The sequence below is a fragment of the Mobula hypostoma genome, unplaced genomic scaffold, assembly GCF_963921235.1.
Source record: "Mobula hypostoma unplaced genomic scaffold, sMobHyp1.1 scaffold_53, whole genome shotgun sequence".
Taxonomy (NCBI): Eukaryota; Metazoa; Chordata; class Chondrichthyes; order Myliobatiformes; family Myliobatidae; genus Mobula; species Mobula hypostoma.
Window position 1 is genome coordinate 70,146 of NW_026948211.1, and position 139,939 is coordinate 210,084.

At 45.8% G+C, this 139,939-nt stretch overlaps 3 protein-coding genes, 1 long non-coding RNA gene and 2 pseudogenes across 16 annotated transcripts; 3 read left to right on the forward strand and 3 right to left on the reverse strand.

The window, feature by feature from the left end:
• Nucleotides 1-18,957: 18,957 nt before the first annotated feature.
• Nucleotides 18,958-25,638, reverse strand: LOC134341865 (zinc finger protein 229-like). The gene is made up of 2 exons (XM_063039805.1): nt 25,539-25,638; nt 18,958-21,327 (listed from the first exon to the last, which is right to left on the reverse strand). The coding sequence occupies exon 2, from the start codon at nt 20,917-20,919 to the stop codon at nt 19,729-19,731; it is 1,191 nt and encodes a 396-aa protein (XP_062895875.1). The 5' UTR covers nt 20,920-21,327; nt 25,539-25,638; the 3' UTR covers nt 18,958-19,728.
• Nucleotides 25,639-34,166: 8,528 nt separating this feature from the next.
• Nucleotides 34,167-71,801, reverse strand: LOC134341857 (zinc finger protein 235-like). 5 transcript variants are annotated; one of them, XM_063039792.1, is made up of 3 exons: nt 40,743-41,293; nt 40,539-40,618; nt 34,167-37,191 (listed from the first exon to the last, which is right to left on the reverse strand). In XM_063039792.1, exon 3 carries the CDS (start codon nt 36,782-36,784, stop codon nt 35,564-35,566), a length of 1,221 nt encoding a protein of 406 aa, XP_062895862.1. In that variant the 5' UTR covers nt 36,785-37,191; nt 40,539-40,618; nt 40,743-41,293; the 3' UTR covers nt 34,167-35,563. The 5 variants fall into 5 exon arrangements, with proteins under 5 accessions (XP_062895862.1, XP_062895861.1, XP_062895865.1 ...); XM_063039791.1 differs by having other exon boundaries at nt 40,539-40,975; nt 41,120-41,131; XM_063039795.1 differs by lacking the exons at nt 40,539-40,618; nt 40,743-41,293 and adding an exon at nt 71,757-71,801.
• LOC134341867 (zinc finger protein 850-like) lies at nt 63,451-89,511 on the reverse strand (annotated as a pseudogene).
• Nucleotides 89,512-89,614: 103 nt separating this feature from the next.
• LOC134341859 (zinc finger protein 235-like) lies at nt 89,615-105,070 on the forward strand. 3 transcript variants are annotated; one of them, XM_063039797.1, is made up of 3 exons: nt 89,615-89,704; nt 95,124-95,357; nt 98,657-105,070. In XM_063039797.1, the coding sequence occupies exon 3, from the start codon at nt 99,064-99,066 to the stop codon at nt 100,198-100,200; it is 1,137 nt and encodes a 378-aa protein (XP_062895867.1). In that variant the 5' UTR covers nt 89,615-89,704; nt 95,124-95,357; nt 98,657-99,063; the 3' UTR covers nt 100,201-105,070. The 3 variants fall into 3 exon arrangements, with proteins under 3 accessions (XP_062895867.1, XP_062895868.1, XP_062895866.1); XM_063039798.1 differs by lacking the exon at nt 95,124-95,357; XM_063039796.1 differs by lacking the exon at nt 89,615-89,704 and having other exon boundaries at nt 94,973-95,357.
• Nucleotides 105,071-111,404: 6,334 nt separating this feature from the next.
• On the forward strand, nt 111,405-133,055 carry LOC134341863 (uncharacterized). Of its 7 annotated transcripts, none has more exons than XR_010016887.1 (6): nt 112,890-113,024; nt 117,082-117,260; nt 117,710-117,837; nt 118,743-118,940; nt 122,074-122,170; nt 132,029-133,055. It is a non-coding gene; the product is annotated as an uncharacterized LOC134341863 (long non-coding RNA). The 7 variants fall into 7 exon arrangements; XR_010016886.1 differs by having other exon boundaries at nt 118,773-118,940; XR_010016889.1 differs by lacking the exons at nt 112,890-113,024; nt 117,082-117,260 and adding an exon at nt 111,405-111,538 and having other exon boundaries at nt 118,773-118,940.
• On the forward strand, nt 126,759-129,775 carry LOC134341856 (zinc finger protein 229-like; annotated as a pseudogene).
• Nucleotides 133,056-139,939: the final 6,884 nt, after the last annotated feature.

The following is a 139,939-nucleotide window of genomic DNA, read 5'->3' on the forward strand; positions in this document are numbered from 1 at the left end:
GTAACGTGCTGTAGGTTTCTGTGATTCTGTGAAATTCACGGGAAATCTCTTCTCCCACGGTGTAGTGACCAGCTGCAACCTGTCATCACAGGGAGAGTGAGAGGGGAGCGGACTCGAACTCCCAATGGGATCGCACCCCTTCTCATTCACTACCATCATCCGCACCCCCGTGGACCCCATCCCTTCCCACCCACTCCCACCATTTGCACTCTCAATGAGATCTCTTTCCGTTCATTTCCAACGGGACTGCGACGCTGGAAACTGGAGGGGTTGCTGAAATCCCCGTTTGCAAGAACCCAGGACACCATCAGCGACACGAAACAGCTTACCAGCAAAGTCACCGTGACCACACTCACGGTGAGAGAGAGAGGGGAGCGGGGAAAGGTTGGAGAAGGAGATGTCGGGAGGAACTCGGCCGGTAGAGTAGAGAGAGGGATAGACCGAGAGGCAGAGAGGGGGGATAGCGAGAGATCGAGAGATACAGTAGATGGGTGGCGAGATGGAAGGTGAGAGAGAAGGGAGAGAGAGGGTGAGAAGGGTGGGAGAGAATGCTGAGATAGCGGTAGAGGAAGTGGGATGGGGAGACAGAGGGAGAATGGGGTTAGAAGACAGAGGAAGAGATAGAGGTGAGAGTGGAGTGTCCTATCCACTGTGTGGGCGTTATTAGTCTGTCATGTGACATCACGGGATCTGTCGATGTCGCCAGTTTCTCCATCAATCGATTTGCGTTTGACCTACAAATTCTGTGCGTGTGAACATGTTTTTTTTTCTGCGTGATTACGAATCGACCAGACCCGTTCGGCTGCACTGGACACGATTAACGTTCTTAGTAAAACAGTGGTGACGGGGATGGGATCTGAGACACTCGCTCTTTTGGAATCGATGTTCACACTTGAACAATGACCATCATTGGACAAGCTCAGGAATATAATGATTCACAGACCACGGGAAGGTTTACATTGAAATGTTCGGCTAGTTATTCGCGGCAAACAACATCACTGAGCCCAATCAAAAGGATACTATCTTGCGTGGTTTTTGTGGTCCGGAAACACACAATATCGTCCGAAGTTTGATGAATCCCGATTTGCTCTCTTCGAAATCTTATGAGGATCTTCTGAGATTTGATCGCATTACAATCCTAAACCATTGGATATTGTGCAGCGCGTTAGATTCAGCTCTCGTTTTCAGTTAGAAAACGAATCAATAGCAACGCTTTTTGCTGAATTAAGAAAACTGACTGAACTTTGTGTTTACGTTGCTGTTCGAGAAGTTATGATACGAGATCGCTCAGTCGTCGGCGTGATGTTCGCATTCAGCGTCGCTTATCGGCAGAATCAGAGCTCTCACTTCAGTCAGCTTTTGATATCGCAAATGGCATGCAAGCGGCAGATAAAAATGCAGTTTTGTCGCAAGAGTGCCAAGTACAAAGAGCGCTGACATCTCCATCACCTACAACTGCCGCAGATTGTACTGACCCTAACAAGGTGCTCCCAGCTAAGAATCAGAAGAATTATACTCCGGGTTTTCCGATGTTACCTTTGCGCTGAATTTCACCGGAAGCCTCCTGACTGTTGACACCGAGACTCATTCCGTTTTACTTGCCAAAGGAGAGGACACTTGACCAGAGTTTGCCGATCTCGGCCTCCATCCAAACCAAAACATCCCACAGCATCTGATCTCTTCTTATTGATCATGATGTGTCTGACCAAGCTACGTTCTGGTCAATGGGAACCAACGTCCACTTTCCTCGGGTGTTGATAGTAGGACACTCATCAAATCCAACGCAAAAAAGAGGTGTTGAAATTCGCTGTTGATGTATGTCACCATTCCATAAATGCGGTGCGATCTGAAAGCTCGAAAGCGCTGGACGCTGCTGCCTTGAAAGCCGGATCCAGCCGTCGGGGTCCGGGTCGGAGACCCGAGAACGAGCCAATTGCCGGCGCGGACTTAGAGGCGATTCGATGTTGCGGAACAGAGGCGAGCGGAGGCGAGGCAGAGACCGGCCCCGTGCCCGACAGCGAGGACCGATCCGAGATTAGATCGATTTTAAAGTGGGGCCGAATTGGAAAGATCGGAACGAGCAGAATCGAGGCGGTGAGACTAGGCTGGAGAGAGTATCGAAGCAGCAGGGCCCGGCTCCGAAAGCGAGGAACGACGCGATGTTCGGACGTTTTCAACGACGGACCAGATGGCCAGATTGGACGATGGACGGGACGCTTCGGCTCGGTGCTCCGCGACGTTTTCTCGGCGCTACGTTCAACAGAGGCAGGGACATGTTCTTGAATCGGTTGTTGCAATACCTGGCTTCCTATCCGTGGGGGGACTCAATTTTCTCAACTTCAGTTCTGAATGTTATTTGGTGAAGTTTATCGTTTGAAACTTTGGTCTTTTTGGTTTATTTTCTCTCCGCACATCTGGCATTTGACGATTTTCTTTCTTAACCGGTTCTATTGGTTTTCTTTGTTTTGTGGTTATTTGTAAGGAGACGAATCTAATTGTTGAAAGAGTATAATAAATGCACTTTGTATTTTGAACTGTAAACAGGTACGTCTTCCTCGACGGGTCAGCAGAGGAAAGGCCGAGGAGCCTCCATTTCCCGTGGGTCCGCAGCTCTGTAGGTGATGAGTTGGAGATGAGGAATTGATGCAATTACGGAAAAGTCTGAGAAGATTAGTAATGTACCCCGGACAGTGTGCGGGCTGTTGCATTCCGTCAGGTGTGGAGGCGCTAATGCAGAAGATCGGAAAAGCCACAACGTGTTGTAAAGTCAGTCAGCTCCAGCAAAGGCATCAGGCTCCCCACCATATTCAGAAAGCAATGTCTGAAGAGACGGCATCCATCATTGAGGACCCTGAAGATCCGGAACACTTTGCATTGCTGACATCAGTAAGCAGGTACCTGGTCACAAGACTCACCCTGAACGTTTCACTAACACATGATCGCACAATGCATACAGCAATGTGGCATCGTAGACACTCGGTTGTGCCCACGTTTTACTCCATTCCAAGATCAATCTGACCCTTTCCGACTACATCGCCCTCATCTTTCCCATTCATCTACCCGCCTATCTGAGAGTCTGTGGAATGTCCATAACGGAAATGACGCCACGCCGCTGATTACAGAGCGTCACACGTACACACCCCTCAGTGTGTCAAAGAAATCCCTCCGCCATCACCACAATACCTTCCGCCCAACTCCATAAAGTTATGTCTCCATGTATTCGCCATTTGCGCCTGGGAAACATACAGTATCTCTTGCTGTACAATCGACCGCTGCCTCTTATCATTGTGTACACCTTCCCGACATCACAGCTCATTTTCTGTCCTCCTAAAGCAAAACCTTAGCTCGGTCAACCGCTCTTCATAATCCTGGCGTCATCGCAGTAAATCTCCTCTGCTCGATCTCTAACGATTCGACATCCTTCCTACAATGTGACGACCGGAACGGAACAGAAAACAGAAAGTACGGATTCAGCAGGGTTTTCTAGGGCTACAAAATTATTTCACGACTCTTACCCTCATTCCTCCCTCTAATGAAGATCACCGCAGCCTCTGCCTTCTGCGGCCAAACCAATTCTGAATTCACACGGGTAATTTCCCCTGGAATTCGTGCCTCCTACCGTCCTGAGTGAGCTTATCGTTGGGCGAACATATCATACTATAATCCATATTCACGACCTCCAGTCCTTGGTTTTAATCAGTCTGTCTTGCCAATTCCTCACGGTATTCAATCATCTTCATGAGACATGTTCTCCTCTTCTGAAAGTCCTGCCGACTATCCCTAATCAGACTGTGCTTCGGCAAATCAATAGAATACAATGGAACTGTATTGTCATGGCTGAAGACAACAAAATGGCGGCGCTGCTCCAGACCGCGCTAAACAGATATTTGCAGTGCGTGCGGTCCGGATTCATTCAAACAAGAAAAAAAAACTATTTACATAAACAAATAATTTCAGTGACACTCAAAGGCCATTGGCAAGGCAGGGTGTTGCATTATTCAGCACAACAACGGCCCTCGGGATGAAGTTATTTCCGTCTAATGCCATGGCGAAGATGTTTCCCTCTCTCCTACCAGACGGCAGGAAATTAAACAGACAGTGTCAGGGATCGGATGGGTCTTTACTGTTGCCGTGGGCATCCAGAGTCCAATTGTCTCCTGGTCCGGTAGTTCGGAGCCGTCCTAATCAACCCTTTGAATGGTTTGCAATCTGTCTCGCTGCATCTGGAGCACAGCACTGCCATTCCGTGTGTCAGTCAGCTCTCTATCGCACATAAAATGTTGACCAGCTATTTCTGAGACAGATTAGCTCTCCCTACTTACCTCATATAGTATAGTCACTGTTGTGCTTTCGCTGCTAACGAGGTTTTGCTGATGGGCCGAGAGAGCTCCTCGGTGATATTCATCCCCAAAGACCTGAACCTCTGAACACTCCCCATTACTTCACCATTCAGGGATAGGGGGCTTTCGACACTTCTTGCATTTTTGAAGTCGATTACCATTTCTATTGTCTTCTTAGTGCTGGTCGAAGTTTGAGGTTCATCCTCTCTATATGCAGATTCATCAGTGTTTGTGATGAGGCCAGTCACTGTTGTGACCTCTGCGACTATGCTGACTGAGTTTGTAGCAGGAGCGGGAGGGCAGTCATGGGCGAAGAGAGAGAGTAGAGACATGGCTCTGTACACACCACTGCGGGGCACCTGCGCTGAAGTTTTGGGGATTTGATGCGCACTTGCTTAGTTTCCTCGTTTGGGTACGATGAGTGAGTTCCAATTACAGGTTGATGTGCCGAGACTTGTGGAGCTACTAAACGTCATCTCCAGAAATTCTCCCCAATTATCCCCGTCTCTGAAGTAAGTAATTGGTCTATCATTCCAAGGGTTAGTCCTGGTACGTTTCTTGAACAAAATAATGATATTTGTCAGAACCTCCCACCGTCTAATCCTTCGCACCTATTCCTGTCCAGTGAGGACGCACATGTCATCACCAAAGCCGAGGCAATCTCTTCCTACGCATCCATTAGTAACATGTGCGATATTTCTTTCGGTCTCGGGTTCTTATCTATCCTCATGCTCTTCAAATTCTCCAATGTATCTTCCTTCGAAACCTTGACCTATTCCAGCATATCAGGCAGTTCACGCTGCCCCCACATTCATCAAGTTCCCTCTGGGATTCCTACTCTGTGGTCTATGGAGTCCTGGGTTAATAGTGCTGGTCCCCGGCATCAGATCTGTCCGGAAGCTCTGCACTGGTGAATACTGAAGCAAAGCATTCATTACCGACCCGCACTGCCGCCCCCGACACCAGGCACATGTTTCTTTCCTCTTGTATCCTCCATCGTTTCTACGCTCTCGTCCTCCTGTTCCCCTCCTCGCCAATGCACACGCCTAACACTAATTTCCGCTGTTTGGCTCCTTCTTGGCGACCTTGTAACTCTCCAGAATCCTCTCTGATGATCTCTGCTTCTTAACCCTTAAGCATGCTTCTTTCTTCCTCCGGAATGGATGTTCCACATCTCGTCACAGCCGTGATCCCTTCCAGTTAGCATACTTTCCCTACCTCAGCGGGACAAACCTGCCCAGAACGCCAAGCAAGGGCACCCGGAACAACCTTCACATTTCTGTTGGGCATTTCCCTGAACACATCCGTTCCCAGTTCACATCCCCAGGTTCCTGCCTCAGAGTGTCATGATGGGTACTCCCGCAAATTAAACACTTCCCAATATATTCTGCTCATATCCTTGTCCATGGCTCTGTAAAAGTTCAGGGGGTTGTCGTCAGTATCACCAAAATACTCGCTAAGCCTCGCATATCTTAGTTGAGCTTATTCTCTTCAAGCATCGGCTTTCTAAATTATTTCTAAACTTTTCTAAATTAAACAATACTACGTCACTGTTTGCATTCTTTTTGCGCTGCCTCTCTTGTTTATTTATTTATTGTTTATTTCGGTGCTTTTGGACGTATTGCACTGTACACACATTTCACGGCATTTACTGGAGACAGTAAACGTGATGCTGGTTCCGATTCTGATGATGGAAATGAGGAGCCGGTGATGATCCATAATATGCACCGTCATTTACTGAGACTTTATTCGGAGCCGGAAAACCCGATGCACATTCGGTATCGGGAATATTTGTCACAGAGGTTATTATAGAGATTTTTAAACTTCAATGTCAAAAAGCGGGAGTTACTTCAACACATTTCGTGCTGCCCTTGTCAATCTTGCCCGCACACTGGGCTGCTGAGTTCATTGTGACTGAGGAAGTATGGACAAATTTGGAATAAGGTGATGGAATCCGTGTGGTCTACAATGACACTGGGCAAATAACGCAGACTGTGCAGGCCCGCTGTAATGTTCATATAATGTGGGATTGGTTTCAGGATAAATCGTGAGATAACTCAGAGGTAACATTTGCTTTGAGAGATATGGAGCGAGATATCATACAATTAATATAAAATAAAATGAATGTGAAGGCAACAATAGAAGTAGATACGAGAAAATCTGCAGATGCTGGAAATTCAAGCAACATACATAAAATGCCGGTGGAACGCAGCATGTTGTGTGTGTTAATATAAGTAGGTGATAGGTCATGACTGGCATTTCAATCCGGAGTGCGTGGAACAGCTTTAAAAACTTTCTGATTGTCTACGTTACTAGACGGTGTTATGGACTGAGCTTTAAGTATTCCCCGCGGTGCCGAGAGGACACAGAAGTAGAAACGGCGCCTTGTTTGTTAACTGACTGTAACTAACTCGAGTTATTGTGCAACCTCTGTGTTTTTTTTCACCGGGGTATAGATTAATGTATAAAAGGGCAGCGAGGTCAGAACGCAGGCGAGTGGCTCTCAGTGCTAGCAGTGCGGTACATTTTGTACAACACCCGAACATGGCTCTACCAACAATCCGGCATGTGAGCATTGTACTTTACCCTATTCTCGCAGCTTTCGGTGTTCCGGGTAAGTCGACACATCCTCTGTCTGAAATGTTAGGGACGGACTTCTATTAACAGTCATTTCACTGGGTGTTGTTTCCCGGCGAAACCGACCCAGCGCGGAGACACGGCAGACTACCGCTGCTGAACGGTTCGTCTCCGCTCCACACGCTGATGCAGGGTCAAGTTCACTGTCACCCCGACCCCCCATCCCGCCCCCAAAGTTCATCATAGACGATGCTGCTGAAATTCAGGGAGATGCATCCTCTCCGCTGTTCACCACTGTCAGCGTAAATCTGATACCGGGATTGTTGCAGATTGAAATGTATTTTGTGATCTAACTTTTGGTGAAGGTGCAGTAGAACAGGACGATTTGTGGGAACGTTGCGGATTGTACCAACTGCCGCCGTAGCTGAATTTTCTCTCTCACTGTCTGTCTGTCTGTCTGTCTGTCTCTCTCTCTCTCTCTTTCTTGCTCACTCACTCTCTCCCTCTCCTTCCCTTCCCCCTTTGTGGATTTCCGATCAAACCTTTCATTATATGTCTTACCCGCACCAGTTGGGAATTATAGTAAATATGGCTAGCACAAGAATGGGGTGTCCAGCAAGGGGTTTGAATTAATTTCTCCCTGTCGCACCTTTAAGATGATAATGAGTGTGATCAAAAATGGCGGATATATCCAAGTGAGAGCTTATTTAAGTGAGAGCAGTTTCATTCTGACGTTTCTGAAACTGTTCGAGTTTAAGCGAGATTGCGTACAAGCGACACCAGACGAGTCAGTGAAGTCCGATTCTGTTCACCAGGCCCTGCGCTCATTCATTGACTAAACGGAGGGAACGAGGGCATCGGTTTCACCCTGGGGCTGATGACCGACAGCGGGTACGGCCCCACTTACTCCGGGCCAGTACCGGCTCAATAATAGAGTTCCGTTGAGTGGAATCTGTCGAATGCATATCAGCCGAGCCTCCTACAGCTACTGTGTTCAGCTCTGTCACGGCTCTCATTCACTGCGGCTGGTGTCTGAATGGGGCTTCGAGGGTAAGAGCCATTGAAATGTCGATCCCACGGGTAGGGAATGTAGGGCGCAAGGGAGGTATGGGAGAAGATGGTGATCTCCCCTATTTTTCTGGGTTGTGATGGCAAATGAGCAGCAGTGCTGCCCCCTCTCGGTTACTTCGCCAAGGTGACATCGAGAGCACGTCACCAGCAGCTTAACCAGGAACAGTGCTGCCCCCTCTCGGTTACATCGCCAAGGTGACATCGAGAGCACGTCACCAGCAACTTAACCAGGAGCAGTGCTGCCCCCTCTCGGTTACATCGCCAAGGTGACATCGAGAGCACGTCACCAGCAACTTAACCAGGAGCAAATGCGCAGTTCGGCTGCAAACCGTTTTAGTTCACTGAATGAGGAGTTTTGATTCTCTCTTGGAACATATTTCCCCGGTAATTTTGCCGATCGCTGTCGGAAATAGTATTTTCACATTGGATTCCAAGAACGCTTCTCCTCGCCCTGTTTGTAACTCACAATTTGTGACTCTTTCCCTAGCGAACCTATTGACAATGGTGGTCCTCTTCCGAGGGAATTGCGGCCTTTCCAAATGTATATCGCTCTACATGGCTTTCATGGCAATGGCAGATCTCCTGGTGATGATCGTCTGTGTAATCGCGTATCATATCGTCATGTACCAGTTTCCAAAATCCTTCCTGTCCTATACATCCGTCTGTAAGGTCGTCCTGTACTTCAATTCGACCTGCCTGGAAACCTCGGTCTGGTACACTGTCCTGTTCACAGCCGATCGGTTTGTAGCGATCTGTTGTCAGAAGCTTAAAACGAAATATTGCACGGCGAGGACAGCTGTTGCCGGCATTATAACCGTTCCGCTCCTGGTGCATTTACAGAACGTCCCGTATCTATTTGAGTATAAACCTGTGCGTGTCGTTAACGGTATTCAATGGGGCTGCCAGCCGAGCTCGTGGTTCATTACGTCTCTTGTGGGCGTCGCATTCTCCTTTCTGCAGAGTATTTTAACGGTTATATTACCTTTTGTTCTGATAACCCTGTTTAACTGTCTGACGGTAAGGCGCATTTTATTAGCCAGTAAAGTACGCCGCGGACTGCGCGGTCACAACAGTCAAACACAGAAGGATCCAGAGATGGAAGGCCGCCGGAAATCCATCATTTTACTCTTTAGTGTGTCCGGCAGTTTCATTCTGTTGTGGCTGTGATCTTTTAGATCACCCGACTCGCAGGAACCGCGCATTACGAAGGTGATTACACCGACTCTGCCTATGTCGCCACTGAAGCCGGCTACATGATCATGTATCTGAGTTCCTGCACGAACGCCTGTATTTATACAGCGACCCAGGCTAAGTTTAGAGAGGAAATGCGGCTAGTGTTAAAATCTCCTTGGACTTTGTTTTTCATACTGGTTAAAAAACACAGGTAAAGCAAAGCACATGTTCCTAAAGTTCGAAAGTTCATTACCCACTAATTCTGCGCATCGGGAATCTGTCACTGGGTCGCGATGTACATCTGCGTTTTATGTGTTTAACTATAATGTGTCTCGCTATTAAATTGACTTGGAGTCAAATATAACTTCATTTCCGTGCAGAAGCGTCCTTGATAGCCGTGACGTCATCAACAATCCTGGTATCCGATCGCTCAGGTGATTTCAGTCACTCGTTGCGTTTGACAGCTGCGTTGACAGTCGGGGTCATTTGGCCGCTGGTTAACTCGGGTAAAGGTGGAGCCATCGGAATGACTTTTACACTGGCAGTGTAGATTTGCTGCGGTCAGCGCTGTGACAGAGCTACCTTCTTGTAGATTGCAGTGCGGAATCAATATTGCATAGATTCTGACCCAGCTCGACTATGGCGACCTCTGCCAATCCCCAGAGCCATAATCCAGCCCGTATCCCTCTCTACCTTTGTTAACCAAGGGTTATCTAGACACGTTTCCATTGTTTTATTATCACCTGCATCCAGCACGTCTGCTGCAGACATAACCACGCCGCACTGGGCGAGAAAAAGAGAATGTCTTCAGATCTGTGTCTGGATGTGCCACTGCTGACATAGAAGACAAAGTTGTTGGCTATCTGTACAATATACACCTCCCCATAATTGTATAAACTTTTACACGGACCCTTCACTTTATTTTCTATTTCAGACAATCAAACTTCTCCTTATAGTTTATCCGCTTCCCCACAGCCCAGGAAACAATCTGGTGAATATTGATCTTCCAACAGTTCTTACAACATCCTTCCCATGGCGTGACAACCAGAATTGCACCCATTGCTCTCAGTCTGTTATCACCAGTGCTCCGGATAGCTGTCAGACCGAGTCGGAATTCTTCCACTCGAATCCTCGGTGAACAATGCAAGAATAACAAAATCCACTTTCGCTGTACTGTCCTCCTCCATTCAGAAAGGTGTGGCCTAGCATTGCAAGGTTACAACTAAAAGCGACCCCCCCCCCAAAGGTCTATATGTCCTCCCAGAATTTTATTTCACAATGTGGATAAGTCACATTTTGTTTCACATACTCTTTTACAAACAATAAAGGACCCAACAGCAAATCTACAGCTCGCCGCTTATTGCCGGGTCCGGGGGGAGAGACACGCTCGCACACTACCATTCGCATCCATTTACCAAGCTAATTTGGTTACTAGTTTGCCAATTCATCTCCGCGTCCCTGTATCTGCCATGGATGCCTTGCTAGAAACATTACTGAAGGCCATCCAAACTCTATCTACCTTCCTGCTTCGTTAAATCGTCGAGATTGTTCCTTTAAAAGCACAATCATATTTGTGACACATGACGCCGCCGGCACAAGACCACACGGCTACGGCGTAGGGATCCGCATAGCTCTGCGTATGGGTCGCGGCGACGCCGTACCTACCGCGTCGATTTGACGCAGAAGTATAAATAAGCCTTGTCTCCTTATTCGCTTCGTTGAACTGCCTTCCGAGCTGTATATACATATATTCTGTTAACCGGAATTTTCTGCCATGCCATTCCCATACCGATATAAAGAGAGCTGATCTCAATATTCAGGAAATGAAATGATAAGGGGAGCGATGTGGAAACGGTGAAGAAGTGAGAAAAAAGATATTTAAGGAGGCACAGACGGTAAACGACGTTTGGGGGATAAATTGAAGACGGGTGTTTGCATAACTAATGACACAACTAAATCGAGATGGCTGGGTTTATAATTCTATGCACTTGTATCCAAATCACTCGGAGGTCCCGTCCAAATCAGTCCCATGATCCCAGAGTTCAGCGCTCTTTCAGTCACGCCCGCACGGCCCTCCCTCCACCGCGGACGTCCATCCTTCAGCTACCCGAGGTGAAATTTCCGCAGTCCCATCCGTCGGCTCAGTAGCCTGTCTATTCCTTCCACTTTGGAGCATTCTCTCAGTGGAAAACTGGGCGAGAATCGCATCCCGTCAACAACTCATCCACAAGAATGCTCCAAGCCGTATGGTAATGACACGTAACTGAAAGTGTTCCAGGAGAACGAAACGGGGCAAATAGAGCAAAGCCTCCTGGGTAATAACTGGGGAATAGCGATCACACTGTGAAAATTCGCGAAAATCCGAGTGGGCATATGAAATACAACAAGAAGCTATTCCTTAATGAGACATTATCACGACTAATATATTCCCACGAAGAAGTATTTCCTTTTTCCGCATTTAAACTCATTGATTTATATAAAAAATGAATATTTTGAAGTATTTCAAAGAGTGAGCCGTCGCGGAACTCCGGGTGTAAAGTTGCAAGCGTTCACTCCATTTCCTGAAGGGTATTCTCCCCGTCACATTTCCAAATTATCCCTTTTCTTAACTCCCCACCTGGGAAAAATTCCCCCGGTGTCCTTTCTTTTGTATCCTGTCGTCAGTGTGGAAGTTTGATTCAGTTCATTTCTGTCTCTTGTATTCACTCCGTGGATCTCCTCAGCTCCGGCCTCCTGCATCCATTCCACACCCTCCCACTCCTCATTTGGAGCTTCATTCCATTCTCACAGTTCCCATGTCTCCGCTGTACTTTTCCAATGTTGGAAGATTCTCCACACAGGTTTCTCTGATGTTCCGTCCCTCTGCCAATGGAGAGAAATTCCTTTCTGCATCTCAGTTATTTCCTCTGCTTGTTCTCCCCACACCTCTCCCGAATTCAGCACGGTGAGATCCGCCTGGTCTTCATCCTCTTCAATTTCTATTCGTCAGCAAGATTCTACCAACCTTCACAACTCTTTTTATTTTTCTCTGCCACTCCACGCCTTTCAGCATTGTGAAGCGAACATTTTTTAACGTGATTTTCTGAAGTATTCGGCCCTCGCCACCATTATGTCCTGGTCCTGGATGAGACACATCCACTGTGATCCAGGGACACAGAGCTGAGCAAAACAGCGGGCTGAGCGCTGGCGAAATTCTTGGCCGTCTCTGGAGTAGGTCTCTCTGCTGTGGGCCGAAGGGCCGGTAATGTCCTGTCAATATCTATGCTCTTTTTCAATCTTTTTATTAAGTTTCAAAATTAAACATAACAATAATAGTAATGATACATAGAGATCGGGATTACAATAATAACAGTTAGCATGTACAAGCACAAATTCCAAGTAGCAAATATAGTTTAGCCTCCCAACCTCATAGTAATTCACCATGAAAAAGATATTTTATAAAGAGAGAAAAAGAAAACCCCCTAAACTAAAAAGAAACTAAACGAAAAAAAAAACACACAAACAAAGCTTGGGCTGTCATATTACATAGGCTAAAATTATTTGTCGATAACTCCGCTCCTCGAAACATGAACAAAAAATAATTACTACAAAGGATTCAGAAAGGTTCAACTTACATCGTATGAAAATATTGAATAAATGGCTTCCAAGTTTCTTCAAATTTAACCGGAGGATCCAGAGTACCACTCCTAACTTTTTCCAAGTTTAGGCATGCTATCGTTTGGGAAAACCATTGAAATGTAGTGGGGGAATTAGAATCTTTCCATTTACATAAAATGGACCTTCTGGCTATTAATGTAACAAATGCAATTAGACTGACATGGATAAACGACTAGAGTCTATCACTGGTAGTCGAAAAATTGCAGTAATAGGATGAGGATGAAAATCAATTCGCAGAACTACTGAAATAATATCAAAAATATCTTTACAATATTTTTCTAAAAGAGGACAAGACCAGACCATATGTGCCAAGGAAGCTACCTCAGAATGACATCTATCACAAACAGGATTTATATGGCAATAAAAACGAGCTGACTTATCCTTGGTCATATGAGCCCAGAGAACCACCTTGAACTGTATCAAGGCGTGTCTGGCTCACATTGAGGAAGTATTGACTAATGTTCTATGTTCACACAGTTTTCTCACTCCATCCAGAGACAACAGTAATGGAGAGGTACATCTGTTAATTTTGTGTACTTCATTGAATGTTTAAAGACACGTCGCCTGTGTTTTGGACAAACGACAGGCGGATGAGTAACCGCTCCTGCTAATCGCCGACCTTTCTGTTCCTGCCACTTTAATTCCCTATTCCTTGTAAGTTCTGATCTTTATGTGTCTGGCCACATGCACTGATATACAGGTGAAACACCCTGGTTTCCTTGGCTGCGTGAGTCTAAGGAAAATACTCTCAATTCCCGCCAAACTGGTGAGACTGAGACGGCTCGATCCCACCCCAAACCCCGGGTTGTGTGGGTGCTGTGTAATTTATTACCCTGTTACAAATAACAGACTGTACACTGCATACGATTAAAGGAATTATACTTATGAATCTTAACTTAACTGAAAGGTTAGTGAAGAATAACAAAAATAAACTGCCCAATTCCAATCAAACAGTCATACGTGCACACGTTGGAGCTCATCTGGAACTTCTCTGTCGCTCAGGCGCTGGGTCCTCGGTCAACGTGAAAGCTCACACCACCTTCCGAACGTCGCTCGCAACCCATCTCAAACAAACGGGTCTCCCGCCGGATCCTGTGCTTCGACCGGTTCTCCACAGCGTCTTCTCTCCCCATCTCCCGCCGAACAAAACCCAAGCGCAACCTGAGTGTCCCTCACCAGAGAAACAGCCCCTTCATTCAACCATCCTAATTGGATAGCACAGATTTCTCCTCATCTATTAAGTTCGATCATAAGCCGAACAAGCTGAAAACAAGCTGCTTTTTCGGAACTGCCAATATGAAATACATACAGCACAACCGTAAAAGTAATAACCAGGGCATTACCCTCTCCTCACACCGAAATAGTCATGTCCTCATGACTTGGAAATAATTTGTCATCTCATATTAATAACACCGCTTTCAATGGAATTTCGAGATGTCAGCAACTCCAATCCATTTGTAAAAGGTAGTGACATATCTCACTAGGGGGATAGTCGGAGCGCTCTGTTTCCCTGGCCCTACATAGGCAAGCTGATCCTTCGAGACCTCCTTACCCCATCAACTACTTCAGTTTCAGACACTCCTTGGGATACCTCTGGTGTAGATGACGAGGGTTCCCCCGGTCTATCACTCGTGCCTTCCTGCAACCCGGATCCCTCTGCTCGGCTTCATCCCCAGTTACTCTGGAGCCGAGACCCGCTTCCTAGTCCAGCTGCAAGCCTGCCTGAGCACTGCTAATCCCCCACACAACCCCCACCCCTCGCCCAGGTCACCTGCCCCAGCGAGAGAAAGGATGGGAATTGCTTCATCAATTTTTGGGAAGTTGGTGAAATGCAGCGTATACCACAACCCCTTTACCTCATCCTCCGAGTCCTTCAGTCTCTTCACGTTGCGGCAGAGTCCTCTTACTAGGTGTAGGGTCCAGACCAGGCTCTGGGTTAACACGCACCTCTTGCCCCAGAGGTAGAAAGTGGTTCCGATGCAGAATCCTGACAGGTCCATTCCCATCCTCTGGTATCACTCAGAAAACTAGTACGTTTGGCATTTGACTCTCCATTACATAGGTCGTAGCCTCCCAGCAGTCAGCCAACTTATACTTCCCTGGTAGACCCAAATTCATTATGAGGACTCGGTTTCCAGTCATGCACTGGGAGAACCTAACTTTTTGATCATCTTCTCCATGTGCCTTGCGTGTTACACGCTTGGGCGATCATGGCTTTCCACATCGGAGCATCAATGATATCTCGCACATTTAGATCTGTTCTTTCACAGTGCCCACATATCTTCTTCTTTGCCTTCCTCTTCCGCGTTTCCCTAGCATACGGTCGTGTAATGTAAGACATTCTATTTCTCCCTTTCTGTAGACATTGCCCAGGAATTTAAGTTTCCTCTCATTTAATGTTCTCATTAAAGATCTTTCCGTATGGTCACGTTGGAGTACTGTCTCATTAGTTACCATATCCCTACATGATATTTTCAGCATTCTTCTAAGAAACCATATTTCTGTTGCTTCTAAGTTTCTTTAGAGTTCTGGTGTTATAGTCCGTGTTTCGGAAGCATACAGCAAGATTGACCACATGCAACATTTTAGTAGCCTAAGCCTTGTTGTCAGAGAAGTGTATCTGTTAGTAAAAATGTATTTCATTTTTTGGAAGCTGGTTTTGGCAATGGCAATTCTTCTTTTTATTATTTCCACTTTAGTTCCAGCATCTTGTGATATAAAGCTACCAAGGTAATTAAAGCCGGTCTTTTGTTCAATCTCTTGGTTACCGATGTATAATTGGCAGTCGGGGGTATCCTGTTGTTTTGATTTTACCATACATTTGTTTTTTTACAGTTGATGGTTAGACCAAGATCTGCACTTGTTTGTATTAATTTGTCTAGGAGGATTTGTAGGTCTTCTGCAGCACTTGCTGTTAGGGTAGTATCGTCTACATCTCTTATATTGCTGATGTTAACACCTCCAATTTTTATCCCATCTATGTCTTCTATTTTTCTGAGAATCACTTCATTATAGATATTAAATATTTCCGGTGAGGCAACGCATCCCTGTCTAACTGCCCTTTTAATCTTAGTCCAACTGCTTATATTATCATCAATTTTTACTCCGCTGTTTGATTCCAATATAAATTTTGAAACAGTTGTTGGTCCCTTCAGTCAGTGTTTAGTTTAGCGAGAATTTGAAATATTTTATTATCTTTCATTTTGTCGAATGCTTTAGTGAAAACGATAAAACATAAAAAGACATCATTTTCATATTCAACTGCCCTTTCAGAAAGCATTCATAGTATGAAAATTGTGTTCCTATTTCCTCTATCCTCAATAAACCCATATTGCAGTTTAGAATTTTCTGTCTTAATTTGTTTTTAATTCGACTCAGAACAATTCTCAACAAAATCTTTATTATGTGACTTATAAGACTGATTGTTCTGTAATTTTCGCTGTCAATGATTCTAGGAATTTGTGGCAGTTATAAATACTGATTTCAAGAGATCGTCACTTTTCAACATAATTGTATAAGGGCTAAGAGAATTGTAAAAGAGCGCCTGAAGGCTTTGTGTGTCAATGCAAGGAGCATTCGTAACAAGGTGGATGAATTGAAAGTGCAGATTGTTATTAATGATTATGATATAGTTGGGAACACAGAGACATGGCTCCAGGGTGACCAAGGATGGGAGCTCAACATTCAGGGTTATTCAATATTCAGGAGGGATAGACATGAAAGAAAAGGAGGTGGGGTGGTGTTGCTGGTTAAAGAGGAGATTAACGCAATAGAAAGGAAGTGCATAAGCCGGGAAGATGTGGAATCGATATGGGTAGAGCTGCGTAACACTAAGGGGCAGAAAACGCTGGTGGGAGTTGTGTACAGGCCACCTAACAGTAGTAGTGAGGTCGGGGATGGTATTAAACAGGAAATTAGAAATGTGTGCAATAAAGGAACAGCAGTTATAATGGGTGACTTCAATCTACATGTAGATTGGGGGAACCAAATTGGTAAAGGTGCTGAGGAAGAGGATTTCTTGGAATGTATGCGGGATGGTTTTCTGAACCAACATGACGAGGAACCAACTAGAGAGCAGGCTATTCTAGACTGGGTTTTGAGCAATGAGGAAGGGTTAATTATTAACCTTGTCGTGAGAGGCCCCTTGGGTAAGAGTGACCATAATATGGTGGAATTCTTCATTAAGATGCTTATATTTCACTAAGCAGTAAGTGCAGAAAATGCCAAGAGAAACCAGACACAATCCTGTAGCAGTTTAACTCAAACTGATTACTTACAAAGGTACAATCAAGTGGCATATATCATTCACCAAAATCTTGCTTTAAAATACAAACCATGAATGCCCTCTATCACATTCAAGGCACCATAAATTCAAGCCTGATCCAGTTTTACAGTCAAAATATTATCAATTATGTGATCATCAATACAAGATGGAACAACTCCCTCGATAGATAAAACCATTCCCAACCAACAGATGTTCCTCAATCAGTGGAGCACATCACCATGGGTATTGTTTGTGTCATCAGTCAGAAAACCGAAAGACTTTCTCTGCCAGTCAGCTTCCAAATGTTGCTACTCTGTCATTCATTGCCAAGTCCCGCTGCTGATTCCCTTCTCCTCATCATACATTCTTTCCCCGACCATCATCCAGAGCCCCAAACTCTGCCCTGTGCAGACCCACCTCTGGTTTCTGACCCTGCTCCATCTGCAGAGAATTCAAGGGAAGCCTCTTCAATTAGAGCAGGAGAGAGTAATACAGTGACAGCAGGCCTGAATAGGGATCTTGACAGGATGAAAGCCTGGGCAGACGACTGGAATATCACCTTTGAGCCTACTGAGTGCAAGGGTTGGTGATGTCTAGGAAGAGAAATCCATCTAACCCCGACCTGTATTTTGGGAACTGCAAAATCCTTGGTGTCAATATTGACAGCACGTTGGTATGGGATAAACACGTTTCCACTATGTCATACATGGCTGGACAAAGGCTTGGAGCTCTGTGGAAAGTAGCATCCAAATTAGACAAAGAGGGCAGAGCCACGGTTTACAAAGCCCAGGTACAAAGTATCATGGATGAATGCCTCACAGAGTTCCCTCAGCCAGCTTGATTCCATTCAGAGAAAGGCTCCCAGGATTATAGGTGTAGATGAAAATGCACAATGCAGAATATACAAAATGCACGCCAGCCACAGCCCTGCAGACCCTCACGCCATGCTGCCTTCATCTTATGAGAGACGGCGTACCAGACAATCAAGTTTGTCTATGCCTGCTCAGGCTGTTTCTATGCCTGATGCGAGAAGCCACACACTGGATAGAAGCTTCCTTCACTGTGCTATCAGAATTTGGAACAGCCTTCCAGATGCTGTGGTTGGAAACATCTGCAATGATGGGTTCCAAGCCTTCAAGAGTCAAGTGCACAAACACCTATCATCTCTGGGGTGGAAGTCATATGCTTCTTCATAAGCTATCATGAAGGGGACCAGGATGGCAATGCTTGGTTGTTGGCAAGTAGGGTTAATACTTGACTTTCAAGAGCACTTGTGAGTTATCTTCCGGCTGGACTTAGTCCTTAAACTGCTGGGGAACAGTGCGGAAAGAACAGGTGCTGTTTCCTCCCAGTGGGGATTAGTTTTTAGTTCCAAGTGCTCCTGTTACATTCTGTCACCCTGCAACCTTATCCTTCAATCTCTTTGAATTATGGAGGGCAGCATGTGTATAAATGTCTCTCTCCAGCAGATTTCATCATGATCATCATGACTCCAGTATTTCTACTATTTTTAATTTCTCTTACCTGTACATATGATTTTTTTTTGTATTCTATCGCTGAGCAGCAGTGAACCTTCTGACTGGCCTATCAGAGTTCTCTTTGGGAACTAGTTGACTTGATCAGCATTTCTGATCTGGCTATTGTTCACAATTGCACTTAATAAAAAAAAAATCCCTCAGAGTGATGACTGTTTGGAACCCATCATCACAGAGAGAGTGAGAGGTGAATGACAGGGGAGGATTTAAAAGGACTGTCATGGAACTGAATCACTGGCAGTGTCCAGCCAGCCTGATTTGACTCTCTACAGTACACTAATTGTGTTATAAATTCACTAAGTACCCAAGACAAAGTTTAAAACAGAACTGATTTATTTGTCTAAGATCCAGAATATTAAATTCCAGTCCCATTAAAGGTGAATGTGCAGCAGAAGAAACTCCTCCCATGCCCAGTGACCAGGGTGCAGAACTGGGTGTGGTGAGCAGCAGCAATAATTGCAGAGTTCACCACCGACAGTCACTCTCGAAATTGCATTCAACAATGGCGACAGACAAATATCTAGCATGCAGCTTATTGAAACTTTCTCCCCAGTGTGAACCCGGCAGTATGTCACAAGTATAACATGCTGTAAGGTTTCACTGCTCACGTAATGGCCTCTCTGTAATGTATCACTGCTGAGGTAACGGTTTCTCTGTAGCAGCAATGATTAGGTTACGAATCGACATAACAGGGTTTTGGAGTGCGGGGCTATCCAATGGCAGAAATGTTGTTCTTTCTTGTGAGTCTGGAAGAGAGATTTTCGCTGTATTTTGCTGGGGAGAGATGAGAAGACGCAAATGGAGAGAGTGGGCCCTTTTTCTTCTTTTTTTTTTGTTTTCTTTCCTAACCCTATAGTCAAAGTAAGAATTATAAAGCTCAATTATTTAATTGCATATTGTGTACTGTTTGTTATTTCGGGGTACTGATTTGTAACAGGAGACACATCAAGAAGCATCCACCCAAACGAGATTTCTTAAGTTTGGCCGGGCTGGGGGGCTACCACCCCCTATATTAAGCTGCTAGCCGAAGCGAAAGTTTCATAAGGTTAGATGACTGAGTGAATCGCTTCCCACGTTCACAGCAGGTGAACGGCCTCTCCCCAGTGTGAACTCAATGATGCACATTTGGTTGATTTAGCTGACAGAATCTCTTTCCAAAGTCTGAGCAGGTGAATGGCCTCTCCCTAGTGTGAACTGACCGGTGTGTCAGTGGGCAAGATGACCGAGTGAATCCCTTCCCACAATCTGAGAAGGTGATCGGCCTCCACCTGCTGTGAACTCGCTGGTGTCTCTGCAGATGAGATGACTGAGTGAATCCCTTCCCACACACTGAGCAGGTGAATGGCCTCTCCCCAGTGTGAACTGACTGGTGTCTCTGTAGTTGAGATGACCGAGTGAATTCCTTCCCACAGACTGAGCAGGTAAACGGCCTCTCCCCAGTGTGAACTGACTGGTGTCTCAGTAGGTGAGATGACAAAGTGAATCCCTTCCCACAGTCTGAGCAGGTGAATGGCCTCTCCCCAGTGTGAACTCGCTGATGTACCTTCAGTTGGGATGAGCAAGTGAATCCCTTCCCACAGTCTGAGCAGGTGAATGGTCTCACCCCAGTGTGAACTCGCTGGTGTATCTCTAGAAGAGATGACCAAGTGAATCCCTTCCCACAGACTGAGCAAGTGAATGGTTTCTCCCCAGTATGAACTCGCTGGTGTATCTGTAGATCAGATGAACGAGTGAATCGCTTCCCACACACTGTGCAGGTGAACGGCCGCTTCCCAGTGTGAACTGACCGGTGTTCTTGTAGGTTAGCTAACTGTGTGAATCCCTTCCCACACTCTGAACAGGCGAATGGCCTCTCCCCAGTGTGAACTCGCTGATGTACCTTCAGTTGGGATGAGCGAGTGAATCCCTTCCCGCAGTCTGAGCAGGTGAATGGCCTCTCCCCAGTGTGAACTCGCTGGTGTACCAGTAGGTCGGTTGACCGAGTAAATCCCTTCCTGCAGTCTGAGCAGGTGAATGGCCTCTCCCCAGTGTGAACTCGCTGATGTACCTTCAGTTGGGATGAGCAAGTGAATCCCTTCCCACAGTCTGAGCAGGTGAACGGCCGCTCTCCAGTGTGAAGTCGCTGATGTACTTTCAGTTGGGATGACTGAGTGAATCCCTTCCTGCAGTCTGAGCAGGTGAATGGTCTCTCTCCAGTGTGAACTCTCTGATGTACCTTCAGCTTAGATGAGCAAGTGAATCCCTTCCCACAGTCCGAGCAGATGAATGGCTTCTCCCCTGTGTGAACTCGCTGATCTGTCATTACGTTAGATGACCGTGTGAATCCTTCCCCACAAATTCAGCAGATGACCAGCATCTGCCCAGTGTGAACTAATTGGTGTGCCCATAGGTGGGAAGACCGACAGAATCCCTTCTCACATACAGAACAGGTGAATAGCCTTGTCACAGTGTGAACTTCCTGATGTACCTTCAGTTGAGATGACCGAGTGAATCCATTCCCACTGTCTGAGCAGATCAATGGGTTCCCACCTGTGTAAAATGACGGGAATGCCAGTCAGTCTGATGATCAAGTGAATCCCTCCCCACAGTCTGAGCAGGAAGGATGATCGAGTGAATCCCTTGCTCCACTTCTTAAATACATGGACAGAGACAGCAAAACTGGTGTGTTGTGTTCAAGATTCCCATCGACAAATTCCTTGTCATTTTTAACCTGTAAAAAGATATACAAAATCTATCAATGGGTGTAGGACAACACTTCAGATGAGATCTCTTGAGTTGTCAAGGTGTGATCTGGTATCACACTGTTACAGTGAAGTTCAGCCCAAGTTGGAGAGAGAAATCATCTTCTAACTGGGCACAGTGCTGGTATCAGGAATGACCATTAAATTCTCTGATGCTCTTCCTGTCTCTATAAGAATGGGGCATTTCTGCCGTCTCCAATCTGTGACCTGGCTCAGTTTGACTCTCTCCATTGGTATTATTCCCTGTTCCCACTGAGCTGCATGGGTTCCTGGCCCCACAGTAACTGAAACACTCTCACACAAATAGCCAGCAGTGCATTCCACGCACCCACCACTCTCTGTGTAAAAAACTTACCCCTGACATCCCCTCGGTATCTATTTCCAAGCCCCTTAAAACTATGTCCTCTTGTGTTAGCCATTTCAGCCCTGGAAAAGAATCCTCTGGCTACCCACATGATCAATGCCCCTCATCATTTTATACATCTAAAAAAGGGTCTAAACATAAACAAAGAAATTATACATTGCTTTGAGGATTTGTTAGAAGTATACAAAATTATGAGGGTATGCATAGGGTAAATGCAAGCAGCTTTTTCCACTGAGGTTGGGTGGGATGACAATCAGAGGTCATGGGTAAGTGGAGAAGGTGAAAATTTAACAGGAACATTTGGAAAAGCTCTTTACTGAAATGGTCGTGAGAGTGTGTAATGAGATGCCAGCAGAAGTGGTGAACATGACCTCAGTTTCACCATGTAAAAGAAGTTTGGATGGGAGCCTGGATGGTAGGGGTATGGAGGGCGATGGTCCCGGTGCAGGTAGTTGCATTAGACAGCTTAAATGTTTTTTCGACATTGACCAGATGGGCCAAATACCCTGTCTCCATACTGAACGTCTCCATGTTTCTATGACAGAGAAGCTGGCCAAACTTGTTTGGAAGGGAAAAGGTAGGAGTGACAACGGAGCAGCAATGGCTGGAGTTTCTGGGAATAATTCAGGAGCTGGGTGATCGATACATCCCAAAGAAGTGGAAGCATTGGAAACGCAGGAGGACACGACCATGGCTGAAATGAGAAGCCAAAGCCAACATAAAAGACAAAGAGAGGGCAAACAAAAGAGCAAAAACTATTGGGAAGCTTTTAGAAACCAACAGAAGATGACTGAAAACAAAGTCAGATGAGCTGAGGGTGTGGAATTATGATATTGTAGTCATTAAAGAGTCTTGGTAGCACCCAACAGTCTGAGGCATTTAGAAGAACAAATTATCCGGGGCGTCAATATCTGTTGAAGACCAAGGTTCCCTGCACCAGTTACCTTTCAACTTTTATTTTGGCAAGCACATACAAACTCTACACATTCAAAATTCCACTTCTGAAGGCCTCCCACTTACCAAGTGCTCCTTTGCCAGAAAACAGCCTGTCCAGATCCTTTCTGACACCATCAAAATTGACCTTTCTCCAATTTAGAATCTCAACCCATGGTCCAGACCTCTCTTTTTCTATACTTACTTTGAATTTCATGGTATTATGATCACTAATTTCTGTCACCAGCCCTGGATCATTTCGTAACAGCTCATTGCACACTTCTACATCAGGAATTTTACGTACTGATTAAGGGCACATTTGACAAACTCTACCCCATCTAGTTCTTTTACAGTATGGGAGTCCCAGTCAATATATGGAAAGTTAAAATCACTTACTGAATCAACCTTTGTTTCTTGGAATAGTCTGTGATCTCTCTACAAATTTGTTCCTCTAAATCCCTCAGACTGTTGGATGCAACCAAATCCCAGTAATGGCTACAATATCATAATTCCCTGTCCTGAGCTCATCTGGCTTTCCTACGATGCTTCTTGCATTGTGATATACACAGCTCAGCACATTCATCTCACCATGCTCAACCATTTGATTGCTGACTCTATCTGAAGTCTGAACAACATCTGACGGGTGTCAAGAAAACAAACTCTCCCTCATTGTCACAAAAACAAAGGAGCTGATTGTGGACGACAGGAGGAATGGAGACAGGCTAACCCCTGTTGACATCAATGGATCTGGGGTTGAGAGGGTGAATAACTTTAAGTTCCTCAGCATAAACATCACCGAGGATCTCACATGGTCTGTACATACCGGCTGTGTTGTGAGAAAAGCACAACAGCACCTTTTTCACCTCAGATGGTTGAAGAAGTTTGGGATGGGCCACAAATCCTAAGAACTTTCTACAGGGACACAATTGTGAGCATCCTGACTGGCTGCATCACTGCCTGGTACAGGAACTGTACTTCCCTTAATCACAGGAACCTGCAGAGAGTGGTGCGGACAGCCCAGCCCATCTGTAGATGTGAACTTCCCACTATTCAGGACATTTACGGAGACAGGTGTGTAAAAAGGGCCCAAAGGATATTGGGGACCAAATTCACCACAACCACAAACTGTTCCTGCTGCTCCCATCCAGGAAACGGTACCACAGCAAAAGGACCAACAGGCTCCGGGACATCATCTTCCACCAGGCCATCAGACTGATTAATTCATGCTGATACAAGTGAATTTCTATGTTCTATTGACTGTCCTATGTACAAACTATTTATTATAAATTACTATAAATTAAACATTGCACATTGTTGTGCGATAGCAACAAGAGCACTCTGTGATGGCTATTTAACCTCATTCTCCTTCCTGACTCTCACCCAGTTTCCTGTGTCCCGCACCTTGGGTGCATCTCACCTCTCTTCATGTCATATCTATCACCTCCTCCAACTCCTGGATGATCTGGAATTCATCCATTTCAAGTACCAACTCCATAAAGTGCAGGGTTACAAGCTGCAGCTGGATGTACATCTTGTGGGTGAAGGCATCTGGGACACTGGAGGTCTCCCCACCTTCCCACCAATCTCTCCTCAAATTTGTAATGACCAGTGTGCACATAAATCTTGTACTGTCCATTTTTTTACACAGTGACAACATGTGCACAGTGAATTTTATATAGAGAGATATTCATTTTAACGGCTAGCAAATCACTGTCGATAAGAGCTTTGATGTCCTCTGGGTTTGATCGAATTCATCTGCACTCTCACACAACCTATGCAGCAGGCCTGTTACGGGTAATGAAGGATTTTCTCACCAGAGCTTTTGCACATCATCCATATGTCACTTGCTTGCTAAATTATGCTTTAAAAAGTCAAGATTTCCAAATATCACTCCACTTCTTCCCACTTGCAAATTCTCCAGCTAGCAAATCACTGTCAATAAGAACTTTGATCTCCTCTGGGTTTGATCAAGTTCTTCTGCACTCTCGCACAGAATATATAGCAGGCCTGTAAAGGTTAATGGAGGATTTTCTTACCAGAGCTTTTGCACATTGTTTATATGTGGTTTACTTGCTACATTACACTTTAAAAAGTCAGATTTCCAACTATCACTCCACTTCTTCTCACTTTCAAATTCTCCAGCAACTTTTACATCACCACAATACACACAGGTAACACCAGTTTCTGTATTGTACATAAATATTTCCCCTGAACCCTCCCCCGGGTGACTGATGCTGGTGAACTCAGTGATGGCAATGCCAATGAATATGAAGGGAAGGGCAGTAGTCTGTCTCATTGGAGTCTGGCACATTTGTGATGTGAAAGCTACTTGTTGCCCAGGGCAAAGCTGTTTGATATCATTATGTACCCAGAGAGAATGGGACAAAACATATTCTCACGGGTAGAAAAGTCCAGAACAAGAGGGGGTAGAACAAGCAACAGACACAAAATGCTGGAGGAACTCAGCAGGCCAGGCAGCATCTATGGAAAAGAGTACTAATGCTGAGTTCCTCCAGCAATTTGTGTGTGTTGCTTGGATTTCCAGCATCTGCAGATTTTCTCTTGTTTGTGACTGGAGGCAGAACAAAGGTGATTTTCTCAACAGCTGATGTAAAAGATTTTGTTCCCTTTCTCCGAGTTCCCGATCCTTGCATTTAGACAGCTGGAGCTCAGCTCTGTCTGAGAGATCCATCGGTTCCCATTCCCTCATCAGCCGGAAGCTCCCCGGGGCCCGTGTACGGATGGTGGGGCTGAGAGAGAGGGAAGAGAGCAGGACTGTCCCGGGATTGCGGGTCACGGAGTCCGGAGCTCACAGCAACTACCCGAAGTCGGTGTTGAAAACGCCCGCCCGGTGAGACCCCCAACCCGGAGATCCCTTCTTACCTCAACCGATCATCCGGGGCCTTTTGTGCACCGCGCGCTGGTGAGCTCGAGCTTGGTCGGTTTAACGGCTGGGCTACTAATCACGTGACCAGCTCCTCCCCCACCGCTGTCAACAGAGGTTTCACGCGCTGCGCTATTCCCATTGGTGCGAAGCGATGTCAATCACTGCTTCCAACCAATAGCGAAGGCGGACCAGCCGAGAGGGCGTTACCCCCGCTGACACCGTCTCCCGAACTTTCCGTCACGGCGGGACAACCGTCAAAGTAAATGTCCGCTTTCTGATTTATTTCCATTTCCCTCGGAGGGAAGTTGGGGCGTTTGTGAAGCGTCTCCTGCGGCCGGAGTCTGATGTGTCGCTGAGAGGTAGGAGGAGACCGCTCGGCCCGTCGGTTTGATGCCGGTTCCCCGGGGAGGGAGAGGGGGATTTTATTGAAAGGATGAAGACGGTGAGAGAGGGGGCGGACAGGATGTTTGTCCCGGTGGGGACAGGAGGGGCTCATCTGTGGAAATGTCTGAGCCCACGGTGGTGGCGAGCAGAGGGATTCACCACATTGGGGGGCAAACACCGGCAGACTGTTGCCCTGCAAGCGGGGCCAATGGTCCGGGCAAAGTGACAATTATTTGTGTTTTGTTGAGACTGTACCGGGAATATGGTGTAAAATCCCGCTCCCCACACTAACACGGGTCATACAGACCAAAGAACAAACTGCCGGAGGAACTCAGTGGGTCGGGCAGCATCTGTGGAGGGAAATGGACCGTCAACATTTCGGGCCGAGACCCTCCCTCTGGACTGAGAGTGGACGGGAAATAGTCAGAGAAAAGAGGTGAGGGGTGGGGATGGGGCAAGAGCTGGGGAGTGAGAGGTGGATCCAGGTGAGGGGGAGGTGGGAAGGTGGAAATAGTGACGGGGGTGGGAGGTGAGTGGTTGGGGCAACACGGGGCTGCAGAAGATGGAAATTAATTCCATAGAGGATTAACAAAGAGGTTGGAGAGTATTTGTTATAGAGAGTGCAATGAACATTCACCAGACTGATCCCTGGAGTGGTGGGGTCATCATATGAAGAAAGATCAAATGTGATAACCCTTTCATTTGGAGAATCGAGGACTGAGAGGTGAACACATTGAAATGCACAATATCATTACCGGCTGAACCAGGAATCCCAGTCTCTGAAAAAGGGGGTGGATTGTCCGGGACTGAAATGAGAGGAAATGTCTCCACTCCGAGGGTGGTGAATGTCTGTAAATCCCCACCACAGAGGGCGGTGAAGGCTCAGTGATCGTCCTGACATAAAACAGAGGTCAGCAGATGTGTGGAGACTGAAGGGGTCGAGGAAATGAGGATCGGGCAGAAACATGTGGCTGAGATGGGAGAGCAGCCATCATCTTGTTGATGGTTAGAGGGGCTGAATGGCCACCTCCTGCTGTTTCTCACTTGATGTTTCAGTGTTCCTGTCCAGTGAGGCTGGAGAAATGTGAATAGAAATTAGTGTTTATACACATGAACGGATTTAAATGTTTTGGGTCTGAATTGTGTGTTGGACCGGGATGGGAATCGAGCCTGTGACTTGGTGACCTGGGGGTGGAAGGAAAGGGACAGGGAAAATATGGAGGGAAAAGGTAAAAATAGGTGTAAATATGGAATGATGTGGGAAACGCGGCGGATGGGTTGGACAACGTGTGAGGGGCGAGGAGCAGAGTCACCGGATCAGATGGGAGACTCTCCACCCATCAGGTGATCCTGTTTCCTGTTCACATTTTTCCACAGATCTGCAGCATCTGCCGGTCACTGTTCTACGTGTCCATGTAGCTTCATCTTTCACCCGTTCAGACAAGGCACTGAGATCCGGATCCATCACATCCTCTCGTTGTGGGTGGACAATGTTTTATTCTGCAATATTTTCAGCATATAACCATATAACAATTGCAGCGTGGAAACAGGCCATCTCAGCCCTTCTAGTCCGTGCTGAACGCTTACTCTCACCTCGTCCCAGGCCTTTGCCCATAACCACTGGGACTAGGCCTCATTCCACTGTTTTTATCTGCTGAAGAGCAGCCAATGTTTCTGGCTGTAGGACTCATTTATGTGAGAATTTAGCCTTTTGTATTTATCTGAGCTTTTCATAAGTTTAGTTATAGTTTAGTACAGTTTAGTTCAGCTTCACTCCAGAATTTCCAAAGCCACAACCCATTCAGTCAAATAGTTCCACACAATTAAAATAGCTTACAGTATTACATTTTTAAAATTCTTATTTTGTACTACTTACATAATTTAACTATTTGATATGTATATTCTTATTTTAAATCACAATGGTTAAAATCTGTTGTTACAAATTAGGTTCTACTGCTGACATAGAGACAACAAATTACATGACATCTGCCGGTGCTATTAAACCTGATTCTGAAATTGGTCTGGGAGACCCACCACCGGTCACCTGATCCTAGTTACCACAGATCGTAATGTGAGTTTGAAGCCTTTTCTATTTATTTGCATTCCTCAGAAATGACAACAGTTAAGTTTCCTTCTGTGGTTCCAGAGCAGAAGCTCAGTCTGTCTAATATTTCCACACAATTAAAATGGGGAATTTGTTTATTCTTATCAGGTACTGAGCTACAGTGAAAATCTTGCTCGACCTACCATCCACACAGATCAATACATTACAACAGTACATTGAGCTCATATACGATAAAACAATAACTGTAACAAAGCATTATGGCTGCAGAGAAAGTGCAGTGCAGATAGACATATGGGGCAGGGTCACGTCGAGTTACATTGTGAGGTTGAGTCCATTTTATTGGACCGGAGACCATTAATTTGGCTTACAATCGCAAACAGGAAGCCGTCCATGAGCCTAGTGGTATGCGTTTTAAGGCTTTTGTATCTCTTCCCCGATGGGGGATTGGGTTTGCAGCAATAATGTCCAAAGTTGTGGGCATCTTTGTGTACATGACCTGCTTTCCCGAGGCAGGGGAAGTGTAGGAAGAGTCCACAGAGGGGAGGCTTGTTTCTATGATGTTTCCAGATGAGACCAAAGTTCTCTGCAGTTCCTTGCAGTCATGGGCAGAGCTTTAGCCATACGAAAGCGTGAAGTATCGACAAGAAGCTCAGAGATGTCAGCCTTCACCCTGCCTTGTGCAGCTGGATCCTGGACTTCCTGTCAGATGGCTGGCAGGTGGTAAGAATGGGCTCCCTCACCTCTGTCTCTCTGACCCTCAGCACACATGCCCCACAGGGTTGTCTACTTGGCCCCCTCCTTTACTCTCTGTGCACCCATGACTTGTGTCGCCACCCACAGCACCAATCTGTTAATTAAATTTGCTGACAACACTACATTGATTGGCCTAATCCCAAATAACAACTTTCAATCGATCAAATGCTTCCTGACAAGGCTCAGTCCAAACAAACTTTTCACCCTTCTTCAGGAGATTAGTCAGAGGAAGAGTGATATCAGCAAAGTTCTTCCAGAACTTACGATAATATCCAACCATTCCCAGAAACCTTCCAAGAGCCTTCTTACCAGTCTGTCACAAAAACTGTGCGTCAACTGTCTAAGAAAAATAACAAGATGGCTTGAGTGGCAAAAATAGATTGAGGTGCTTTTATTTACAAAAATAGTGGAAAAACAAAAACTTGGATGTCCACATCAAAACAAGAAATTAAAAAAAATGCAATATATATACATACGGCTTGCAATTGTCACCTGTCTAGTTAACAGCCACCCCCAAACTAAACAAAAAAAGAACCCAAAGCCAAGGCTTACAACTGCTAAGCCAATCCCCCGAGACAAACCAAAAGTTAATTAACTCAATTATCTTCCATTTCACACAATCTGAAACTCTACCACCAGTTCTCACAATAAACACATATACGTCATCATAGGATTCACTATTTCCCAGTTAAATAACTTGTATAAACCCCAAAACTTTACCACAAGATGAGTAATTAGGTAACATTACCCTTGTCCCAGGTAAAGATGGTATCCTCCACCATCGGCACACCTGTGCAGGTTGCTACTGCCTCTATATAAGACAGCTCTATGCAGCAGCTCTGTTTCAGACCCAGTGACTGTGGAGGAGCGAGACGTCAGATTATCATGACACTTCGGCAAAACACTTATTGGAAAGATGAATATAGAAACATAGAAAATAGGTGCAGGAGTAGGCCATTCGGCCCTTCGAGCTTGCACCGCCATTTATTATGATCATGGCTGATCATCCAACTCAGAACCCCACCCCGATATGAATAAATTGACCTGAGATAATAAAACTGTGACATAGTGTGTTTCCTTTTTTGATACCTATTACTGCTGGGGTTGAGTGTAAAATTGTGACTGTTGATTTATTGTGATGCGTGCACTCACCACAATAACAGAGGGGAATAATGTGTGTGGATGACCCTTTGAGTGTTTTACCGAGTGTACCATGAGACGTCTGTAATCAGTGACGGGCCTTCGTCACACAGTCGGAATAGGAACTTCAGAAATTGCCTGGATTTTGCCTGCACAGGAGCCAACTTGCCTTGACCTACAACACAGCCAAGATAGATCACAGAGGCATGGCCAAATTCACTCTTAGCTAAGTCAACTGTAAGGTTGGCCCTGGAGAGCCTGTCAAACAGCTTTTCTACTACAGAGATATGCTCTTCCCAAGTGTCACTCCCTGTGACTAAGTCATCAGTATAGGCATCTGTGTGTCCTAACCCTTGAATTACAGAATCAATCATTCTCTGGAATGTTCCTGGAGCATATTTCATTCCAAATGGTGAAACATTGTATTCATACAACCCAGAAGGTGTCACAAATGCAGAAATTTCTCTACCTCAGTCCGTCAATGGAACACATCAATACACTTTCACAGATCAATCCTTGTAAGAAATTACCTTTTCCAATCCTATTGATGCAATCATCCACCCTAGGGATAGGACAGGCATCTGTTTTTGTTACTGCATTTACCTTCCTATAATCAGTGCAAAATCTAACACTACCATCAGGTTTGGGCACAATAACACAGGATGAGCTCCAATCTGATGTTGAAGGCCTAATAATACTATTTTCCAGCATATATTCAATTTCTTGCTCAGCCAATTTACACTTTTCTACATTCAGCGATATGGGTGTTGTTTAATCGGTTTGGCTTGACCAATATCTACGTCATGTACTGCGACCATGGTTTGCTTGGGAACATCGGGAAATAAATCTTTAAACTTCAGAGTTAATTCCTTCAGCTGTTGTTCTTGCGTTGGCTGCAGATGAGCCAACTTGTTGTCAATGTTTTCGAGAACAACCGAGTTCATTAGCCTAACTGGGACCATGTTTGGCTTGTGAAAAGTTTCAGATGAGTCAATTGTTTTAGATTGAGGTGCTTTTACTTACAAAAAAAACTTGGATGTCCACATCAAAACAAGAATCTTTAAAAAATACTATAACATATATACACATATACATAGATGTATACACATATACATTCATGTATATATATATATATATATATATTTATTACACACACACTTCATCATAGGATTCACCATTTCCCCGTTAAATAACTTTAATAAACCCCAAAACTTAACCACAAGATGAGTTCATTAGCCTAACCGGGACCATGTTTGGCTTGTGTAAACTTTCAGACAAGTCAATTGTTTCATTCTCAGGGTTGTCAGATTGATATGTTTGACAACACTCACCGATGGTGCCTGCTTGTCAGAATAAGGCTTTATCATATTGATGTGTACCACCTGTGTTAGTTTACGTCAGTCGTGTGTTTTAATAACATAATTCACATCATTAATATGAGAGACTAATTCATACAGTCCATTGAATTTCACTTGAAGTAGAATCGTCAACATTGGAGATAAGGCAAGCACATTATCCCCCACCTTGTATTTTCTTTTGTGTTGGTCTGCTTATCAAACCAACACTTCATTTTGTTTTGAGAAATCTTTACGTTTTGTCTCGCTAGACGACAAGCTTGGTATAGTTTAGTTTTGAACTTCAAAACATAGTCTAACAAGTTAACATGTACATCCCCCTCAATCCACTGTTCCTTTAACAAGGTCAAAGGTCCCCTCACTCTATGACCAAATACAAGTTCAAATGGACTAAAGCCCAGTGACTCCTGTACCAACTCTCTTAAGCCTGATTTATACTTGTGCGTCAAGTGTACGCCATAGGCACTACGTACCCTACGCCGTACCCACGCTGTACCCTACGCCGTAGGGTGACGTGCACCTCCTCTAAAAAGTAACTCATGCGTCGCGGCGACGCAGACCGCAACAACTGTGATTGGTCCGCTTGGTAGCATCGCATTTCTGGTTGCTTTTCTCTGCCATGTCTGTACACTGATGCAAAATAAATGGTTGGAGACAATGAACCAAATCGTCAAATCTACCTGCCGACATGGGAAAATATTTGAGATGCATTTCCCTGTCCATGTCTGTCACGAAGGAGCTCAACAGTGTCAGAGAAACCCCACCAACTTGCATTTTGGTGGTGAAATGCAGAGCGATGCAGACACAACTACGCATGCTCGCTACGGCGTAGGGCTATGCAAAAATTAAATTGGGTCTTTGGTGTAGGATACGGCATATCCCGAACGCACAAGTATAAATCAGCCTTTATGGTGAACAAAAGCAAATGTATTCCTTCATCCCAGTCTTATCCATTTTCAACACAGTACGTCTTAATCATTGTTTTGAGGGTAGAATGAAATCTTTCTAAAGCCTCTTGTGATTCCGGATGGTACGCAGACGATGTAATTTGTTTAGCTCCCAGTTCATAAACTACCTGCTGGAATAATCCAGATGTAAAATTACTTCCTTGGTCAGACTGGATTTCTTTAGGCAAACCAAATAAAGTAAAAAAACTTGTTTGGAGCCTTTGCCACAGTTTTAGCTTTAATATTTAGCTTTAATAAAATTTGGAAAAGGGTTCACCGAATGCAGGTATAGGCCGGAGTGGGGCCACTAGGGTGACCTGATTAGGTTTACCCACAACTTGACAAGTGTGATAGGTTCTGCAAAAGGTCACAATATCTTTCCTCAAATTCGGCCAGTAAAATTCTTTCATAATCCTGTTTACAGTTTTATTCATGCCAAAATGGCCACCTATGGGCATACTGTGGGCCAAAGTTAAAATTTCAGTCCCATAAACTTTAGGAATAATTGCCCATTCCTCACTCGCAGGTACAGCAGGTGGCCTCCACTTCCTCATTAACACTCCATCCTTGAGATAATACCCTACTGTCATTTTCTTAATCTCATCATCTGAGAAGATGTTTCTTATAAAGCTTCAATCTCAAGGTCTCGGTTCTGTTCTGCTATAAACTCCTTCCTAGACAGGGATAAATCTTTCTCATCAGACTTACTACCTGAATCCTGTTGAAACAATGAAGGCAGAAAAGTCCCCGACAAGTCATCATAACCTGAATCCTGATTTTGGCTATCATGGGTATCAGAATCATGCTGCACAGAACCGTCTGCATTGGCAGACTTTTTAGCCATACTTCGAGTTACTGTGATAAATGTGAAAATCCATCTGTGGGTCGTCAGTGGTTGGTTTAGTTGTCAACTGCACTGCAGGAACAACTTTACCATCTGCCATGTCATTCCCTAACAGCAAAGTAACATCTTCCACCTGAAAACTGGAGCTAAATCCATTCTTAACAGGTCCGGAAACTAACCCTGACTGTAAAGTCACCTTGTGCAATGGAACAGAAACAATGCTGCCCCCAATGCCTCTAATAATATTTACCTCACCTATCTCAGTCTCATCACCAAACTTTAGAATGCTGTCTAATACAAGTGATTGAGAAGCCCCAGTATCTCAAAGAATTTTCACTGGTACCAGGGTTGACCCTTCCATTACTAATACAAACCCATCTGACATAAAATGATCAAATCCCTTTTTAACTTGGTCCGACCTCTCAGTCCTTAACTGAGCCGCAACAGAATGTTCAGAACCGTGTGGGTTTATAGGTGCTTCAACATACAAATCAGAGGTATTTGGGACTGCCTCCTTTTCCTTTTTCTTCTTCAGGACAGAACAATTAGCCATCACATGACCAGCTTTCTTACAATAGTAACAAGAGAGACCAGAATATTTCTCCTTCAACTGCTTACCTTCATCCTTACCCTTGTCGCTAGTCCCAGCTTTAATTTCTAGTTTACCCTGGTTATCCCTGCTACTCTTTTGGAAACTCTTACTCGGGGTAAACATAACCTTGTGGGTTAAAGCAAACTCATCTGCTAATCCAGCAGACTCCTGCAAAATGGCAGCATCCTTTTCATCTAAATACATCTTTATGTCACCACGGATGCACCTTTTGAATTCTTCAATTAAAACCAACTCTTTCAAGCTGTTAAAATCATCATTTACATTTTTATATGTGCACCAGTGGTCAAAACACACAAACTTCTCATAAGCAAATTCCATATAAGTCTGGTTCACAGGTTTCCTCGAATTTCTAAACTTTTGCCTGTATGCTTCTGGGACCAACTCATAAGCCTGGAGCACAGTCTGTTTCACCATGTCATAATCAGCTGCTTCATCAACTGTCAAAGCAGAATAGGCTTGCTGAGCCTTCTCCTTAATTACACTTTGTAAGAGAACAGGCCAACCCTCTTTTTGCCACTTTAAACTCTGAGCAACCTTATCAAAATGCTGAAAGTATTTGTCAACCTCTGCATCGTCAAATGGAGGTACCAATTTAACATCCTGACTGCCCTCAAACTTATCACCAGAGTCTAATGCTAGTTCCCTTTGCTGCAATCTCTCTATCTTTTCCAGCTCGAACAGCCTCTGTCTTTCTGCTTCCTCCCTGTTTTTCTGCCTCTTCTCTCTGTTTTCCTGCCTCTCCAGCCTCAACCTGCCTCTGCCTTTCCACAGCCTCCATCTTCAATTTTTCTAACTTGTACGGGAGCCCAAGCTCACTAGGTTTACTTTCAGGAAACACCTCCAACTCCTCCACTTTAAACACACCCTCAGATACATAATGTTCAACTATTATCCTCTGCATCTGTGACCTCCTCATTGTCGATTTCACCTTAGCAAGTTTTAACCATTTAACAATACTCAACAACTCAATCCTTCTGGTGTCCTTTAGTGCCTTAGAGGTTGGCGCTTCCAGAAATCTATCAACATCCATTGCTGCTGATTTTCCACACACAAATAAATCAAAAGGGATTTCTCCAATGAAATCGATAATTAATCAATACGCCTCCAAATATTTCCCTATATCGGATGCAGGCCCCAATTTTGTCCCGTAACACTTTAGAAATGAGTCAGCAGCAATAGACTACACCTAGAGTCTGTTTTTGATGTTACATCCACTATCTTTATTAGTACCTACTAACAATATAGTAACTTAAGCAAGATAAACAAAAATTAACAGTGTTATGTGTATATATGTGGGTAAATATAACTCCCAAACTATTGAGCTCAGGGGAAACAAGGCTTGGAGTCTTGAGATGGTAAACTATGAAAGTTCAGTTCAACAACAGAATAGTTGAGGAGAGAGAGATATTTGTAATCCAGGGTAAATGTCGAGAGAAGGCAATAACGTTGAATTCCACAGCATCCATGGTGGTAAAATGAGGGAACAGTCGCTGTAGATTTTATCTGTCGTCGTTCCAAATCCACATACAAATTATCACCAAAAGTGACTTGTCACAAGGGGTATCGTCTTCAAGTGAATTTCCACACCACACCCAGGCAAGGGTTAACACATAAGTGGTCTTCACAGGATACCCCAAATCAGATCCACTCCTATGGATCAAACGAGGTGACAACCACACATTCAATGTATGCTGAATGGATAACTAACCCACCCTTGTGGGCAGAGGAAAGTTCGAAACAGTGACCCTTGGCCACTAGTTCCCTTGTTTTGAACCTTCCATTTATCTTCCTTCATCTCCGTCTGACTGAGTATCTGTGTGCTTGTTTAAAACTAAACAAGCTGCAAGTCAGACTGATTTCCATTCTTAATCTCTCTCTCTCTCTCAAAATGACAGTCCACAGCAAACGAAATCTGGGGATTCATAACAATGGCCACTCCCCATTGTGAACTGACTGGTGTGCCAGTAGGTGGGATGACTGAGTGAATCCTTTCCCACATTCCGAGCTGGTGAACGGCTTCTCCCCAGTGTGAACTCGCTGATGACTCTGTAGGTTGGATGACTGAGTGAATCTCTTCCCACAGACTGAGCAGGTGAACGGCCTCTCCCCAGTGTGAACTCGCTGATGATTCTGTAGGGTGGATGATTGGGTGAATCTTTTCCCACAGACTAAGCAGGCGAATGGCTTCTCCCCAGTGTGAACTCGCTGATGATTCTGTAGGGTGGATGGGTGAGTGAATCTCTTCCCACAGATTGAGCAGGTGAACGGCCTCTCCCCAGTGTGAACTCGCTGATGACTCTGCAGGAGGGACGACTGAGTAAATCTCTTCCCACAGACTGAGCAGGTGAACGGCTTCTCCCCAGTGTGACCTTGCTGATGTGCCACTAGGTTGTATGACTGAGTGAATCTCTTCTCAGAGACTGAGCAAGTGAACAGCATCTCTCCAGTGTGAACTCGCTGGTGAGCCATTAGCTTAGACGAGCAAGTGAATCCCTTCCCACATTCTGAGCAGGTGAACGGCCACTCCCCATTGTGAACTGACTGATGTGCCAGTAGTCTGGATGACTGACTGAATCCTTTCCCACATTCTAAGCAGGTGAATGGTTTCTCCCCAGTGTGAACTCGCTGATGACTCTGTAGGTGGAATGACTGAGTGAATCTCTTCCCACATTCTGAGCAGGTGAACGGCTTCTCCCCAGTGTGAACTCGCTGATGACTCTGTAGGGAAGATGAATTAGTGAATCCCTTCCCACAGACTGAGCAGGTGAACGGCTTCTCCCCAGTGTGAACTCGCTGATGAATCTGTAGGCTGGATAACTTAGCAAATCTCTTCCCACATTCTGAGCAGGTAAACGGCTTCTCCCCAGTATGAATTCGCTGATGACTCTGTAGGTTGGATGACTGAGTGAATCTCTTCCCACAGACTGAGCAGGTGAATGGCTTCTCCCCAGTGTGAACTCGCTGATGGCTCCGTAGGGTGGATGACTGAGTGAATCCCTTCCCACAGACTGAGCAGGTGAATGGCTTCTCCCCAGTGTGAACTCGCTGATGGCTCCGTAGGGTGGATGAATTAGTGAAACTCTTCCCACAGTCTGAGCAGGTGAACGGTTTCTCCCCAGTGTGAACTCGCTGGTGAGCCATTAGGTCAGATGACCGAGTGAATCCTTTCCCACAAATTCAGCAGATGACCAGCCTCTACCCAGTGTGAATTGCCTGGTGTGTCCACAGGTGGGATGACCGACTGAATCCCTTCTCACACACAGATCAGATGAATGGCCTTGTCCAGTGTGAACTTGCTGATGTACCTTCAATTGATATAACCGAGTGAATCCACTCCCACTGTCTGAGCAGGTGAACGGCCTTTCCCCTGTGTAAAATGACGGGTGTGCCAGTCAGTCAGATGACCAAGTGAATTCCTCCCCACAGTCTGAGCAGGAAGGATGGTCGATTGGATCCCTTGCTCCACTTCTCAAACATCTGGACAGAGACAGCAAAACTGGCGTGCCGTGTTTGAGATCCTAGGAGCTAAATTCCTTCTCGTTTTTAACCTGTAAAAAGATTTACAAAATCCAACAATGGGTTAGGACGAAATTTCAGATGAAATTACTTGAGTTTTCAAGGTGTGATCTGGCATCACACTGTTACAGTGAGGTTCAACCCAAGTTGGAGAGAGAAATCATCTCCTAACTGGGCACAGTGCTGCTATCTGGAATGGCCATCAATTCCCTGATGCTGTTCCTGTCTCTATAAGAATGGGGCATTTCTGCCGTCTCCAATTTGTTCCTTGGCACAGTTTGACTCTCTCCATTGGTGAGCAGCATGGATGCCTGGCCCCACAGTAACCTAAAGAGTATCAGGCAAACAACAGGAACTCTGCAGATGCTGGAAATTCAAGCAACATACATCAAAGTTGCTGGTGAACGCAGCAGGCCAAGCAGCATCTATAGGAAGAGGTACAGTCGACGTTTCAGGCCGAGACCCTTCGTCAGGACTAACTGAAGGAAGAGTGAGTAAGGGATTTGAAAGCTGGAGGGGGAGGGGGAGATGCAAAATGATAGAAGAAGACAGGAGGGGGAGGGATGGAGCCGAGAGCTGAACAGGTGATAGGCAGAAGGGGATACGAGAGGATCATGGGACAGGAGGTCCGGGAAGAAAGACGGGGGGGGGTGACCCAGAGGATGGGCAAGAGGTATATTCAGAGGGACAGAGGGAGAAAAAGGAGAGCGAGAGAAAGAATGTGTGCATTAAAAAGAGTAACAGATGGGGTACGAGGGGGAGGTGGGGCCTAGCGGAAGTTAGAGAAGTCAATGTTCATGCCATCAGGTTGGAGGCTACCCAGACGGAATATAAGTTGTTGTTCCTCCAACCTGAGTGTGGCTTCATCTTTACAGTAGAGGAGGCCGTGGATAGACATGTCAGAATGGGAATGGGATGTGGAATTAAAATGTGTGGCCACTGGGAGATCCTGCTTTCTCTGGCGGACAGAGCGTAGATGTTCAGCAAAGCGGTCTCCCAGTCTGCGTCGGGTCTCACCAATATATAAAAGGCCACATCGGGAGCACCGGACGCAGTATATCACCCCAGTCGACTCACAGGTGAAGTGATGCCTCACCTGGAAGGACTGTTTGGGGCCCTGAATGGTGGTAAGGGAGGAAGTGTAAGGGCATGTGTAGCACTTGTTCCGCTTACACGGATAAGTGCCAGCAGGGAGATCAGTGGGGAGGGATGGGGGGGACGAATGGACAAGGGAGTTGTGTAGGGAGCGATCCCTGCGGAATGCAGAGAGAGGCGGGGAGGGAAAGATATGCTTAGTGGTGGGATCCCGTTGGAGGTGGCGGAAGTTACGGAGAATAATATGTTGGACCCGGAGGCTGGTGGGGTGGTAGGTGAGGACCAGGGGAACCCTATTCCTAGTGGGGTGGTGGGAGGATGGAGTGAGAGCAGATGTACGTGAAATGGGGGAGATGCGTTTAAGAGCAGAGTTGATAGTGGAGGAAGGGAAGCCCCTTTCTTTAAAAAATGAAGACATCTCCCTCGTCCTAGAATGAAAAGCCTCATCCTGAGAGCAGATGCGGCGGAGGCGGAGGAATTGCGAGAAGGGGATGGCGTTTTTGCAAGAGACAGGGTGAGAAGAGGAATAGTCCAGATAGTTGTGAGAGTCAGTAGGCTTATAGTAGACATCAGTGGATAAGCTGTCTCCAGAGACAGAGACAGAAAGATCTAGAAAGGGGAGGGAGGTGTCAGAAATGGACCAGGTAAACTTGAGGGCAGGGTGAAAGTTGGAGGCAAAGTTAATAAAGTCAACGAGTTCTGCATGCGTGCAGGAAGCAGCGCCAATGCAGTCGTCGATGTAGCGAAGGAAAAGTGGGGGACAGATACCAGAATAGGCACGGAACATAGATTGTTCCACAAACCCAACAAAAAGGCAGGCATAGCTAGGACCCATACGGGTGCCCATAGCTACACCTTTAGTTTGGAGGAAATGGGAGGAGCCAAATGAGAAATTATTAAGAGTAAGGACTAATTCCGCTAGACGGAGCAGAGTGGTGGTAGAGGGGAACTGATTAGGTCTGGAATCCAAAAAGAAGCGTAGAGCTTTGAGACCTTCCTGATGGGGGATGGAAGTATATAAGGACTGGACATCCATGGTGAAAATAAAGCGGTGGGGGCCAGGGAACTTAAAATCATCGAAAAGTATCAGGCAAGTTGTCTTTCTTGTCATGCATCTGGGATTTTCTTTTATGTATTATTAACTTAAAAGTGCCACAGTTTTAACGCTATATAAAAAATTCCTGCTGAGATGAATGGTTGGTCTGCACAGCCGTTAAAAGGACTTAGAGTGAATTTTTGTATTATTTCAGGTTCTTGTCAGAGTCATCGAAAATTACAACACAGAAACAGGCCCTTTGGGCCATCTGGTTTGTGCTGAATTATTTAAACTGCCCACCCCCATACCCCTACCAGCCAGGTACCTATGCAAACCTCTTAAATGTTGAAATTGAGCTCACATGCACCACTTGTGCTGGCTGCTCATTCCACACCCGGATGACCGTCTGTGTGAAGAAGTTTCCCCTCATGTTCCCCTTAACGTTTCACCTTTCACCCTTAACCCATGGTCTCTGATTGTCGTCCCACCCCATCTCAGTGGTAAAAGCCAGCTTGCATTTACCCTATCTATACCCCTCATAATAGTGGTATACCTCCATCAAATCTCCCCTCAATCTTCCATGTTCCAAGGAATAAAGTCCTGACCTGTTCAATCTTTCCTAATATACAAGTCCTCCAGACCTGGCAACAGCCTTGTGAATTTTCTCTGAACTCTTTCAACCTCTTTTACAACCTTCATGTACCCACCACCGTCTGTGTAAAAAACTTATCCCTGACATCCCCTCGGTATCTATTTCCAAGCACCTTAAAACTATGCCCCTCGTGTTAGCCATTTCAGCCCTGGGAACGAATCCTCTGGCTCTCCACACCATCAATGCCCCTCATCATCTTATACATCCAAAAAAGGCTCTAAACATAAACAAGGAAATTATACATTGCTTTGACGATTTGTTGGAAATATAAAAAGGTATGAGGGTATAGATGGGGTAAATGCAAGCAGCTTTTTCCACTGATGTTGGGTGGGATGACAACCAGAGGTCATGGGTAAGTGACTTCCCCATTTATACAACACAATACAATACAGCACAATACAGGCCCTTCGGCCCACAGTGCTGTGCCGAACACTACTTACTTTAGAAATTATCTGGAGTTCCCCATAGCCCTCTATTTTTCTACGCACCATGTACCTATCCAGGAGCCTCTTAAAAGACCCTATTGTATCCGGCTTCATCACAGTGGCCGGCAACCCATTCCACGCACTCACCACACTGTGTAAAAAAAAACTCACCCCTTCAGCTGATATCACGTGTCAGGACGTGACTGGACAGAGTTCCCAGCATGCGCAGAAATGAAGAATGATCCAGAAGCCTGGCAGTGTAAAACGTGGTTTTGTTGCTGTTAAATAAAAGTTCAATTCTGCCAGAATATAGTTTGTTATTAGTAACGCACGGTACGTATAAAGAACACAACACCCCTGACATCTCCCTCGTACCTGCTTCCAAGCACCTTAAAACTGTGCCTCTCTGCAGATTTTCTCTTGTTTGTGACTGGAAGCAGAACAAAGGTGATTTTCTCAACAGCTGATGTAAAAGATTTTGTTCCCTTTCTCCGAGTTCCCGATCCTTGCATTTAGACAGCTGGAGCTCAGCTCTGTCTGAGAGATCCATCGGTTCCCATTCCCTCATCAGCCGGAAGCTCCCCGGGGCCCGTGTACGGATGGTGGGGCTGAGAGAGAGGGAAGAGAGCAGGACTGTCCCGGGATTGCGGGTCACGGAGCCCGGAGCTCACAGTAATTGTCCCTCACCCTCCGCTCTCCCCTTTCCATGTCTCCCCTCACTTTCCCCCTGATCCCCGGAGACGCGCTCTTACCTGCTGTCGGTCTGCTGAGGCCTAGCGTGTACTGCGCGCATGCGTGATATTCGGCAACGACACAGCGCTGACGCCTGCGCATTTGATCGGTGCTTCGGCGACGGCGATATTTGTAACGCAGGGATTTATGGGTAATCACGGTGCCATTAAAAGTTTCTGCAAGCACCAGTTCCATGTCCGTAGCTCAGTTTGTGTGTGTGTGTGTGTGTGTGCATAGAAAATTCAGCAGCTGTTTTAACGCAGAAAGCGTTTCCCATAAACAATATACTCAATATCAACGTGTATCTAATGCCAAAGTACAATCCTCTTACAAGTGTAGATATAAAACACGAGATTCTGCAGTTGCTGGAAATACGGTACAGAGACGCACACACAAAATGCTGGAGGAACTCCGCAGTTCAGGCAGCTACAAAGCAGAGGAGTACACAGTCTATACATGCTGAAGGGGCTCAGCATAAATGTTGTCTATTTATTCCTCTCCGCATTTGCAGCCAGATCTGTTGATTTCCTCCAGTATTCTGCAGAAATTAACCACCTTTTTTTTTCAAACTGTTTGAAAATGTTTCTGATCTTTCATTTGCAGCCACATCCTACCAGTCTGATTCCTCTTCCTGCTCCTCCTGGTAAACTCTAGGTGCCATCTCTTTCAGGAGCCCCAAAGCCCTGATTCAGGCTTTGATTTCTGACTCTGCTCCATCGAAGATTCACTCACTAGTCTGCTGTCAGACTTTAGAGGTGCATTGCAACAACCCAGCTGTCTCAGACACAGTCCTTTGAAATGAGTGAAAATCACACAAAACGTTGAAAAGAGCGGGGAGGAAGGAGTTTAACCAACTTCATCCAGAGCCCTGAAGGACGTCAAAAGCACAGTGAGCTTATCGTCTTATTCAGTCTGGAGAAAAATATGCAGGAAATTCATGCAGGTGTACGGGATGATGAGAGACATTGGTCATGTGGATAGCCACAGGCTTGTTCCTAGGGCTTTAGATTTAGATTATGAAGACAGACAGTCCTCTTTCATTGTCATTTAGTAATGCATGCATTAAGAAATGATACAATATTTCCTCCAGTGTGATATCACAAAACACAGGACAGAACAAGAGTGAAAAATCTAACAAAATCACAATTATAACATATAGTTACAACAGTGCAACAATACCATAACCTGATGAAGAAGTCAATGAGCACAATAAAAAGTTCAAAGTCTCTCAAATGTCCCACATCTCACGCAGACGGGAGAAGGAAGAAAAAACTCTCCCTGCCATGCCCGACCACAGTCCGACTCCGAGTCGTCCGAAAACTTCGAGCCTCCGATCAGCTTTCCGACACCGAGTTCCGAGTATCATCTCTATCCGAGCGATTCGACCTCTATCTCGGTCGCCAACAGCAGGCAAAGCCGAGGGTTTTGAGGCCTTCCCTCCGGAAGATTCACGATCGAGCAGTAACGAGAGCAGCGAACGGGCGTTTCAGACATTTCTCCAGATGTTCCTGTGTACTTTCACGTCCCTCTCCATCAAATCGGAATTGTCCACGGCCCCTATTTAACGGATACGATATCATTTCACCGAAGGACTGCACGCACTGCCCTCGCTCCACCCGCCGAACCGGCTGAACACGAGGGGGCAGAGTTTTAACTTGCTTGGAAGTAGGTACAGAGCAGATGTCGGAGCTAAGTGGTGTGTGTGTGGACAGCACTGCCAGCGACAGTGCTAGAGGCGGATACAATAGGGTCTTTTAAGAGACTCTTAGATATTACATAGATGTTAGATAGTACATGGAGCCTAGAAAAATAGAGGGCGATGCGGGAGGGTAATTCTAGGCAGTTTCTGGAGTAGGTTACGTGGTCGGCACAACACTGCGGGCCGAAGGGCCTGTAACGTGCTGTAGAGTTCTATGATTCTGTGAAATTCAAGGGAAATCTCTTCTCCCACGGTGTGGTGACCAGCTGCAACCTGTCATCACAGGGAGAGTGAGAGGGGAGCGGACTCGAACTTCCAATGGGATCGCACCCCTTCTCATTCACTACCATCATCCTCACCCCCCGTGGACCCCATCCCTTTCCACCCACTCCCGCCATTTGCACTCTCAATGTGATCTCTTTCCGTTCATTTCCAACGGGACTGCGACGCTGGAAACTGGAGGGGTTGCTGAAATCCCCGTTTGCAAGAACCCAGGACACCATCAGCGACACGAAACAGCTTACCAGCAAAGTCACCGTGAGCACACTCACGGTGAGAGAGAGAGAGGGGAGCGGGGAAAGGTTGGAGAAGGAGATGTTGGGAGGAACTCGGCCGGTAGAGTAGAGAGAGGGATAGACCGAGAGGCAGGGAGGGGGGATAGCGAGAGATCGAGAGATACAGTAGATGGGTGGCGAGATGGAAGGTGAGAGAGAAGGGTGGGAGAGAATGCTGAGATAGCGGTAGAGGAAGTGGGATGGGGAGACAGAGGGCGAATGGGGTTAGAAGACAGAGGAAGAGAGAGAGGTGAGAGTGGAGTGTCCTATCCACTGTGTGGGCGTTATTAGTCTGTCATGTGACATGACGGGATCTGTCGATGTCGCCGGTTTCTCCATCAATCGATTCGCGTTTGACCTACAAATTCTGTGCGTGTGAACATGTTTATTTTTCTGCGTGATTACGAATCGACCAGACCCGTTCGGCTGCACTGGACACGATGAACGTTCTTAGTAAAACAGTGGTGACGGGGATGGGATCTGTGACACTCGCTCTTTTGGAATCGATGTTCACACTTGAACAATGACCATCATTGGACAAGTTCAGGAATATTATGATTCACAGACCACGGGAAGGTTTACATTGAAATGTTTGGCTAGTTATTCGCGGCAAACAACATCACTGAGCCCAATCAAAAGGATACTATCTTGCGTGGTTTTTGTGGTCCGGAAACACACAATATCGTCCGAAGTTTGATGAATCCCGATTTGCTCTCTTCGAAATCTTATGAGGATCTTCTGAGATTTGATCGCATTACAATCCTAAACCATTGGATATTGTGCAGCGCGTTAGATTCAGCTCTCGTTTTCAGTTAGAAAACGAACCAATAGCAACGTTTGTTGCTGAATTAAGAAAACTGACTGAACGTTGTGTTTACGTTGCTGTTCGAGAAGTTATGATACGAGGTCGCTCAGTCGTCGGCGTGATGTTCGCATTCAGCGTCGCTTATCGGCAGAATCAGAGCTCTCACTTCAGTCAGCTTTTGATATCGCAAATGGCATGCAAGCGGCAGATTAAAATGCAGTTTTGTCGCAAGAGTGCAAGTACAAAGAGCGCTGACATCTCCATCACCTACAACTGCCGCAGATTGTACTGACGCTGACAAAGTGCCCCCAACTAAGAATCAAAAGAATTATACTCCGGGTTTTCCGATGTCACCGTTGCGCTGAATTTCACCGGAAGCCTCCTGACTGTTGACACCGAGACTCATTCCGCTTTACTTGCCAAAGAAAGGACACTTGACCAGAGTTTGCCGATCTCGGCCTCCATCCAAACCAAAACGTCCCACAGCATCTGATCTCTTCTTATTGATCATGACGGGTCTGACCAAGCTACGTTCTGGTCAATGGGAACCAACGTCCACTTTCCTCGGGTGTTGATAGTGGGACACTCATCAAATCCAATGCAAAAAAGAGGTGTTGAAATTCGCTGTTGATGTATGTCACCATTCCATAAATGCGGTGTGATCTGAAAGCTCGAAAGCGCTGGACGCTGCTGCCTTGAAAGCCGGATCCAGCCGTCGGGGTCCGGGTCGGAGACCCGAGAACGAGCCAATTGCCGGCGCGGATTTAGAGACGATTCGAAGTGGCGGAACAGAGGCGAGCGGAGGCGAGGCAGAGACCGGCCCCGTGCCCGACAGCGAGGACCGATCCGAGATTAGATCGATTTTAAAGTGGGGCTGAATTGGAAAGATCGGAACGAGCGGAATCGAGGCGGTGAGACCAGGCCCGAGGGAGTATCGAAGCAGCAGGGCGCGGCTCCGAAAGCGAGGAACGACGCGATGTTCGGACGTTTTCAACGACGGAACAGATTGGACGATGGACGGGACGCTTCGGCTCGGTGCTCCGCGACGTTTTCTCGGCGCTACGTTCAACAGAGGCAGGGACATGTTCTTGAATCGGTTGCTGCAATACCTGGCTTCCTATCCGTGGGGGGACTCAATTTTCTGAACTTCAGTTCTAAATGTTATTTGGTGAAGTTTATCGTTTGCAGCTTTGGTCTTTTTGTTGTTTATTCTCTGCGCGTCGGGTGTTTGACGATTTTCTTTCTTAACCGGTTCTATTTTCTATGTTTCTTTGTTTTGTGGTTATTTGTAAGGAGACGAATCTAATTGTTGAAAGAGTATAATAAATGCACTTTGTATTTTGAACTGTAAACAGGTACGTCTTCCTCGACGGGTCAGCAGAGGAAAGGCCGAGGAGCCTCCATTTCCCGTGGGTCCACAGCTCTGTAGGTGATGAGTTGGAGATGAAGAATTGATGCAATTACGAAAAAGTCTGAGAAGATTAGTGATGTACCCCGGACAGTGTGCGGGCTGTTGCCTCCCGTCAGGTGTGGAGGCGCTAATGCAGAAGATCGGAAAAAGCCACAACGTGTTGTAAAGTCAGTCAGCTCCAGCAAAGGCATCAGGCTCCCACCATATTCAGAAAGCAATGTCTGAAGAGACGGCATCCATCATTGAGGACCCTGAAGATCCGGAACACTTTGCATTGCTGACATCAGTAAGCAGGTACCTGGTCACAAGACTCACCCTGAACGTTTCACTAACACATGATCGCATAATGCATACAGCAATGTGGCATCGTATACACTCGGTTGTGCCCACGTTTTAGTCCATTCCAAGATCAATCTGACCCTTTCCGACTACATCGCCCTCATCTTTCCCATTCATCCACCCGCCTATCTGAGAGTCTGTGGAATGTCCATAACGGAAATGACGCCACGCCGCTGATTACAGAGCGTCACACGTACACACCCCTCAGTGTGTCAAAGAAATGCCCCCGCCATCACCGCAATACCTTCCGCCCAACTCCATAAAGTTATGTCTCCGTGTATTCGCCATTTCTGCCTGGGAAACATACAGTATCTCTTGCTGTACAATCGACCGCTGCCTCTTATCATTGTGTACACCTTCCCGACATCACAGCTCATTTTCTGTCCTCCTAAAGCAAAACCTTAGCTCGGTCAACCGCTCTTCATAATCCTGGCGTCATCGCAGTGAATCTCCTCTGCTCGATCTCTAACGATTCGACATCCTTCCTATAATGAAGACCACCGCAGCCTCTGCCTTCTGCGGCCAAACCAATTCTGAATCCACACGGGCAATTTTCCCTGGAACTGGTGTCTCCTACCGTCCCGAATGAGCTTATCGTTGGGCGAACATACCATACTAAAATCCATATTCACAACCTCCAGTCCTCGGTTTTAATCAATATGTCTCGCCCATTCCTCACGGTATTCAGTCATCTTCGTGAGACATGTTCTGCTCTTCTGAAAGTCCTGCCGACTATCCCTAATCAGACTGTGCTTCGGCAAATCAATAGGATACAATGGAACTGTATTGTCATGGCTGAAGACAACAAAATGGCGGCGCTGCTCCAGACCGCGCTAAACAGATATTTGCAATGCGTGCGGTCCGGATTCATTAAAACAAGAAAGAACCTGTATTTACATACACAAATGATTTCAGTGACACTCAAAGGCCATTGGCAAGGCAGGGTGTTGCATTATTCAGCACAACAACGGCCCTCGGGATGAAGTTATTTCCGTCTAATGCCTTGGCGAAGATGTTTCCCTCTCTCCTACCAGACGGCAGGAAATTAACCAGACAGTGTCAGGGATCGGATGGGTCTTTACTGCTGCCGTGAGCATCCGGAGTTAGATTGTCTCCCAGTCCAGTAGTTGAGCCCCAGTGATGTTCGGAGCCGTCCTAATCAACCCTTTGAGTGGTTTACAATCTGTCTCGCTGCATCTGGAGCACAGCACTGCCATTCCGTGTGTCAGTCTGCTCTCTATCGCACAGAAAATGTTGACCAGCTATTTCTGAGACAGATCAGCTCTCCCTAATCACCTCATATAGTATAGTCACTGTTGTGCTTTCATTGCTAACGAGGTTTTGCTGACGGGCCGAGAGAGCTCCTCGGTGATATTCATCCCCAAAAACCTGAACCTCTGAACACTCCCCATTAGTTCACCATTCAGGGATAGTGGGGCTTGTTCGAGACGTCTTGCATTTTTGAAGTTGATTACCATTTCTATTGTCTTCTTAGTGCTGGTCGAAGTTTGAGGTTCACCCTTTCTATATACAGATTCATCAGCCTCTGTGATGAGGCCAGTCACTGTTGTGACCTCTGCGACTATGATGACTGAGTTTGTAGCAGAAGCGGGAGGGCAGTCATGGGCGAAGAGAGAGAGTAGAGACGTGGCTCTGTACACACCACTGCGGGGCACCTGTGCTGAAGTTTTGGGGATTTGATGCGCACTTGCTTAGTTTCCTCGTTTGGGTACGATGACTGAGTTCCAATTACAGGTTGATGTGTCGAGACTTGTGGAGCTACTAAACGTCATCTCCAGAAATTCTCCCCAAATTTGCCCATCTCTGAAGTAAGAGTAATTGGTCGGTCATTCCCAGGGTTAATCCTGGTACCTTTCTTGAACAAAATATTGATATTTGTCATAACCTCCCACCGTCCAATGCTTCGCACCTATGCCTGTGGGCAGCGAGGACGCACATGTCATCACCAAAGCCGAGGAAATCTCTTCCCACGCATCCATTAGTATCATGTGCGATATTCCTTTCGGTCTCAGGTTCTTAGCTATCCTCATGCTCTTCAAATTCTCCAATGCATCTTCCTTCGAAACCTTGACATATTCCAGCATAACAGGCAGTTCACGCTGCCCCCACATTCATCAAGTTCCCTCTGAGATTCCTACTCTGTGGTCTATGGAGTCCTGGGTTAATAGTGCTGGTCCCCGGCATCAGATCTGTCCGGAAGCTCTGCACTGGTGAATACTGAAGCAAAGCATTCATTACCGACCCGCACTGCCGCCCCCGACACCAGGCACATGTTTCTTTCCTCTTGTATCCTTCATCGTTTCTACGCTCTCGTCCTCCTGTTCCCCTCCTCGCCAATGCACACGCCTAACACTAATTTCCGCTGTTTGGCTCCTTCTTGGCGACCTTGTAACTCTCCAGAATCCTCTCTGATGATCTCTGCTTCTTAACCCTTAAGCATGCTTCTTTCTTCCTCCGGAATGGATGTTCCACATCTCGTCACAGCCGTGACCCCTTCCAGTTAGCATACTTTCCCTACCTCAGCGGGACAAACCTGCCCAGAACGCCAAGCAAGGGCGCCCGAAACAACCTTCACATTTCTGTTGGGCATTTCCCTGAACACATCCGTTCCCAGTTTACATCCCCAGGGTCCTGACTCAGAGCGTCATGATGGGGACTCCCGCAAATTAAACACTTCCCAATATATTCTGCTCATATCCTTGTCCATGGCTCTGTAAAAGTTCAGGGAGTTGTCGTCAGTATCACCAAAATACTCACTAAGCCTCGCATATCTTAGTTGAGCTTATTCTCTTCAAGCATCGGCTTTCTAAATTATTTCTAAACTTTTCTAAATTAAACAATACTACGTCACTGTTTGCATTCTTTTTGCGCTCCCTCTCTTGTTTATTTATTTATTGTTTGTTTCGGTGCTTTTGGACGTATTGCACTGCACACACATTTCACGGCATTTACTGGAGACAGTAAACGTGATGCTGGTTCCGATTCTGATGATGGAAATGAGGAGCCGGTGATGATCCATAATATGCGCCGTCATTTACTGAGACCTTATTCGGAGCCGGAAAACCCGATGCACATTCGGTATCGGTAATATTTGTCACAGAGGTTATTATAGAGATTTTTAACCTTCAATGTCAAAAAGCAGGGGTTACTTCAATACATTCCGTGCTGCCCTTGTCAATCATGCCCGCACAACGGGCTGCTGAGTTCATTGTGACTGAAGAAGTTTGGACAAAGTTGGAATAAGGTGATGGAATCCGTGTGGTCTACAATGACACTGGGCAAATAACGCAGACTGTGCAGGCCCGCTGTAAAGTTCATATGTGGGATTGGTTTCAGGATAAATCGTGAGCTCACTCAGAGCTAACATTTGCTTTGAGAGATATGGAGCGAGATATCACACAATTAATATCAAACAAAATGAATGTGAAGGCAACAATAGAAGGAGATACGAGAAAATCTGCAGATGCTGGAAATTCAAGCAACATACATAAAATGCCGGTGGAACGCAGCATGTTGTGTGTGTTAATATAAGTAGGTGATAGGTCATGACCGGCATTTCAATCCGGAGTGCGGGGAACAGCTTTAAAAACTTTCTGATTGTCTACTTTACTAGACGGTGTTATGGACTGAGCTTTAAGTATTCCCCGCGGTGCCGAGAGGACACAGAAGTAGAAACGGCGCCTTGTTTGTTAACTGACTGTAACTAACCCGAGTTATTGTGCAACCTCTGTGTTTTTTTCACCGGGGTATAGATTAATATATAAAAGGGCAGCGAGGTCAGAACACAGGCGAGTGGCTCTCAGTGCTAGCAGTGCGGTACATTTTTTACAACACCCGAAAATGGCTCTACCGACAATCCGGCATGTGAGGATTGTATTTTACCCTATTCTCGCAGCTTTCGGTGTTCCGGGTAAGTCGACACATCCTCTGTCTGAAATGTCAGGGACGGTCTTCTGTTAACAGTCATTTCACTGGGTGTTGTTTACCGGCGAAACCGACCCAGCGCGGAGACACGGCAGACTACCGCTGCTGAACGGTTCGTCTCCGCTCCACACGCTGATGCAGGGTCAAGTTCACTGTCACCCCGACCCCCCATCCCGCCCCCAGAGTTCATCATAGACGATGCTGCTGAAATTCAGGGAGATCAATCCTCTCCGCTGTTCACCACTGTCAGCGTAAATTTGATACCGGGATTGTTGCAGATTGAAAGGTATTTTGTGATCTAACTTTTTGGTGAAGGAGCAGTGGAACAGGACGATTTGTGGGAACGTTGCGGATTGTACCTACTGCCGCCGTAGTTGAATTTTTTCTCTCTCACTGTCTGTCTGTCTGTCTGTCTGTCTCTCTCATCTCTCTCTCTCTCTCTCTGTCCTCTCTCTGTCTCTGTCTCTGTCTCTGTCTCTCTGTCTTTCTGTCTCCCTGTCTCTCTCCCTGTCTGTCCTCTCTCTCTCTCACGCTCTTTCTCCCTTTCTCCCTCTCTCTCTCCATCCTCTCTCTCTCTCTCTCCCTCTCTCTCTGTCTCTGTCCTCTCTCTCTCTCTCTCTGTCTCTCTGTCTTTCTCTTTCTCCCTGTCTCTCTCTCGCTTTCTCACTCTCTCTCTCTCACTGCCTGTCCTCTCTCTCTCTCACACACTCTTTCTCCCTTTCTCCCTCTCTCTCTCCGTCCCCCCCCACTCTCTCTCTCTCTCTCTCTCTCTCTCTCACACACACACACACACACACACACACACACACACACACACACCCACTCTCCCTCTCCTTCCCTCCCCCCTTTTTGGATTTCCGATCAAACCTTTGATTGTATGCCTTTCCCGTACCAGTTGCGAATTATAGTAAATATAGCTAGCATAAGAATGTGGTGTCCAGCTAGAGATTTGAATTAATTTCTCCCTGTCGCATCTTTAAGATGATAATGAATATGATCAAAAATGGCGGATATATCCAAGTGAGAGTTTATTTATTGATAGGCGTTTCGGAAACTATTCGAGTTTAAGCTAGATTGCGTACAAGCGACACTAGACGAGTCAGTGAAGTCCGATTCTGTTCACCAGGCCCTGCGCTCATTCATTGACTAAATGGAGGGAACGAGTGCATCGGTTTCACCCTGGGGCTGATGACCGACAGCGGGCACGGCCCCACTTACTCCGGGCCAGTACCGGCTCAATAATAAAGTTCCGTTGAGTGGATTCTGTCGACTGCACATCAGCCGTTCCTCCTACAGCCACTGTATTCAGCTCTGTCACGGCTCTCATTCACTACGGCTGGTGTCTGAATGGGGCTTCGAGGGTAAGAGCCATTGAAATGACGATCCCACGGGTAGGGAATGTAGTGCGCAAGGGAGGTATGGGAGAAGATGGTGATCTCCCCTATTTTTCTGGGTTGTGATGGCGAATGAGCAGCAGTGCTGCCCCCTCTCGGTTACATCGCCAAGGTGACATCGAGAGCACGTCACCAGCAACTTAACCAGGAGCAGTGCTGCCCCCTCTCGGTTACATCGCCAAGGTGACATCGAGAGCACGTCGCAGCAACTTAACCAGGAGCAGTGCTGCCCCCTCTCGGTTACATCGCCAAGGTTACAATGCGCAGTTCAGCTGCAAACCCTTTTAGTTCACTGAATGAGGAGCTTTTATTCTCTCTTGGAACATATTTCCCCGGTAATTTTGCCGATCACTGTCGGAAAATTATTTTCACATTGCATTCCGAGAACGCTTCTCCTCGCCCTGTTTGTAACTCACAATTTGTAACTCTTTCCCTAGCGAACCTATTGACAACGGTGGTCCTCTTCCGAGGGAATTGCGGCCTTTCCAAATGTATATCGCTCTACATGGCTTTCATGGCAATGGCAGATCTCCTGGTGATGATCGTCTGTGTAATTGCGTATCATATCGTCATGTACCAGTTTCCAAAATCCTTCCTGTCCTATACATCCGTCTGTAAGGTCGTCCTGTACTTCAATTCGACCTGCCTGCAAACCTCGGTCTGGTACACTGTCCTGTTCACAGCCGATCGGTTTGTAGCGATCTGTTGTCGGAAGCTTAAAACGAAATATTGCACGGTGAGGACAGCTGTTGCCGGCATTATAACCGTGCCGCTCCTGATGCATTTACAGAACGTCCCGTATCTATTAGAGTATAAACCTGTGCGTGTAGTTAACGGTATTCAATGGGGCTGCCAGCCGAGCTCGTGGTTCATTACGTCTCTTGTGGGCGTCGCATTCTCCTTTCTGCAGAGTATTTTAACGGTTATATTACCTTTTGTTCTGATAACCCTGTTTAACTGTCTGACGGTAAGGCGCATTTTATTAGCCAGTAAAGTACGCCGCGGACTGCGCGGTCAAGGCAGTCAAACACAGAAGGATCCGGAGATGGAAGGCCGCCGGAAATCCATCATTTTACTCTTTAGTGTGTCCGGCAGTTTCATTCTGTTGTGGCTGTCGGTCACTGTGATCTTTCAGATCACCCGACTCACAGGAAACGCGCATTACGAAGGTGATTACACCGACTCTGCCTATGTCGCCACTGAAGCCGGTTACATGATCATGTATCTGAGTTCCTGCACGAACGCCTGTATTTATACAGCGACCCAGGCTAAGTTTAGAGAGGAAATGCGGCTAGTGTTAAAATCTCCTTGGACTTTATTTTTAATATTGGTTAAAAAACACAGGTAAAGCAAAGCACATATTCCTAAAGGTCGAATGTTCATTAACTACTAATTCTCCGCATCGGGAATCTGTTATTCTGTCGCGATGTACATCTGGGTTTTATGTGTTTAACTATAATGTGTCTCGCTATTAAATTGACTTGGAGTCAAATATAACTCCATTTCTGTGCAGGAGCGTCCTTGATAGCCGTGACGTCATCAACAATCCTGGTATCCGATCGCTCAGTTGATTTCAGTCACTCGTTGCGTTTGACAGCTGCGTTGACAGTGGGGATCATTTGGCCGCTGGGTAACTCGGGTAAAGGTGGAGCCATCGGAATGACTTTTACACTGGCAGTGGAGATTCGCTGCGGTCAGCGCTGTGACAGAGCTACCTTCTTGTAGATTGCAGTGCGGAATCAATATTGCATAGATTCTGCCCCAGCTCGACTATGGCGACCTCTGCCAATTCCCAGAGCCATAATCCAGCCCGTATCCCTCTCTACCTTTGTTAACCAAGGGTTATCCAGGCACGTTTCCATTGTTTTATTATCACCCGCATCCAGCACGTCTACTGCAGACATAACCACGCCGCACTGGGCGAGAAAAAGAGAATGTCTTCAGATCTGTGTCTGGATGTGCCACTGCTGACATAGAAGACAAAGTTGTTGGCTATCTGTACAATATACACCTCCCCATAATTGTATAAACTTTTACACGGACCCTTCACTTTATTTTCTATTTCAGACAATCAAACTTCTCCTTATAGTTTATCCCCTTCCCCACAGTCCAGGAAACAATCTGGTGAATTTTGATCTACCATAGCTCAGTTCTTACAACATCCTTCCCATGACGTGGCAATCAGAATTGCACCCATTGCTCTCAGTCTGTTATCACCAGTGCTCCGTATCGCTGTCAGACCGAGTCGGAATTCTTCCACTCAGAGCCTCGGTGAACAATGCAAGAATAACAAAATCCACTTTCGCTGTACTGTCCTCCTGCATTCAGAAAGGTATGGCCTAGCGTTGCAAGGTTACAACTAAAAACGACCCTCCAAAGGTCTATATGCCCTCCCAGATTTTCATTTCACAATGTGGATAAGTCACATTTTGTTTCACATCCTCTTTTACAAACAATAAAGGACCGAGCAGCAAATCTACAGCTCGCCGCTTATTGCCGGGTCCGGGAGGAGAGACACGCTCGCACACTGCCATTCGCATCCATTTACCAAGCTAATTGTGTGACTAGTTTGCCAATTCATCTCCGCGTCCCTGTATCTGTCATGGGTGCCTTGTTAGAAACATTACTGAAGGCCATCCAAACTCTATCTACCTTCCTGCTTCGTTAAATCGTCGAGATCATTCCTTTAAAAGTACAATCATATTTGTGACACATGACGCCGCCGGCACAAGACCACACGGCTACGGCGTAGGGATCCGCATAGGCTCTGCGTATGGTTCGCGGCGATGCCGTACCTACGGCGTCGATTTGACGCAGTGGTATAAATAAGCCTTGACTCCTTATTCGCTTCGTTGAACTGCCTTCCGAGCTGTATATACATATATTCTGTTAACCGGAATTTTCTGCCATGCCATTCCCATACCGATATAAAGAGAGCTGATCTCAATATTCAGGAAATGAAATGATAAGGGGAGCGATGTGGAAACGGTGAAGAAGGGAGAAAAAAGATATTTAAAGAGGCACAGACGGTAAACGACGTTTGGGGGATAAATTGAAGACGGGTGTTTGCATAACTAATGACACAACTAAATCGAGATGGCTGGGTTTATAATTCTATGCACTTGTATCCAAATCACTGCAAGGTCCCGTCCAAATCAGTCCCATGATCCCAGAGTTCAGCGCTCTTTCAGTCATGCCCGCACGGCCCTCCCTCCACCGCGGACGTCCATCCTTCAGCTACCCGAGGTGAAATTTCCGCAGTCCCATCCGTCGGCTCAGTAGCCTGTCCATTCCTTCCACTTTTGAGCATTCTCTCAGTGGAAAACTGGGCGAGATACGCATCCCGTCAACAACTCATCCACACGAATGCTCCAAGCCATATGGTAATGGACACGCAACTGAAAGTGTTCCAGGAGAACGAAACGGGGCAAATAGAGCAAAGCCTCCTGGGTAATAACTGGGGAATAGCGATCACACTGTGAAAATTCGCGAAAATCAGGGTGGGCAAATGAAATACAAACAGAAGCTATTCCTTAATGAGACATTATCACGACTAATATATTCCCACGAAGAATCTTTTCCTTTTTCCGCATCTAATCTCATTGATTTACATAAAAAATGAATATTTTGAAGTATTTCAAACACTGATCCTCCGCAGAACTTCGGGTGTAAAGTTGCAAGCGTTCATTCCATTTCCTGAAGGGTATTCTCCCCGTCACCGTTCCAAATTATCCCGTTTCTTAACTCCCCACCTGGGAAAAATTCCTTCTGCGTCCTTTTCTTTTGTATCCTGTCGTCAGTGTGGAAGTTTGATTCAGTTCATTTCTGTCTCTTGTATTCACTCCATGGATCTCCTCAGCTCCGGCCTCCTGCATCCATTCCACACCCTCACACTCCTCATTTGGAGCTTCATTCCATTCTCACAGTTCCCATGTCTCCGCTGTACTTTTCCAATGTTGGAAGATTCTCCACACAGGTTTCTCTGAGGTTCAGTCCCTCTGCCAATGGAGAGAAATTCCTTTCTGCATCTCAGTTATTTCCTCTGCATGTTCTCCCGACACCTCTCCCGAATTCAGCACGGTGAGATCCGCCTGGTCTTCATCCTCTTCAATTTCTATTCGTCAGCAAGATTCCACCAACCTTCACAACTCTTTTTATTTTTCTCTGCCACTCCACGCCTTTCAGCATTGTGAAGCGAACATTTTTTACGTGATTTTCTGAACTACTCGGCCCTCGCCACCATTATGTCCTGGTCCTGGATGAGACACATCCACTGTGATCCAGGGACACAGAGCTGAGCAAAACAGCGGGCTGAGCGTTGGCGAAATTCTTGGCCGTCTCTGGAGTAGGTCTCTCTGCTGTGGGCCGAAGGGCCTGTAATGTGCTGTCAATATCTATGTTCTGTTTCAATCTTTTTATTAACTTTCAAAATTAAACATAACAATAATAGTAATGATACATAGAGATCGGGATTACAATAATAACAGTTAGCATGTACAAGCACAAATTCCAAGTAGCAAATATAGTTTAGCCTCCCAACCTCATAGTAATTCACCATGAAAAAGATACTTTATAAACAGTGTAAAAGAAAACCCCCTAAACTAAAAAGAAACTAAACTAAACAAAAACACAAACAAAGCTTGGGCTGTCATATTACATCGGCTAAACATATTTGTTGTTAACTCCGCTCCTCTGTACATGAACAAAAAAATTACTACAAAGGATTCAGAAAAGGTCAACTTACATCATATGAAAACATTGAATAAATGGACTCCAAGTTTCTTCAAATTTAACCGAAGGATCCACAGTACCGCTCCTAATTTTTTTTCCAAGATTGGGCATGCTATCGTTTGGGAAAACCATTGAAATGTAGCGGGGGAATTAGAATCTTTCCATTTACATAAAATAGATCTTCTGGCTATTATTGTAACAAATGCAATTAGACGAAAAGCTGACATGGATAAACGACTAGAGTCTATCACTGGTCGTCCAAAAATTGCAGTAGTAGGATGAGGTTGTAAAACAGAACTATTGAAATAATATCAAAAATATCTTTACAATATTTTTCTAAAAGAGGACAAGACCAGACCATATGTGTCAAGAAGGCTACCTCAGAATGACATCTATCACAAACAGGATTTATATGGCAATAAAAACGAGCTGACTTATCCTTGGACATATGAGCCCAGAGAACCACCTTGAACTGTATCAAGGCGTGTCTGGCTCACATTGAGGAAGTATTGACTAATGTTCTATGTTCACACAGTTTTCTCACTCCATCCAGAGACAACAGTAATGGAGAGGTACAGCTGTTAATTTTGTGTACTTCATTGAATGTTTAAAGACACGTCGCCTGTGTTTTGGACAAACGACAGGCGGATCAGTAACCGCTCCTGCTTATCGCCGACCTTTCTGTTCCTGCCACTTTAATTCCCTATTCCTTGTAAGTTCTGATCTTTATGTGTCTGGCCACATGCACTGATATATAGGTGAAACACCCTGGTTTCCTTGGCTGCGTGAGTCGAAGGAAGGCACTCTCAATCCCTGCCAAACTCGTGAGACTGAGACGGCTCGATCCCACTCCAAACCCCGGGTTGTGTGGGTGCTGTGTAATTTGCTATCCTGTGACAAATAACAGACTGTACACTGCATACGATTAAAGGGATTATACTTATGAATCTTAACTTAACTGAAAGGTTAGTGAAGAATAACAAAAATAAACTGCCCAATTCCAATTAAACAGTCATACGTGCACACGTTGGAGCTCATCTGGAACTTCTCTGTCGCTCAGGCGCTGGGTCCTCGGTCAACGTGAAAGCTCACACCACCTTCCGAACGGCGCTCGCAATCCATCTCGAACAAACGGGTCTCCCGCCGGATCCTGTGCTTCGACCGGGTCTCTACAGCGTCTTCTCTCCCCACCTCCCGCCGAACAAAACCCAGGCCCAACCTTAGTGTCCCTCACCAGAGAAACAGCCCCTTAATTCAACCATCCTAATTGGATAGCATACGTTTCTCCTCATCTCTTATGTTCAACCATAAGCCAAACAAGCTGAAAACAAGCTGCTTTTACAGAACTGACAATATGAAATACATACAGCACAACAGTAAAAGTAATAACTAGGGCATTACACTCTCCCCACACCGAAATAGTCATGTCCTCATGACTTGGAAATAATTTGTCATCTCATATTAACAACAGCGCTTTCAATGGAATTTCATGAGGTCAGCAACTCCAATCCATTTCTAAAAGGTAGTGACTTATCTCACTAGGGGGATAGTCGGAGCACTCTGTTACCCTGGTCCTACATAGGCAAGCCGATCCTTTGAGACTTCCTTACCCCATCAACTACTTCAGTTTCCGACACTCCTTGGGATACCTCTGGTGTAGATGACAAGGGTCCCCCCGGTCTATCACTCGTGCCTTCCTGCAACCCGGATCCCTCTGCTCAGCTTCATCCCCAGTTACTCTGCAGCCTGGACCCGCTTCCTAGTCCAGCTGCAAGCCAGCCTGAGCACTGCTAATCCCCCACACAACCCCACACTCGCTCCCCGCCCAGGTCACCTGCCTCAGCGAGAGAAAGGATGGGAATTGCTTCATCATTTTTGGGGAGTTGGCGAAAGGCAGCATATCCCACAACCCCTTTACCTCATCCTCCGAGTCCTTCAGTCTCTCCGCGTTGCGGCAGGGTCCTCTTACTAGGTGTAGGGTCCAGGCCAGTCTCTGGGGTAACACGTACCTCTTGCACCAGAGGTAGAAGGTGTTTCCGATGCAGAATCCAGACAGGTCCATTCCCATCCTCTGGAATCACTCAGAAAACTAGTACATTTGGCATTTGACTCTCCATTGCATAGGCCGTAGCTTCCCAGCGGTCAGCCAACTTATACTTCCCTGGTAGACCCAAATTCATTATGTGGACTTGGTTTCCAGGCATGCACTGGGAGAACCTAACTTTTTGATCATCTTCTTTATGTGTCTTGCGTGTTACACGCTTGGGCGATCATGGCTTTCCACATCGGAGCATCAATGATATCTCGCACATTTAAATCTGTTCTTTCGCAGCGTCCATATATCTTCTTCTTTGCCTTCCTCTTCCGGGTTTCCCAGGCATACGGTCTTGTAATGTAAGACATTCTATTTCTCCCTTTCTGTAGACATGGCCCAGGAATTTAAGTTTCCTCTCATTTAATGTTCTCATTAAAGATCTTTCTGTATGGTCACGTTGGAGTACTGTCTGATTAGTTACCATATCCCAACATGATATTTTCAGCATTCTTCTAAGAAACCATATTTCTGTTGCTTCTAAGTTTCTTTAGAGTTCTGGTGTTATAGTCTGTGTTTCGGAAGCATACAGCAAGATTGACCAGATGCAACATTTTAGTAGCCTCAGCCTTGTTGTCAGAGAAGTGTGTCTGTTAGTAAAAATGGATTTCATTTTTTGGAAGCTGGTTTTGGCAATGGCAATTCTTCTTTTTATTATTTCCACTTTAGTTCCAGCATCTTGTGATATAAAGCTACCAAGGTAATTAAAGCCGGTCTTTTGTTCAATCTCTTGGTTACCGATGTATAATTGGCAGTCGGGGGTATCCTGTTGTTTTGATATTACCATACATTTGTTTTTTTACAGTTGATGGTTAGACCAAGATCTGCACTTGTTTGTATTACTTTGTCTAGGAGGATTTGTAGGTCTTCTGCAGCACTTGCTGTTAGGGTGGTATCGTCTGCATATCTTATATTGCTGATGTTAACACCACCAATTTTTATCCCATCTATGTCTTCTATTTCTCTGAGAATCACTTCATTATAGATCTTAAATATTTCCGGTGAGGCAACGCATCCCTGTCTAACTGCTCCTTTAATTTTAGTCCAACTGCTTATATTATCATCAATTTTTACCTCCGCTGTTTGATTCCAATATAAATTTTGAAGCAGTTGTTGGTCCCTTCAGTCAGTGTTTAGTTTAGCGAGAATTTGAAATATTTTATCATGTTTCATTTTGTCGAATGCTTTAGTGAAATCGATAAAACATAAAAAGACATCATTTTCATATTCAACTGCCCTTTCGGAAAGCATTCATAGTATGAAAATTGTGTTCCTATTTCCTCTATCCTCAATAAACCCATATTGCAGTTTAGAATTTTCTGTCTTAATTTGTTTTTAATTCGACTCAGAACAATTCTCAACAAAATTTTTATTATGTGACTTATAAGACTGATTGTTCTGTAATTTTCGCTGTCAATGGTTCTAGGAATTTGTGGCAGTTATAAATACTGATTTCAAGAGATCGTCACTTTTCAACATAATTGTATAAGGGCTAAGAGAGTTGTAAAAGAGCGCCTGAAGGCTTTGTGTGTCAATGCAAGGAGCATTCGTAACAAGGTGGATGAATTGAAAGTGCAGATTGTAATTAATGATTATGATATAGTTGGGATCACAGAGACATGACTCCAGGGTGACCAAGGATGGGAGCTCAACATTCAGGATTATTCAATATTCAGGAGGGATAGACATGAAAGAAAAGGAGGTGGGGTGGCGTTGCTGGTTAAAGAGGAGAATAACGCAATAGAAAGGAAGTGCATAAGCCGGGAAGATGTGGAATCGATATGGGTAGAGCTGCATAACACTAAGGGGCAGAAAACGCTGGTGGGAGTTGTGTACAGGCCACCTAACAGTAGTAGTGAGGTCGGGGATGGTATTAAACAGGAAATTAGAAATGTGTGCAATAAAGGAACAGCAGTTATAATGGGTGACTTCAATCTACATGTAGATTGGGGGAACCAAATTGGTAAAGGTGCTGAGGAAGAGGATTTCTTGGAATGTATGCGGGATGGTTTTCTGAACCAACATGACGGGGAACCAACTAGAGAGCAGGCTATTCTGGACTGGGTTTTGAGCAATGAGGAAGGGTTAATTATTAATCTTGTCGTGAGAGGCCCCTTGGGTAAGAGTGACCATAATATGGTGGAATTCTTCATTAAGATGCTTATATTTCATTAAGCAGTAAGTGCAGAAAATGCCAAGAGAAACCAGTCACAATCCTGTAGCAGTTTAACTCAAACTGATTACTTACAAAGGTACAATCAAGTGGCATATATCATTCACTAAAATCTTGCTTTAAAATGCAAACTCATGAATGCCCTCTATCACATCATAAAGGCACCATAAATTCAAGCCTGATCCAGTTTTACAGTCAAAATATTAACAATTATGTGATAATCAATACAAGCAGGAACAACTCCCTCTACAGATAAAACCATTCCCAACCAACAGATGTTCCTCAATCAGTGGAGCACATCACCATGGGTATTGTTTGTATCATCAGTCAGAAAACCGAAAGACTTTCTCTGCCAGTCAGCTTCCAAATGTTGCTACTTTGTCATTCATTGCCACGCCCCGCTGCTGATTCCCTTCTCCTCATCATACATTCTTACCCCGACCATCATCCAGAACCCCAAACTCTGCCCTGTGCAGACCCACCTCTGGTTTCTGACCCTGCTCCATCTGCAGAGAATTCAAGGGAAACCTCTTCAATTAGAGCAGGAGAGAGTAATACAGTGACAGCAGGCCTGAATAGGGATCTTGACAGGATGAAAGCCTGGGCAGACGACTGGAATGTCACTTTTGAGCCTACTAAGTGCAAGGCGATGATGATGTCCAGGAAGAGAAGTCCAACTAACCCCGACCTGTATTTTGGGAACTGTAAAATCCTTGGTGTCAATATTGACAGCACGTTGGTATGGGATAAACACGTTTCCACTATTTCATACATGGCTGGACAAAGGCTTGGAGCTCTGTGGAAAGTAGCATCCAAATTAGACAAAGAGGGCAGAGCCACGGTTTACAAAGCCCAGGTACAAAGTATCATGGATGAATGCCTCACAGAGTTCCCTCAGCCAGTTTGATTCCATTCAGAGAAAGGCTCCCAGGATTATAGGTGTAGATGAAAATGCACAATGCAGAATATACAAAATGCCCGCCAGCCACAGCCCTGCAGACCTTCACGCCATGCTGCCTTCATCTTATGAGAGACGGCGTACCAGACAATCAAGTTTGTCAATGCCTGCTCAGGCTGTTTCTATGCCTGATGCGAGAAGCCACACACCGGATAGAAGCTTCCTTCACTGTGCTATCAGAATTTGGAACAGCCTTCCAGATGCTGTGGTTGGAAACATCTGCGACGATGGGGTGCAAGCCTTCAAGAGTCGAGTGCACAAACACCTATCATCTCTGGGAGGGAAGTCATATGCTTCTTCATAAGCTATCATGAAGGGGACCAGGATGGCAATGCTTGGTTGTTGGCAAGTAGGGTTAATACCTGACTTTCAAGAGCACTTGTGACTTATCTTCCGGCTGGACTTAGTCCTTAAACTGCTGGAGAACAGTGCGGAAAGAACAGGTGCTGTTTCCTCCCGGTAGGGATTAGTTTTTAGTTCCAAGTGCTCCTGCCCCGTTTTGTCACCCTGCAACCTTATCCTTCAATCTCTTTGAATTATGGAGGGCAGCATGTGTATAAATATCTCTCTCCAGCAGATTTCATCATGATCATCATGACTCCAGTAATTCTACTATTTTTAATTTCTCTTACCTGTACATATGATTTTTTATATATTCTATCGCTGAGCAGCAGTGAACCTTCTGATTGGCCTATCAGAGTTCTCTTTGGGAACTAGTTGACGATCAGCATTTCTGATCTGGCTATTGTTCACGATTGCATTTAATAAAAAAAACCCACAGAGTGGTAACTGCTTGGAACCCATCATCACAGGGAGAGTGAGAGGTGAACGACAGGGGAGGATTTAAAAGGGCTGTCGTGGAACTGAATCACTGGCAGTGTCCAGCCAGCCTGAGTTGACTCTCTACAGTACACCAATTGTGTTATAAATTCACTAAGTACCCAAGACAGAGTTTAAAACAGAACTGATTTATTTGTCTAAGATCCAGAATATTAAACTCCAGTCCCATTAAAGGTGAATGTGCAGCAGAAGAAACTCCTCCCATGCCCAGTGACCAGGGCGCAGAACTGGGTGTGGTGAGCAGCAGCAATAATTGCAGAGTTCAGCACAGACAGTCACTCTCGAAATAACATTCAGCAACGGTGATGGACAAATATCCAGCATGCAGCTGATTGAAACTTTCTCCCCAGTGTGAACCCGGCAGTGTGTCACAAGTGTAACATGATGTCAGGTTTCACTGCTCATGGAATGGCCTCTCTGCAATGTATCACTGCTGAGGTAATGGTTTCTCTGTAGCAGCAATGTTTAGGTTATGACTAGAGATAACAATGTTTTGGAGGGAAGGGTATCCAATGACAGAAATGTTCTTTCTTGTGAGTCTGGAAGAGAGATTTTCGTGGTCTTTTGCTGGGGAGAGATGAGAAGACGCGAAGGGAGAGAGTGGGCCCTTTCTCTTTTATTTGTTTACTTCACTAACCCTATACTCAAAGTAAGAATTATGAAGCTCAATAGTTTTATCACATCATGTACTGTTTGTTATTTCAGGGTACTGATTTGTAAAAGGGGACACATTGCGCAGCATCCACCCAAACGAGATTTCCTAAGTTTGACCGGGGCTGTCACCCCCTGTATTAAGCTGCTAGCCAAAGGGAGAGTTACATAAGGTTAGGTGACTGAGTGAATTGCTTCCCACATTCACAGCAGGTGAACAGCCTCTCTCCAGTGTGAACCTGGTAGTGTGTCATAAGGATAGACAACTGAATGAATCTAGGAAGATTGCAGGAAGATTGTTTCCGATGTTGGGGAAGTCCAGAACGAGGGGTCACAGTTTGAGGATAGAGGGGAAGCCTTTTAGGACCGAGATTAGGAAAAACTTCTTCACACAGAGAGTGGTGAATCTGTGGAATTCTCTGCCACAGGAAACAGTTGAGGCTGGTTCATTGGCTATATTTAAGAGGGAGTTGGATATGGCCCTTGTGGCTAAAGGGATCGGGGGTATGGAGGGAAGGCTGGTGCAGGGTTCTGTGTTGGATGATCAGCCATGATCATACTGAATGGCGGTGCAGGCTCGAAGGGCTGAATGGCCTACTCCTGCACCTATTTTCTATGTTACTATTACGTACACACAATGGTCTAAATGAACCAGCAGCAATAGAGCACACCTGGAGTCTGCTTTTGATGTTAAAAACCACTATTTATTAGTAACTATTTAATATAGTAACTTAAACCAGGTAAATCAAAAGTTAGCAGTGTTACGCATATATATGTGTATAAATATACTTCCCAAACTTGTTAAAGCTTGGGTGGCAAGAGTTAAAGTCTTACTATGGTAATGTAAGGAAGTTCAGTTCAATCCACGGAATTGGTGTGTGAGAGAGGGTATTTGTGATCCACGGTGAAAACCATACCAGGAGAAGAACGAGTAAACAGGTCATCAGGCTCCAAATCCACTCTCGAGTTAGCCAAACACAGCTGATCACTAAGGGGACCATCTTCGAGGGTAAGCTGCCACCCAGGCAAGGGTAGACACACCGGTAGCCTCCACAGGGTCAGCCCTTCCACACACCGTCACAGCCACTGATCGATTCCCCTGATCGATCCTCAACCCTCGCTTGTGGGCACTCGAAAGTTCCACCCAGTGACTCCTCTGTCACTGGCCTCCTTTCACTGACTGGTCGTCGTAACCTGTGTCCCACTGTGTGTCTCTGGGAGAGTCATCTGACCTTGTTTAAATAAACACGCTACGAAGCAACTGTGAACATCGAACTGTCCATCACATAACTCCACCTCTCTCTCACCATGGCAACCAAGAAGCAACTGTGAACATCGAACTGTCCATCACACAACTCCGCCTCTCTCTCACTATGGCAACCAAGAAGCAACTGTGAACATCGAACTGTCCATCACATCACTCCGCCTCTCCCTCACCATGGCAACCAAGAAGCAACTGTGAACATCGAACTGTCAATCACATAACTCCGCCCCTCTCTCACCATGGCAACCAGGAAGCATCTGTAAACATTGAACTGTCCATCACATAACTCCGCCTCTCTCACTATGGCAACCAAGAAGCAACTGTGAACATCGAACTGTCCATCACATAACTCCGCCTCTCTCTCACCATGGCAACCAAGCAACTGTGAACATCGAACTGTCCATCACATAACGCCGCCTCTCTCTCACCATGGCAACCAAGAAGCAACTGTGAACATCGAACTGTCCATCACATAACGCCGCCTCTCCCTCACCATGGCAACCAAGAAGCAACTGTGAACATTGAACTGTCAATCACATAACTCCGCCTCTCTCTCACCATGGCAACCAAGAAGCAACTGTGAACATCGAACTGTCCATCACATAACTCCGCCTCTCCCTCACCATGGCAACCAAGAAGCAACTGTGAACATCGAACTGTCAATCACATAACTCTGCCCCCCCTCTCACCATGGCAACCAGGAAGCATCTGTAAACATTGAACTGTCCATCACATAACTCCGCCTCTCTCTCACCATGGCAACCAAGAAGCAACTGTGAACATCGAACTGTCCATCACATAACTCCGCCTCTCCCTCACCATGGCAACAAAGCAACTGTAAACATTAAACTGATCATCACATAACTCCGCCTCTCTCTCACCATGGCAACCAAGAAGCAACTGTAAACATCGAACTGTCCATCACATAACTCCGCCTCTCCCTCACCATGGCAACAAAGAAGCAACTGTAAACATTAAACTGATCATCACATAACTCCGCCTCTCTCTCACCATGGCAACCAAGAAGCAGGCAGCAGTACTGCAGACAGTTTTTCTCTCTCTCTTATTTAAAGGCACAGTCCATGTCCACCACAAATCCTTCACCACATTCACAGTAGGTGATCTGCCTCTCCCCAGTGTGGACACGCTGATGTTCCTTCAGTTGAGATGATTGGATGAATCCCTTCCCACGGACAGAGCAGGTGAACGGCCATTTCCTTGTGTGTCAGTAGGTGAAATGACCAATTGAATCCCTTCCCACAGACTGAGCCAGTGAATGGTCACTCCCTGATGTGAACTGACTGGTGTCTCAGTAGATGAGGTGAGCAAGTGAAGCCCTTCCCACAGTCTGAGCAGGTGAACGGTCTCTCCCCGGTGTGAACTCGCTGATGTGCCTTCAGATGAGATGACTGAATGAATCCCTTCCCACAGTCTGAGCAGGTGAACGGCCTCTCCCCAGTGTGAACTCGCTGATGTACCTTCAGTTCAAATGACTCTACGAATCCCTTCCCACAAACGGAGCAGGTGAATGGCCTCTCCCCAGTGTGAACTGACTGGTGTCTCAGTACAGCAGATGACTTTGTGAAACCCTCCCCACAGACTGAGCAGGTGAATGGCCTCATCCCAGTGTGAATTCGCTGATGTACCTTCAGTTGAGATGACTGAGTGAATCCCGTCCCACAGTCTGAGCAGGTGAACGGCCTCTCCCCAGAGTGAACTCGCTGATGTACCTTCAGTTGATATGACTCAGTGAATTCCTTCCCACAGTCTGAGCAGGTGAATGGCCTCTCTCCAGTGTGAACTCGCCGATGTACCATCAGTTGAGATGACTGAGTGAATTCCTTCCCACAGTCTGAGCAGGTGAATGGCCTCTCCCCAGTGTGAACTCGCTGATGTACCTTCAGATTAAATGAGCAAGTGAATTCCTTCCCACAGTCTGAGCAGGTGAATGGCCTCTCTCCAGTGTGAACTCGCTGGTGTATCTTCAGGTTACATGACTGAGTGAATCCCTTCCCACACACTGAGCAAGTGAATGGCCACTCTCCAGTGTGAACTGACTGGTGTCTCAGTAACTGAGATGACACAGTGAATCCTTTCCCACAGTCTGAGCAAGTGAACGGCCGCTCCCCGATGTGAACTCGCTGGTGAGCCATTAGGTCAGATAATCGAGTGAAACCTTCCCCACAAATTCAGCAGATGACCAGCCTCTGCTCGATGTGAACTGACTGGTGTGTCCACAGGTGGGAAGACCGACTGAATCCCTTCTCACACACAGAACAGAGGAATGGCCTTGTCCAGTGTGAACTTGCTGATGTACCTTCAGTTGAGATGACTGACTGAATCCATTCCCACTGTCTGAGCAGATGAATGGGTTCCCCCCTTTGTTGACGTACAGCTGGGATTTTCTTTTATCTACTGTCAACTTAAAGTGCCACAGTCTTAAAGCCATGAAAACATCTTCTGCCCAGATGAATGGTTGGTCCGCACAGCTGTTAAAATGAATTAGATGAATATTAGTATTATTTCATGTTCTTATCACACAGTCATAGAAAAGTACAACACAGAAACAGGCTCTTTGGCCCATCTAGTTTGTGTTGAACTATTTAAACTGTCTACCCCTGTACCCCTAATATCCAGGTACCTGTACAAACCTCTTACATGTTGAAATTGAGCTCGCATGCACCAGTTCGGCTGTCTGCTCATTCCACACCTGGATGACTGTCTGTGTGAAAAAGTTTCCCCTCATGTTCCCCTTCATGTTTCACCGTTCACCCTTAATCCATGGCCTCTGGTTATAATCCCACCAAATCTCAGTGGAAAAAGCCAGCTTGCATTTACCCCATCTATAACCCTCATAATTTTGGCACACCTCCATCAAATCTCCCCTTGATCTTCTGCATTCCAAGGAATAAAGCCCTGACCTGTTCAAACTTTCCCTATAACCCAAGTCCTCCAGACCTGGCAACATCCTTGTGAATTTTCTCTGAACTCTTTCAACCTCTTTTGCATCTTTCTTGTAGGTAGATGATAAAACTGCACACAATACTCCAAATTAGGCCTCACCAATGTCTTGTAAAAAGTCAACAAAGTCATCTCCTGTACTCAGTACTTTGGTTCATGAAGGCCAATGTGCCAAAATCTTGCTTTCCGTCCCTATTTAACTGTGACACCACTTTCAGTGAATTATGGACATGTATTCCCAGATCCCTTTCTTCTACAGCAATCCTCAGTGCCCGACCATTCACTGTGTAAGACCTTGGTCCCACCAAAATGCAACACCTCGCACTTGTCTCCATTAAATTCCATTTTGCATTTCTCCAGCTGGTCCAGATCAGACTGCAAGACATTATATTCTTCCTCACTGTCCACTACACCCCCAATCTTAGTGTCATCCAGAAATCTGCTGATCCAGTTAACCACACTGTCATCCAGATTACTGATCAAGATGACAAACAACAACAGATCCAGCACCGATCCCCGTGGCAAACCACTAGTCACAAGCCTCCAGTCAGAGAGGCAACCATCTGCTACCACACTCCAGCTTCTCCCAAAGACAGTGTCTCATCCAATTTACTATCTCATCTTGAATGCTGAGTGACTGAACCTTCTTGATCAACCTCCCATATGAGACTTTGTCAAGTGCCTTGCTAAAGTCCATGTAGACAACATCCACTGCCTTGCCTTCATCCACTTTCCTGATAACTTCCTCGAAAGACTCATTAAGATTGGTTAGACATGACCTAGCATGCACGAAGCCATGCTGCCTATCCTTGATCAGTCCACGTTTATCCAAATACTGACATATCTGGTTCCTGCACATACGTTCCAATGACTTTCCCACTACTGATGTCAACCTCACTGACGTATAATTTCCTACTTTATTTTTAGAGCCTTTCTTGAACAGCGGAACAACATTGGCTGTCCTCCAATCCTCCAGTACCTCACCAATCACTAAGGATGATTTAAATATCTGTGCTTGGGCCCCGACAATTTCTGCACTTGTTCTCCGCAGAGTCCCAGGGAACAACTTGTCAGGCCCTGGGGATTTATCCACGCTAATTTGCCTTCAGACAGCAAACACCTCCACCTCTGTAATCTGTACAGGGTCCATGAAGTTGATGCTGCTTTGCCTCACTTCTATAGACTCTGTGTCCATCTCCTGAGTAAATGTGGATGCAAAAATAATATTTAAAATCTCCCCCATATATTTTGTCTCCTCATATAGATTACCATTCTGATTGTCCAGAGTGGGCATGTTTCTGTACTGAACTGGCCAAACTTGATTGGGAGGGGAAGCTGGTAGGAATGATGATGGAGCAGCAATGGCTGGAGTTTCTGGGAGCAATTCGGGAGCTGAGTGATCGATACATCCCAAAGAAGTGGAAGCATTAGAAAGGCAGGAGGACACAACTGTGGATGAAATGAGAAGCCAAAGCCAACATAAAAAGCAAAGAGAGGGCAAACAGAAGAGCAAAATCTATTGGGAAGCTTTTAGAAAGCAACAGAAGATGACTAAAAAAGATGTCAGATGAGCTCAGGGCATGGAATTATGATACTGTAGTCACTAATGAGTCTTTGTAGCACCCAACAGTCTGAGGGATTCGGAGGAACAAAATATCCGGGGCCTCAATATCTCTTGAAAACCAAGGTTCCCTGCACCAGTTACCTTTCAACTTTTATTTTGACAGGCACATACAAACTCTACACCCTCAAAACTTCACTTCTGAAGAACTCCCACTTACCAAGTACTCCTTTGCCAGAAAACAGCCTGTCCACACTTGTCAGATCCATTCTGATATCATCAGAATTGACCTTTCTCCAATTCAGAATCTCAACCCATGGTTCAGTCCTTTCTTTTTCCATGTAAACTTGGAATCTCATGGCATTATGATCACGAGATGCAAAGTGTTCCCACACACTAATATTCTGTCACTAGCCCTGGATTATTTTCTAATAGCTTATTGCACATTTCTATGCTGGGAATTCTACGTGCTGATTAATGGCACATTTGACAAACTCTACCCCATCTAGTTCTTTTACATATGAGAGTCTCGTCAATCCATGGAAATTTAAAATCGCTTAGTATATCAAGCATTGGCGTAGTCTGCGATCTCTCTTGCTAATTTGTTCCTCCAAATTCCTCAGATTGTTGGGTGCAAACAAGTCCCAGTCATGGCAACAAGATCACAATTCCATGCCCTGAGGTCTGAACAGCATTTGCCTGGTGTCAAGAAAACAACCTCTCCCTCATTGCCACAAAAACAAAGGAGCTGATTATGGACTACAGAAGGAATGGAGACAGGCTAACCCCTATTTACAGCAATGGATCTGGGGTTGAGAGGGTGAACAGCTTTAAGTTCCTCGACATACACATCACCGAGGATCTCATGTGGTCTGTACATACCAGCTGTGTGGTGAAAAAGGCACAACAGTGCCTCCTTCACGTCAGACGGTTGAAGAAGTTTGAAATGGGGCCCCAAATCCTGAGAACTTTCTACAGGGTCACAATTGAGAGCATCCTGACTGGCTGCATCAGTGCCTGGTATGGGAACTGTACTTCCCTTAATTGCAGAGATTGGTGCGGACAGTCCAGCACATCTGTAGTTGTGAACTTCCCATGATTCAGGACATTTACAGGGACAGGTGTGTAAAAGGGGCCCGGAGGATCATTGGGGACTACTACTATCCGGGAAACGGTACTTCAGCATAAAAGCCAGAACCAACAGGCTTCTTCCATCAGGCCATCACACTGCTTAATTCATGCTGATACAACTGTATTTCTATGTTACATTGACTGTCCTGTTATTATAAATTACTATAAATTGCACATTGCACATTTAGACGGATATGCAACAAAGATATTTACTCCTCATGCATGTGAAGGATGTAAGTAAGAAAGTCAATTCAATTCACCCTCTCTATTATCTGGCATTCTGGCTCCCATCCCCTCTACAACTTTAGTTTAACCCACCCCCCACCACCCACCACACTAGCACAAGCAAGCCTTAACACTAGGATATCAGTCCCCTTCTAGTTCTGTTCCCCTAACTAGCAAATCCCCTATCACCCGTTTGACTTTCCTCTGCCACGTAATCACGCCCCCAACAGTTTCTAAAGTGGCAGAATACAGAGAACATAAAAAAACATAGAAAACCTACAGCACAAAACAGGCTCTTCAGCCCACAAAGCTGTGCCGAACATGTCCCTGCCTTAGAACTACCTAGGCTTACCCATAGCCCTCTACTTTTCTAAGCTCCATGTACCCATCCAGGAGTCTCTTAAAATACGTTATTGTTTCCGCCCCCTCCACTGCTGCCAGCAGCCCATTCCACGCATTCACCACTCTCTGCATGAATAACTTATCCCTGACATCTCCTCTGTATTTACTTCCAAGCACCTTAAACCTATGCCCTCTCTTGCTAGCCATTTCAGCCCTGGGAAAAAGCCTCAGACTATCCACATGATCAATGTCTCTCATTATCTCGTACACCTCTATCAGGTCACTTCTCAACCTCCGTCACTACAAGGAAAAAAGGCCGAGTTCACTCAACATATTCTCATAAGGCATGCTCCCCTGTCGAGGCAAAGTCCTTGTAAATCTCCTCTGCACCCTATCTATGGCCTACCTGTTGTTGTGGGGGATGGCCACAAGAGTACACTGTGATGGCTATTTAACCTCATTCCCCTTCCAGACTCACCCAGTTTCCTGTGTCCTGCACCTTGGGTGTAACTCACCTCTCTTCATCTCACCCCCTCCGACTCCCGGATGATACGGAATTCATCCATTTCCAGCCCCAACTCCTTAAAGTGGCGACACAACATGTGCACACTGAATTTTATATATAGAGGTACTGATTTTAACAGCTAGCAAATCACTGTCAGTAATAATTTTGATCTGCACTCTCACACAACGTATGTAACAGGTCTGTAGCAGGTAATGAAGGATTTTCTCACTGGAGCATTTGCACACCGTCCATATCTGATTTGCTTGCTAAATGATGCTATAAAAAGTCAGATTTTCAAACATCACTCCACTTCTGCTCACTTGTAAATTCTCCAGCAACTTCTGCATCACCACAAATCACACAGGTAACACCAGTTTCTGTATTATACATAAATATTTCCCCTGAACCCTCCCCCAGGTGACTGATGGTGGTGAACTCAGTGATGGCAATGCCAATGAATATGAAGGGAAGGGCAGTAGTCTGTCTCACTGGAGTCTGGCACATTTGTGATGTGAAAGCTACTTGTTGCCCAGGGCAAAGGTGTTTGATATCATTATGTACCCAGAGAGAGTGGGACAAAACATGTTCTCACGGGTAGAAAAGTCCAGAACAAGAGGAGGTAGAACAAGCAACAGACACAAAATGCTGGAGGAACTCAGCAGGCCAGGCAGCATCTATGGAAAAGAGTACTAATGCTGAGTTCCTCCAGCAATTTGTGTGTGTTGCTTGGATTTCCAGCATCTGCAGATTTTCTCTTGTTTGTGACTGGAGGCAGAACAAAGGTGATTTTCTCAACAGCTGATGTAAAAGATTTTGTTCCCTTTCTCCGAGTTCCCGATCCTTGCATTTAGACAGCTGGAGCTCAGCTCTGTCTGAGAGATCCATCGGTTCCCATTCCCTCATCAGCCGGAAGCTCCCCGGGGCCCGTGTACGGATGGTGGGGCTGAGAGAGAGGGAAGAGAGCAGGACTGTCCCGGGATTGCGGGTCACGGAGTCCGGAGCTCACAGCAACTACCCGAAGTCGGTGTTGAAAACGCCCGCCCGGTGAGACCCCCAACCCGGAGATCCCTTCTTACCTCAACCGATCATCCGGGGCCTTTTGTGCACCGCGCGCTGGTGAGCTCGAGCTTGGTCGGTTTAACGGCTGGGCTACTAATCACGTGACCAGCCCCTCCCCCACCGCTGTCAACAGAGGATTCAGGCGCTGCGCTATTCCCATTGGTGCGAAGCGATGTCAATCACTGCTTCCAACCAATAGCGAAGGCGGACCTGCCGAGAGGGCGTTACCCCCGCTGACACCGTCTCCCGAACTTTCCGTCACGGCGGGACAACCGTCAAAGTAAATGTCCGCTTTCTGATTTATTTCCATTTCCCTCCGAGGGAAGTTGGGGCGTTTGTGAAGCGTCTCCTGCGGCCGGAGTCTGATGTGTCGCTGAGAGGTAGGAGGAGACCGCTCGGCCCGTCGGTTTGATGCCGGTTCCCCGGGGAGGGAGAGGGGGATTTTATTGAAAGGATGAAGACGGTGAGAGAGGGGGCGGACAGGATGTTTGTCCCGGTGGGGACAGGAGGGGCTCATCTGTGGAAATGTCTGAGCCCACGGTGGTGGCGAGCAGAGGGATTCACCACATTGGGGGGCAAACACCGGCAGACTGTTGCCCTGCAAGCGGGGCCAATGGTCCGGGCAAAGTGACAATTATTTGTGTTTTGTTGAGACTGTACCTGGAATATGGTGTAAAATCCCGCTCCCCACACTAACACGGGTCATACAGACCAAAGAACAAACTGCCGGAGGAACTCAGTGGGTCGGGCAGCATCTGTGGAGGGAAATGGACCGTCAACATTTCGGGCCGAGACCCTCCCTCTGGACTGAGAGTGGACGGGAAATAGTCAGAGAAAAGAGGTGAGGGGTGGGGATGGGGCAAGAGCTGGGGAGTGAGAGGTGGATCCAGGTGAGGGGGAGGTGGGAAGGTGGAAATAGTGACGGGGGTGGGAGGTGAGTGGTTGGGGCAACACGGGGCTGCAGAAGATGGAAATTAATTCCATAGAGGATTAACAAAGAGGTTAGAGAGTATTTGTTATAGAGAGTGCAATGAAGATTCACCAGACTGATCCCTGGAGTGGTGGGGTCATAGAAACATAGAAAATAGGTGCAGGAGTAGGCCATTCGGCCCTTCGAGCATGCACCACCATTTATTATGATCATGGCTGATCATCCAACTCAGAACCCCGCCCCAGCCTTCCCTCCATACCCCCTGATCCCCGTAGCCACAAGGGCCATATCTAACTCCCTCTTAAATATAGCCAATGAACTGGCCTCAACTGTTTCCTGTGGCAGAGAATTCCACAGATTCACCACTCTCTGTGTGAAGAAGTTTTTCCTAATCTCGGTCCTAAAAGGCTTCCCCTCTTAGAGAATTGAGGACTGAGAGGTGAACACATTGAAATGCAAAACATCATTACTCGCTGAACCAGGGATCCCAGTCTCTGAAAAAGGGGGTGGACTGTCCGGGACTGAGATGAGGGGAAATGTCTCCACTCCGAGAGTGGTGAATGTCTGTAAATCCCCACCACAGAGGGCGGTGAAGACTCAGTGATCGTCCTCACATAAAACAGAGGCCGGCAGATGTGTGGAGACGGAAGGGATCGAGGAAATGAGGATTGGACAGAAACATGTGGCTGAGATGGGAGAGCCCTCATCTTGATGGTTAGAGGGACTGAATGGCCACCTCCTGCTGTTTCTCACTTAATGTTTCATGTGATCCCGTGTCCTGTTCTCGTTTTTCTGCAGATCTGCAGCATCTGTAGTTCACTGCTCTGTGTGTCCGTGTAGCTTCATCTTTCACCCGATCAGACAAGGGACTGAGATCCGGATCTGTCACGTCCTCTCATTGTGGGTGGACAATGTTTTACTCTGCAATATTTTCAGCATGTTTCCATATAACCACATAACAATTACAGCAGGGAAACAGGCCATTCGGCCCTTCTAGTCCGTGCCGAATGCTTACTCTCACCTCGTCCCAGGCCTCAGATCATAACCACTGGGCTGAGGCCCAGGACTAGGTCTCATTCCACTGTTTGTACCTGCTGAAGTGCAGCCAATGTTTTTGGGTGTCCGACCCATTTATGTGAGAATTTAGCCTTTTATATTTTCTGAGCTTCTCATAAGTTTAGTTATACTTTAGTACCGTTTAGTTAAGCTTCACTCCAGAATTTCAAAAGCAACAACCCATTCAGTCAAATAGTTCCACACATTTAAAATAGTTTATTACATTTTTTAATTTTGTACTACTTATATAATTTAACTATTTAATGTGTATGTTCTTATTTTAAATCACAATGGTTAAAATCTATTGTTATGAATTAGGTTCTATTGCTGCCACAGAGACAACGAATTACATGACATCTGCTGGTGCTATTAAACCTGATTCTGATAATTGGTCTGGGAGACCCACCACGGGTCACCTGATCCCAGTTACCACAGATCGTAATGCGAGACTGAAGCCTTTTCTATTTGTTTGCATTCCTCAGAAATGACAACAGTTAAGTTGCCCTCTGTGGTTCCAAAGCAGAAGCTCAGTCTGTCTAATATTTCCACACAATTAAAATGGGGAATTTGTTTATTCTTATCACGTACTGAGCTACACTGAAATTCTTGCCTGACGTACCATCGACACAGATCGATACATTACTACAGTACATTGAGCTGATATACGACAAAACAATAACTGTAACAAAGCATTATGGCTGCAGAGAAAGTGCAGTGCAGATAGACATATGGGGCAGGGTCACGTCGAGTTACATTGTGAGGTCGAGTCCATTTTATTGGACTGGAGACCATTAATTTGGCTTACAACCACAGACAGGAAGTTGTCCATAAGCCTGGTGGTATGCTCTTTAAGGCTTTTGTATCTCTTCCCTGATGGGGGATTGGGTTTGCGGCAATAATGTCCAAAGTTGTGGGCATCTTTGAGTACACGGCCTGCTTTTCCGAGGCAGGGGAAGTGTAGGAAGAGTCCATAGAGGGGAGGCTTCTTTCTATGATGTTTCCAGATGAGACCAAAGTTCTCTGCAGTTCCTTGCAGTCATGGGCAGAGCTTTAGCCATACGAAGGCGTGAAGTATCGACAAGAAGCTCAGAGACCTCGGCCTTCACCGTGCCTGTGGATCCTGGACTTCCTGTCAGATGGCTGGCAGGTGGTAAGAGTGGGCTCCCTCACCTCTGTCTCTCTGACCCTCAGCACACATGCCCCACAGGGTTGTCTCCTTGGCCCCCTCCTTTACTCTCTGTGCACCCATGACTGTGTCGCCACTCACAGCTCCAATCTGTTAATTAAATTTGCTGACGACACTACATTGATTGGCCTAATCCCAAATAATAACTTTCAATCGATCAAATGCTTCCTGACAAGGCTCGGTCCAAACAAACTTTTCACCCTTCTTCAGGAGATTAGTCAGAGGAAGAACGATATCAGCAAATTTCTTACAGAACTTACGATAATATCCAACCATTCCCAGAAACCTTCTAAGAGCCTTCTTACCAGTCTGTCACAAAAACTGTGGGTCATCTGTCTAAGAAAAATAACAAGATGGCTTGAGTGGCAAAAATAGATTGAGGTGCTTTTATTTACAAAAATAGTGGAAAAACAAATACTTGGAGGTCCACATCAAAACAAGAAGATATATATATATAGCTTGCAATTGTCACCTGTCTGGTTAACAGCCACCCTCAGACTAAACAAAAAAAACAACCCAAAGCCTTGGTAACCCAAAGCTTATAACTGCTAAACCAATCCCCCTAGACTAACCAAAAGCTAATTAACTCAATTAGCTTCCATTTCACACAATCTGAAACTCTTCCACCAGTTCTCACAATAAACACATATACTTCATCATAGGATTCACCATTTCCCAGTTAAATAACTTGTATAAACCCCAAAACTTTACCACAAGATGAGTAATTAGGTAACATAACCCTTGTCCCAGGTAAAGATGGTATCCTCCACCATCGGCACACCTGTGCAGGTTGCTGCTGCCTCTATATAAGACAGCTCTATGCAGCAGCTCTGTTTCAGACCCAGTGACTGTGGAGGAGAGAGACGTCAGATTATCATGACACTTCGGCAAAACACTTACTGGAAAGATGAATATGAATAAATTGACCTGAGATAATAAAACTGTGACATAGTGTGTTTCTTTTTCTCATACCTGTTACTGCTGGGGATGAGTGTAAAATTGTGACTGTTGATTTATTGTGACGTGTGCACTCACCACAATAACAGAGGGGAATAATGTGTGTGGATGACCCTTTGAGTGTTTTACCGAGTGTACCATGAGACGTCTGTAATCAGTGACGGGCCTTCGTCACACAGTCGGAATAGGAACTTCAGAAATTGCCTGGATTTTGCCCGCACAGGAGCCAACTTGCCTTGACCTACAACACAGCCAAGATAGATCACAGAGGCATGGCCAAATTCACTCTTAGCTAAGTCAACTGTAAGGTTGGCCCTGGAAAGCCTGTCAAACAGCTCTTCTACTACAGAGATATGCTCTTCCCAAGTGTCACTCCCTGTGACTAAGTCATCAATATAGGCATCTGTGTGTCCTAACCCTTGAATTACAGAATCAATCATTCTCTGGAACGTTCCTGGAGCATATTTCATTCCAAATGGTGAAACATCGTATTCATACAACCCAGAAGGTGTCACAAATGCAGAAATTTCTCTACCTCAGTCTGTCAATGGAACACACCAATACCCTTTCACAGAAAACAACAGGAATTCTGCAGATGCTGGAAATTCAAGCAACACACATAAAAGTCGCTGGTGAACGCAGCAGGCCAGGCAGCATCTCTAGGAAGAGGTGCAGTCGACGTTTCAGGCCGAGACCTGACCGTGGTTTGCTTGGGAACATCGGGAAATAAATCTTTAAACTTCAGAATTAATTCCTGCTGCTGATGTTGTTGCTTTGGCTGCAGATGAGCCAACTTGTTGTCAATGTTTTCGAGAGCAACAGTGTTCATTAGCCTAACTGGGACCATGTTTGGCTTGTGAAAAGTTTCAGATGAGTCAATTGTTTCATTCTCAGGGTTGTCAGATTGATATGTTTGACAACACTCACCGATGGTGCCTGCTTGTCAGAATAAGGCTTTATCATATTGATGTGTATCACCTGTGTTAGTTTACGTCAGTCGTGTGTTTTAATACCATAATTCACATCATTAATTTGAGAGACTATTTCATACGGTCCATTGAATTTCACTTGAAGTGGATCCATCAACATTGGAAATAAGGCAAGCACATTATCCCCCACCTAGTATTTTCTTTTGTTTTGGTCCGCTTATCAAACCAACACTTCATTTTGTTTTGAGAAATCTTTAAGATTTGTCTGGCTAGACTACAGGCTTGGTATAGTTTATTTTTGAACTTCAAAACATAGTCTAACAAGTTAACATGTACATCCCCATCAATCCACTGTTCCTTTAACAAGGTCAAAGGTCCCCTCACTCTATGACCAAATACAAGTTCAAATGGACTAAAGCCCAGTGACTCCTGTACCAACTCTCTTAAGCCTGATTTATACTTGTGCGTCAAGTGTACACCATAGGCACTACGTACCCTACGCCGTACCCACGCTGCACCCTACGCCGCAGGGTAACGTGCACCTCCTCTAAAAAGTAACTCACGCGTCGCGGCGACGCAGACCGCAACAACTGTGATTGGTCCGCTTGGTAGCATCGCATTTCCGGTTGCTTTTCTCTGCCATGTGTGTACACTGATGCAAAATAAATGGTTGGAGACAATGAACCAAATCGTCAAATCTACCTGCCGACATGGGAAAATATTTGAAATGCATTTCCTCGTCCATGTCTCTCACGAAGAAACTCAACAGTGTCAGAGAAACCCCACGGCCATCTTGCGTTTTGGTGGTGAAGTGCAGAGCGATGCAGACACAACTACACATACTCGCTACGGCATAGGGCTACGCAAAAATTAAATCGGGCCTACGGTGTAGGATACGGCGTATCCCGAACGCACAAGTATAAATCAGCCTTTACAGTGAACAAAAGCAAATGTATTCCTTCATCCCAGTCGTTCCCATTATCAACACAGTACGTCTTAATCATTGTTTTGAGGGTAGAATGAAATCTTTCTAAAGCCTCTTGTGATTCCGGATGGTACGCAGACGATGTAATTTGTTTAGCTCCCAGTTCATAAACTACCTGCTGGAATAATCCAGATGTAAAATTACTTCCTTGATCAGACTGGATTTCTTTAGGCAAACCAAATAAAGTAAAAAAACTTGTTTGGAGCCTTCGCCACAGTTTTAGCTTTAATAAAATTTGGAAAAGGGTTCACCGAATGCAGGTATAAGCCAGAGTGGGGCCACTAGGGTGACCTGATTAGGTTTACCCACAACTTGACAAGTATGACAGGTTCTGCAAAAGGTCACAATATCTTTCCTCAAATTCGGCCAGTAAAATTCTTTCATAATCCTGTTTACAGTTTTATTCATGTCAAAATGGCCACCTACGGGCATACTGTGGGCCAAAGTTCAAATTTCAGTCCCATAAACTTTAGGAATAATTGCCCATTCCTCACTCGCAGGTATAGCAGGTGGCCTCCACTTCCTCATTAACACCCCATCCTTGAGATAATCTCATCATCTGAGAAAGATGTTTCTTATAAAGCTTCAATCTCAAGGTCTCGGTTCTGTTCTGCTATAAACTCCTTCCTAGACAGGGATAAATCTTTCTCATCAGACTTACTACCTGAATCCTGTTGAAACAATGAAGGCAGAAAAGTCCCCGACAAGTCATCATAACCTGAATCCTGATTTTGGCTATCATGGGTATCAGAATCATGCTGCACAGAACTGTCTGCATTGGCAGACTTTTTAGCCGTACTTCGAGTTACTGCGATAAATGTTAAAATCCATCTCTGAGTCGTCAGTGGTTGGCTTAGTTGTCAACTGCACTGCAGGAACAACTTTACCATCTGCCAGGTCATTCCCTAACAGCAAAGTAACATCTTCCACCTGTAAACTGGAGCTAACTCCAATCTTAACAGGTCCCGAAACTAACCCTGACTGTAAAGTCACCTTGTGCAATGGAACAGAAACAATGCTGCCCCCAATGCCTCTAATAAGATTTACCTCACCTATCTCAGTCTCATCACCAAACTTTAGAATGCTGTCTAATATAAGTGATTGAGAAGCCCCAGTATCTCAAAGAATTTTCACTGGTACCAGGGTTGACCCTTCCATTACTAATACAAACCCATCTGACATAAAATGATCAAATCCCTTTTTAACTTGGTCCGACCTCTCAGTCCTTAACTGAGCCGCAACAGAACCATGTGGGTTTATAGGTGCTTCAACATACAAATCAGAGGTATTTGGGACTGCCTCCTTTTCCTTTTTCTTCTTCAGGACAGAACAATTAGCCATCATATGACCAGCTTTCTTACAATAGTAACAAGAGAGACCAGAATATTTCTCCTTCAACTGCTTCCCTTCATCCTTACCCCTGTCACTAGTCCCAGCTTTAATTTCTGGTTTACCCTGGTTATCCCTGCTACTCTTTTGGAAACTCTTACTCGGGGTAAACATAACCTTGTGGGTTAAAGCAAACTCATCTGCTAATTGAGCAGACTCCTGCAAAGTGGCAGCATCCTTTTCATCTAAATACATCTTTATGTCACCAGGGACGCACCTTTTGAATTCTTCAATTAAAACCAACTCTTTCAAGCTGTTAAAATCATCATTTACATTTTTATATGTGCACCAGCAGTCAAAACACACAAACTTCTCATAAGCAAATTCCATATAAGTCTGGTCCACAGGTTTCCTCGAATTTCTAAACTTTTGCCTGTATGCTTCTGGGACCAACTCGTAAGCCTTGAGCACAGCCTGTTTCACAATGTCATAATCAGCTGCTTCATCAACTGTCAAAGCAGAATAGGCTTGCTGAGCCTTCCCCTTAATTACACTTTGTAAGAGAATAGGCCAAGCCTCTTTTGGGCACTTTAAACTCTGAGCAATCTTATCAAAATGCTGGAAGTATTTATCAACCTCTGCATCGTCAAATGGAGGTACCAATTTAACATCCTGACTGCCCTCAAACTTATCACCAGAGTCTAATGCTAGACCCTTTTGCTGCAATCTCTCTATCTTTTCCAGCTGGAACAGCCACTGTCTTTCTGCTTCCTCCCTGTTTTTCTGCCTCTTCTCTCTGTTTTCCTGCCTCTCTAGCCTCAACCTGCCTCTGCCTTTCCACAGCCTCCATCTTCAATTTTTCTAACTTGTATGGGAGGCCAAGCTCACTAGGTTTACTTTCAGGAAACACCTCCAACTCCTCCACTTTAAACACACCCTCAGATACATAATGTTCAGCTATTATTCTCTGCATCTGTGACCTCCTCATTGTCGATTTCACCTTAGCAAGTTTTAACCATTTAACAATACTCAACAACTCAATCCTTCTGGTGTCCTTTAGTGCCTTAGAGGTTGGCGCTTCCAGAAATCCATCAACATCCATTGCTGCTGATTTTCCACACACAAATAAATCAAAAGGGATTTCTCCAATGAAATCGATAATTAATCAATACGCCTCCAAATATTTTCCTATATCGGATGCAGGCCCCAATTTTGCCCCCGTAACACTTTAGAAATGAGTCAGCAGCAATAGACTACACCTAGAGTCTGTTTTTGATGTTACATCCACTATCTTTATTAGTACCTACTAACAATATAGTAACTTAAGCAAGAGAAACAAAAATTAATAGTGTTATGTGTATAAATGTGGGTAAATATAACTCCCAAACTATTGAGCTCAGGGGAAACAAGGCTTGGAGTCTTGAGATGGTAAACTATGAAAGTTCAGTTCAACCACAGAATAGTTGAGGAGAGAGAGATATTTGTAATCCAGGGTAAATGTCGAGAGAAGGCAATAACGTTGAATTCCACAGCACCCATGGTGGTAAAACGAGAGAACAGTCGCTGTAGATTTCATCCGTCGTTGTTCCAAATCCACATACAAATTATCACCAGAAGTGACTTGTCACAAGGGATATCGTCTTCAAGTGAATTTCCACACCACACCCAGGCAAGGGTTAACACATAAGTGGTCTTCACAGGATACCCCAAATCCGATCCACTCCTATGGATCAAATGAGGTGACAACCACACATTCGATGTTCGCTGAATTGATAAGTAACCCACCCTTGTGGGCAGAGGAAAGTTCTAAACAGTGACCCTTGGCCACTAGTTCTCTTGTTTCGAACCTTCCATTTTTCCTCCTTCATCTCCATCTGACTCTGAGTATCTCTGTCCTCGGTTAAAACTAAACAAGCAGCGAGCGATGTAAACAAGCTGCAAGTCAGACTGATTTCCATTCTTAATCTCTCTCTCTCTCTTAAAATGACAGTCCACAGAAAATGAAACCTAGGGATTCATAACAATGGCCACTCCCCAGTGTGAACTGACTGGTGTGCCAGTAGGTGGGATGACTGAGTGAATCCTTTCCCACAGACTGAGCAGGTGAACGGCCTCTCCCCAGTGTGAACTCGCTGATGTCTCTGTAGGGTGGATGAATCAGTGAATCTCTTCCCACTTTCTGAGCAGGTGAACGGCTTCTCCCCAGTGTGAACCACTGATGACTCTGTAGGTTGAATGAGTGAGTGAATCTCTTCTCACATTCTGAGCAGGTGAACGGCCTCTCCCACGTACAAACTGACTGGTGTGCCAGTAGGTGGGATGACCGGGTGAATCTCTTACCACATTCTGTTCAGGTGAATGGCTTCTCCCCAGTGTGAACTCGCTGGTGTTTCTGTAGGGTGGACGAATCAGTGAATCTCTTCCCACAGACTGAGCAGGTGAACGGCTTCTCCCCAGTGTGAACTCGCTGATGTCTCTGTAGGTCGGATGACTGAGTGAATCTCTTCCCACATTCTGAGCAGGTGAATGGCCTCTCCCCAGTGTGAACTCGCTGGTGTTTCTGTAGGGTGGACAAATTAGTGAATCTCTTCCCACAGACTGAGCAGGAGAATGGCCTCTCCCCCATGTGAACTGACTGGTGTGCCAGCAGTCCGGATGACCTAGTGAATCTCTTACCACATTCTGAGCAGGTGAACGGCTTCTCCCCAGTGTGAACTCGCTGATGACTCTGTAGGTTGGATGAGTAAGTGAATCTCTTCCCACATTCGGAGCAGGTGAACGGCTTCTCCCCAGTGTGAACTCGCTGGTGACTCTGTAGGTGGGATGAATCAGTGAATCTCTTCCCACATTTGGAGCAGGTGAATGGCTTCTCCCCAGTGTGAATTCGCTGATGACTCTGCAGATCGGATGACTGAGTGCATCTCTTCCCACAGACTGAGCAGGTGAACGGCTTCTCCCCAGTGTGAACTCGCTGATGTCTCTGTAGATCGGATGACTGAGTGAATCTCTTCCCACATTCTGAGCAGGTGAATGGCTTCTCCCCGGTGTGAAGTCGCTGATGTCTCTGTAGGGTGGACGAATCAGTGAATCTCTTCCCACATTCTGAGCAAGTGAATGGCTTCTCCCCCGTGTGAACTCGCTGATGACTCTGTAGGCAGGATGACCAAGTGAATCTCTTCCCACATTCTGAGCAGGTGAACGGCCTCTCCCCCGTGTGAACTGACTGGTGTGCCAGTAGTCTGGATGACCTAGTGAATCTCTTCCCACATTCTAAGCAGGGGAACGGCTTCTCCCCAGTGTGAACTCGCTGATGTCTCTGTAGGGTGAATGACTGACTGAATCCCTTCCCACAGACTGAGCAGGTGAACGGCTTCTCCCCAGTGTGAACTCGCTGGTGACTCTGTAGGTGGGATGAATCAGTGAATCTCATGCCACATTCTGAGCAGTTGAACGGCTTCTCCCCAGAGTGAACTCGCTGGTGTTTCTGTAGGGTGGACGAATCAGTGAATCTCTTCCCACAGAATGAGCAGGTGAACGGCTTCTCCCCAGTGTGAACTCGCTGATGTCTCTGTAGGTCGGATGACTGAGAGAATCTCTTCCCACATTCTGAGCAGGTGAATGGCTTCTCCCCAGTGTGAATTCGCTGATGTCTCTGTAGGGTGGATGAATCAGTGAATCTCTTCCCACAGACTGAGCAGGTGAATGGTTTCTCCCCAGTGAGAACTCGCCGGTGAGCCATTAGGTCAGATGACCGAGTGAATCCTTCCCCACAAATTCAGCAGATGACCAGCCTCTGCCCAGTGTGAATTGCCTGGTGTGTCCACAGGTGGGAAGACCGACTGAATCCCTTCTCACACACAGATCAGATGAATGGCCTTGTCCAGTGTGAACTTGCTGATGTACCTTCAATTGAGATAACCGAGTGAATCCACTCCCCCTGTCTGAGCAGGTAGGGTGGTTGATTGAATCCCTTGCTGCACTTCTCAAACATCTGGACAGAGACAGCAAAACTGGCGTGCCGTGTTTGAGATTCCAGGAGCCAAATTCCTTCTCGTCTTTAACCTGTAAAAAGATTTACAAAATCCATCAATGGATTAAGACAAAATTTCAGATGAGATTACTTGGGTTGTCAAGGTTTGATCTGGTATCACACCGTTACAGTGAAGTTCAACCCAAGTTGGACAGAGAAATCATCTTCTGAATGGGCACAGTGCTGGTATCTGGAATGACCATCAATTCCCTGATGCTCTTCCTGTCTCTATAAGAATGGGGCATTTCTGCCATCTCCAATCTGTGACCTGACTCAGTTTGACTCTCTGCATTGGTATTATTCCCTGTTCCTGCTGAGCCCCATGGGTGCCTGGCCCCACAGTAACTGAAACACCCTCTCAGAAATAGTCTTTCTTGACATGCATCTGGGATTTTCTTTTACGTATTATTAACTTAAATGCCACAGTTTTAACGCCATATAAAAATTCCTGCTGAGATGAATGGTTGGTCTGCACAGCTGTTAAAAGGACTTAGAGTGAATTTTTGTATTATTTCAGGTTCTTGTCACAGTCATAGAAAATTACAGCACAGAAACAGGCCCTTTGGGCCATCTGGTTTGTGCTGAACTATTTAGACTGCCCACTCCCATACCCCCACCATCCAGGTACCTATGCAAACCTCTTAAATGTTGAAATTGAGCTCACATGCACCACTTGTGCTGGCTGCTCATTCCACACCCGGATGACCGTCTGTGTGAAGAAGTTTCCCCTCATGTTCCCCTTAATGTTTCACCTTTCACCCTTAACCCATGGTCTCTGGTTGTAGTACCGCCCAATCTCAGTGGAGAAAGCCAGCTTGCATTTACCCTATCTATACCCCTCTATCACAATCAAATCTCCCCTCGGTCTTCTACATTCTGAGGAATAAAGTCCTGACCTGCTCAATCTTTCCTTATAACCCAAGTCCTCCAGACCTGGCAAAATCCTTGTGAATCTTCTCCGAACTCTTTTAACCTCTTTTACATCTTCCTATAGGTTGGTGACCAAAACTGCACACAATACTCCAAATTAGGCCTCACCAATGTCTTGTACAAAGTCAACAGAACATCCATCTATTGTTGTCAGTACTTTGGTTCAAAAAGGCCAATGTGCCAAAATCTTTCTTTCCATCCCTATCTAACTCTGACACCACTTTCAGTGAAATATAGACTTGTATTCCAAGATGCCTTTCTTCTACATCACTTCTCAGTGCCCTAACATTCACTGTGTAAGACCTAGGTCCAACCAAAATGCAACACCTCGCACTTGTCTCCATTAAATTGCATTTTGCATTTCTTAACCCATTATTCCAGCTGATCCAGATTGCACTGCAAGCCATGACAGTCTTCCTTGCTGTTCACGACACCACTAATCTTGGTGTGATCCACAAATATGCTGATCCAGTTAACCACAGTATCAACCAGATTACTGATATAGATGACACACAATAACAGATACAGCACTGATCCCTGTGGCAAACCACTAGTCACAGGCCTCCAGTCAGAGAGGCAACCGTGTGCTACCACACTCTGGCTTCTCCCAAAGACAGTGTCTCATCCAATTTACTATCTCATCTTGAATGCTGAGTGACTGAACCTTCTTGACCAATCTCTCATATGAGACTTTGCCCAGTGCCTTGCTAAAGTCCATGTAGACAACATCCACTGCCTTGCCTTCAACCACTTTCCTGATAACTTCCTCAAGAGACTCTAAGATTGGATAGACATGACCTACTGTGCACAAAGCCATGCTGTCTAACCTTTTATCAGTCCACACCTATCCAAATACTTACAGTATATATCTGGTTCCTGCACATACATTCCAATAGCTTACCCAAAACCTATTGGGAAACTTTCAGAAACCAAAAGCAGACAGCTAAATAAAAAAGTCAGGTGAGCTCAGGGCATGGAATCATGATACTGTTGTCATTAATGCATCTTGGTAGCACCCAACAGTCTGAGGCATTTAGAGGAACAAAATATCCCGGCCTCAATATCTCTTGATAAGCAAGGTTCCCTGCACCTGTAACTTTTCAACTTCTGTTTTGGCAGACACATACAAACTCTACATCCTCAAAATTTCACTTCTGAAGGCCTCCCACTTACCAAGTACTCCTTTGCCAGAAAATAGCCTGTCCCAAACCACACTTGTCAGATCCTTTCTGATACCATCAAAATTGACCTTTCTCCAATTCAGAACCTCAACCCGTGGTCCAGATCCATCGTTTTCCATATTTACTTTGAATCTCATGGCATTATGATGACTAATTTCTGTCACCAGCCCTGGATCATTTCCTAACAGCTTATTGCACACCTCTACGTCAGGAATTCAAATTACAGATTAAGGGCACATTTGACAAACTCTACCCCATCTAGTCCTTTTACAGTATGGGAGTCCCAGTCAATATATGGGAAGTTAAAATCACTTACTGAAACAACCTTTGCATCTTGGCATGGTGCAATCTCTCTACAAATTTATTCCTCTAAATCCCTCAAACTGTTGGATGTAACCAAGTCCCAATAATGGCTACAATATCATAATTCCCTGTCCTGAGCTCATCTGGCTTTCCTACGATGCTTCTTGCATTGTGATATACACAGCTCAGCACATTCATCGCACCATGCTCAACCATTTGATTGCTGACTCTATCTGAGGTCTGAGCAACATCTGACTGGTGTCAAGAAAACAAACTCTCCCTCTTTGTCACAAAAACAAAGAAGCTGACTGTGGACTACAGGAGGAATGGAGACAGGCTAACCCTTATTGACATCAATGGATCTGGGGTTACGAAGGTGAACAATTTTAAGTTCCTCAGTATAAACATCACCAAGGATCTCACATATAACCATATAACAATTACAGCACAGAAACAGGCCATCTCGGCCCTTCTAGTCCATGCTGAGTGCTTACTCTCACCTAGCCCCACCGACCTACACTCAGCCCATAACCCTCCATTCCTTTCCTGTCCATATAGCTATCCAATTTTTCTTTAAATGACAATATTGAGCCTGCCTCTACCACTTCTACTGGAAGCTCATTCCACACAGCTACCACTCTCTGAGTAAAGAAGTTCCCCTCATGTTACCCCTAAACTTCTGCCCCCTAACTCTCAACTCATGTCCTCTTGTTTGAATCTCACCTACTCTCAATGGAAAAAGCCTATACACGTCAACTCTATCTATCCCCCTCATAATTTTAAATACCTCTGTCAAGTCCCCCTCAACCTTCTACACTCCAAAGAATAAAGACCCAACTTGTCCAACTTTTCTCTGTAACTGAGGTGCTGAAACTCAGGTAGCATCCTAGTAAATCTCTGTATTCTCTCTATTTTGTTGACATCTTTCCTATTATTCGGTGACCAGAACTGTACACAATACTCCAAATTTGGCCTTACCAATGCCTTGTACAATTTTAACACTACATCCCAACTACTATACTCAATGCTCTGATTTATAAAGGCCAGCATACCAAAAGCTTTCTTCACCACCCTATCCACATGAGATTCCACCTTCAGAGAATGATGCACCATTACTCCCAGATCCCTCTGTTCTACTGTATTCTTCAATGCCCTACCATTTACCATGAATGTCCTATCTTGATTAAACCTAGCAAAATGTAGCACCTCACACTTGCCAGCATTAAACTCCATTTGCCATCTTTCATGTACATGGTCTGTACATACTGGCTGTGTTGTAAAAAGAGACACAGCAGCACCTCTTTCATCTCAGATGGTTGAAGAAGTTGGGGATGGGGCCCAAAATCCAAAGGATTTTCTACAGGGACAAAATCGAGAGCATCCTGACCGGCTGCATCACTGCCTGGTATGGGAACTGTACTTCCCTTAATCGCAGGAACCTGAAGAGAGTGGTGCGGACAGCCCAGCGCATCTGTAGATGTGAACTTCCCACTATTCAGGACATTTACAGAGATAGGTGTGTAAAAGGGGCCCAAAGGATATTGGGCACCCAATTCACCACAACCACAAACTGTTCCTGCTGCTACCATCCAGGAAACAGTACCACAGCAAAAGGACCAACAGGCTCCGGGATATCATCTTCCACCAGGCCATCAGACTGATTAATTCATGCTGATACAATTGCATAACTATGATATATTGACTGTCCTATGTATGAACTATCTGTTATAAATTACTATGAATTACACTTTGCACATTTAGATGGAGATGTAAAGATTTCTACTCCTCATGTATATGAAGGATGTATGTAATAAAGTCAATTCAATTCACCCTCCCCACTATCTGTTCTGTCATTCTGGCTCCCATTCCCCCTACAACTTATTTTAACCACATCACCCCTCCCCGCAATAATAGCACTAGCAAGCCTTACCACTAGGATATTCATCCCCTCTTGTTCTGTTCCCCTAACTAACGAATCCCCTATCACCCTTTTGATTTTTTTCTGCCAGGTAATCTCAACAGTTTCTAAAGTGGTCCACCTGTTGTGTGGGATGGCCACAAGAGTACTCTGCGATGGCTATTTAACCTCATTCCCCTTCCTGACTCTCACCCAGTTTCCTGTGTCCTGCACCTTGGGTGTAACTCACCTCTCTTCATGTCCTATCTATAACCCCCTCCAACTCCTGGATGATCCAGAATTCATCTGTTTCAAGTTCCAACTCCTTAAAGTGCAGGGTTACAAGCTGCAGCTGGATGCACATCTTGTACATGAGGGCATCGGGGACACTGGAGGTGTCCATACCTTCCCACCAATGTCCCCTCAAATTTGTAATGACCAGGTGCAAATAAAGCTTGTATTATGCATTTTTTACCCACATGTGCACAGTGAATTTTATATAGAGCGGTATTCATTTTAACAGCTATCAAATCACTGTCAATAAGAACTTTGATCTCCTCTGGGTTTGATTAAGTTCATCTGCACTCTCACACAACCTATGTTGCAGGCCTGTAACAGGTAATGAAGGATTTTCTCGCCAGAGCTTTTGCACATTGTCCATATCTGATTTGCTTGCTAAGTGACGCTTAAAAAAGTAAGATTTCCAAATATCACTCCACTTCTTCCCACTTGCAAATTCTCCAGCAACCTTTGCATCGCCACAATACACACAGTTAACACCAGTTTCTGTATTGTACATAAATATTTCCCCTGAACCCTCCCCCAGGTGACTGACGGTGGTGAACTCAGTGATGGCAATGCCAATGAATATGAAGGGAAGGGCAGTAGTCTGTCTCATTGGAGTCTGGCACATTTGTGATGTGAAAGCTGCTTGTTGCCCTGGACAAAGGTGTTTGATATCATTATGTACCCAGAGAGAATGGCTCAAAACATGTCCTCACGGGTAGAAAGTCCAGAAAAGTAGGAGGTGGAACAAACAACACACACAAAATGCTGGAGGAACTCAGCAGGCCAGGCAGCATCTATGGAAAAGAGTACTGCCTTGCAGAGGGTGGTTAGGGGAGCAGAGAAGGTTATTGGGTCTCCGTCCCTTCTGTCCAAGACCTCTTTCAGAGGCGATGCCTCCAGAAGACACGGTACATCATTAAAGACCCCTCACACCCTCTCCATGAACTGTTTGTTCTTCTGCTATCAGGCAAACGTTACAGGAGCATCAAAACTAAAACCACAAGGCGACTACACAGCTTCTTCCCACAGGCAGTCAGACTGCTAAATAGCTGCTCTACCTGACTCTGCTTTGGACACTTTTAACTTGCACTGGAGACTTATAAGTGATTTTAACTGACATGTGGCTGTTATGTTTTACTATTTATTGTTATGTTTATTATTTAGTGTTGTGTTTGTTATGTTATGATTTCACTGCCCCTGAGAAACGCTGTCTCATTCTGCCCTGCAGAGCTGATGTACGGTTAGAATGACAATAGAGTTTCTTGAATCTTGAATCTTGAATCTAATGCTGAGTTCCTCCAGCAATTTGTGTGTGTTGCTTGGATTTCCAGCATCTGCAGATTTTCTCTTGTTTGTGACTGGAGGCAGAACAAAGGTGATTTTCTCAACAGCTGATGTAAAAGATTTTGTTCCCTTTCTCCGAGTTCCCGATCCTTGCATTTAGACAGCTGGAGCTCAGCTCTGTCTGAGAGATCCATCGGTTCCCATTCCCTCATCAGCCGGAAGCTCCCCGGGGCCCGTGTACGGATGGTGGGGCTGAGAGAGAGGGAAGAGAGCAGGACTGTCCCGGGATTGCGGGTCACGGAGTCCGGAGCTCACAGCAACTACCCGAAGTCGGTGTTGAAAACGCCCGCCCGGTGAGACCCCCAACCCGGAGATCCCTTCTTACCTCAACCGATCATCCGGGGCCTTTTGTGCACCGCGCGCTGGTGAGCTCGAGCTTGGTCGGTTTAACGGCTGGGCTACTAATCACGTGACCAGCCCCTCCCCCACCGCTGTCAACAGAGGATTCAGGCGCTGCGCTATTCCCATTGGTGCGAAGCGATGTCAATCACTGGTTACAACCAATAGGGGAGGCGGATAGGCCGAGTGGGCTTTCTGATTTATTTCCATTTCCCTCCGAGGGAAGTTGGGGCGTTTGTGAAGCGTCTCCTGCGGCCGGAGTCTGATGTGTCGCTGAGAGGTAGGAGGAGACCGCTCGGCCCGTCGGTTTGATGCCGGTTCCCCGGGGAGGGAGAGGGGGATTTTATTGAAAGGATGAAGACGGTGAGAGAGGGGGCGGACAGGATGTTTGTCCCGGTGGGGACAGGAGGGGCTCATCTGTGGAAATGTCTGAGCCCACGGTGGTGGCGAGCAGAGGGATTCACCACATTGGGGGGCAAACACCGGCAGACTGTTGCCCTGCAAGCGGGGCCAATGGTCCGGGCAAAGTGACAATTATTTGTGTTTTGTTGAGATTGTACCTGGAATATGGTGTAAAATCCCGCTCCCCACACTAACACGGGTTATACAGACCAAAGAACAAACTGCCGGAGGAACTCAGTGGGTCGGGCAGCATCTGTGGAGGGAAATGGACCGTCAATATTTCGGGCCGAGACCCTCCCTCTGGACTGAGAGTGGACGGGAAATAGTCAGAGAAAAGAGGTGAGGGGTGGGGATGGGGCAAGAGCTGGGGAGTGAGAGGTGGATCCAGGTGAGGGGGAGGTGGGAAGGTGGAAATAGTGACGGGGGTGGGAGGTGAGTGGTTGGGGCAACACGGGGCTGCAGAAGATGGAAATTAATTCCATAGAGGATTAACACAGAGATTAGAGAGTATTTGTTATAGAGAGTGCAATGAAGATTCACCAGACTGATCCCTGGAGTGGTGGGGTCATCATATGAAGAAAGATCAAATGCGATAACCCCTTTATTTAGAGAATCGAGGACTGAGAGGTGAACACATTGAAATGCACAACATCATTACCGGCTGAACCAGGGATCCCAGTCTCTGAAAAAGGGGGTGGACTGTCCAGGACTGAGATGAGGGGAAATATCTCTACTCTGAGGGTGGTCAAGGTCTGTAAATCCCCACCACAGAGGCCGGTGAAGACTCAGTGATCACCCTCACATAAAACAGAGGCCGGCAGATGTGTGGAGACCGGAGGGATTGAGGAAATGAGGATCGGGCAGAAACATGTGACTGATATGGGAGAGCAGCCACCATTCTGTTGATGGTTAGAGGGGCTGAATGGCCACTTCCAGCTGTTTCTCACTTGATGTTTCAGTGCTCCTGTCCAGTGAGGCAGGAGGAATGTGAATAGAAATTAGAAACATAGAAAAACTCCAGCAGAACATAGGCCCCTCAGCCACAATGCTGTGCCGAATATATCCTTACCTCAGAAATTACCTAGGGTTACCCATAGCCCTCTATTTTTCTAACTTCCATGTCCAGGAGACTCCCCAGCACCTTAAACCTGTGTCCTCTTGTGGCAACCATTTCAGCCCTGGGAAAAAGCCTCTGACTATCCACAAGATCAATGCCTCTCATCATCCTATACACCTCTATCAGATCACCGCTCATCCTCCATCACCCCAAGGAGAAAAGGCCATGTTCACTCAACCTATTCTCATAAGGCATGCTCCCCAATCCAGGCAACATCCTTGTAGTCCTGACGAAGGGTCTCGGCCTGAAACGTTGATTGCACCTCTTCCTGGAGATGCTGCCTGGCCTGCTGCATTCACCAGCAACTTTTATGTGTGTTGCTTGAACATCCTTGTAAATCTCTTCCACACCCTTTCTATGGTTTCCACGTCCTTCCTGTAGTGAGGCGAACAGAACTGAGCACAGTACTCCAAGTGGGGTTGACCAGGGTCCTATTTAGCTGTAATACTACCTCTCGGCTCCTAAACTCAATCCCAGGGTTGATTAAGGCCAATGCACCGTACGCCTTCTTAACCACAGAGTCAACCTGCGTAGCAGCTTTGAGTGACCTATGGACTCGGACCAAAAGATCCCTCTGATCCGCCACACTGCCAAGAGTCTTACCATTAATACTATATTCTGCCATCATATTTGACCTACCAAAGTGAACCACCTTACACTTATCTGGGTTGAATTCCATTTTCTACTTCTCAACCCAGTTTTGCATCCTATCAATGTCTGCTGTAACCTCTGACAGCCCTCCACACTATCCGCAACACCTCAAATCTTTGTGTCATCAGCAAATTTACTAACCCATCCCTCCACTTCCTCATCCAGGTCATTTATAAAAATCATGAAGAGTAGGGGTCCCAGAACAGATCTCTGAGGCACACAGCTGGTCACCGACCTCCATGAAGAATATGACCTGTCTACAACCACTCTTTGCCTTCTGTGGGCAAGCCAGCTCTTGATCCACAAAGCAATCTCCCCTTGGAACCCAGGCCTCCTTACTTTCTCAATAAGCCTTGCATGGTGTACCTTATCAAATCCAATGTTCTTCTGATGTTCGCCTTAAACTAGACTGATGTTTAATATTGTGGATCTGTAAAAGATAAATCAGTTCTGTTTTAAAACTCATGTCACAGATACTTACTGTCTCTGCCGAACTTACAATGTACACTAGAGAGGCCACTCAGTCCGTCTGGTCCCTGCCCATGTTTCTGTTCCATATCAGGATTTTAAAGTCTAGCCCTGTTGTTCACTTCACGTCTCACTCTCCCCATGATGACAGGTTGCAACTCGTCACTACTCTGCAGGAGAAGAGATTTCCCTTGAATTTCATAGAATCATAGAAATCTAGAGCAGATTGCAGGCCCTTCGGCTCAGAATGTTGTGCCACCATGTAACCTACTCCAGAAACTGCCTGGAATTTCCCGACCGCATTGCCCTCTATTTTCCTAAGCTCCATATACCTGTCTATTGGTAATCATTTTCCAATGTTCTGTAGATTCAGGGTCAGTTCCTGTGGATTGGAGGGTAGCTAATGTAATCCCACTTTTGAAGAAAGGAGGGAGAGAGAAAACAGGCAATTATAGACCAGTTAATTTGACATCAGTGGTGGGGAAGATGCTGGAATCAATTCTAAAAGATGTAATAGTGGCACATTTGGATAGCAGTTGCAGGATAAGTCCGAGTCAGCATGGATTTGCGATGGGGAAATGATGCTTGACTAATCTTCTGGAATTTTTTGAGAACATAACTATGAAAATGGACATGGGAAAGCCAGTGTACCTGGACTTTCAGAATGCCTTTGATAAAGTCCCACATAGGAGGTTAGTGTGCAAAATTAGAGCAAATGGTATTGGGGGTAGAGTACTGACGTGGATAGAAAATTGGTTGGTAGACAGGAAACAAACAGTAGGGATTAATGGCAGAACAGCAGGCGATGACCAGTGGGGTACTGCAGGGTTCTGTGCTGGGACCACAGCTGTTTACAATATATATTAATGATTTGGATGAAGGGATTAAAAGTAACATCACCAAGTTTTATGATGACACAAAGCTGGGTGGCAGTGTGAAATGTGAGCAGGACGTATGAGAATGCAGGGTGACTTGGACAGGCTGGGTGAGTGGGCGGATGCATGGCAGATGCAGTTTAATGTGGATAAATGTGAGGTTATCCACTTTGCTGGCAAGAACAGGAAGGCAGATTACTATCTAAATGGTGTCAAGTTAGGAAAAGGGGAAGTACAATGAGATCTAGGTGTTCTTGTACATCAGTCACTGAAAGCAAGCATGCAGGTACAGCAGGCAGTGAAGCAAGCTAATGGCATGCTGGCCTTCATAACAAGAGGAATTGAGTATTAGAGCAAAGAGGTCCTTCTGCAGTTGTACAGGGCCCTGGTGAGACCACACCTGGAGTACTGTGTGCAGTTTTGTTCTCCAAATTTGAGGAAGGACATTAATGCTATTGAGGGAGTGCAGCGTAGGTTCACAAGATTAATTCCCGGGTTGGTGGTACTGTCATATGTTGAAAGATTGGAGCGATTGGGCTTGTATACTCTGGAATTTAGAGGGATGAGAGGGGATCTTATTGAAACATAAGATTATTAAGGGATTTGACACGCTGGAGGCAGGAAGCATGTTCCCACTGATGGGTGAGTCAAGAACCAGAGGCCACAGTTTAAGAATAAGGAGCAGGCCATTTAGAACGGATTTGAGGAAAAACTTTTTCACCCAGAGAGTGGTGGATATATGGAATGCTCTGCCCCATAAGGCTGTGGAGGCCAAGTCTCTGGATGCTCTCAAGAAAGAGATGGATAGAGCTCTTAAAGATAGTGGAATCAAAGGTTATGGGGAGAAGGCAGGAACTGGATACTGATTGTGGATGATCAGCCATGATCACAGTGAATTGTGGTTCTGACTCAAAGGGCTGAATGGCCTACTCCTGCACCTATTGTCGATTGTCTAATAGTGTCTTAAAAGACCCTATTGTATCCACGTCTACCAATGTCTCTGGCTGTGCATTCCACACACCCACCACTCTTTGACATCTCCTGTGCGCCTGCTTCCAAGCACCTTAAAACTATGCCCCTCGTGTTAGGCATTTCAGCCCTGGGAAAAAGCCTCTGGCTATCCACACGACCAATATCTCTCATCATCTTATACACCTGCATGAATTCCCTGCATGATTTTCTCCAGGCTGAATAAGACGATGAGCTCCCTGTGTATTTGAAGTTCTTCAGTGCTGTGAAATAATTTAGCTGAACTCCTTCTTCGCTGCTCTTTTCAACGTTTTCGGTCATTTTCACTAATTTCAAAGGACTGTGCCTCAGACAGCTGGGTTGTTGCAATGCGCCTCTAAAGTCTGACAGCAGACTAGCGAATGAATCTTCGATGGAGCAGATTCAGAAACCAATGAGATGCCGGCCTGAGTCAGGGCTTTGAGGCTCCAGAGAGAGATGGGGTCTAGAGTTTATGGGGAGGAGGAGGAATCAGATCTGCAGGATGTGACTACAAATGAAAGATCAGAAACATTTGGAAACATATTGATTGAAAAAAAAAGTTGGTTAATTTCTGCAAAATACTGGAATAAATCAGCAGATCAGGCAACGAATGTGGAGAGGAATAAATAGACAACGTTTCTGCCGAGCCCCTTCAGCATGCCTACACTGTGTACTCCTCCGCTTAGTTGCTGCCTGAACTGCAAAGTTCCTCCAGCATTTTGTGTGTGAGTGCGTCTCTGTATTTCCAGCAACTGCAGAATCTCTTGTATTTTATATCTATATTGTAAGAGGATTGTACTTTGGCATTAGATACACGTTGATATTGAGTATATTGTTTATGGGAGCCGCTTTCTGCGTCAAAACAGTTGCTGACTTTTCCATAAACACAAAAGAAAATTAGGTATGGACATGGAACCGGTGCTTGCAGAAACTTTTAATGGCGCCGGGATTACCCATAAATCCCTGCGTAAACATTTCGCCGTCGCCGAAGCACCGATCGAATGCGCAAGCGTGAGGGTGCTGACGTTGCCGAATATCACGCATGCGCACAGTACACGGAAGACCTGAGAAGACCTGCAGCAGGTGGGAGCGAGTCTCCGGGTGTCAGGGAGATTGTTGGGGTGGGGATTCAACACCGACTGAGGGACAATTGCTGTCACTTCCGGGACAGTCCTGCTCTCTTCCCTCTCTCTCAGCCCCACCATCCGTACACGGGCCCCGGGGAGCTTCCGGCTGATGAGGGAATGGGAACCGATGGATCTCTCAGACAGAGCTGAGCTCCAGCTGTCTAAATGCAAGGATCGGGAACTCGGAGAAAGGGAACAAAATCTTTTACATCAGCTGTTGAGAAAATCACCTTTGTTCAGCCTCCAGTCACAAACAAGAGAAAATCTGCAGAGAGGGCACAGTTTTAAGGTGCTTGGAAGCAGGTACGAAGGAGATGTCGGGGTGTTGTGTTCTTTATACGTACCGTGGGTTACTAATAACACACCATATTCTGCAGAATTGAACTTGTATTTAACAGCAGCAAAACCATGTCTTACACTGCCATGCTTCTCGATCATTCTTCATTTCTGCTCATGTTAGGAACTCTGTCCAGTCACATCCTGACACGTGATATCACCACAAGGGGTAAGTTTTTTACACAGAGTGGTGAGTGCGTGGAATGGGCTGCTGGCCACAGTGATTAAGCTGGATACAATACGGTCTTTTAAGAGGCTCCTGGATAGGTACATGGCGCGTAGAAAAATACAGGGCTATGGGGAACTCTAGGGAATTTCTGAAGTAAGTACTGTTCGGCACAGCATTGTGGGCCGAAGGGCCTGTATTGTGCTGTATAAATGGGGAAGTCACTTACCCATGACCTTGGTTGTCGTCCCACCCAACATCAGTGGAAAAAGCTGCTTGCATTTACCCTATCTATACCCTCATAATTTTGCCTACTTCCAACAAAGCCTTTTTTAGATGGATAAGATGATGAGGGGCATTGATCATGTGGATAGCCAGAGGCATTTTCCAGGGCTGAAATGGCTAACGTGAGGGGCATAGTTTTAAGCTGCTTGGAAATAGGTACCGAGGGGAAGGCAGGGGTAAGTTTTTTTACACAGAGAGTGGTGGGTGTGTGGAATGCACTGCCAGCAGCGATGGTCAAGGCAGATACAATAGGGTCTTTTAACAGCCTCTTAGGTAGGTACATGGAGCTTAAAAAAATAGAGGTCTATGTGCTAGGGAAATTCTAGGCAGTTTCTTGAGTAAATTTCATGGTTGGCACAACATTGTGGGCTGAATGGCCTGGAATATGCTGTAGATTTCCATGTTCTATGTTGAACAGCGAAATAACTTTGCCTATCCTACAATCCTCTGATAACTCTCCCTTCACTAAGGATGATTTAATTATCTCTGCTGGGGCCCGATGATTTCTGCACTTGACTCCCATGGGGTCCGAGGGAGCACCTTGTCATGCCCTGGAGATTTATTCACCCTCTTCTTTAATCTGTGCAGGGTCCATGATTTTAATGCTTCTTTTCCACACTCTCATTGACACTGTCTCCATCTGAGTAAATAGGGATGAAAAGAATATTTAAGATCTCCACCATCTGCTTTGGTTCCACACATGGATTGCCATTCCGGTCTTCCAGAGGACCAGCTTAGTGCCTTGCAATCCTTTTGCTTTTAATCTATCTCCAGAATCCCTGAGGATTATCTTTCATCTTTTCTGTGAGGGCAACCTCGTGCCTTCTTTTAGCCGTCCTGATTTATTTCTTATGTGTTCTCTTGCATTTCTTAAACTCCATAAGAACCTGCCTGCCTATCCCTGTTCTGCAACTCCATTTTGTGCTTCACCAGGGTCTTGATATCTCTTGAAAACCAAGGTTCCATACAGTTTCTATCCTTACCTTTTATTCTGAGAAGCACATACCCACTTTGTACTTTCAAAATTTCGCTTTGAAGGCCTCAATTTACCAAGCACACCTTTGCCATAAAGCAGCCTGTCCCAGGCCACAGTTGCCAGACCGTAGTGTCATAATTCCGGGGGTTGATCCATGCCCTGAACACATCTGCCTTTCCTACGCTACTGCTTGTATTGAAATATACAGGGCTCAGCATATTCACTGCACCATGCTCAACTTTTTCATTCCTGACTTTGTCTGAGGTCTGAACAACAACTGTCGCTGCAAACCCTGCACTGTCTGTTCTGTTATTCAGGCTCCCATTCCCCCTGCAACTTTAGTTTAACCCCCCTCCCCCAACCCCACGCCACACCATGCAGTTCTATCACCCCTTTGGCTTTCATCTCCCAGATCAATCAAAAGGAGGTGCATACCAGGTACAGGCAGATCGGAACAAATGGGTAATTATGAAATACAGGGAATTCAAGTGAACACTTATGAAAGACAAAGAAGGCATGAGGTTGCCCCAGCAGACAAGGTGAAGGAGAATCCTCATGGATTCTGCAGATATGTTGAGAGTGAAAAGATTGCAAGGGAAAAAATTAATCCTCTGCAAGATCAGAATGGTAATCCATAGGAGGAGACAAAATAGATTTGGGAGATATTTGCTCAGGAGATGAACGCAGAGTCTATAGAAGTGAGGCAAAGCAGCATCAAATTCCTAGACCCTGTACAGATTACAGAGGTGGATCAAGAAGGTTCAGTCAGTCAACATTCAAGATGAGATAGTAAATTGAATGAGCCACTGTCTTTGGGAGAAGCCAGTGTGTGGTAGCAGATGGTTGCCTCTCTGACTGGAGGCCTGTGACTAGTGGTGTGCCACAGGGATCAGTGCTGGATCTGTTGTTGTTTGTCATCTATATCAGTAATCTGGATGATAGTGTGGTTAAATGGATCAGCAAATTTGTGGATGACACCAAGATTGGTGGTGTAGTGAACAGTGAGGAAGACTATCATGGCTGCAGTGCGATCTGGACCAACTGGGAAAATGGTTTGAGAAATGGAAAATGGAATTTAATGCAGACAAGTGTGAGGTGTTGCACTTTGGTATGACGTACCAAGGGAGGTCTTTCACAGTGACTGGTAGGGCACTGAGGAGTGTTGTAGAAAGGGATCTGGGAATACAAGTCTTTAATTCACTGATGTTGGGGGAGTCCAGAACCAGAGGCCACAATTTGAGAATAAGGGGTATGTCATTTAGAACGGAGTTGAGGAAAAACGTTTTCACCCAGAGAGTTGTGGATCTGTGGAATGCTCTGCCTCCGAAGGCAGTGGAGGCCAATTCTCTGAATGCTTTCAAGAAAGAGTTAGAGAGATCTCTTAATGATAGCAGAGTCAAGGGATATGGGGAGAAGGCAGGAACGGGGTACTGATTGTGGATGATCAGCACTTTTAAGTTAATAATACGTAAAAGAAAATCCCAGACGCATGACAAGAAAGAGAATTTTCCTGATACTGTTTCAGTTACTGTGGAGCCAGGCACCCATGCTGCTCAGCAGGAACAGGGAGAAATACCAATGGAGAGAGTCAAACTGAGCCAAGGAACAAATTGGAGATGGCAGAAATGCCCCATACTTATAGAGACAGGAAGAGCATCAGAGAATTTGATGGCCATTCCAGATAGCAGCACTGTGTCCAGTTAGAAGATGATTTCTCTCTCCAACTTGGGCTGAACCTCACTGTAACAGTGTGATACCAGATCAAACCTTGAAAACTCAAGTAATCTCATCTGAAATTTGGTCCTAACCCATTGAAGGTTTTTTTAAATCTTTTTACAGGTTAAAAACGAGATGGAATTTAGCTCCTAGGATCTCAAACACGGCATGCCAGTTTTGCTGTCTCTGTCCAGATGTTTGGGAAGTGGAGCAAGGGATTCAATCGACCATCCTTCCTGCTCAGACTGTTGGGAGGGATTCACTTGGTCATCTGACCGACTGGCATGCCCGTCATTTTACACAGGGGAAAGGCTGTTCACCTGCTCAGACAGTGGGAGTGGATTCACTTGGTTATCCCAATTGAACGTACATCAGCAAGTTCACACTGGACAAGGCCATTCACCTGATCTGTGTGTGAGAAGAGATTCAGTCGGTCCTCCCACCTGTGGACACACCAGGCAATTCACACTGGGCAGAGGCTGGTCATCTGCTGAATTTGTGGGGAAGGATTCACTCGGTCATCTGACCTAATGGCTCACCAGCGGGTTCACACTGGGGAGAAGCCGTTCACCTGCTCAGTCTGTGGGAAGAGATTCACTGATTCATCCTCCCTAAAGAGACATCAGCGAGTTCACTCTGGGGAGAAGCCGTTCACCTGCTCAGTCTGTGGGAAGAGATTCACTGAGTCATCCAACCTACTGGCACATCAGCGAGTTCACACTGGGGAGAAGCCGTTCACCTGCTCAGTCTGTGGGAAGAGATTCACTAATTCATCCACCCTACAGAGACATCAGCGAGTTCACACTGGGGAGAAGCCATTCACCTGCTCCATCTGTGGGAAGAGATTCGCGGATCAATGCACCCTACAGAGACATCAGCAAGTTCACACTGGGGAGAAGCCGTTCACCTGCTCAGTCTGTGGGAAGAGATTCACTCAGTCATTCACCCTACAGAGACATCAGCGAGTTCACACTGGGGAGAAACCATTCACCTGCTCAGTCTGTGGGAAGAGATTCACTCTGTCATCCAACCTACAGAGTCATCAGCGAGTTCACACTGGGGAGAAGCCGTACACCTGCTCAGAATGTGGGAAGGGATTCACTCAGTCATCCAACCTACAGAGTCATCAGCGAGTTCACACTGGGGAGAGGCCGTTCACCTGCTCAGAATGTGGGAAGGGATTCACTCAGTTATCCAGCCTACAGATTCATCAGCGAGTTCACACTGGGGAGAAGCCGTTCACCTGCTCAGTCTGTGGGAAGGGATTCACTAATTCATCCAGCCTACAGAGTCATCAGCGAGTTCACACTAGGGAGAAGCCGTACGCCTGCTCAGAATGTGGGAAGAGATTCACTCACTCATCCACCCTACAGAATCATCAGCGAGTTCACACTGGGGAGAGGCCGTTCACCTGCTTAGTCTGTGGGAAGGGATTCACCAATTCATCCACCCTACAGAGTCATCAGCGAGTTCACACTGGGGAGAGGCCATTCCCCTGTTCAGTCTGTGGGAAGAGATTCACTCACTCATCCACGCTGCAGAATCATCAGCGAGTTCATACTGGGGAGAGGCCATTCACCTGCTCAGTCTGTGGGAAAAGATTCACTCAGTCATCCCACCTGCTGGCACATCAGCGAGTTCACACTGGGGAGTGGCCATTGTTATGAATTCCCAGATTTCGTTTGCTGTGGACTGTCATTTTGAGAGAGAGAGATTAAGAAGGTGAATCAGTCTGACTTGCAGCTTGTTTACATCGCTCACAGCTTGTTTAGTTTTAACCAAGGACACAAACACTCAGAGTCAGACGGAGATGAAGGAGGAAAAATGGAAGGTTCGAAACAAGGGAACTAGTGGCCAAGGGTCACTGTTTCGAACTTTCCTCTGTCCACAAGGTTGGGTTAATTATCAATTCAGCGAACATCAAATGTGTGGTTGTCACCTCGTTTGATCCATAGGAGTGGATCGGATTTGGGGTATCCTATGAAGACCACTTATGTGTTAACCCTTGCCTGGCTGTGGTGTGGAAATTCACTTGAAGACAATACTCCTTGTGACAAGTCACTTTTGGTGATGATTTGTATGTGGATTTGGAACAACGACGGATAAATTCTACAGTGACTGTTCTCTCGTTTTACCACCATGGATGCTGTGGAATTCAACGTTATTGCCTTCTCTCGACATTTACCCAGAATTACAAATATCTCTCTCTCCTCAACTATTCTGTGGTTGAACTGAACTTTCATAGTTCACCATCTCAAGACTCCAAGCCTTGTTTCCCCTGAGCTCAATAGTTTGGGAGTTATATTTACCGACATATATACACATAACACTGTTAACTTTTGTTTATCTTGCTTAAGTTACTATATTGTTAGCAGGTGCTAATAAAGATAGTGGATTTAACATCAAAAACAGACTCTAGGTGTAGTCTATTGCTGCTGACTCATTTCTAAAGTGTTACGGGGCCAAAATTGGGGCCTGCATCCGATACAGGAAAAGATTTGGAGGCGTATTGATTAATTATCGATTTCATTGGAGAAATCCCTTTTGATTTATTTGTGTGTGGAAAATCAGCAGCAATGGATGTTGATAGATGTCTGGAAGCATCAACCTCTGAGGCACTAAAGGACACCAGAAGGACTGAGTTGTTGAGTATTGCTAAAAGGTTAAAACTTGCTAAGGTGAAATCGACAATGAGGAGGTCACAGATGCAGAGGATAATAGCTGAACATTATATATCTGAGGGTGTGTTTAAAGTGGAGGAGTTGGAGGTGTTTCCTGAAAGTAAATCTAGTGAGCTTGAGCTCCCGTACAAGTTAGAAAAATTAAAGATGGAGGCTGTGGAAAGGCAGAGTCAGATTGAGGCTGGAAAGGCAGAAAAACAGAAGAGGCAGAAAAATATGGGGGAAGCAGAAAGACAGAGGCTGTTGGAGCTGGAAAAGATAGAGAGATTGCAGCAAAGGGGTCTAGCATTAGACTCTGGTGATAAGTTTGAGGGCAGTCAGGATGTTAAATTGGTACCTCCATTTGACGAGGCAGAGGTTGATAAATACTTTCAGCATTTTGAGAAGTTTGCTCAGAGTTTAAAGTGGCCAAAAGAGGGTTGGCCTATTCTCTTACAAAGTGTAACTAAGGGGAAGGCTCAGCGAGCCTATTCTGCTTTGACAGTTGTTGAAGCAGCTAATTATGACATAGTGAAACAGGCTGTGCTCAAAGCTTATGAGTTGGTCCCAGAAGCGTACAGGCAAAAGTTTAGAAATTTGAGAAAATCTGTGAACCAAACTTATATGGAATTTGCTTATGAGAAGTTTTGTGTTTTGACCGCTTGTGCACATATAAAAATGTAAATGATGATTTTAACAGCTTGAAAGAGTTGGTTTTAATTGAAGAATTCAGAAGGTGCGTCCCTGATGACATAAAGATGTATTTAGATGAAGAGGATGCTGCCACTTTGCAGGAGTCTGCTGGATTAGCAGATGTGTTTGCATTAACCCACAAGGTTATGTTTACCCCGAGTAAGAGTTTCCCAGAGAGTAGCAGGGATAACCAGGGTAAACCAGAAATTAAAGCTGGGACTCGTGACAAGAGTGAGGATGAAGGGAAGCAGTTGAAGGAGAAATAGTCTGGTCTTACTTGTTACTATTGTAAGAAAGCTGGTCATATGATGGCTAATTGTTCCGTCCTGAAGAAGAAAAAGGAAAAGGAGGCAGTCCCACATGCCTGTGATCAGTATGTTGAAGCACCTGTAAACCCACAGGGTTCTGAACATTTTGTTCAGGCTCAGTTAAGGACTGAGAGGTCTGACCGAGTTAAGAAGGGATTTGATCCTTTTATGTCAGATGGCTTTGTATTAGTAAAGGAATGGTCAACCCCAGTACCAGTGAAAATTCTTCAAGATACTGGGGCTTCTCAGTCACTTATATTAGACAGCGTTCTAAAGTTTGGTGATGAGACTGACATTGGTGAGGTAAATCTTATCAAAGGCATTGGGGGCAGCATTGTTTCTGTGCCATTGCATAAGGTAACTTTACAGTCAGGGTTGGTTTTGGGACCTGTTAGGATCGGATTATGCTCCAATTTACAGGTGGAAGATGTTACTTTGCTGTTAGGGAATGACCTGGCAGATGGTAAAGTTGATCCTGCAGTGCAGTTGACAACTAAGCCAACCACTGAGGACCCACAGATTGATTTTAACATTTATCCTTCCTGCACAGTAACTCGAAGTATGGCTAAAATATCTGCCGATGCAGACGGTTCTGTGCAGCATGATTCTGATACCCATGATGGCCAAAGTTGGGATTCAGGTAATGATGACTTAAAACAGAGATCATCTTCCTCTTTCCCTTCTGCTCCACGGAACCAGACCCAGTGCCAGAGACCGGATCGCCGTGGTCGTCCTGTGTCAGGTCATCCCCCTCAACAGCATCCAAAACAAGATAACGATTCCTGAGGGGGATGGCCACAGGGGTGCTCTCTACTATCTGAGCTCTTCCCATCCCTTCCCTGACAGTCACCCACTTATCGATCTCCTGCTCACGTTCCGTTATAAGCTGTAGGTCATCAAGCTGCAGCTCCAGATCCCTAACGTGCTCTCTCATCAGCTGCATCTCAGTGCACCTGGCGCAGATATGGCCGTCTGGGAGACGGGAAGATTCCCGGGATTCCCACATCTTACACCCAGAGCAAAGTACTAACCCTGCAGACAGGCTCTGGTACCTGTTTATATGCTCAGTAAACATGTTCACTGCTTAATCCCCTGGAGGAGGGAACGAGATGGGAAATGTCCAAATCTGCTGATAACACAGAAGCAAAGGAAGGAAATCTAATGACGCCGTTCTGGTTCTGCATCAAGTAATTCAAAAGGCAGATTGTATTTTGGCCTTCACCAAACGGGGGGTGGAGATTATGTAACGGTCCGGTGTAACTACCATTGTACAGGGTGTTAGTGAGGCCACATCTGGAATTCTATGCACGGTTGTAATCCCCGAGCAGAGAAATCTCAAGAGTAGCTATGGAGCCAGCAGTGCAGTTTTACCAGTGTAATACATGGGATGCTTTACCAGCAGAGGTGAGATGATTTGGCCCTGAAATTTAGAACATATTCACAAACAATAGGGTATTTGTGAAGCATCTTCATGGAGTATCTCTCCTCGTCATTTAGAGAGTGACAGAGCGGGTTGATGAGGGATGTGTGAAAATTCCTGGAAATTTATGGTTTCCATCTAATTTTGCTTTGTGATCAATGAGGTATCTATCTATTTGAGTGTACAATCTTTGGGATTCACTGCCCTCAGGGGGTGAAGGTCGGTTGCCTGGGTATTTTTGAGGTTGGAATAGATAATTAAGAGGAGCGAGGGGAATGGACACAGGAGCTTATACAGGTTTCTCCCGCTATCCAAAGGTAGAGCGTTCCTATGAAATGGTTCGTAAGCCGGAATGCCATAAAGTGAAGAATCAATTACCATTTATTTATATGGGAAAATTTTGTGAGCATTCACAGACCAAAAAATAACCTACCAAATCATGCCAAATAACACATAAAACCTAAAATAACAGTAACAAACAGTAAAAGCAGGAATGATATGATAAATACACAGATTATATAAAGTAGAAATACCTTTCCACAATCATTGCCTGAAGTGTTCTCCGTAGCGAAAATCTCACGCAAGCGAATTTGGCAAAAACACGGCGCAAGCGCTCTCCAGTAACCTTTAAGCTATGAAGCTGCCAAATCATACCAAATAACAGGTAAAAATACACAGCCGATGTAAAGTAGATATAATGTATGTACAGTGTAGTTCACTTACTGGAATTGGGAAAGCTCGGAGCACACTGATGATGGTGTGTTAGACTTGGAGTTTGGGTGGTGCAGTGGCCCCCACACTCCAGGCTGCCGAGCGATACATTGCCGCGAAGCATGCAGTGGTACAGCGGTAGCCGGGATGCATCCAGCAGATTTCTAAGAAAAAAGCGGAAATAAACATGCTAATTAATTAGGTGCCGCCCGGCACGTAATTGTCGGCCCAGATCAGTGCCGATTGCGTAGCCTCTGTTCAGGGCTGACAATTATTTGTCGGGTGGCGCCTAATTAATCAGCATATTTATTTCATCTTTTTTCTTAAAGATGTGCTGTGTTTCTCCCGGCTACTGCTGCATTCTCTGCAAATCGGTATCTATCCGCGGCCTGGCAGTTGGGGTGGTGGGACACTGGGGTGTCATCTCGTCGTCTGTTTCCATTAGATCAGGCAGCTCATCTTCTATGGCTGCCCACTTCGATGTCGAAGATCGAGGTTCGTCGTCTGCTGTGGCTGATGTGCAAGGCTTGCTTGATTGCTGAGCCCCGCACATTTTTGGATCGTACAGTTCTTTGTAAGCACTCAAACCATCCTGCAAATATCCCCTAAACTGACGTACCCTTTCAAAATTAAAGCCGTACTTTATCATTACTCATTTGGTTTCGATTGTTATCCTTTCCTCTTCCAATTGCATCAGCTCTTCATCTATCAGTTCTTGGTCATGGGATGCCAAAACCTCTTCAACATCATCTTCGTCAGCTTCCACAAGCCAAACTCACTTAGTCCTTACCTCGTTCACCACGATCAAAATGCTTAATAATGTCTAGTTTTACGCTAAGTGTAACACCCTTACGAGCTCTTTTTGGCTTTTCCGATACCATAGAACTCATCTTGCTAACGGCTGCTCACAGACACGTGTTTAAGCAATGCCGGCGAGAATGCAGTTCCGAATCCGGGGGAGAGCGGCTGCTCGGGGCGCGTAGCTGCCATTTATCACGCGCTGATTTTTTTGGTAACAGTGGAAACACCTTCTGTTATTGAAAACAGGGTACTAATGTAGGTCTTTCGTAACAGTGAGGTTTCGGAAAGCGAACGTTTGAAAAGCGGGGGATACCTGTAATAGGCTTATTTTTGGAATCGCATCTGTGCCTACACTGACAGAAAGCTATGGAGCAGGTGCTGCAAGGCTGTCCAGACACTCAGTGTTAACCAGATGACGTAATATTTTGCTGATAAAAATTACAGAGAATATTTCCAAAATCTTAAGACAGTATTAAAAGGATTAATACTTGCAGAGATATTTAGGCTGGTTAGAAGAGTGGGCTGTAAGATGGCAGATGGAGTTTAATGCTGATAAATATGAGGTGTTACATTTTGGTAGGACTAATCAAAATAGGACATACATGATAAATGGTAGGGCATTGAGGAATGCAGTAGAACAGAGGGATCTAGGAATAATGGTGAATAGTTCCCTGAAGGTGGAATCTCATGTGGATAGGGTGGTGAAGAAAGCTTTTGGTATGCTGGCCTTTATAAGTCAGAGCATTGAGTATAGGAGTTGGGATGTAATGTTGAAATTGAACAAGGCATTGGTGAGGCCAAACTTGGAGTATTGTGTACAGTTTTGGTCACCGAATTATAGAAAAGATGTCAACAAAATAGAGAGAGTACAAAGAAGATTTACTAGAATGTTACCTGGGTTTCATCACCTAAGTTACAGAGAAAGGTTGAACAAGTTGGGTCTTTATTCTTTGGAACGTAGAAGGTTGAGGGGGGACGTGATAGAGGTATTTAAAATTATGAGGGGGATACATAGAGTTGACGCAGATAGGCTTTTTCCATTGAGGATGGAGGAGATTCAAACAAGAGGACATTAGTTGAGAGTTAATGGACAAAAGTTTAGGGGTAACATGAGGGGGAACTTCTTCACTCAGAGAGTGGTAGCTGTGTGGAACGAGCTTCCAGCAGAAGTGGTTGAGGCAGGTTCGATGTTGTCGTTTTAAGTTAAATTGGACAGCTATGTGGACAGGAAAGGAATGGAGGGTTATGGGCAGAGTGCAGGTCGGTGGGACTAGGTGAGAGTAAGCGTTCGGCACGGACTAGAAGGGCTGAGATGGCCTGTTTCCGTGCTGTAATTGTAATATGGTTATATGGTTCTAAGTTTCTCCACAACGACAAGGCGACAATTCACGGAGAAAGCCATCAGGCTGGGGACGGGGGTACTCAGACGGAATACAAGGTGCTGATCCTGGACCCTGAGGGTGGCCTCATCTTGGCACAAAAGGAGGCGATGAGTTGACACGTCCAAACAGGAATGGGAATCGGAATGAAAATGTTTGACTCCGGGAAGTCCCGCTCGGAGCGAATAGTTCAAATGTTAATTTATTATCAAGCAGGTATCTGTAAGCAATTCTGTTTTTTTTTCTCCAGAGAGTCACAAAATTAAGAAAGAACATGAAAGACGTTCAGAGAGAAAAATCAAACTCCCACCCCCCCACCCATCAAAAAGAACGGGATCCCGTTCATCAACCCCCAAAACCCACCCCTCCCGCACAAAAGGGAACAATAACATCGAACCCCCCCCCCCGAACTGCGGAGGGTCTGGTGTCACCAGTGTAGAGGTGGCTGCATCGGGAGCAGCGGACACAACTGGCGACCCTGGAAGATTCACAGGTGAAGTGTCGCCTCACCTGGAAGGATGTTTGGACAACGGAGAGAGTTCGGCCGTCCGGCCCTTTCACTGTGCCACCCCGAACTCCACATCAAATCCGTCCACACGAATCTGGGTGAACTTTAATGACCAATAAATATAATTCCTCTCAGCGATCAGCTGTCTGAATGATCCCCTGACTTTGAGAGAAAGGGGTGTCTATGGTCCACATTGTCAGGGTGTGGAGTTTACCAGGAGACAGAGATTGCAGGGATGAGAGGTTTTCTGTTGACTAATGTACTGTGTGTGGATAAACACCACGCTGCCTGCTCCACGGACAACACGGCACAGTCGGACACATAACGGGACTTTAAAACACAACACTGGATACAGTGGTGAAACCCGTGATTAAGACCATAACACAAACGAGCAGAAGTCGGCCATTCGGGCCATTGAGTCTACTCCGCCATTTTATCACAAGCTGATCCATTATCCCATTTCGTCCCACTCCCCTGCCTTCTCACCATAACCTTTGATGCCCTGGCTACTCAGATACCTATCGATCTCTGCCTTAAATACACCCAATGACTTGGCCTCCACTGCTGCCCGTGGCAACAAATTCCATAGATTCACCACCCTCTGACTAAAAAAATTTCTTCGCATTTCTGTTCTGAATGGGCACCCTTCAATCCTTAAGTCATGCCCTCTCGTACTCGACTCCCACATCATGGGAAACAACTTTGCCACATCCACTCTGTCTATGCTTTTCAACATTCAAAATGTTTCTGTGAGGTCTCCCCTCATTCTTCTAAACTCCAAGGAATACAGTTCAAGAGCGGGCAAATGTTCCTCATATATTAACCCTCTCATTCCCGGAATCATTCCAGTGAGTCTTCTCTGTACCCTCTCCAACGTCAGCACATCCTTTCTTAAATAAGGAGGCCAAAACTGGCCACAGTACTCCAAGTGAGGTCTCACCAGCGCCTTATAGAGCCTCAACATCACATCCCTGCTCCTATACTCTATTCCTCTAGAAATGAATGCAAACATTGCATTCACCTTCTTCAGTACTGACTCAACCTGTAGGTTAACTTTAAGGGTATCCTGTACGAAGACTCCCAAGTCCCGTTGCATCTCAGAACTTTGAATTCTTTCCCCATTTGAATAAGTCTGCCAATTATTAATGTTGTCCCACTGAAATCATAAAGAGGAATGATGTTTGCCTTTCTCCAATCCAAGGAAAGGTCACCTGAGTCGAGTGACTGCTGGAAATAAAATGCAGAACAGGAGCTAGTCAGATGCATCATGCAACTGTGAATGCAACAGGAGTCCTAAATTTTTTGAGATGAAATTTTCATCATTGTTCAGCTTCAGTTAAGGAGAAGTTGTACCTCCCCATTGTTCGGCCACATTTGGAATATGCAGTTGCTGCATGGGACCCAAACACAAACAAAAACACTACTTCCATCGACCGAGACCAAAGACAGGCAGCCCGATTTGTCACAAATACCTATGAGAGAGAAGCCAGTGTTACTCAACCTTTAAATTCATTAAAGTGGAACTCTCTGCAAGACAGACGTGAAGTACACCGCCTGACCTGTTTTCACAAAATGTTAAATGGTCGACTCGACATAGACTACCAATCCCACATCAAACGCAAACCTATTTGGAGCAGAAGAGGACACTCAACTCAACTTGAAATACTAACTAGCAAGTCAGATGTGTACAGCAATTCATTTTCCCCCCGCACAATTAAAGCACAGACATCCCACCTCTCCTGGAAGTTCCGGGAGTCTCCCGCATATTAGTAGTGGCTCCCTGATGCCCGCAAATTATATACAATATCACGGAAATCAATTTTTTTGAGAGCAAGCGAGCGAGAGAAAAGCAAGAGAGAGCCCGCGAGCGACCACGAGAGAGCGAGAGCGCGCCATGGCAGAGTGTTCCAAAAAAATATATAAAACGTACGTCACCCTAGACTACACTAAAGTGTACCCCTGCCTAATAGGGGTCAAAATAATGACAGTGTTGCTCGCTGCGCTGTTTGCAACAGTGACTTTTCTATTGCCCATGGTGGGTTAAGACTGTAAAAGGCATGTTGAGGTGAGTTTAACAGGTGTCATTCGTTCATTAGCATAGCGAACGTTATTTAAACTAGCTGGCTAGCTGCTAAGGAGCTACTCTATTACAGACACCCCACCCCTCCGGTAGTCTCCCGCAAATTGATGGTGCTACCTCCCTGAAATGAGTTTTTGCAGGGTGGGATGTCTGAAAGCATGGAATACTCTTAATCCTCACAGTCACACAACCGAACCCAATTAAATTTAAGGCAGCTTTTCTTCTTCAAAATTCTCCTTCTTAAGCCCACCATCCGCCTCCTCCAGTTTAAATTCCATGCGGTATATTTTGGAGGATCAAGAACCAAGAACCAAACGTCCATTCAGGTGTTTTTAAATACAAGCGCTCCCCCACAGGTGACGTCACACATGGGTTCCCCACACTGGGATCTGCCCTCACGTGCGCGGTGTCTTACGTCACCCACGCGCTGGTGAGCTCGAGCTTTATCGGTTTAACGGCTGGGCTACCAATCGCGTGACCAGTCCCTCCCCCACCGTTGTCAACAGAGGATTCAGGAGCTGCGCTATTCCCATTGGTGCTAAGCGATGTCAATCACTGGTTACAACCAGTCGCAGAGGCGGACCAGCCGAGAGGGCGTTACCCCCGCTGAGTCCGTAGCTCGCGCGAGGACAAAATCCCCGTCAGAGCGGAACAAATCCCAAAGTAAATGTCCGCTTTCTGATTTATTTCCATTTCCCTCCGAGGGAACAAAATCTTTTACATCAGCCAATAGCGGAGGCGGACCAGCCGAGAGGGGGTTACCCCCGCTGACACCGTCTCCCGAACTTTCCGTCTCGGCGGGACAACCGTCAAAGTAAATGTCCGCTTTCTGATTTATTTCCATTTCCCTCCGAGGGAAGTTGGGGCGTTTGTGAAGCGTCTCCTGCGGCCGGAGTCTGATGTGTCGCTGAGAGGTAGGAGGAGACCGCTCGGCCCGTCGGTTTGATGCCGGTTCCCCGGGGAGGGAGAGGGGGATTTTATTGAAAGGATGAAGACGGTGAGAGAGGGGGCGGACAGGATGTTTGTCCCGGTGGGGACAGGAGGGGCTCATCTGTGGAAATGTCTGAGCCCACGGTGGTGGCGAGCAGAGGGATTCACCACATTGGGGGGCAAACACCGGCAGACTGTTGCCCTGCAAGCGGGGCCAATGGTCCGGGCAAAGTGACAATTATTTGTGTTTTGTTGAGACTGTACCTGGAATATGGTGTAAAATCCCGCTCCCCACACTAACACGGGTTATACAGACCAAAGAACAAACTGCCGGAGGAACTCAGTGGGTCGGGCAGCATCTGTGGAGGGAAATGGACCGTCAACATTTCGGGCCGAGACCCTCCCTCTGGACTGAGAGTGGACGGGAAATAGTCAGAGAAAAGAGGTGAGGGGTGGGGATGGGGCAAGAGCTGGGGAGTGAGAGGTGGATCCAGGTGAGGGGGAGGTGGGAAGGTGGAAATAGTGACGGGGGTGGGAGGTGAGTGGTTGGGGCAACACGGGGCTGCACAAGATGGAAATTAACTCCATAGAGGATTAACAAAGAGGTTGGAGAGTATTTGTTATGGAGAGTGCAATGAAGATTCACCAGACTGATCCCCGGAGTGGTGGGGTCATCATATGAAGAAAGATCAAATGCGATAACCCTTTCATTTAGAGAATTGAGGACTGAGAGGTGAACACATTGAAATACACAACATCATTACCGGTTGAACCAGGGATCCCAGTCTCTGAAAAAGGGGGTGGACTGTCCGGGACTGATATCAGGGGAAATGTCTCCACTCCGAGGATGGTGAATGTCTGTAAATCCCCACCTCAGAGGGCGGTGAAGACACAGTGATCGTCCTCACATAAAACAGAGGCCGGCAGATGTGTGGAGACCGGAGGGGTCGAGGAAATGAGGATCGGGCAGAAACATATGGCTGAGATGGGAGAGCAGCCGTCATCTTGTTGATGATTAGAGGGGCTGAATGGCCACCTCCTGCTGTTTCTCACTTGATGTTTCAGTGTTCCTGTCCAGTGAGGCCCGAGTAATGTGAATAGAAATTAGTGTTTATACACATGGATGGATTTAAATGAAACCTGCACATTTCTGTTTTGGGTCTGAATTGTGTGTTGGACCGGGATGGGAATCGAGCCTGTGACAGCATGGAAACAGGCCATCTCGGCCCTTCTAGTCCATGCTGAATGTTTACTCTCACCTCGTCCCAGGCCTCAGACCATAAACACTGGGCTGAGGCCTGGGACTAGGCCTCATTCCACTGTTTTTACCTGCTGAAGAGCAGCCAATGCGAGAGGGCGTTACCCCAGCTGACACCGTCTCCCGTACTTTCCGTCACGGCGGGACAACCGTCAAAGTAAATGTCCGCTTTCTGATTTATTTCCATTTCCCTCCGAGGGAAGTTGGGGCGTTTGTGAAGCGTCTCCTGCGGCCGGAGTCTGATGTGTCGCTGAGAGGTAGGAGGAGACCGCTCGGCCCGTCGGTTTGATGCCGGTTCCCCGGGGAGGGAGAGGGGGGATTTTATTGAGAGGATGTAAAATAGAATAAATTTCTTCCTTCAGTCCTGACGAAAGGTTTCGGCCCGAAACGTCGACTAATCTTTTCAACTGATACTGACTGACCTTCTGAGTTCCTGCAGTGCATTGTGAGTGTTCATATGGTGTAATTATGTGTGATTTGTTGAGACTGTACCTGGAATATGGTGTAAAATCCCGCTCCCCACACTAACCCGGGTTATACAGACCAAAGAACAAACTGCCGGAGGAACTCAGTGGGTCGGGCAGCATCTGTGGAGGGAAATGGACCGTCAACATTTCGGGCCGAGACCCTCCCTCTGGACTGAGAGTGGACTGGAAATAGTCAGAGAAAAGAGGTGAGGGGTGGGGATGGGGCAAGAGCTGGGGAGTGAGAGGTGGATCCAGGTGAGGGGGGAGGTGGGGAGGTGGAAATAGTGACGGGGTGGGAGGTGAATGGTTGGGGCAACACGGGGCTGCAGAAGATGGAAATTAATTCCATAGAGGATCAACAAAGAGGTTAGAGAGTATTTGTTATAGAGAGTGCAATGAAAAGTCACCAGACTGATCCCTGGAGTGGTGGGGTCATCATATGAAGAAGGATCAAATATGATAACCGTTTCATTTAGAGAATTGAGGACTGAGAGGTGAACACATTGAAATGCACAATATCATTACCGGTTGAACCAGGGATCCCAGGCTCTGAAAAAGGGGGTGGATTGTCTGGGACTGAAATGAGGGGAAATGTCTCCACTCCGAGGGTGGTGAATATCTGTAAATCCCCACCACAGAGGGCGGTGAAGACTCAGTGATCGTCCTCACATAAAACAGAGGCCGGCAGATGTGTGGAGACCGGAGGGGTCGAGGAAATGAGGATCGGGCAGAAACATGTGGCTGAGATGGGAGAGCAGCCGTCATCTTGTTGATGATTAGAGGGGCTGAATGGCCACCTCCTGCTGTTTCTCAGTTGATGTTTCAGTGTTCCTGTCCAGTGAGGCCCGAGTAATGTGAATAGAAATTAGTGTTTATACACATGGATGGATTTAAATGAAACCTGCACATTTCTGTTTTGGGTCTGAATTGTGTGTTGGACCGGGATGGGAATCGAGCCTGTGACAGCATGGAAACAGGCCATCTCGGCCCTTCTAGTCCATGCTGAATGTTTACTCTCACCTCGTCCCAGGCCTCAGACCATAAACACTGGGCTGAGGCCTGGGACTAGGCCTCATTCCACTGTTTTTACCTGCTGAAGAGCAGCCAATGCGAGAGGGCGTTACCCCAGCTGACACCGTCTCCCGTACTTTCCGTCACGGCGGGACAACCGTCAAAGTAAATGTCCGCTTTCTGATTTATTTCCATTTCCCTCCGAGGGAAGTTGGGGCGTTTGTGAAGCGTCTCCTGCAGCCGGAGTCTGATGTGTCGCTGAGAGGTAGGAGGAGACCGCTCCCCTACCGGTTCCCCGGGGAGGGAGAGGGGGGATTTTATTGAAAGGATGAAGATGGTGAGAGAGGGGGTGGACAGGATGTTTGTCCCGGTGGGGACAGGAGGGGCTCATCTGTGGAAATGTCTGAGCCCACGGTGGTGGCGAGCAGAGGGATTCACCACATTGGGGGGCAAACACCGGCAGACTGTTGCCCTGCAAGCGGGGCCAATGGTCCGGGCAAAGTGACAATTATTTGTGTTTTGTTGAGACTGTACCTGGAATATGGTGTAAAATCCCGCTCCCCACACTAACACGGGTTATACAGACCAAAGAACAAACTGCCGGAGGAACTCAGTGGGTCGGGCAGCATCTGTGGAGGGAAATGGACCGTCAACATTTCGGGCCGAGACCCTCCCTCTGGACTGAGAGTGGACGGGAAATAGTCAGAGAAAAGAGGTGAGGGGTGGGGATGGGGCAAGAGCTGGGGAGTGAGAGGTGGATCCAGGTGAGGGGGAGGTGGGAAGGTGGAAATAGTGACGGGGGTGGGAGGTGAGTGGTTGGGGCAACACGGGGCTGCAGAAGATGGAAATTAATTCCATGATCGAGGAGTGAGGGGCGGAGTCACCGGGTCACGTGGGAGACCCTCCAGCCGTCACGTGATCCCGTGTCTCGCTCCCGTTAAACGCAGATCTGCAGCATTCCGAGGCCCCGCCCCGCCCCCGCCCCCGCCCCGCCCTCACAGTCCCCGGATGGGCGCTGGTTTTATTTCCGTTCTCTGTTGAAGCGGATGGTCGGCGGGGAGTCGGGGTCGTATCGCTGTCTGCGGGGCAAATAGAGCAAGTTCCCGTCGGTGAGTATTGAGGCCGGTCACCAGGGTGAACGAGACCGACAATTTCCCATCGGAGAGTACTGAAGCCGATCCCGGGGGGAGGGGGGACCTGACGTTTGGCGGTGAGTTCCGCTAACTTCCTCGAACTGGCGGCCTTGGGGTCGGTCCGAGTTGTGGGACCTTCACACTGAGCAGCCTGAGATGGGCCGCCGCTCAGCCGCTGGTGTTCTGGTCCCAGGAGCGGGATGAGGTGATGAACCCGAGACTGAACACATCCGGTGAGTTGTACCTGGGGAACTTTACCTCCATCACACGGCCCGGTCTCGGATCCAAGCTTCACCTGGATCGATAGTTGTTTTACATATTTCCAGCAGACTGCAAGCGGCCGTTCGTCCCGTTGTGTTCTTGCAGACAGCGAGGGTTAAACAGAGTAATAGCACCCTTGGGTCACTGATCCAAGTGTATGAGTAGTTTTATCTTTCCCCGTTCAGACAGGACAGTGAGATCCAGATCTCTCACGTCCTCTCGGGGGACTGGGAAGTTTATTTCCATTTTCTTACCATTGCTACGACTTTCCGAAATGCTGACAGTGTTTCCCGATATCTGGCCCGGTTAATGAGAGTATTAAGTCTTGTTCATTTATCTGGGTTTTTCACAATTATGTACACTCCCTCCAGAATTTCCAGAGGAGCAACCCAGGCTGTCTAATATTTCCACACGATTAAAATGGGGAATCTTTATTTTCTTTTACATGTACAGAGGTTGAGTGAAAACCGTGAGTTCTGTATTATCCACACAGATCAATACATTACAGCAGTACATTGAGGTAAAACAATACCAGTGTAACAAATCCTTATGGTTACAGAGAAAGTGCAGTGCAGGTAGATATGTGGTGCTAGATCACATCGATTTAGACTGTGAGGTCAGGAGTCCACTCATCCCGTTGGGGAACATTCGGTTCTCTTAACAGCAGAATGGACACCGTCCCTGAGCCTGGTGGGATGTTTCTGTTTTACTTTATCTTCGCCCCGATGGGAGGGTGAGAAGTGAGAATGTTCAGGTTGTGGGGATCTTTCATTATGTTGGCTGATTTACTGAGGCAGTGGGAAGTGTAGACTGAGTTCATGGAGGGGAGGTTGGTGTCTATGATGTACTCAGCTGTGTCCACAGTTCTCCGCTATTTCATTCAGTTAAAGGAAAAGCAGTAGCCGGATGAAGGTGTGAAGTAGCCGGATGAAGGTGTGAAGTACCCGGATGGGATACTTTCTGCGAAGCATTGATGAAGCTTGTAGAGTGGAAAAGGGCATATACCAAAGTTCTTATTGTTTGTTCTGGCTTTGGTATACTACTGGAATCTGTTAGCTACTCGTGAGTACGATTATTTCAGGATCTGTGTTTTGCTGGAGGACCATCAGAGATCGCCCTTGATCCCCTGCTCCCATCTGGCTCCATCTGCTCATCTCCTGCCCATCTTGTTCAATCTCTGTCCAGCCTGTATCCCATCACCTCAATGATATATATATACTATCTTGTTCAACCTCTGCCCAGCCTGTATACAGTACCATTGCTGCAATGATATATTTCAGCAATCTCTCTTTCAAACTTTGTCTTCATTGTGAAGTTTTGTTTTGCATCTTTTCCAGGATTGGGTTTTTGATAGCTGGAGCTACCAGAGGTTTAATTGAATACAGCAAGTGGCAGGGTAAAAGCAGCCACTTCAATTTAAGTTTCACCATTACAAAGTAGCTGCAGTGTTAATCTTTGTAATAATGGAGCTCAGAGCATCTGATGTTTGTTATTGCCTTTTTCGGTTATTTTCGGTGAGCCACTTCCCCCGTTTCCAGGGTAACAGCCCGTCAGAGCTACAGCAAGTGTTGCACTCTGTGGTCACCGCCTCTCAGCGTAGAGACAGTGGCCTCAGGAGCAAATGTAACAGAGTGACAGTGGGAGGAAAGGATGCTGTGAGCATTGACTGTATGGGATGTATTACACCAGGGTCAGAATGAACTGAGACTAACAAATGTAACAGAGTGACAGTGGGAGGAAAGGATGCTGTGAGCATTGACTGTACGGGATGTATTACACCAGGGTCAGAATGAACTGAGAACTAACAAATGTAACAGAGTGACAGTGGGAGGAAAGGATGCTGTGAGCATTGACTGTATGGAATGAATTACACCAGGGTCAGAATGAACTGAGAACTAACAAATGTAACAGAGTGACAGTGGGAGGAAAGGATGCTGTGAGCATTGACTGTATGGGATGGATTACACCAGGGTCAGAATGAACTGAGAACTAACAAATGTAACAGAGTGACAGTGGGAGGAAAGGATGCTGTGAGCATTGACTGTATGGAATGAATTACACCAGGGTCAGAATGAACTGAGAACTAACAAATGGTTTGGGGTGGGGTGGCATTTACAGTTTAGGGTGTTGTTGATATTTTACAATCAGTTACTATCTGTGCATTAAAATGAAGAGGGAGAGAATACTACAGTTGCAGGAAATTTAAAGTAAGGAGGAGAAAATACTGGAAACGCTCAGCAGATCGGCAGCATCTCGGACAGTCTCAGTTCTGAAACTGGGTCTTCCGCCATTTGTCCTTTCAGAGATGTAATCTGATGTACTGAGTTCTCAGCATTTTCTACTTTATAATTTTATATTTTGTTCCTGCTACACTGCAGGAAATATGGCAGCCAGCTGTGCTGGGCGAGATCCCACGCAGCAAGAAGATTGAACTGGCATTCACTGAGACACTGCCGCATATTACCGGCAGCAAAGAGCCCTGGGAGAGTTGGTGCCTGGGATATAATCTTGGGATGGGGGCTCCAGGAATATGGAACTGGTAGTGTTTGGGCTTCGGTCTACGTTGGTGCTTTTACAGATGTGGCTGGATGTTCCTCCTTCCGCAGTGAAGCAGACGTCTCCGGGGGCTGGATATTGGTAGTGTGAATCTCTCAGTGTGAGATGTGGGAAAGATGTGCGAGGCTCTCGGTGTGGGCTGTGACACTCAGAGGTTGGATTCTGGGATACCACACATGTTTTCACCCAGATAAAATGAATCAGGGGATCAGGTTGTCCAGGTTTATGAGACATTGAGTGAGTATTTCTGTTCTGTGCTCAGATGTTTGGTTCTGAAGTTCCTTTGGAAGCAAAGCAGGAAATGAGTTTCCATTCCATCCCTCACAGGGAGTGGCTGTGATTAAATACGCTGTTGTCTGTTTGCACCAGTAGAGAAAGACAGGGGTTTCAGAATTCAATTGACATTTTGAAATTCCCCCTCACTGTCACCTGTCTGTCTGCCGGTGGGAGTCAAAGAGCAACTCAAGATGCTGAAGATAGAACAGAACATGGAACAGTACATCACAGGAACAGACACATCGGCCACAATGGTGTGCCAAACCAGATAAAAAGTAAATCAACCCCCGCCCCCGAAAACTAATGTCTCCTACCTACACAATGTCCATATCCTCTCAATCTTCCTCACACCCATGTGCCTATCTAAACGTCTCTTAAAAGCCTCCAATGTGTTTGCTTCCACCACCATAACGGACAGCGCATTCCCGGCATTTACACCTCTCTGAGTAGAACAACTTACTCTCACATTTACTTTGCATCTACTCCCTCACACCTTCATTGCATGCTTTCTGGTATTAGACATTTCTAAACAGTGAAAAGATTCTCCCTGTCTACTCTATCTATGTCTTTCATAATCTTATAAACCTCTATCCGATCTTCCCTCAGTCCCTACCACTCCATGGAGAACAACCCAAGATTTTCCAATAAAAACTGGATGATGTTTGAATCCATTCTGACGAAAGGTCAGGAAACCCAATCACTAACATTTTTCCTTTCCCCACAGATGTTCCTTACCTGCTGAGTGATTCTAGTGATTCCAGTTTCTCTTTATTACATTCACCGTGAAACATTTTAAATCTCCTGCGAATGGACCAGTGCACCAGCGCTCATTTTGTGAGAGTTGATAGAAGAGTAAGGAAACCAGAGCTTTTACCAATGCATTATCCTGGGAGCAATTGTCCTGTTTTTCCCGGAAATGTATTCAGTATGGTTGTTGCTAACAAGGTTCAAAGAATAATCTGAGGAATAAGCTTTATGCACGAGGAGCATTTGATGGTCCTGGGCCTGTGCTCAGAGGGATGGTGGTTGGGGTTTGTGGGGGGGGGGCAAGAAGTTAGGGCGGGGGTGATTATTTACACCAACTGAACAACAGCAAATCTGGATGCAGTGGGAATGGAGAGGGTGTCTTGATTAGATAGGGAGTCTGGGATCTGAGAGTGCTGCCTCAGAATAAACAGACTTCACTTTAAATTAAAACGGCGATGAGAGCAATTACTTTAGCTAAATGTTGGTTCATCTGTGGAGTTTGATGTCACAGAGGGTGGTGGAGGCTACCGCTGGGTATATTTATGTTCTGGTTTGCTAAATAGGCTGAGTGTTATAGCAGGGAAGCAAGAATACACTGTTAGAAAAAGAATCCTCCATGATTGATTATGGAGCAGACTAGAATGACCATATCACCTAATTCTACTCCTATGTATTATGACTTGTATCTTATACCATGACTGAATGCAGATTTCTTTGTATCCTATCACAAAGAAGAGAAAATCTGAAGTTTCTGGAAATCCAAGCAACAGACACAAAGTGCTGGAGGAACTCAGCAGGCCAGGCAGCGTCTATGGAAGATAGTAGAGTTGACATACAGATTCTGCCTGGTCTAATGAGTTCCTCCAGCATTTTGTGTGTGTTCCTTTGAATCCCATGTCAGGCTTTGTAAAGTGTGAGGGGCAGTTACAGATTTCTTCACTCGGATACTTATATATGCGTTCAAAATTTAAATTTCAATGAGTTTAATGCTTTGTTCTCCTTTGTATTAGTAAAGTGCTTCATTATCTCTCCGGTTAAAGTTAGATCTGGGCTGAGAGATTTATTGGAAGAAAAGCCCATGACTGGAACAAAACCACAACTGAAGATGAGGGAACAGCAACAATGAAACAGCCCGAGGACTGAGAGCACCAACTGAAGGGAACCCTTCTGAATCACAGTTTCCATTGATTCACTCAGGAGAAAGTTTGGTGAGTCTCAGTTACTCAAACGCTAGTCCTTTAGACATTACATTTCTGTACCATGAGAAGTAGGAAATAGCTGAAGTGAGACATAATAAGCCTAGAAATACCATTTATGCCTCTATCAGACCCAGTTACAATCATTCCAGATCTACTAATGTGCTGTCAGCATCAGCTCTGTGAAGCCATGCACATTCCCTCATATTGTTTGCTCATTTCAAACATCATTTCTGATGTTTCCTTGCTTGTCTGTGTTAGGTCACAATTATCTCAAAATGCATTGAGAATTTCCTCCCTTTAGAAGACGCCACAGTTGTTTCCTGCAGTCGTGATTGCAGAAATGTGGAATTACCATGAACTACAGCAACGTGTCATTGATTCCTCCGTCTATTGCAAGCTGTAATGATATAGTTGCCCTCTAGAATATGATTGAGCAAACCCTCTTGAAAACAAATGCCCCAGCACCACATTTCATTCAGTCCTAACTAGCAAATGCTAATCAATAATTTACATTTACAAACCCTGTCGTCATCAAGTACTTTTCTACTAATAAATTGTCAGAACCTACAGATCTGTGATGAAGCAGAATTAGGTTTTACAATGAAGTTATGTTCCCGTTTGACCCTGTGCCAAAGGCATGGGTTATATCTGTACTTGAGATGAACAAATGTTCTTGCAGCCAGGTCCGCTGGAGCTGCCAAGGCTGGTTTAAACTCAGTCATTGTGGGATGGGAACCGGAATGTTTGGTCAGATGATAGAAGAGTTGATATAAAGGTGGATGCAACGTTCAGAGAGACTGTGGAAGGATCGGTTGTGGACAGGGCATCAGGTTGTGAGTTGGAAATGTGTTTAATTCAATACAACAAGTATTAAGAATAAAAGTAACTTAGAACATGGATGGTACATGTTATCACCATTACACAGACCTGACTGTTACAAGGGCAGGATTGGTATTTGATGATCCAGGTTTTAGTTGTTTCATAATACATATGGGGGGGGGGGTGAAAGGGAGAGAATTGTCTTACTAATGAGGGATGGTATCACAGCTACATAAACAGAGGACATCAATGTGGGTGAAATTCAGAAATAGGAAGGGGGCCATCATTCTGTGAGTATTCTATAGGCCTTCCCCAAAGCCACAGGGATAATGAGAGCAGATAACTTGGCAGCGTTGGGAAAGGTGCAGAAGCAACAAGGTTGTTATCATTGTTGATCTCAACTTTCCTGATGTTGATCCCACCTCCTTGTTCCAAAATGTGTCAATGGGGCAGTATGTGTTGTGTGTCCAGGAAGGATTCTTGACACAGTATGTGGATGGGCTAACTGGAGGAGTTGCCATACTGTATCTAGTATGAGGCAATGATGCTGGTCAGGTGACAGATGTCACAATGGGTGACCCTTTTTGAGATAGTGACCACAACACCCCAACTTTTATCATAGTCATGGACAAGGATAGTAGCAGACGATACAAGGCAGTATTTAATTGTAGGATGGATAGTTACAATGGTATTCAGAGCAACTTGGGAGTGTAAATTGGGAAAACATTTTTAAAGGGAAATGCACAATGGAACTGTGAAGGCTGTTTCAGGAACACTTCAATGCAGTTCGAGGTAGATTTGTTCCACAAAAAGTGAAAGAATGTTTATATAAACAAACCGTGGTTCACAAGAGATGGGACCATTTAAGCAACAGGGAAAAGGACTCATTATTTAGGTTTAGGAAGCAACATTCAAGCAAGGCTCCAGAGAATTATAAGGTAGCCTGGATGGAGCTTAAGAAGTGACTTAGAAGTCAAAGGGAACTTGAAGTCCTTGGGAAGTAGGATAAAGGAAAGCTCAAGGCGTTCTACATGTGGGTGAAGAAGAGGAGGGAGAATAGATTGAAGGTAGGACTAGAACTACTCAGGAGCAAAGGTGGAAACGTGCCTGGAGGATGCGGTGATAGGCGAGGTGTTCAATGAATGCTTTGGTTCAGAGTTACCAATGAGATGGACAGTGATTGTGACGATAACATAGCAGCATGGAAACGTTAAGAAAGAGATGTTGTTGAATCTACCAATATACACCACGTTACCAGAGGAAGTGAGGGGGGAGGTTACGGGGCATTGACAATGATCATTGTATCCTCTCTGGCCACAGGGATAGTAACACATGATTGGAGGCTGTCAAATGTTGTTCTGTAATTCAATAAACCCAGTGGGTTTAATCCTGGGGATTATAGACCAATGAGTGTTACATCAGGGGTGGGCCAACCCTTGGAACGGATACTTGGGGACAGCATTTGGAGAAGCATAAACTTATTACGGGTTGCCATTTTGGCTTTTTGATGGTGGGAGGGTGGGGGAGTGGATGTTGTACGTTGAACTCCAGGAAAGCCTTTGGCAAGATGCCTCATGACAGCTTGGTCTGGAAGATAAGGTCTCATGAGGTACAGGGAGAGAAAGTTAGACAGATTTAAAAATTGCCTTGAAGGTAGCAAGCAAAGAGTGGTGGTTGAAGGTTTCTCCTCAGAATGGAGGCAGGTAACTAGTGGTGAACCACAAAACTACAATTTGGGACATTTGATATTTGTTATTTGATAGCAATGATTTGAATGCAAGTGTGCAAGCTTGACCAGTAAGTTCACAGATGACACAAAATTAGTAGATGGTACTCACAGTGAAGATTATCATAGTTTATAGGGTATCTAAATGGGCAGAGGAGTGGTAAATAGATTGTAAAACCAACAGGAGCAACAACATTTTCATGCTGAGGCTGGTGATGATGTGGTGGGTACGGACAGAGGAAGTGGATGAGGCAGCACAATTGTATAATTCTAGAAGCAGTTGGGATGTTTAGATGGTGTGAAGAGGCCAGGAGGGAAATGGGCCCAACACAGGAAATTGGGACCATCTCTGTGGGCACTGTGGTCAGCATTGTCTCGTTGGGCTGAAGGGTCTGTGTCTGTGATCTGTTGCTCTGTGACTCTATCAGTAGGATTCGCCAGATATCACTGTTCAGACATGCAGACGTGGTAACAGTTAACAGGAAATGTTTGGTCCCTAAGTGAACTGCTGCTCTGATACAGGGGATGGCGATACTGTCACATTTGCAAAGTATTCCTACTCTCTCTGACTCACTGTCTGCTTGTTGTGTAATTCAGGGCATCACCAACAGGTGGAGCTGTCCTGCACCATGACCAAAGTGTAAACAAGACGACGACAATCAACAATCGTCAGTCAGAATCAGAATGGCTACAGGTACGTTCACTGGGATCTTTATAATTAAACATCTGCTCTGTTGGTGCACAATAGTTCAGATGAAGAAACTTACACAGGCGCTAACAGGGCAGAGAAAAGTTTCATCAAGCAGTGTCAATGATTGCACTGGTAAAGCGGCTTTGTGTAATTGATCAGTCCAACAGTTCCAGCACAGGAACCTGACACCAGTAATGGTCGAATGACTCCGCTCACCAGGCAAAGCTTCACCTGAGTGAAAAGAGCCGGAGACCCTGAATCAGCAGGTTGAGAGTGAAACACAAACAGGAATGTGACAATGGTGTTGTTTTAAGTAAAAGTCCAGGCTCAGGGTTTGTTGCACATCAGAGCCTCTTTAGAGGTGAAAGACATCTCCAACTTCCATTTATAAAATTCAGAAACAGGTGATAAGAGCATTTCCGGGATTTCAGATATTGTGTGATGATATAATATTTCAGGTTTTGGCAGGGCAGCTATCAACTGCCCCCTCGATGCGGAAAGTAGATGAGGGGAATTTTCCAAACTCTGTTTTCTGTAACTGAGCCGAGAACATTGCCAGCCTTGGAAATGGCTGAGGATCAGGAGACACTTCATTTTAGTAAACTTGTGGTCTGCTTTGTTGCATCACTGTCTAGTATGGAGGGGCTACTGCACAGGACCGAAAGAAGCTGCAGAAGATTGTAAATCTAGTCAACTCTATCTTGGGCACTAGCCTACAAATTACCCAGGACATCTTTAGGAAATGGGGTCTCGGAAAGGCAGCGTCCATTATTAAGGACCTCCAGCACCCAGGGCATGCCCTTTTCTCACTGTTACCATCAGAAAGCAGGTATAGAAGCCCGAAGGCACACACTCAGCGATTCAGGAACAGATTCATCCCCTCTGCCATCCAATTCCTAAATGGCCACTGAATCTTTGGACACTACCTTACTTTTTTTAAAAATATACAGTCTTTCTGTTTTTGCACTTTAAAAAAAATCTATTCAATATACGTAATTGGTTTACTTGTTTATTTATTATTATTGTTATTATTTTTAATTTTATTTATTATTATTTTTCCCTGCTAGATTATGTATTGCATTGAACTGCTGCTGCTAAGTTAACAAATTTCACGTCACATGCCGGTGATAATAAACCTGATTCTGATTCTGTTTTAATACCCTGATCCATGTCTGGTCTGTGGCCAAATGGTGAACATGAGTTCTCAATATTTCTCTCTTGAGATGATCTGCTAACTGAATTTAATTTCCCAGTATCTCTGATGGGAGACCCGGTATAACCAATGACCAACTATCTGTCTCCTGTTGTCACAATAGGGGCGTTGGGAACAGACCAAAATGCGAGACACAGACACTGAAGTACAAGGATCTGGACTTGACTAGAGTAGGGATGTGACAGGATTCAGACCAGGAGCAGGGACAGGAACGCAGACTTGGGCTAGGGAAAGCGGCACCAAGACTAGGAACCATGGACTAGGAGACAAGGCTTGTACTCCGAGCCTGAGACTGGACAAGGACACAGAACCTGGGTCTTGCCTCGGGCTCAGACCCCAGAACCAGGCAAGGACATGACATGGCTTCAGGACAGGACATGGCTGGGGTCTAGAGGACTGAGCTTAGAGACAGGCTAGGGTCTTTGCTCTTGAGGCCTGAGGCTGGGGCCTTGGGTGTTGAGCTTGGCTTGAGGCTGGGGCCTTGGGTCTTGAGCTTGGCTTGAGGCTGGGGCCTTGGGTCTTGAGCTTGGCTTGAGGCTGGGGCCTTGGGTCTTGAGCTTGGCTTGAGGCTGGGGACTTGGGTCTTGAGCTTGGCTTGAGGCTGGGGTCATGGGTCTTGAGCTTGGCTTGCAGGCTGGGAGCTTGGCTGCGGGATCGTCGAGGCTTGGGTTCTCGGAGCTTGGCTGCGGGATCGTCGAGGCTTGGGCTCTCGGAGCTGGGCTGCGGGATCGTCGAGGCTTGGGTTCTCGGAGCTCAGAGACAGACCGGGAACTGAACATCAACACAGAGCCGGGACTTATCCTTCGACAAGCCGGGACTCATCATTAACATGACACTAACATGAGACAGGACAGAACATAGACATCGAGCCGGGACTTGTCCTAAGACAAGCCAGGACTCAACTTCATCTCCACACGAAGGTGGTTCAGGTCCCTCCATCAGGTAACGGCAGAATGGCGGACTTGCCCCACGGAGGCGAGGACAAGACAAGACAAGACAGGACCCTCCGCAGGGCAACGGCAAAACGGCCTGTCTTACCCCACGGAGGTGAGGACAAGGAGAGACAAACACCAAAGAACGACAGACAGTTCCATCTCTGCTCTGGGGTAACTCCGAGTCTCGTTTCGGCCGGCAACCTCAGCTGGCCACGGAAATACCTGGATCCCAACCTAGCTCAGAGTGGCTGACGGCCACTCAGCTGACCCGGGAAACAGCCAAATCCATACCACAAAGACTACTTTAAAATGAGTGGTAACAAGGCTCCGTGAAGTGGTGGTCCTCCAACCAGGCCGAGAGATCACAAATGGTTTCACTAGCCTTCCATCAGCAGGTTGCTCCACGGGGGACTGACAAGACAAACCAGCCGCCCACACTCGACCCCAATGCTACTTACATTGCAAGCCCCAAAATCGAATTAGGTGCCTATGATTAATTTAACCAAACGAGGGACAGCTGAAAGACCCGGAGTCCTGAGTCCACGGACCAGACCATGAACCGGAATGTGGACTTCACAGACCGGACCATGACATAACCATTATTGGGACTTGGTTGCACCCAACAGTCTGAGGGATTTAGAGGAAAAAATCTGTAGAGGGATCGCAGACCATACCTAGAAACAAAGGTTGATTCAGTCACTGATTTTAACTTTCCATATATTGACTGGGACTCCCATTCTGTAAAAGTAGATGGGGTAGAGTTTGTCTAATGTGCCCTTAATCATTGCGTAGAATTCCTGATGCAGAAGTGTGCAATAAGTTGTGAGGAAATAATCCAGGGCTGGTGACAGAAGTTAGTGATCATAATGCCATGAATTTCAAAGTAAATATGGAAAAAGAGAGGTCTGGATCATAGGTTGAGATTCTAAATTGGAGAAAGCACAATTTTGATGGTGTCAGAAAGGATCTGACAAGTGTGGTTTGGGACAGGCTGTTTTCTGGCAAAGGATTAATTGTAAGAGGGAGGCCTTCAGAAGTGAAATTTTGACAGTGTGGAGTTTGTACGTGCCTACCAAAATAAAAGTTGAAAGGTAACTGGTGCAGGGAACCTTGGTGTTCAACAGATATTGAAGCCTCGGATATTTTGATCCTCTAAATGCCTCAGACTGTTGGGTGCTACCAAGACTCATTAATGACTACAATATCATAATTCCACACCCTGAGCTCATCTGACTTTTCTTTTATTCGTCATTTGTAGATATCTAAAAGCTTCCCAATAGTTTTTGCTCTTTTGTTTGCCCTCTCTTTGGCTTTTATGTTGGCTTTGGCTTCTCATTTCAGCCATGGTTGTGTCCTTCTGCCTTTCCAATGCTTCCAATTCTTTGGGATGTATCGATCACTCAGCTCCCAAATTGCTCCCAGAAACTCCAGCCACTGCTGCTCCATTGTCGCTCCATTGTCACTCCTACCTTTTCCCTTCCAAAAAAGTTTGGCCAGCTTCTCTGTCATAGAAACATGGAGAAGTTCAGTATGGAAACAGGCTATTTGACCCATCTAGTCAATACCGAAAAAAAACACATAAGCTGTCTGATGCAACTACCTGCACCGGGACAATTGCCCTTCGTACCCCTACTATCCAGGCTCCCATCCAAACTTCTTTTAAATGGTGAAACTGAACTCATATTCAACACTGGTGCTGGCATCTCATTCCACACTCTCATGACCATTTCAGTAAAGAGCTTTTCAAAATGTTTCCATTAAATTTTCATCTTTCCCACTTACCCATCACCTCTGGTTGTTGTCCCACCCAACCTCAGTGGAAAAAGCTGCTTGCATTTACCCTATCTATGCCCTCATAACTTTGTATACTTCGAACAAATCCTCAAAGTAATGTATGATTTCCTTGTTTATGTTTAGAGCCTTTTTTAGATGTATAAGATGATGATGTGGATTGATCATGTGGATAGCCAGATTTTTCATTCCCGGGGCTGAAATGGCTATCACGTGGGGCATAGTTTTAAGGTGCTTGGAAACAGATACCAAGGGAATGTCAGGGGTAAGTTTTTCACAAAGAGTGTGGCGGGTGCGTGGAATGCACTGCTGGCTATTTGCATGAGGGTGTTTCAGTTACTGTGGGGCCAGGAACCCATGCAGCACAGTGGGAACAGGGAATAATACCAATGGAGAGAGTCAAACTGAGCCAGGTCACAGATTGGAGACGGCAGAAATGCCCCATTCTTATAGAGACAGGAAGAGCATCAGAGAGTTTAATGGTTATTCCAGATACCAGCACTGTGCACAGTTAGAAGATGATTTCTCCCTCCAAATTGTGTTGAACCTCACTGTAACAGTGTGATACCAGATCACACCTTGACAACTCAAGTGATCTCATTTGAAATTTTGTCCTACACCTATTGATGGATTTTGTAAATCTTTTTACAGGTTACAAATGACAAGGAATTTGTCTATGGGAATCTCGAACACAATACGCCAATTTTGCTGTCTCTGACCAGATATTTAAGAAGTGGAGCAAGGGATTCACTCGATCATCCTTCCTGCTCAGACTGTGGGGAGGGATTCACTTGATCATCAGACCGACTGGCATTCCCGTCATTTTACACAGGGGGGAACCCATTCATCTGCTCAGACAGTGGGAATGGATTCAGTCAGTCATCTCATATGAAGGTATATTAGCAAGTTCACACTGGGACAAGGCCATTCACCTTTTCTGTGTGTGAGAAGGGATTCAGTTGGTCTTCCCACCTGTGGACACTCCATTCAGTTCACACTGGGCAGAGGCTGGCCATCTGCTGAATTTGTGGGGAAGGATTCACTTGGTCATCTGAACTAATGGCTCACCAGCGAGTTCACACCGGGGAGCGGCTGTTTACTTGCACGGACTGTGGGAAGGGATTCACTTGCTCATCTAAACTAAAGGTACATCAGAGACTTCACACTGGGGAGTGGCCGTTCACCTGCTCAGACTGTGGGAAGGGATTCACTGAGTCATTTCCCCTCAAAAGGCACCAGTCAGTTCACACCGGGGAGCGGCCATTTACCTGCTCAGACTGTGGGAAGGGATTCACTGAGTCATTTCACCTCAGAAGGCACCAGTCAGTTCACACTGGGGAGAGGCCATTCACCAGCTCGGACTGTGGGAAGGGATTCACTGAGTCATTTCACCTCAGAAGACACCAATCAGTTCAAACTGGGAAGAGGCCATTCACCTGCTCAGACTGTGGGAAGGGATTCACCGTATCAGCTCACCTATTGATTCACCAGTCAGTTCACACTGCAGTGAGGGATTTCACCTGCTCAGTCTGTGATAAGACATTCACTCAGTCATCCAATCTGCAGAGACACCAGCGAGTTCACACCGGGGAGAAGCCGTTCACCTGCTCAGACTGTGGAAAGGGATTCACTCGGTCATCCCACCTGCAGAGTCACCAGCGAGTTCACACTGGGGAGTGGCCGTTCACCTGCTCAGACTGTGGGAAGGGATTCACTCAGGCATCTCACCTACGGAGACACCAGTCAGTTCACACTGGGGAGAGGCCGTTCACCTGCTCAGTCTGTGGGAAGACATTCACTCAGTCATCCAACCTACAGACACACCAGCGAATTCACACTGGGGAGAAGCCTTTCACCTGCTCAAACTGTGGGAAGGGATTCACACAGTTAGCTAGCCTACAAGCACACCAGTCAGTTCACACTGGGAAGAGGCCATTCACCTGCTCAGACTGTGGGAAGGGATTCACTACATCGTCTCACCTACTGAGTCACCAGTCAGTTCACACTGGGGAGAAGCCATTCAACTGCCCAGACTGTGGGAAGAGATTCTCTCAGTCATCTCACCTACATACACACCAGCGAGTTCACACTGGGGAGAAGCTGTTCACCTGCTCACACTGTGGAAAGGGATTCACTCGATCATCCACCCTACAGAGTCACCAGTGAGTTCACACTGCGGAGTGACTGTTCAGCTGCTCAGACTGTGGGAAGGGATCCACTCAGGCATCTCACTTACCGAGACACCAGTCAGTTCACTCTGGGGAGTGGCCATTCACCTGCTTAGACTGTGGGAAGGGATTCAGTCAGTCATCTGATCTGTTGGCACACCAGCGAGTTCACACTGGGGAGAGGACTTTCACCTGCTGTGAATGTGGGAAGGCATTAACACGATCATCTCATCTACCAAAACACCAGCGAGTTCACACTGGTTAGAGGCTGATCACCTGCTCAGACTTTGGGAAGAGATTCTCTCAGCCATCTCCACCAAATATGCATCATTGAGTTCACACTGGGGAGAGGGCCGTTCACCTGTTGTGAACGGGGAAGGGATTCATTCAGTAATCTAACCTTGTGACACACTACCAGGTTCACACTGGGGAGAAAGTTTCAATAAGCTGCATGCTGGATATTTGTCCATTCCTGTTGCTGAATGCAATTTCAAGAGTGACTGTCGGTGCTGAACTCTGCAATTATTGCTGCTGCTCACCACACCCAGTTCTGCACCCTGGTCACTGGGCATGGGAGGAGTTTCTTCTGCTGCATATTCACCTTTAATGGGACTGGAGTTTAATATTCTTGATCTGAGACAAATAAATCAGTTCTATTTTGAACTCTGTCTTCAGTACTTCGTGAATTTATAACACACCTAGTGTACAGTAGAGAGTCAACTGAGGCCGGCTGGACACTGCCAGTGTTTGTGATCTACAACAGTCCTTTAAAATCCTCCACTGTTGTTCTCCTTTCGCTCTCCCTGTGGGATGGGTTCCAGTCACCACTTTTGGGTGAAGACGTTTCCTTTGAATTTTCTGCAGACTGAAGAAGTTGAACTGACTGCAGTTCTGTCTGAGATGTTCTTTGCCTCTCAACTCTCTGGGCTGAGGAAGAATGACATTGGGAATTAACCACCTTATTCAGGTCTTATTTCCACATTATGGGTCATTTTTTCCTGCTTCTAAAGGGTTGTTAGAGAACACCACTGTCCTCTAAAGACTGAAGGCAGAATGGGAAACCATCAGTTGGATGTTCAACGGAGCAGGATCAGAAACCAGAGGCGGGTCTGCACAGGGCAGAGTTTGGGACTCTGGACGATGGTCGGTATAAGAACGTATGATGAGGAGAAGGGAATCAGCAGTGGGGCGTGGCAACGAATGACAGAGTAGCAACATTTGGAGGGTAATTGGCAGAGAAAATAATTTGTTTGTCTGACTGACGACACAAACAATACCTGTGGTGAGATGCTCCACTGGTCGAGGAACATGTGTGTGTTGGGAATGGTTACATCTATTGAGGGAGTTGTTCCTGCTTGTTTATCCCATAATATTAAATCCGGATGGTTATTTTAGATTACCCTCTGTGTAATAATGTATTGATTATCATATAAATTGTGCAATTCTGTCCCGATCTGGATCAGGCTTTATGGTGCTCTGATGAAGTCATTCCTAAGTTTGTATTTTAAAGCAAGATTTTGGTGAATGATATTTGCCACTTGATTGTAGCTGCATAGGTAATCAGATTGAGTTAAACTGCTGCAGGATCCTGGAATGAGTTTGATTGTCTCTGGTTTCTCTTGGCAGTTTCTGCATGGATTGCTTGTTTGTTTGTATTGTACGTATTTTTAAAAATTTTTTTGTAAACCACCTTGTCCTGTACTTCTGCAAGGAATCCCTCTGTATCTGGGAAGAGGTCTCCAACTCTCAGTTTAGATACAGGTTTCCCCCGCCATCCGAAGGTAGAGTGTTCCTATGAAACGGTTCGTAAGCCGAAATGTCGTAAATCGAAGAAGGAATTAACATTTATTTATTAATATGGGAAAAATTTGTGAGCGTTCGCAGACCCAAAAATAACCTACCAAATTATGCCAAACAACATATAAAACCTAAAATAACAGTAACACCTAGTAAAAGCAGGAATGATATGATAAATACACAGCCTATATAAAGTAGAAATACTTTTCCACAATCATTACTGAACTGTTCTCCGTAGCGAAAATCTCACGCAAGCGCCGTCGGCAGAAAATCTCACGCAAACGCTGTTGGCAAAAACACGCGCAAGCGCTCTCCAGTAACCTTTAAGCTATGAAGCTGCCAAATCCTACCAAATAACACTTAAAAATACACAGCCGATGTAAAGTAGAAATAATGTATGTACAGTGTAGTATCACTTACTGGAATTGGGAAGACAGCGCAGAGCACACGGATGATGGTGTGTTAGACTGAATCGATGCAGGTTGGCTGGTGTCGTGGCCCCCACCCTCCAGGCCATCAACCCGATACATTGCCGCGAAGAACGCAGCGGTCCAGCGGTAGCCGGGAGGCATCCTGCACATCTTAAAAAAAAGCCAAAACAAACATGCTAATTAATTAGGTGCCACCCGTTATTGTCGGCCCAGAAGAGTGCCGATTTCCGATTGCGTCGTCTCTGATCTGGGCTGACAATTACGTGTCGGCACCTAATTAATTAGCATTTTTATTTCGGCTTTTTTTCTTGTGCTGTGTGCCTCCCAGCTGGCTTTGCATTCTCCGCGAATCGGTATCTGTCCATGGCCAAGGGGTTGGGGTGGTGGGACACTGGGGTGTCATCTCGTCACCTGTTTCCATTAGAGCAGGCAGCTCTTTACCTTCTATCTCTGCCCGCCTCGATGTCGAAGGTCGAGGTTCATCGTCTGCTGTGGCTGATGTGGGAGACTTGCCTGACTGCTGAGCCTCGCGCATTTTTCCATCACACAGTTCTTTAATAAGGACTCAAACCGTCCTGCAAATATCCCCTAATCCAACGTACCCTTTCAAAATTAAAGTCGTAATTTATCATTACTCATTTGGTTTCGATTGTTATCATTTTTTCTTCCAATTGCATCAGCTCTTCATCTGTCAGTTCTTGGTGATAGGATTCCAAAACCTCTTTAACATCATGTTCGTCAGCTTCCACAAGCCAAACTCACGTTGTCCTTACTTCGTTCACCACGATCAAAACGCTTAGTTATGTCTATTTTTACCGTAAGTGTAACACCCCAATGAGCTCTTTCAGGCTTTTCCGATACCATAGAACTCATCTTGCAAACGGTTGCTCACAGGCTCGTGTTAAAGCAAAGCAGATCCGAATCCGAGGGAGAGCGGCTGCTCGGGGCGCGCTGATTTTTTTATCGCGCGTTGAATCTTTTTTTTGTAACAGTGAAAACACCTTCTGAAAGCGAAAACAGGGTACTAATGTAGGTCTTTCGTAACAGTGAGGTTTCGTAAAGCGAACGTCCGAAAAGTGGGGGACACCTGTACTCGATACTTCCTTGCCAATATCTAGTCTGCTCAGATCGTTGGGATGTCTCCCATGGAGGGTCAAAATCATTCCACTGGTTAATGTTTTCTTCCATGTTGATGATTTATTTTTCTGAGTTAGCCTCTCATTTAAGTTTTCTGGTCTGTATTTCTTATCACAATTGCATATACAGACATGGAGCGTTCAATCCTGTTCATTTCTGATGAAAATACATACTTAGAAGCGTAAGGGGTTTCTTCTTCATGTTAACTGCTACGGCTAATAAAATGGCTTCTCTGTAATATTAACTGCTGATGCAAGGGGTTCTCTGTCGCAGCATATTTGGGTTATAATCATAGATAACTTGACTTTGGAGTGCCATTGCTAAGCAACAGAATAGATGTTATTCTTTCTTGTGTGTGAAAGCTATTGTGTTTCGTGGGCTTTGTTCAGAAGGCACGATGGGGACTGAGAGAGGAGACGCGACCCGCGAGATGCTGTAAACTGGGCGACTGAACAGACCCCGAGCGGGAGTCTGAGGCCCAGGGTCTTCGGCAAGGAGAGGAGACGAGGACAGACTCGTGAGGAGTATTTTGGTCGACCACCGAGGGTGGTCCCATTCGAGGGTCGGCAGAGTTCGGAGGACATCGACTGGAGGAAAGGATACCCGATTCGTGACCTCCAACGAATTATTTGTGCACACAACTGATGGAGTTACTGACTTGGCGCCTTGATTGTATTTGTTCCTACTGACCCATCACCAAGAAGTACTCACGAAGTGTAATCATTTAATCGCATATGGTGTACTGTCTGTTATTTGGCGGTGTGGGGAACATCACACAGCATCCACACAAACTCGATTACCCAGTTTGGCAGAGCCGGAGACTGCTCCCCCGAGACGAAACTGAGCTGAGCGAGCCTGAGGCTTACCAGAAGGCTACAGAAGTTTTATCTGACTGTTGTGTGTGTTTTTTTTTCCATGTGTGTTATTTCTCTTCCTCCTCCTGTCCATGGTAGTGCTAATCTTAAGTGGGTCTGAGTGTAAATAGACTTTTTCTAAAGTTGTCATTTCAGTTCTTATTTATCTTTCTAAATTTTACTGATTGAAATGGGACTAAGATATTTTCATTAAAAAAGTCAATGTCGGAAATGATGAAAATATTTTTTGCCTTTGTTGTATTTGTTAACTATTGAGCTCTGTTTGGCAGGTTTTGCAATGGCAAGCATTTAAAGGTTGCATGGATGAACTACAACAATTGTTCATCCCAGTTTGGCAAAAGAATAAATCAAGGAAGGTAGTGCACTCGTGGCTGACAAGAGAAATTAGGGATAGTATCAATTCCAAAGAAGAAGCATACAAATTAGCCAGAGAAAGTGGCTCACCTGAGGACTGGGAGAAATTCAGAGTTCAGCAGAGGAGGACAAAGGGCTTAATTAGGAAGGGGAAAAAAGATTATGAGAGAAAACTGGCAGGGAACATAAAAACGGACTGTAAAAGCTTTTATAGATATGTAAAAAGGAAAAGACTGGTAAAGACAAATGTAGGTCCCCTGTAGACAGAAACAGGTGAATTGATAATGGGGAGCAAGGACATGGCAGACCAATTGAATAATTACTTTGGTTCTGTCTTCACTAAGGAGGACATAAATAATCTTCCAGAAATAGTAAGGGACAGAGGGTCCAGTGAGATGGAGGAACTGAGCGAAATACATGTTAGTAGGGAAGTGGTGTTAGGTAAATTGAAGGGATTGAATGCAGATAAATCCCCAGGGCCAGATGGTCTGCATCCCAGAGTGCTTAAGGAAGTAGCCCAAGAAATAGAGGATATATTAGTGATAATTTTTCAAAACTCGTTAGATTCTGGACTAGTTCCTGAGGATTGGAGGGTGGCTAATGTAACCCCACTTTTTAAAAAAGGAGGGAGCGAGAAACTGGGGAATTATAGACCGGTTAGCCTAACGTCGGTGGTGGGGAAACTGCTGGAGTCAGTTATCAAGGATGTGATAACAGCACATTTGGAAAGCGGTGAAATGATCGGACAAAGACAGCGTGGATTTGTGAAAGGAAAATCATGTCTGACGAATCTCATAGAATTTTTTGAGGATGTAACTAGTAGAGTGGATAGGGGAGAACCAGTGGATGTGGTATATTTGGATTTTCAAAAGGCTTTTGACAAGGTCCCACACAGGAGATTAGTGTGCAAACTTAAAGCACACGGTATTGGGGTTAAGGTATTGGTGTGGGTGGAGAATTGGTTAGCAGACAGGAAGCAAAGAGTGGGAATAAACGGGACCTTTTCAGAATGGCAGGCGGTGACTAGTGGGGTACCACAAGGCTCAGTGCTGGGACCCCAGTTGTTTACAATATATATTAATGACTTGGACGAGGGAATTAAATGCAGCATCTCCAAGTTTGCGGATGACACGAAGCTGGGTGGCAGTCTTAGCAGTGAGGAGGATGCTAAGAGGATGCAGGTTGACTTGGATAGGTTGGGTGAGTGGGCAAATTCATGGCAGATGCAACCTAATGTGGATAAATGTGAAGTTATCCACTTTGGTGGCAAAAATAGGAAAACAGATTATTATCTGAATGGTGGCCGATTAGGAAAAGGGGAGGTGCAACGAGACCTGGGTGTCATTATACACCAGTCATTGAAAGTGGGCATGCAGGTACAGCAGGCGGTGAAAAAGGCGAATGGTATGCTGGCATTTATAGTGAGAGGATTCGAGTACAGGAGCAGGGAGGTACTACTGCAGTTGTACAAGGCCTTGGTGAGACCACACCTGGAGTATTGTGTGCAGTTTTGGTCCCCTAATCTGAGGAAAGACATCTTTGCCATAGAGGGAGTACAAAGAAGGTTCACCAGATTGATTACTGGGATGGCAGGACTTTCATATGAAGAAAGACTGGATGAACTGGGCTTGTACTCGTTGGAATTTAGAAGATTGAGGGAGGATCTGATTGAAACGTATAAGATCCTAAAGGGATTGGACAGGCTAGATGCAGGAAGATTGTTCCCGATGTTGGGGAAGTCCAGAACGAGGGGTCACAGTTTGAGGATAGAGGGGAAGCCTTTTAGGACCGAGATTAGGAAAAACTTCTTCACACAGAGAGTGGTGAATCTGTGGAATTCTCTGCCACAGGAAACTGTTGAGGCCAGTTCATTGGCTATATTTAAGAGGGAGTTAGATATGGCCCTTGTGGCTACAGGCGTCAGGGGGTATGGAGGGAAGGCTGGGGCGGGGTTCTGAGTTGGATGATCAGCCATGATCATAATAAATGGCAGTGCAGGCTCGAAGGGCCGAATGGCCTACTCCTGCACCTATTTTCTATGTTTCTATGTTTCTCTGTTTTTAAAGCCTTGAACTAAATTTTGTCAAAGTTTTCCGTATTTTTCACTACGTTCTATTGTCTTTTCTTGTTGATATTCCAGATACGTGGGTATCAAGAGTCCTGGTGATGGGTCTTGGCCAGAAATGTTGATTCCCATCCATAGATGCTGCCTCCTGCAGCACTTTTTATGTAGTTTTCTAGATTTCTAGCATCTGCAGGTCCTCTTGTTTCCCAGATACTTATATGTTTCTTCAAAGAACAAGCCAAGAACAAGCTGGTAGTGGGATTGTGTGGCTCTGTTGGTAAAAAATTAAATAAAATCATTAGAAAGAGGTGGCATAGGGTTGGAAGGTGTAGAATCTGTGGGTAGAATTAAGGAAGAGCAAATGTAAAAAAAAAAAATCCCTGATGGGAATTGTATAGAGACCTCCAAACAGCAGTAAGTATCTGGTCCACAAATTACAATGGGAGAGAGAAAATGCTTGCCAAAAGGGCAATGTTGCAATAGTCATTGGGGATTGTCATGCAGGTGATTAGGAACGTTAGGATGATGTTGGTTTCAAGAGGAGGAATTCCTAGAATGCCTACAAGATGCTTTTTTAGAGCAGCTCGTGGTTGAGCCCACTTGGGGATCAGCTATTCTGGATTGGGTGTTGTAATGAACTGGAATTAATTAGGTCACTTACGTTCAAAGAACCCTTAGGGGCAAGTGATCTAAATATGATCAAATTCACCCTGACATTAGAGAAGGAGAAGCTAAAGTCAGATGTGGAATAAAAAGAATTAGAAAGGCATGAGAGAAAAATTAGTCAAAATTGATTTGCAAAGAACATGGGCAAGGATGAAGACAGAGCGGCAATGGCTGGAATTTCTGGAAGCAATTCAGAAGGTACGAGATATATACAGTGGCAGGCAAAAGTCTGGGCATCCCTGGTCAAAATTTCTGTTACTGTGAATAGCTAAGCGAGTAAAAGATGACCTGATTTCCAAAAGGCATAAAGTTAAAGATGACACATTTCTTTAATAATTTAAGCAAGATTACAGTTTTATTTCAGTCTTTTACAGTTTAAAAATAACAAAAAAAAAGGGCCCGAAGCAAACGTTTGGGCACCCCGCATGGTCAGTACTTAGTAACACCCCCTTTGGCAAGTATCACAGCTTGTAAATGCTTTTTGTAGCCAGCTAAGAGTCTTTCAATTCTTGTTTGGGTAAATTTCTGGGTTCAGTCATTAGCAGCAAAGTACTGACTGGAAATTACAAATCAGAATATTATTGGAATCACAGAGCCCAGCAGCACTGAAACAGGCCCTTCGTCCCTTCTAGTGAATGCTGACCTGTTTCTGTTTTTACTGCCCACTTCCAACTACCTGCACCATAGCCTCCATACACCTCCCATCCATTGTCCTCACCCAAATTTCTCTTTAGTGTCTAAATGGAACCCACATCCACCACTTCCATTGGCAGCTCATTCCACACTCCCACCAACCTCTGAGTGAAAAATTCCCCTTCAGACTCCCCTGAAAGAATTCACTTTCACCCTGAACTTATATCTAATGTGGGGATGCGAGGGAAGATGGGGCAGAGAGGGAAGACAGTAAGGCGAAGGGGGTGGTCGAATGCAGAGAGGGAAACAGAATGGAGTGTTAATACTTAATATCCTTCAGAAAAAGTAATTGTTTGAACTTACTTGCTGCAAACCTACTATCCACACCCCGCACATTCTCAACCAAATTATTGATCTAGATGACAAGTAGAAATGTTCAAAGTAACTTTTATTATCAGACTACATATATGTCACCACATAGAACCTTGAGATTCTTTTTCCTACAGGAACACTCAACAAATCTATAGAATAGTAACAGGATCAATGAAAGATCAAGCAGAGCACAGAATTCAACAAACTGTGCAAATGCAAATATAATTAAATATCAATGAATAATGAGCCCAATGGAATGTAACCCTGGGGAACCTCACTAGGCTGGGCCTTGAGTCCAATAAACAGCATCCCACCATCACTGTCTGCTTCCTACCAGCAAGACAACTGTGCATCCAGTCAGCCAGCTCTCCCTGGATCCCATGTGATCTGACTTTCCACAGCAACTTCCAGTGCTGAACCTTATCAAAGGCTTCACTGCTGCCCATATCAGCCACGATTCTGGGACAAAGGCGTCACAGATCAGAGGGCATGGATTTAAACAGAGGATGAAGAGGTTTAAAGGGATCTGAAGAAGAGATTTTTCACTCAGATGGTAATTGAAATCTGGAACACACTGCCCGAGATGATAGAGGCAGGTCCCTTCACAATATTTATGAAGTAGATGAGCATTGAAACTGCTGAGATACAGTCGGCAATGAACCAAGTGCTGATGAATGGGACCAGTGTAGACAGTGAGTGGATGGTCAGAACAGGTATGGCCGGCCAAAGGCCTGTTTCCGTGCTGTGTGATCCACCACTCCGGACATGCTAAATTAACGATGATGGCACCACAAGGCATTGATTTCAAAACTACACACCCCTCTCCAGCCTGAAATAAACCAGACTGCACCCATTTGTCACCACTGTGAATATCTGTACTGTCAAGGTAACATGCAGATTGGTCACTTCTGCTAAACAACTGGCAATTGATGAAGTTCCTGTGTCTTCTTCCATTAATGTTGAATCCTTATGGCAAAACTAACCCTCTCACTGTGTCAGAATCAGTGATTAAATCCGGCCCCAAGCACTGTGCTTTCATCCCTGCACATTGTAACTTGAACCATCTCACTGAGGGTCTGATGGAGACACAACCCCTGCCCTCTGCACAAGTGATCACATCTCCCCTGCTTCTGACATTTCAAATACCCTCAGAATGGTTTTCTGATTCAGTCTGAAGGTTATGGTACATTCAGCTCGTCATCAGACCTGACAAACCATGTCTTCCCACAGCTGGTTCCACCTGTTGGTGTGTCCTCTTTCCTCCACCTCCAGGGAAGCTGCATCTCCATACAAACTCCTCACTTGTCTGTACCCGTGACACAGGAAATCACGTCACTGTCACTCTCCTGATACCGTGTCTGACCTGCTCACCTCTGGGTGTCCTCCCTCGACAAGCTTCTTCCTCAGTCACCATCTGTGAAATTAGAAAAAAACATACAATTAAAACGAGCTATCAGACAGTTTCTGTATCCCTCCACCCCGGACCATGGTCCCTGGTTAAACCTCTCTCCCCTCAGCCCCTTCATTTTCCCCTTTCCCTTTGCAGATTCCAGATATGCCACCAGATCAGAATCCACTGTAATATCTCACAAGATCGCTGACACCACACCCCTTCCCATTTGCCCTCGCAGCCCAAGACGGTAACTGCTGCCCCAGACTCTGGGACTCTGTAACAAACACAATCTTAACAGCAAGATTAGACAGTGATTAATATGAAGAGAGAATTGTTGCTTCCTGAAAGGACACGCGAGCAGAACTGTCTGATCCTCTCTTGTTTACAGCTTAATTTTCTCCGTGTCCATCCTCCCGGGTAACGGAACGTCCAATCATCTCACTTTCTCTCACTTCCCCTCCACCCGCCTACCACTCACCCCACACCCTCAATCCACCCTTAACCTCAACCAACACAAACAGATCCCCTTCACCCCAAACCCCCTCCCAGCTTGGGGATCCACAACTAACTGATCTCACAGCTTTGCGCCCGAGACCGGGCTAAAACCAGGGCTGCGGGCCCGGAGAGCCCGGAGCCTCCAACCGTCCGGCAGAAATCGGTCCCGGGCCGCTTTCCCCCGCAACCGGCCTCCGATTTCCACAAACTCGGGATCAGACCCTTCCTCACCGCCGCTCGGACAGCCGGCAATAGTCGGTGCCGGCAGCGCGCCTGCGCGTCTCCGAGGGTCCAGCAGCGCCACCACTGGCCGGAGGCCGGAGGGACAACGCAGGGAGCTCGGCCGTCCGGCTCTTTCACTGGGGCAGCCCGAACTCCACATCAACTCCATCCAGCCGACTCCGAGTGAAAGTTAATGACCAACAAATATAATTCGCCTCAGCGATCAGCTGTCCGAATGATTCCCTGACTTTTAGAGGAAGGGATATGTATGGCCCACATTGTCAGAGTGTTTAGTTTCATCATCATTCAGGTGCCTTACCATTCGGTGTGGGCGATCATGTCTCTCCAAACATCACGGTCCCTGACCCTCCGAATTGTAGTTGCTGCCTCCCCTGTTTCTAACCATGATGTTAATCCACCTATCATTTTCATTCTCTGTCTGCCTCCGCTTCTTCTTCGTTCCAGCTTTCCAGCTCTACCTAAATGTTCTAATGTCTCTCTTCGCGTGATGTGTCCAAGGAATTTTGATGGCTGTTTTCTGATTGTTTCAAGTAATGCACGTTTTGTTTTCGTTCTCTGTCGAACTTCTCGTTGGTTATCCTGTCCGTATATGATATGCATAGCATTCTTCTGAGGAACCACATCTCTGCTGCATTGATTCTTTCTTCCATTGCATTTGTGATGGTCCAGGACTCGCAGCTGTACATCAATATGGGGAGAATGTAGCAGCTGACAGTTCTAAGGCGGATGTCAATTCCTATTTTCCTGTTCGTTAGGATGTTTCTCATTTCTGTCAATGCTGATCTTGCCATTGCTATTCTTGCTTTTATGTCTGTTTCACATTTGCCATCAGATGTTACCCATGATCCAAGGTATTTGAAGTTGTGAACTAGTTTCAGGATTTCGTTTCCCAATACGATTGGGATATCAGATTTCTTTGAATAGTTTAGTTTACCAGGAGACAAAGAATAGAGGTATTCTGTTGACACTGTGTAGACCCTACTGGCAATTCTCGTTCGCATTTTTTAAAAAAACATTGTATATGAAAATACTAAACAACAAAATAGTACTCTGACTGAAGCCATTGAAAACCAGATCATCTGGTAAGTCCTCCCCTGAAACATTTCACAAACAAGAGAAAATCTGCAGATGCTGGAAATCCAGGGAACACACACACAATGCTGGAGGAACTCAGCAGGCCGGGCAGCATCTTTGGACAAAGTAC

Excerpts from the sequence above, each read along its gene's own strand:
- LOC134341865 (XM_063039805.1), bottom strand. The coding sequence starts at position 20,919 with ATGACAGATCAGCGAGTTCACACAGGGGAGAAGCCATTCATCTGCTCG.
- LOC134341857 (XM_063039795.1), bottom strand. The coding sequence starts at position 36,784 with ATGGCTCACCAGCGAGTTCACACTGGGGAGAAACCGTTCACCTGCTCA.
- LOC134341859 (XM_063039797.1), top strand. The coding sequence starts at position 99,064 with ATGGCTCACCAGCGGGTTCACACTGGGGAGAAGCCGTTCACCTGCTCA.